Raw genomic sequence first — 144,179 nt, 5'->3', positions numbered from 1 at the left:
GCCTGGTAAGGTATTGTGTTGAATACTCACATTTCAGAGTGTTCTTGGCAGTGCTAAGTGGCAAATGCTCCTTTTCAGCCCAGAGTATGTCAATGGACTCTCACAGTGATAATTGTTATCGGCCTGGTATAGGCAGTGATTAAATATCACTATCTGAGGCAACTTCCACTTCTTGTTACACCTGGACCAGAAGTGAAATTGACATATAGGCTGAGGGGGGTCACAGTGTAAGTTCTATTGAGAGGAGGGTTTGTGTTCCCTGGAAATGGTTCCTTTTTGTCCTGGAGAATGTATCATTAGTACTCAGGGATGGTGGGCATAGGTTTGAGCTTTAAGAACAGCCATAAAGATCTCCCACACCTGAGCTCACAAAGGCAGAACTGAGCCACTTCCACCATAACTCACTGCTTTCCCACAAGAAACTGACCTACAGAGTCCATTTCCTTCCTGATCGCACTTGCCCCCACAACAATGGGAAAGAATGCATCATTCACATACTACATACAAAACCAGGTATAATCACAGATAAAAGATGGCAATTGGAAAGCAAATGAACTTAAGTAATGGAAACCAAGACAATCTGGCAATATCAGAAACAAGCACTCCCAAAAAAGGAACTTGTGCATTATTAAACACTCCCAGAAAACAAGGCTCAGACATGAAATCATACAGCACAATGAAGATAGAAATCCTCTTCCCTTTTAGCCCTTCAATTTCTACTTCGTTTTGAGACTTGTTACTTCTTAACTTCTAGATTCCCAAAAATTTTGTCACTCCTTTTGGTGTCCCCTTCCTATTTTCTACCTCCTACAGTTCACTACTTCCCACATATTCTCCATTTTGTTCAATTTTCTTCTGTATTCTCCAATCCTTTTCTGCTTTGATTTTTCCTTCATTTCTCTCTCTTCTCCTCCCTCTTCACATATTCATCCTATCCTCTTTTCTCCTGATATATGTCTGCATACTCTCCCCTCTTTTAGATCTTAAATTCAGAAATTTCTTCTTCCATATCACCTCTTTTGAAGCCTTACTTTTGTTTATTATTCTAGTTATTTTTCTTTTTTTCTTTCTCATACTCTTTTTTTACCCTTATCTTTCATCTCCTCATTTGCCAAATGCCCCCTTTCTTCCTCTTCCATTATATTCTATTTTCCTTTTCATCTCTTCATTTGCCAAATGCCCTCTTTCTTCCTCTTCTATTATGTCCTATTTTCCTTCCTCCAAACATTGGAAAACATTTTTTACTCCCCCTTTCTCTCCATTCTCCCTTTTCTTTCTTCTTAGTCCTTTTCCCTCCTTCACCATCAGACAACATACTTCTGCTTTCTTTCTCTCTCATATTTCTTCTACATGCCATTTTGCTTTTTTTCCAACCTCATCCTTTGATCATTTTCCATATTCTGAATTCATCTTCATTCCCCTCGATTCTCTTTATCTTCCTCCTTCCAACACTCAGATGCTTTTCTGTTTCCAGCTTTTTTCCTGGCCCTCAATTTCCATTCATTTTGTCCTCCACCAATTTCCATCTTCCACTTTCTTCCTCATTTCAACTTCCACTCTTTTTCCTCTTTTCTCTTTCAAACATTTCCTCTTCTGTTTATTCCCCCCTTTCTTTGTTCTCCTTTTCATCTTCACTTCCCTCTTTACCTTTCTTCATATTTCCTTATCCTTCCTTTCCATCCAGCTTCCATTTCCTTTATGTATTTGTCCACCTTCCACTTCCCTCCATTCTATGCTTGTGCCTTCTCCCTCCCAGTCTCAACTGCTGCTTTATTTATTTTCCCCCATTCTCTTCAGCCTGCTTGCTCCAACACTACTCATGCAGGCTGTATCTTCTTGTCTCTTCTGCACAATGCACTACTGTATTTTCCTCTTCTTCCCTCAACAACTCGCATTTCTCATCTTCACTTAAGAAAACTTACTTGCCTCTGTTTGCCTGTGTATCCTCCGTTTTACTCCTTCAATATGTGACCTTAGCTAATTCAGTTTGCATTCTACCATGAACTGATATTTCCTCAGGGATAGGTTCAAAGAGGAGGATTGACATTAAAAACAGACTTTCCTTACTTTGGATGTTCCAGAGAGTTTTTTCTTACCATTTCTAATGTATTTACATTTACATTCTATTTCCTAGGATGACTGCCATAAAATTACATCATATTAATGTTTTTTTCATATAAAATATAAAATGGATTTTTTTCGAATTTATGTTTGCAATTTCGTTGTTAATTACTTATGAAAATATAGTAAAAATGAAATTATCCTAAACAGACAAAGATCCCATATGAAGAAATGTTCAATTATGACAAGTTAGTGTCAGCAAATGTATATAGTTAAAACTTATAGGTAGTAAAAAGCTACAACCATTGAGGAACATGGTAAGCCTTCTTTACATAGTATGGGTGCTGTCACTTTTTGTTCAATGTGAAAAGCACTATACTATGTAATGCACTGCTCACAGTATTCTTCATATTAATATACTGCAAAGGTATCCTTTATTTTTTACTGTATCACTCAAAATACATGCTACCTGAACATATGCCTAATCCTTCAATATTAGCATATAACTAATTGTACAACACTACACATTTCTGTTAGATCATGTCCCCTATATGCCTTTTTTATGATAATTGTTTATATTTCTAAAACGTTAAACTAATCCCATTTATCTTCCACATTTAGTAAACTTCTATAGGTTCTTAATAAGATTTTCTTGAAATGCACAGAAATTTAAAAAGGATTATGAATAAGAGGAATTGGGGATCTGCCTAGCAAAGGCAGTGCTCAAATATCAGCTTCATAAACACTTTTATGCCTGGACCAGAGGTGAGCCTGACACAAAGTACTAGGGAGTGCACCCTGGGATTTCTCATTGAGTAGAGAGTTTTGTGTGCTCTGGAAAAGAGTATTGTTTGCCCTAGAGAAAGCATCAAGTCCCTGCCAGTACTACTCAGTAGCAGTGGGGAGAGGTCTGAGATTCCAAAATAGCCTCAGGAGAGCTCCTACAACAGAGTTCATAAAAACATTACTGAGTAACTGCCACCAGGACTTACAGATTGGCCCCAAAATGCAGAACACTCATAAGAAATATTTTTGAGCCCATGGGCCCTCAGATCCACAGGACAGACAGGCACTAGTCACTGACAACAAAAGCACATATCATGACAGATAACAAGATGGCAAAAGGAAAGCAAAAGAATTTAAGCGATGTAAACCAAGGCAACCTGGCAAAATCAGAACCCAGCTCTCCAACCACAGCAAAGAGTGGATTACCAAACACTCCAGAGAAACAAGGATCCATGATGATGATAGATATCTTGTTGACGTGCATGAATAACTCCCTTAAACAACCACAGGAGAACACACATAAACAAATAGAACCTCTGACAGAGGATGCACAAAAATAATTCAAAGAACTACAGTAAAACACAACCAAACAGCATTAAAAATTATAAATGGAAATAGAAACAATGCAGAAAACACCAAAAGAGACAACCCTTGAGATATTTATCTCAAAAAACGAATCAGGAGTCACAGAACAAGTATCACCAACAGACTACCAGAGATGGAAGGGAGAATCATATTCTTCCTCTTTCCTCCTCTCATTACTTTCCACTTCTCACCTCTTTGTCTTCTTTTATGCCCTTTTTTTGTCCTCCACAAACTTCCCTCTTTTCCGTGCCCCATCTCCTCCTCCAAGTTCGTTATTCAGGCTACCTTCCGGCTCTGACCTGTTTAAGACTCCCTACTCCTTTTAAACTTTACCCTCTTTCTATTTTTTTCTTACAATGTTTCTCCAATCTCCTCTCTCTCATTGCACTCTACTTCCATCACACTTCTCCCCCCTCATCATTTCTTTATCTTATCTTTACTCCTGTTTTCTCTTTAAAGAGGAAACAAGAAAAACACTCAAAGAACTCAAAGAACTACAGGAAAACAGAACTAAAGAGATGAAGGAATGGAAAAAGTAATTTAAAATGAAAATAGACACAATAAAGAAAACACTAAAAGAGACAACCCTAGAGGTAGAAATCCTAAAAAAGCAATCAGGAGTCACAGATGCAAGTATTTCCAACAGACTACAAGAGATGTAAGACTGAATCTCTGGGGCTGAAGACAACATAGAAAACATAGATATAACAGTCAGAGAAGATGCAAAAACCAATAAGCTCCTAACCAAAACTGTCCATGAGATCCAGGACACAATGAGAAGAAGAACAAACCTCATGAAAATAGGAACAAAAGAGGGTGAAGTATATCAACTAAGAGGCACAGTAAATATCTTCAACAAAATTCTAGAAGTAAACTTCCCTACCCTTAAGTATGAGATGACCAAGAGCATAAAAGAAGCCTACAGAACTCCAAATAGGTTGGACTAGAAAAGAAATTTCTCCCAACACATAAAAGTTAAAACACCAAGTGCCCAAAGCAAAGGAAAGATACTAAAAGCAGTAAGGGAAAAAGGTCATGTAACATATAAAGTCAGACCAATCAGAATCACACCTGATTTCTCAACAGAGACTATGAAAGCTAGAAGAGCCTAGACAGACATCATTCAGGCCCTAAGAGAGCACAAGTGCCAGCCAAAACTGCTATACATAGCAAAACTATCAGTCACCATAGATGGAGAGACCAAAATATTCCAAGACAAAACTAAATTTACACAATATCAGATCACAAACACAGCACTACTACGAATTATATGTGAAAATCCAAATACAACGAGGGGAACTACATCCTAATTAAAACAAGAAAACTTCTTAGCACGAAAACAAAAAGAGAAAGACACACAGGCACATTTCAACCTACAAAAGCAATAATAGCAGGAAAAAGCAACCACTATTCCTTGATATCTATTAACATAAATTGACTCAACTCCCCAATAAAAAGACATAGGCTATCAGACTGGATACATAAACAAAACCCAGCATTTTGCTGCATACAGGAAACTCATCTCAGAGCCGAGCGAAGACAGATACTATCTCAGAATAAAAGGTTGGGAAAATACTTCCAAGCAAAAGGCCTCAAGAATCATGCTGGAGTGGCTACTCTAATATTGAATAAAGTAAACTTCCAAGCAAAAGTTATCAAAAAAGTTAAGGAAGTACACTTTTTACTCATTAGAGGGGAAATCTGTCAGGTGGAACAGTCAATATAACATATATGCTCCAAGTACAAAAGCACTCTTATTCATAAAAGAAACCCTACTAAAGCTCAAAAAAAAAAAAAAATACATTTCACCCAACACAAAAATAGTGGGAGACTTTAATACCCCACTCTCACCAATGGAGAGATAATGGAAACAGAAACTTAACAAGGAGGCTGTGAAACTATCAGAGACTATGAACCAACTGGAATTAACAAATATCTACAGAACATATCATCATTAAACAAAAGAATCCACCTTCTTCTCAGCACCTTCTCTAAAATTGACCACATAATTGGACATAGAAAGAGCCTAAATCGATATAATAATATTGAAATACTCCTATGCATCCTTTGAGATCACCATGGTTTAAGGTTGGTCTTTAATAACAACAAAGACAACAAAATGCCCATATACATGTGGAAACTAAACAATGCACTTTTAAAAGATAGCACGGTCAAAGAAGAAATAATGAAATAAATTAAGGATTTTCTAAAATTCAATGAAAATGAAAACAAGACATACTTATACCTATGGGATGCCATGAGAACAGTACTGAAAGGAAAACTTGTAACTCTGAGTGCTTCCAAAAAGAAATTGAAGAGAGCATACATCAACAACGTGACAGCAGAGCTTAAAGCTGTAGAACAAAAGGAAGCAGATACACTCAAGAGGAGTAGACAGCAAGAAATAAATAAACTTAGGGAAGAAATAGACCTACTAGAAACAAAAATAACCATTGAAAGAATCAACAAAACCAAGAGCTGGTTCTTTGAGAAAATTAACAAGACTGATAAACCCTTAGCCAGATTAACTAGAGGGCAAAGATAGAGTATCCATATTAACAAAACCAGAAAAGAAAGTGAAGAAATAATGACTGAAACTGAGGAAATTCAAGAAATTATCAGATCCTACTACAAAATCCTATACTCAAAAAAGCTGAATAATCTGGAGGAAATGGATATATTACTAGACAGATACAAGATACTAAAGTTAAACAACGGCCAGGCAAGCCATCTATATAATCCCATAACACCTAAAGAAATAGAAGAAGTCATCAAAAGCCTCCCTACCAAAAAAAAAAAAAAAAAAAAAAAAAAAAAAGCCCAGGTACAGATGGGTTCAATGCAGAATTTAATCCCACATTTATTGATGATATAATAACAATACTCTCCAAACAATTCCACAAATAACAATCAGATGGATTACTCCCTAACTCATTTTTGAGGCTACAATAATTCTTTTTCCTAAACCACACAAAGATCAAAGATAGTACAAGGAAAGAGAACCTCTGAAAAAAAATCTCACTTATGAACATTGATGCAAAAATACTCAAAAAAATCCTTGCAAACCGAGTTAAAGAACACAACAAAATGATCATTCACCATCGTCAAGTAGGCTTCATCCTGGGATGCAGGGATGGTTTAATATATGGAAATCCAACAATGTAATCCAACATATAAACAAACTCAAAGGAAAAAAAAAAAACATGCTCATCTAACTAGGTGCTGACAAAACATTTGACAAAATTCAGAACCCCTTCATGTTAAAAGTCCTGGAAAGAACAGGAATCCAATGTCCATACTTAAACATAATAAAGGCAATATACAGCAGACCAACAGCCAACATCAAACTTAATGGTGAGAAACTTGAAGCAATCCCGCTAAAATCAGGGACTCCACAAGGCTGGCCACTCTCCCCCTACTTATTCAACACAGTACTGGAAGTCCTGGCTGGAGCAAGTAGACCGCAAAAGGAGATCAAGGGTTTACAAATCAGAAAGGAAGAGATAAACACATCACTCTTTGCCGATGACATGATAGTGTACTTAAGTGACCCCAAAAATTCCACTAGAGTACTCCTACCGCTGATAAACAAGTTCAGCAAAGTGGCTGGATATAAAATTAACTCAAACAAATCAGTAGCCTTCTATATTCAAAGGACAAACATGTGGAGAATGAAATTAGTGAAAAGATACCCTTCACAATAGTCACAAAAACTATGAAATTCCTTGGAGTGACTCTAACTAAGCAAGTGAAGGACCTGTATGAAAAGAACTTCAAACCTCTAAAGAAGGAAATTGAGGATGAACTCAAAAAATGGAAAGATCTCCCATGCTCACGGATTGGAAAGGTCAACATTTTAAAAATGGCCATCCTACTAAAAGCAATCTACAAATTCAATGCAATCCCCATCAAAATTCCAACCCAGTTCTTCATGGAATTGGAAAGATCAATGTGCAATTTCATCTGGAATAACAAAACACCTAGAATAGCGAAATCCATCCTCAAAAAAAAAAAAAAAAATCTGCGGGAATCACTATCCCTGACCTCAAGCTATATTACAAGGCAAATGTGCTAAAAAACTGCATGATATTGGTACAGTGATAGGTACATGGACCAATGGAATAAAATAGAAGATCCAGAAATGAGCCCTCACATATATGTTCACCTGGATTTTGACAAAGGAGCTGTAAACATTCAAGGGAAAAAGGACAGCCTATTCAACAAATGGTGCTGGTCCAACTGGCACTCAGCATGCAAAAGAATAAAAATAGACCCTTTCTTATCTCCTTATACAAAGCTCAGGTGTAAGTGGATAAAAGATCTCCACCTTAAACCAGATACACTGAAATTATTAGATGAGAAAGTAGGGAAAACTTTAGAATATATAGGCACAGGAGAAAATTTTCTGAACAAAACACCACTGGCTCAAGCTCTAAGGTCAAAGATTAATAAATGGGGCTTAATGAGATTGCAAAGTTTCTGTAAGGCTAAGGACATTGTCAAGAAAACAAAACGTTCTCAGTTGAGGAATATCGAATTGTTCAGAAATATCTGAGGAAGTGATTGACATCCTGAGCCATCAGGGAAATGCAAATCAAAACAACCCTGAGATTCCACCTCATACCAGTCAGATTGGCCAAGATCCAAAACTCAGATGACAACAGATGCTGGCGAGGTTGCGGAGAAAGAGGAACACTTCTTCACTGTTGTTGGGGTTGCAAACAGATACAACCACTCTGGAAATCAGTCTTTCGATACCTCAGAAATTTGGACATAATACTACCTGAAGACCCAGCTATTCCACTTCTGGCCATATACCCCAGAGACACTTTAATACACAACAAAGATATATGCACCACAATGTTCATAGCAGCTCTATTTATAATAGCCAGAAGTTGGAAAGAACTCAGATGTCCTTCAGAAGGTGAATGGATACAAAAATTGTGGTACATTTATACATCTCAGCTATGAGAAACAATGACTTAACGAAATGCTTAAGAAAATGGATGCATCTAGAAAATATCATCCTGAGTGAGATAACCCAGTCACAAAAGAACAGACATAATATGCAGTCACTGATAATGGGATACTAACCCCAGAAAGCACTGAACACTCCATAAACAACTCCCCGACTGTGTGAGGCTCAAGAGAAAAAAAGAAAAAAAAGAAAGAAAAGAAAAAAAATCATTATGCTCAATTCTTACACACCAAGAAAATGTTGACTAATTCCAGGTTACATCCTGTTTTACATGTACTTTATGCTCATTGTAACTAGTAAGACCTTAATGCACACTATCAAACCTTTGGGGGAAAAAAGCCAAATATTGACAAAAATGTATTCGTATACTTTTATGTAAAAATCCTTAAAATTTGTACATTCATCTTTGTTTTTTAAAATAAAGTTGTTCAAAAATTTTTTTCTATTTTTCTTTAATATAGTCTTTGTTTAGATTTTCATGAAATTCATTGTAAAAGTAACTTTTATTTGTCAAATATAATTGTCATAATGGAGGCTTACTGATGAATAAACTCATCTTTTCCAGCTCCAAAAATAAATAAATAAATAAATAAACCCTTTGTCCAAGATTCTCTACCTTCCTAATGATAGTTCCACTGATTTACCTTCTACCAGGCTGAATAACTCAACTTGCTGCTTGGAAGAGACCAATGAAAGTAGGAATTTTCATTCTCCTGTTCTTAATACTCAGTCAGGAATATTGCTTGTTTCCACAGACCTTTGGAAACAGCCCAGATTCAAAACCCATCTAGTTAACAACTTAGAGGAGTTTAGCTAAAGCGTAGCCAATTTAGTCCTAGCAAATACAAAGAAATCCAGAAGACAGTAGCTAAGAGCTATTATCCTTACCTTCTCTTCTCGTCTCAGTTTTCATATTTTCTTACTTTTTGATGTCCCTTATTGTCCTCTTTTCTTTTTATCCAGTCTTGTTCCATGTTCCTGGTTACCTCTCTTTCCTCAAAACCCTTCCCTCCTTCCTTCTCTTGACACTTCCCTCAACCCTACAACTGAAGACACTATTTTTCTGATTCCTCATTTTCCTCACCCCACCTCTTCTATCTTCGATCCTCTGTTTCATTACATTTTGCTCTTCCTCCTTCCTTGCTTTTTTCTTATTATCTCATTCTCCATACTTTCTTCATCTTTCCCATCTACTCTGCTTAGTGTTTTTCATTATTTGTTCTCATCATCTTCTTCTTTTCTTTTTATTGTTGATATTCGTCTCCTTTACCTCCTCCTCTTTCTTTCCTTCATCTTCTTACTTCCTACATCTTCTTCCCGTTCATCCTCTTTTGTATTATGTCCTCTTTCTTCTATTCTTGATTACCTCCTTTCCTCTAATATCCTATTTTTATCTTCCATTTTACTTCTCCTTACCTTCTTGCTTCCACTCCTTTCTCTCCTTTCACTTCCCTCCACTTTCCCCATTGTACTCATCCCTCTCATTATCATCTCTGTCTTCCCTCTTCTTTCCTCTTTCCACATCATTTTTATGCCCACTGTCTCCAGCTACACTCATTCCACATGGGCCCTTCTCTCTGTTCTCAATTCTTTCATACTCCTTCTTCTACACTCCTCTTTCTTTTTCCTTGATCTTCTTGCACCCCCCTACTTCTTATTCTTCACTCATTTTGATTCTCTTCTACTTTTCTACTCTTCTCTCCTTCATATATTTCCCCTTTCCCATCACCTAGTCTCTCTCTAATTCTCTACTTTTTCACTCCACTTGATCACTCTACATCACAATTCTCTATCCTTTCCATCCTTCCTTCTCTTGATTCTACTCTCCTCTTCCGTATCCCCCTATTTTTCTTATATTCATAATTTTATACTCTCTAGTAGTGTTCACACCTACATTTCTCTCCTCCTTTACTTTATCACTTTCTTCCTTTGCTCACTTCTCTCCAGACTCTATTTATACTTGGATTCAACTCTTCTTTACCATCATCCTTTAGCTTACCTTTTGCTGCCTCCTTTTCTTTCTCTCCTTTTCTGTCTTGTACCATTGCAACCCCTTATCTCTTTTATTCTATTTCCTACCTCTTCCTTCTTCTTGTTTGAATCCTAAAGGCCCCCACTGGATAATAGAGAGTGCATTATTAATATGTCTATCCATCTAAGACCATGTATAGTTTTGATGGAAAATTGTGTCAGGAGGGGGTGTGCTTTGAGCCTTAAAGTGCTCAATAGAGGGCCTATAACAGCCTTCTGCTGCCTGCCAATCCAGATGAAAATTCTAAAGAACCTCTCCAGCATCTTATTTGGCAGTGGGATGCCAAGCTAAGAGCCATTAAAGTTTCAAGCCTCTGAGTTGAAAAAGCCATTCTCAACTAAATTTAGTAATTGTAATAGTTCTGGTCGAGGATTCTCTACATAGCAACAAAAACGCCAAGATAATTCTGTTTCTGCTTTCTTTTTCTTCCACTCTTTGATCAATTTTTCTTTTCACTCCTATTTCTTTTGTATTCCTTCTTAATCTTCCATAATCCTCTTCTTCACTCATCTTCCTTCCTCTTGTTTCTTACCTGCACCATTTTCTTCCCTGCCCTGCTCTTCCTCCTTTTCTCATGCCATCTGCTCTTCTGTTACATTATTTGTTCCATTTTTCTTACCCCTCATTCTTCTTCCTGAACCCCTCACCTCTACTCTGATCTTCCCTGAATCCTGCCTCAGCTCCTCTTCCCTTCTGATTCTTTCACCACAGTCCATGATCTTTCCTCTATATGCACATCTTCTTTCTGTCCTCCACCTATGTATCTCTTCCACTCTCTTATCATTCCTTTCCCTCTCATCTCCCTTGTGTCTCCTTCATTTTCTTTCCTACTTCCTTTTTTCTTCCTATGCTCTCCTTCTTCCTTTTCTATCCCCTTACTTTTTAGCCTCTTCTCTATTTTCTTTTATATCCTCTTTTATTTTGTACCTTATCTATTTCCCCTTACACTTTCATGTTCTCACAATATTCCTAGATCTTCTTGGTTTCATCATCATTCTCCCCACGCCCATTATCTTCCTTCTTCTCTTTGACTTCCTCTTTCCTCTTCTCAGAACATCCTTTTCCACATTGTGCCATTTAAAACTTCCACACTGTTCTTTATTTTTCCTCTCCCCATCATACATATTTTTTCTTACCTTTTTTACTTGCTTACCTCTCCATACCTTGGCTAATTGAGTGGGCCTATAGGCTTCATGGGCTACACAAGACTGTAGCCCATGTAGTCTGAATCTCTGGGATAATGATCAACTGTAAATGGCATATATTATAAAATCCCACCCTAGCTCTGCCTTGCACTCACCAGTATGGCATTTCACCAGGACAGTCAGTTGGCTCTTGTAATTGATTGTAGTCAATATCTCTGTAAAAAGACAATGAGTAGAGCCTTAATACTGAATGGTTATGTGCCAGAGACGTATGCATACACAATTAAATATAAGACAAATAATAGAAGAAACATAACATGTAATACAACCTCCAATCCTTCCTGTATCTGTGATCCTACAAGAAATATCCAGATGCATACAATATCTTTCCCAATGCAAACAAAATTTCCAAGTCAAGAAACATAATGTACCATCTTTCCCTTTCTTTCTGCTTCCTTTTCTTCCCTCCTTGCACTTCAGAAACCCACTATCTTCTTTGCTTGTCCCTTACCTTTCTTCTTACTGCCTGCTTTCCCCTCCTTCCTACCTCATCCTTTGTTCACTTTCCTCAGTTCTCTCTCCTCCCTTTGTCTTCTTCCTTTCTTCATCCAGATCCTCTTCTGTTTCCTACCCTTCACCATGCTCTCAATTTTACTTCATTTTTTTTTTACTCCACAAAGTTCTTTTCTCCACTATCTCTATCCTTCCAATTCCCCTCTCTTTTCTCTTTCAACCATTTCCTCTTCTGTCTTTCCCCCTTCCCTCTTATCCATTTCACCTTCTTTTCTCTCTTCAACCCTCCTCATATTCCCTTATCCTCTCTTTCCTTCCCTTTCAGCATCATTTTTTTCTGTATACCTCCACTTTCCCCTTCTCACACTCTACCCTTGTCTCCTGTCCCTTCAAATCTCCATTGCTGCCTTACCTATAATTTCACCATTGTCTTCAGCCTCCTTGCTCTCACTCCACTCATAAGGCCCTTATCTTCTTATCTTCCCTGTACAGTCCAGTATTTTCCTCTTCTGCCCTCCACAACTCTTATTCCTCCTCTTATTTTAAAACAACAGTCTTGCATCCACGTTTACCAGTGTGTCCCCAACTTCAATTCTTCCATGTTTAAACTATGCTAATTAAGTTTGCAGGCTACCATGACTGGATATCTCCTCTGAAGTTGGTTCAAACAGGAGGGATCACTGGATTTTCACTTATCTCTGGATTTTCAAAACAGCCTTTCCCTTGCATTTCCAATCTTATTCTTTCTCTTCCCTCCTCTATTCACTTTATACTTCTGAAACCCTTTTTTTCTTTTTTTTTAATTTTTATTCATTTATCTCCTCCATTCAAATCTCACATTCCCTCATTCTACTTTTTTCCCTCCTTTTTGTCCTCCATACAGCTCCCTTTTTATTCCTGCCCCTTCTCTACATCCCCATTCACTACTCACTCTGCCTCTCTGCTCTGACCACTTTAAGAAACCCTCCTCCCTTTCTTGCTACCTTTCACCCTCCTTCTCCTCTGTCATCCCTTCTTTATGCTATCATCTTCACACCTGTTTTCACTTTGAGTGCTCTCAGCTCCTTTAGATCTTACCTCTGAAAATTTCTTTCTCATATCATGTCTTTTTAAGTATTCCTTTTTTGTTATTCAAGTTCTTTTTCTCTTTTTCTTTCTCATCCTCTGACTTTTACACCTATCTTACTTCTCTTCATTTGCCAAACGTCATCTTTCCACTTTTTCAATTATATTATATTTTCCCTCCACCCACCCTTTCACAACACTTTCTTTCTCCTCCTTCCCTCCATTCTTCTCTTTCTTTCTGCTTCCTCCACTTCCCTCCTTGCACCTCAGACACTCTTGATCTGCATTCTTTCTCTCTCAACTTGCTTCTTCCTGCGTGTTTTCTCCTTCACCTTATCTCACCCTTTGATCACTTTCCATATTCTTAATTCATGCTCAGTCCTCTCAACACTCTTTATCTTCTTCATGTCACCATCCATATCCTTTTTCTCTTTCCTACATTTTCCCTGCCCTCAATTTCACTTCATTTTTTCCTCCACCATTTACTTTCCTCCTCTTTCCTCATACATTCAATTGCCCCCTCTTTTCTTTCAATAATTTCCTCTGCTGTCTTCTTCCCTGTTCCTTTTTCTCCCTCTAAATGTCTCTTCCCTTGTCACCCTTCCTCATATTTCCTTATCCTCACTTTCTTTCCATTTCTGCTTCTGTGTTCTTTTGGTGATCTTACATTTTCCTTTTACCACTACAATATCTTTGTCTCATCTTCGTTCCAACCTCCTCTGATGCCTGGTCTACTCTTTCCACATTCTCTTCCGCCTCTCTGTTCTTCCACCACTATTACAGCTGGTATCTTCTTGTTTCATCTTCCCTATGCACTATTCCAATTTCCTCTTCTCTGCAACTCTCCTTTTTTTTCTTCCTTTAAGACAACAGTCTTGTTTCCCTGTCTACCTGTTGCCCTAGATTTTGCTACTTACATCAGTAACCTCTGCTGCTTAAGTTTGCACACAGCCCCAAACAGATATCTCCACAGAGTTTGGTTGAAAAAGAAGGAATGACATTACAAACAGGACATACTTTTCCCTGGATTGACAAGAGAGTCTTTCCTTTGTTTTTCTAATGTATTTACAGTAAAATTCTATTTACTAGAATGACTGACAAAACAAAATCAATCACATCATATTAATGGCTTCGTTGATGTAAAAGTGGAAATGGATCTTTTCTACTTTTATGTTGCAAATCCGTATGTTATTACTCAAGGAAATATACTAGAAATGAAATTATCTTCAGGAAATTAATTACACATGAATAAATGCTCTATTATGAAGAATTAACTATAACAAAGGTGTATACTTGAAACATACTGGTAGTTAAAAGCATCAACAACTGAGCAACATGGTAAGCCTTCCTCTACATTGTATGGATGCTCTCACTTTTTCTTCCCTGTGAAAAGCACTATACTATGTAAAGAACTGCTCACAATATTCTTCATATTAATATACTGAAAATGTGTCCTCTATCCTTTACTGTATCGCTCATAATATATGGTACCCAAATCCTTGCCTAATTCTTCAATCTTTGCTTATAACTCATTGAAAATACTTAACAGTATTGTAAGATCATGTCCTCTAACTTGCCTTCAGTTTTACAATTATTGTTTATATTTCTAAGATTTAAACTGATACAAATACTCTTTTTTATATTAGTATATTACTTTAGGCACTTGATACATATTTCTTGCAATGGACAGAAATTAAAAATAAGGATTATGAGTAAGAGGAAATCAGGATCTGCCTTAAAAAGGATACTCTAAGATAAGATGCACAGTCCCTGCAACAGTCTTTTTTTTGGCCTAGAGAAAGAGCCAGGTCCCCACGAGTAGTATTCAGGACCTGTTGCCAGAGGGCTGGACTTATAGAACAGCCTCAGAAGAGCTCCCACACCCGAGCTCACAAAGTCAGAACTGTGGCACTGCCTTCAGAACTCACAGCTTTGGCACAAAAGGCTGGACACTCAAAAGCAATTTTGTTTCTGAGCCCATGGGCCAGAAGATCGACAGGAGAGACAGGCACCAGTCGCTGACTAAAAGACCACCCAGGATTACAAGATGGCAAGTGGAGAGCAAAAGAAATTAAGCAAAGGAAACCAAAACAACCTAGCAACATCAGAACCCAGTTCTACCACCAAATTAAGCAGTGCACTACTAAACACTCCAGAAATATGAGGTTCTGAATTGAAATCATACTGCACAATGATGACAGTGGTCTTGGAGATGTACATGAATAACTGCCTTAAAGAACTATAGGAGAGCACACATTTAAAAAAAAAAGATGTTCTTATATAGGAAACAAAATATTACTCATAAAGTATATAAAACACAACCAAACAGCAGAAGAATAAAAATGGGAATAAAAACTATATTAAATACACCAAAAGAGACAACCCTGGAGATAAGTAATTCGAAAGAAAAAATGTGGAGTAATGCTTGCAAGCATCAACAACAGAATAAAAGAAATGGAACAGAGTATTATTCTTCCCCTTCCCTCCTCTCTTCACTTTCTACTTCACCTCTTTTGATGTATTTTCTTTTTCTTTTACTATCCCTCACATTCAGATCTCTTCCCTCCTTCCATATTTCTCCTATTTTTGTCCTCCATACACTTCTCTCTTTATTTCTGCCCCCATTCTCTACCAATCCTACTGCCCTTCTCTGACTTCTTTAAGACCAACTTCTCCATTTCTTGCCACCCTTTACCCTCCTCATGTTTCTTCCCCTGATTATACTATCACAGCTTACCTTACCTCCTTTTCACACATCACCCCTCTTTCCTCCCTCCTTTTCACCTGCATCTCTTCTTATTTAATCTATTCTTTCCTAGTCAAATTTTGTTTCTCCAACTACATCTACCACTATCACTTCTGTTACTCTTTCCATCCAATTAATTCATTTCTCCTGTTTCAACTAATTGTGTCTTCCCCCATTTCTCTCCTTCTTTCTTTCTTTCTCACTGTCCTATCTTCCTGTCTTCCATACCATCTGACATTCCTCTTCCCTCCCATTCTTCATTCCTCATGATCCCTCTCATCCTCTCTTTTGTTCTCTCTACATTCAAATTCCCTTCACTTTCCTCCACAACTTTCCCTACTCTTTTCACACATTTTCTCTTTCCATCATGATCCTTTCTTGTATTCTCTCTGCCACATTCTCACCCATTTTTTTCTTCTTCCTACCTTCTATTTCCACTTATTTTAAGACTTCTTACCTTTTATATTCTATCACAGATAATAGGATGGCAAACAAAAGCAAAAGAACTTAAATAATGAAAACAAAGACAATTTGGCAACATCAGAATCCTGTACTCCCACCAAAACAAGCAGTGGATTCCCAAACACTCCAGTGAATCAAGGCTCAGACTTGAAATTATACTTCACAATAATGGTAGAGAACTTGGAGATGTGCATGAATAACACCCTTAAAAAGTTTGCAAAAAATAATATACTGTTAATTAAAAAGCAACCACAATTGAGTAACATGGTAAGCCTTCCTCTACATAGTATTAGTGCTCTCACTTATGGTTAAACATGAAAAGCACTATACTACATAAAGCACTGCTCACAATAGTCTTCAAATTAATATACAGCAAATGTATCCTCTATACTATATTGTATGACTCATAATACATTCTACACAAATTATTGTCTAATTATTCAATCTTAGGATATAACTAATTGTGCAAAACTACACATTTCTGTAAGATCATGCCCTCTAATGTGCCTTCTGATTCATAATTGTTTACATTTCTAATATATTATTCTGATACTGTTTCTCTTCCTTATATTTGTACATTCCTCTAGGTAGTTGATATGCTTTTCTCTTAATTAAAAATTAAAAATTAAAGATTATGAGTAAGATGGAATCTGGCTCTGCACAAAAGGCTGTGCTTGAGGACAAGACACCCAGGTTTTTTTCTCACTGGTCCAGTAGGGAAACTGGGAACAGGCCTGGGGTGTGGTGTTGATTTGAGAACCCAGAGCTCAGAGTGTTCATGTCAGTTCTTGTGGCAAATATTCCTTTCCAGCCCACAGTAAGGGCCCAGATTCTGTCAGACAGAATTGTGATCTGCCTGTAAAAGTCAGTTTTCAAAGTTCAGGTTCAGGGGCATATTTGCAACTTGACCAGAGCTTATGCTGACACATAGGCCCAGCGAGGGTACACCAGGAGTTCTGAGTTTTGTGCTTACCAGTAACTGTTCCTTATTGTCATAGAAAAAGACCCAATAGAACTCAGGATCAGTGGCCAGAAGTCTGGGATTCCAGAACATCCTCAAAAGAGCTTCTATATTTGAGCTCACAAAGACAGATCTGAATCACTGACACCAGAACTCACTTCTTGTCCACAAAACCCAAACACTCAGATGTAATTTTCTCCCTGAGCTCACGGGCCTTCACATACAGGGGAAAGACAGGGAACAGTCACAGACTACAAGACCACATATAATCAGAGATAACAAGATGACAAGAGGAAAGCAAAAGAACTTAATCAATGGAAACCAAGAAAACATGGCAACATCAGAACCCAGCTCTCCCACCACAGCAGTAGTGGATTACTAAATACTCCAGACGAACAAGGCTGAGACTTGAAATCATCTTTCACAATAATGATAGAGATCTTGGAGAAGACCATGAATAACTCCCTTAAAAAACTACAAAAGAACATACAAACAAAAAATAGAAGCTATCAAATAGGAAACAAACAAACAAAAAAATCACTCAGTGAAGTACAGGAAAACACAACCAAAGAGCAGAAGGAGAAAATGGAAATAAAAATGATAAAGAAAATGCAAAGAGAGACAATTCTGGAGATATTTAATTAAAAAAATAAAAAGAAATGATGAGTCACAGATCAAACCATCACCAACAGACTAAAAGAGAGAGAATGGAGAATTTTATTTTGCCTCTTCCACATTCTCTTCACTTTCCACTTCTCACCTCTTCTTTTTTTTCTTTTTCTTATTTTATCCCCTTCATCAAGATCTCCTATTTCCTTATTCCACTTTTATCCTCCTTTTATCCTTTCATACACATCTGTATTTATTCCTGCCTGCTCTACTCTTCTCCATCACTACTCACTCTACCTCCCTGCTCTGACCTCTGTAAGACTCCCTCCTCACTTTCTTGACACCTTTGACCCTCTTTTTATACTTTCTTACCATTTCTACAATCACCTCTTTTCCTTTTCTTCCTCTTCCTCCAGATCACACTTGTTTCTACTTCCTCCCTCTTTTTTATGTGTATCTTCTCCTAATTTAATCAATTCTTTCCAATCAATTTTCCTTCCTTCTACCACATCTACACTTTCTCTCCTGTTAAAACTCCCTCCAATTATTTTTTTCTCTGTTTCAACTCCCTGTTTCTTCCCTCCTTTCTCCACTTCCTTCTTTTCCTCACACTCCACTTCTGTCTGCAGTTCTTCCACATTATCTGACATTCCTCTTCCCTCTTCTGCTTCACCCCTCATATTCCCTCTCGTGCTCTCTTTTCTTCACTCCACATTCAAATGCCCTTCATTTTCCTCTTCCATATTTCCTACTTTTTTACCAGTTTTCTCTTTGCAGTGTGCTCCTTTCCTATCTTCCCTCAGCTTCACTTTCTCTACAATTTCCTCTTTCTCCTCCTCCCTTTTATTTACATTTGCTTTTAAGCATTATTACCTCTTTTCTTCCCCATTCCCTATATTTCTCTTCACTCATATTGATATCCCTTTCCACAGCTCTACTTCCTACAGTTCCATACTGCGCTCATCTTCTCCATCTTCTTCTTGTTTCTTCTGTATCCCTCAATTCATTTCTGCTACTATCTTTCCTCGCCTTCTCCCTCCTCATCCTCCTCTGTCACTTTATCCTATCCTCTTCACTCCTGTTTTCTCTTTCCCTGCTCTCCCCCTTTTATTGCTTACCTCTAGAATTCTTTTATCTCACATCACTTCTTTTCATGTCTTCCTTTTGTTAATCTTTCTAGTTATTTTTCTTTTTTACTTTCTCATCCCATCTTTTACATTTATCTATGATCTCTTCATTTACCAAATGTCCTCTTCTTGTCTTCTATTGTTTCCTATTTTCAGTCCACCCCACCCCTTCAAAACTCTGTATTTGCTCCTTCTTGTCCTTTCACTTTCAGTTCTTTCTGCTTCCTCCACCTCCTTCTTTCGACCGCAGACACCCTCCATCTGCTTTGCTTCTCCCTCATTTTTCTTTTTTCCTGCTGGTTTTCTACTTATCCTTACCTCATTCTTTGATCACTTTCCAATTTCTTAATTCATCCTCAGTCCCCTCTTTATCTTCTTCATTTCTTCATCCAGAGCCTCTTCTGTATTCTACCCTTTGTCATTCTCAATTTTACTTCATTTTCTTTCACCAAGTTCCTTCCTCCAAGTTCCCTATCCTACCAATTCACCCTCTCTTTTCTCTTTAAACCATTTCCTCTTCTGCCTTAATATCCTGTACTCCTTCTCTATGTCCCTTTCACTTCCAACTTCCCCTCTCCTCATATTCCCTTATCTTTACTTTACTTTCCATTTTTTCCAGCTTCCATTTTTTTTCTGTACTCATCCAATTTTTTTTTCTCCAATCTTCCCTTGGATCATCATCCTTCCAAACTCCTCTGCTGCCTTGTCCACTCTTCCACATTCTCTTCAACCTGTTTTCTCTCACCCCACTCATAAAGCCATATCTTTTTATCTCATCTTCCCTATGAACTACTTTATTTTCCTCTTCTTCCGTTCTCAACTCTCATACTGTCCCTTCCTTTAAGACAACAGTCTTGCTTCCCTGTTTGCCTGTGTGTCCTCCATTTCACTACTTCTTTGTGTAAACTATGCTAAATAAGTTTGCACCCTACCATGACCTGATATCATCTCTGAGGTTGGTTCAAACAGAACTTCCTTTTCTCTGGATTGTCAAGAGAGCCTTTCCTTTACATTTCCAGTTTATTTACAGTAACATTCTATTTCCAAGAATGACTTCCAAAACAAAACCAATAACATCATAGTAATGTTTTCATTGATATAAATGGGCAAAATGGATCATTTTGACTTTCATGTTTGCAAATCCATGTGATTACTCAATTTAACATAGTAGAAATGACATTATCCTCAGGAATCATAAAACCTGATGAAGAAATGTTCAATTATTGATACATTTTTCTTGCATGCACAGAAATTTTAAAAAAGAATTATGTGTAAGAGGGACCCAGATTCTCCTTGGACAAAGCAGTGCTCAAAGATAAGACTCACAGGTGCTTTTATACCTGGACCAGTGGTGAGCCTCAACAGGGAGGACTCAATGGAAGTTCTCCATGAGTGGAGAGTTCTGTACTCACTATAAAAGGGCAATGTTATCCCTATAGAAAGGACAAGGACCCCATCAGAGGTACTCAGGACTGGTGGGCAGAGGGCAGAGGGCAGAGCTCCCAGAAGAGCCTCAGAAGAGCTCCCACTCTGGAGCTCAGAAAAACATTATTGAATCACTGCCACCAGAATTCACAGCTTGCCCACTGAAAGCCAAACACTCATAAGCAAAGTTCTTCTTGATCCCACACGCGCTCAGATCCACGGGAGAGACAGGCACCAGTCACTGACAACAAGACCACATATCGTCACAGAAAACAAGATGGCAAGAAGAAAGCAAAAGAACATAAGCAAGGGAATCCAATAAAATGTGGAAATATCAGAATCCAGCATTCCCACTGTAGCAAGGAGGCTCTGACTTGAAATCATACTGCACAATTATGATAGTGATCTTGGAGATGTGCAGGAATAACACACTTAAACAACTACGGGAGAATACACATGACCAAATAGAACCTCCTATGAAGAAAACAAAAAAATCACTCAGAGAACTACAGGAAAACACAATGAAATAGCAGAAGGAATTAAAAATGGAAATAGAGGCTCGTAGAGGCTGAGCAACTGGCGGGTGGGAGAACTGGGCTGCCGAGGAGCAGAGAGATCTCTGCAGAGTGCACACAGAAAGTGCACACCCTACGTTGCCCTGCCCTGCCTTGCCCGATCCAGCGATTGGGAACAGAAAATTAGAACTTCTGTTTCCACCCGGAGGCGACCTCAGGACACAGAGCAGAGCCTGGCCAATCTGCCACCCAGAACGGAGGCTCGTAGAGGCTGAGCAACAGGTGGGTGGGAGACCTGGACTGCCGGGGAGCAGAGAGATCTCTGCAGAGTGCACACGGAAAGTGCACCCCCTGCCTTGCCCTGCCCTGCCGTGCCTGATCCAGCAACCAGAAACAGAACGTTGGAACTTCTGCTCACACCCAACGACTCTGAGGCATAAAACAGGGCACGGCCCATCTGACACCTGGACCAGTGGAGAACCAGGGACACAGACCAGGTACAAGGGAAAGGCAAGAACATATCACTGACAACAAAATGGCAAGAGGAAAGAGAAAGAGTATATCCCAAGGAAACCAGGACAATCTAGCAACACCAGAACCCAGCTCTCTCATAACAGCAAACATCGGAATTCCAAACACTCCAGAATAAGAAGACACAGACCTGAAATCATACCTCAAGATGCTGATAGAGATACTTAAACAAGAAAAAGAGGAAAAGCAAAAAGTTTCAGAAGCTTTTAAAGAAGAAACAAGAAAAACACTCAAAGAACTCAAAGAACTAGAGGAAAACAGAACCAAAGAAATAAAGGAATAGAAGAGGGAAATTAAAACAGAAATTGACACAATAAAGAAAATGCTAAAAGAGATAACCCTAGAGTTAGAACACTAAAAAAAAAAAAAAAATTCAGGAGTCACAGAAGCAAGCATTTCCAATAGATTACAAGAGATCAAAGAGAGAATCTCGGGAGCAGAAAACAACATTGCAAACATAGAAAAAACAGCCAGAGAAGATGCAAAAAGCAAAAAGCTCCTAACCCAAAATGTCCAGGAAATCCAAGACACAATGAGAAGACGGAACCTAAGGCTAATAGGAATAGAAGAGAAAGAAGAGTATCAACTAAGAGGCACAGTAAATATCTTCAACAAAATCATAGAAGAAAACTTCCCTACCCTCAAGAATGAGATGACCACGAGCATAAAAGAAGCCTTCAGAACTCCAAATAGGTCGGCCCAGAAAAGAAATACCTCCCGACACATAATAGGAAAAACATCAAGTGCCCAAAGCAAAGAAAGAATACTAGAAGCAGTAAGGAAAAAAGGTCAGGTAACATATAAAGGCAGACCAATCAGACTCACACCCGATTTCTCAACAGAGACTATAAAAGCTAGAAGAGTCTGGACAGACATCATGCACAACCTAAGAGAGCACAAGTGCCAGCCAAAGCTGCTATGCCCAGCAAAACTATCAATCACCATAGATGGAGAGATGAAGATATTTCAAGAGAAATCAAAATTTACACAATATCTGACCACAAACCCAGAACTACAATGAATTATAGGTGGAAAACCCAATACAAGGAGGGAAAATACAGCCTAGTAAAAACAAGAAAACTCCTAAACAAGAAAACAAAAAGATGAAAAAAACACAGACACAACTCAACCCAAAAAAGCAATAATGGCATGAAACAGAAACAACTATTCCTTGATATCTATTAACATAAATGGACTCAACTCCCTAATAAAGAGACATAGACTATCAGACTGGATACATAAACAATATCCAGCCTTTTGCTGCATACAGGAATCTCATCTCAGAGACAGAGACAGACACTATCTCAGAGTAAAAGGGTGGGAAAAAAACTTCCAAGCAAACAGCTCCAAGAAGCAAGCTGGAGTGGCTATTCTAATATCGAATAAAGTAAATTTCCAATCAAAAGTTATCAAAAAATATAAGGAAGGACACTTTTTACTCATTACCGGGGAAATCTGTCAGGAGGAACTCTCAATCCTTAACACATATGCTCCAAAAAAAAAAAATCACCCACATTCATAAAAGAAACCCTACTAAAGCTCAAAAAATATATTTAACCCCACACAATAATAGTGGGAAACGTTAATATCCCACTCTCACCAATGGATAGATCAGGGAAACAGAAACTGAACAAGGACACTACAAAACTAGCAGAGACTTTGAACCAACTAGAATTAATAGATATATACAGAACATACTATCCCAAAGTAAAAGAATACACCTTCTTCTCACCACCCCATGGCACCTTCTCGAAAGTTGACCACATAATTGGACACAGAACGAGCCTCCATCGATATAAGAAGATTGAAATACTCCCATATATCCTCTCAGATCAACATGGTCTACAGATGGTCTTTAACAACAACAAAGACAACAAAAAGCCTACATACACATGGAAACTAAATAACGCTCTGTTAAAGGATAGCAGGGTCAAAGAAGAAATAAAGCAAGAAATTAAGGATTTTCTAGAATTCAACGAAAATGAAAACACAACATACCCAAACCTATGGGATCTAATGAAAGAAGTATTGAGAGGAAAACTCATAGCCCTAAGTGCTTCCAAAAAGAAACTAGAGAGAGCTCACATCAGCAACCTGACAGAACAGCTAAAAGCCCTAGAACAAAAGGAAGCAGATATACCCAAAAAGAGTAGACGGCAAGAAATAATCAAAATTAGGGCAGAAATAGATCAAATAGAAACAAAAAGAACCATTGAAAACATCAACAAAACAAAGAGTTGGTTCTTTGAGAAAATCAACAAGATTGAAAAACCACTAGCCAGACTAACTAGAGGGCAAAGAGAGAGTATCCAAATTAACAAAATCAGAAAGGACAGTGGAGACATAACAACTGAAACTTAGGAAATTCAAGAAATCATCAGATCCTACTACAAAAACTTATACTCCACAAAATTGGAAAATCTGGAGGAAATGGACGAATTCCTAGACAGATACATGGTCCCAAAGTTAAACCAGGACCAAGTAAACCATCTAAAGAACCTTATAACACCTAGAGAAATAGAAGTCATCAAAAGCCTCCCAACCAAAAAAAGCCCAGGTCCAGACAGGTTCAGTGCAGAATTTTATCAGACATTTATTGAGGATATAACACCAATACTGGCCAAACTATTCCAAAAGATAGAATCAGATGGAATATGACCCAACTCATTTTTTGAGGCTACAATTACCCTCGTACCTAAACCACACAAAGACCCTACAAGGAAAGAGAACTTCAGACCAATCTCACTTATGAACATTGATGCAAAAATACTCAACAAAATCCTTGCAAACCGAATCCAAGAACACATCAAAATGATCATTCAACATGACCAAGCAGGCTTCATCCATAGGATGCAGAAATGGTTTAACATAAGGAAATCTATCAATGTAATCCACCATATAAACAAACTCAAAGACCAAAATCACATGGTCATCTCACTAGACACTGAGAAAGCTTTAGACAAAAACCACCACCCCTTCATGTTAAAAGTCCTGGAAAGAACAGGAATCCAAGGCCCATACTTAAACATAGTAAAAGCAATATAGAGCAAACCAACAGCCAACATCAATATTAATGGCGAGAAACTTGAAGCAATCCCACTAAAATCAGGGACTCTACAAGGCTGCCCACTCTCCTCCTACCTATTCAACATAGTACTAGAAGTCCTGGCTGTAGCAATTAGACAGCAAAAGGAGATCAAGGGGATACAAATCAGAAATGAAGAGATAAAAACATCACTCTTTCCCGATGACAAGATAGTGTACTTGAGGGACCCCAAAAATTCCACCAGAGAACTCCTACAGCTGATAAACAAGTTCAGCAATGTGGCTGGATACAAAATCAACTAAAACAAATCAGTAGCCTTCCTATACTCAAAGGACAAACATGTGGAGAAAGAAATTAGGGAAAAGGTACCCTTCACAATCGTCAAAAAATCTATGAAATGCCTTGGTGTGACTCTAACTAAGCAAGTGAAGGACCTGTATGACAAGAAAATCAAACCTCTAAAGAACGAAATTGAGGAGGATGTCAGAAAATGGAAAGATCTCCCATGCTCATGGATTGGAAAAATCAACATCTTAAAAATGGCCATCCTACCAAAAGCAATCTACAGATTCAATGCAATCACCATCAAATTTCCAACCCAGTTCTTCATGGAATTGGAAAGATCAATGTGCAATTTCATCTGGAATAACAAAACACCTAGAATAGCGAAATCCATCCTCAACAACAAAAAAACATCTGCGGGAATCATTATCCCTGACCTCAAGGTGTATTACAAGTCAATTGTGCTAAAAACTGCATGGTACTGGTACAGTAATAGGCACGTGGATCAATGGAATAGAATAGAAGATCCAGAAATGAGCCCTCATGTATATGGTCACCTGATTTTTGACAAAGGAGCAGTAAACATTCAATAGAAAAAGGACAGCCTATTCAACAAATGGTGTTGTTCCAACTGGCACTCAGCATGCAGAAGAATGAATATAGACCCTTTCTTATGTCCTTGTACAAATCTCAAGTGTAAGTTGATCAAAGATCTCCACGTTAAAACAGATACACTGAAACTATTAGATGAGAAAGTAGGGAAAACCTTAGAACACATAGGCACAGGAGAAAATTTCCTGAACAAAACACCAATGGCTCAAGCTCTAAGGACAAAGATTAACATATGTGACTTAATGAGATTGCAAAGTTTCTGTAAAGCTAAGGACATCATCAAGAAAACAAAACGTCAACCAATAGAATGGGAAAAAATCTTTACCAACACCACATCAGATAGAGGCCTAATATGCAAGGTGTACAAGAAACTCAAAAAGCTAGACACCAGAGAATCAAATAACCCTATTAAAAATGGGGTACAGAGCTAAACAAAACGTTTTCAGTTGAGGAACACTGAATGGCTGAGAAACATCTGAGGAAGTGCTTGACATCCTTAGCCATCAGGGAAATGCAAATCAAAACAACCCTGAGATTCCACCTCACACCAGTCAGATTGGCCAAGATCCAAAACTCAGATGACAACAGATGCTGGCGCGGCTGCAGAGAAAGAGGAACACTTCTCCACTGTTGGTTGGGTTGCAAGCTAATACAACCACTCTGGAAATCTGTCTGGTGATACCTCAGAAAATTTGATACAGTACTACCTGAAGACTCTGCTATTCCACTTCTGGGCATATACCCCAGTGACACTTTAATACACAACAAAGATATATGCACCACTATGTTCATAGCGGCTGTATTTATAATAGCCAGAAGCTGGAAAGAACCCAGATGTCCTTCAAAAGATGAATGGATACAAAAATTGTGGTACATATACACAATGGAATACTACTCATCCACCAGAAACAATGACTTAACCAAATTCTTAAGAAAATGGCTGCATCTAGAGAATATCATCCTGAGTGAGAAAACCCAGTCACAAAAGAACAGACATAATATGCAGTAACTGATAGTGGGATGCTAACCCCAGAGGCTTGCACTCCATCAGAAACAACTCACAAACTGTATGAAGTCCAAGAAATAAAGAAAACAAAACAAAACAAAAAATATTTTCAAAACAAGAAAACTTTAACTATTTCCATGTAACATTTTGTTTACATGTATTTTAGCTCATTGTAAGTATTAAGTTTTCAAGGCATACAATCAAATCTTGAAAAAAATCAAGTACTGACTAAAAAATATATTCATATAGTTTTATATAAAAATTATGTTAAAATATGAAAAAAGTACTGACAAAAATGTATAATTTTAAGCAAAAAATGTTTAAAATCTGTACATTTATCTTTGTTTTGTAAAATAAAATTGTTTAAAAAATGGAAATAGAAACAATAAAAGAAAAGATGAAAAGAGAGAACCCTGGAGATTGTTAACTCAAAGTACACATCAGAATTCACAGATGCTAGCATCACCAATAGAACAAAATATGAAAGAGAGAATCTTGTTCTTCCTCTTTCCTCCTCTCTTCACTTTTCACTTCTTATCTCTTTTTTCTTTAATTCTTTTTATTCTTTTATCCCTTTCATACAGATCTCCCTTTTTCTCATTCCACTTTTTTCTTTAATTTTTCTTGTCAGTTTTACCCTCCTTTTTTCCTTACAAAGTTTCTCTAATCTGCTCTCCCCCATTACCCTCTACCTCCATCAAATTATCCTTTATTTACATCTTTCTATTCAACTGTATCTCTCTTTATTTAATATATTCTTTCCTATTCACTTTTTTCCTTCTGCCTGATCAACCGCTTTCTCTCCACTTAGCTGACCCCTCCAATTCCGTCTTCTCTCCTGTTTCAACAGTCTGTCTTTCCCCACCTTTCCCCACTTTCTTAATTCTATCTTTCTCTCTTTCCATCTTCCTTTTTCACAAACATCAGACATCCCTCTTTTCTCCTATTCTCTACCCCACACATTCCCTCTCTTCCTTTCTCTTCTTCTCACCATATTCAAATTTCCTTCACTTTCCTCCACAATGTTCATTACTCATATACTCTTTTCTCTAAGCTCATTTATCCTCTTTCCTCTGTCTCTCTTTCAATCCCATTTCCTCTACATCCTCCTACCTTTTAGTTCCACTCCTTTCTTAAACCTTTTTACCTCTTAACTTCTGAATTTTCTACATTTCTTTTCACTCATATTCATATCCCCATCCTCTTCCCTACTTCCTACAGTTCCATTTTTCCCACAACTTTACCATCTTCTTTTCCTTTTCTCTTTATGTCCCGTATCATGTTCTGCTTCTGTTATACTCAGCAGAGATTATGAGAGCTAGAAGATCTTAAACTAACATCATATAAACCCTAAAAAACACAATTGACAGCCAGGCTACTGTACCCAGCAAAACTCTCAATCACCATAGATGGAGAAAGCAAGATATCCCAGGAAAAAAACTAAATTTATGCACTATCTGACCACAAATTCAGTCTTATAAGAAATAATAGATGGAAAACCCAACAAAAGGAGGGAAACTGCATCCTAGAAAAAGAAATAAAATAACTAAACAAGAAAAACAAATGTAGAAAGACACAAAGATATAATTCTACCTCTAAAAGCAAAAAATTGCAGGAAACATCAATCACTATTCCTAAATATCTGTTAACATAAATGGACTTAATTCCTCAATAAAGAGACATAGACTGTCAGACTGGATATATAAAGAGAATCCTATTTTGCTGCATACAAGAAACTCATCCCAGAGACAAAGAGAGACAATATCTCAAAATAAATGATTGGGAAATAAAACTTCCAAGCAATCGGCCCCAAGAAACAATTTGGAGTAGATATTCTAATACCTAGTAAAAAAGGTTTTCAACCAAAAGTTATCAAAAAAGATAAGGAAGGGCACTTTTTACTCAATAAAGCAAAGATTTATCAGGAGGAATACTCAATCGTTAACATGCATGCTCCAAATACAAGAGAACACATATTCATAAATGAAACCCTACTAAAGCACAAAACATGCATTGCACTACTCATAATAATAGTGGGAGACTTCAGCACACCACTCTCATCAATGGACAGATCATGGAAGCAGAAAATGAACAAGGACGCAATGAAATTAGCAGTGCTTTTTAACCAATTGTAATTAATAGATATCTACAAAATATTTAACCCTAAAAAAAAGAATACACCTCCTTCTCATCAACTCATGGCACCTTCTCCAAAACTGAACATATATTTGGTAACAAAACAAGCCTCAATATATATATATATATATATATAAGAACGTTTAAATACCCTTGTAAACCTTATCAGATCACCAAGGACTAAGGCTGGTCTTTAATAAAAACAATAATATCAAAAATCCAATAAACTTCTGGATGCTGAACAATGTTCTACTCAACAATAACATTGTCAAAGAAGAAATAAAGAAGGAAATTAAGAATTTTCTAGAATTTAATGAAAATGAAAGCACACCATACCCAAACCTATGGGATGCAACAAATGAATTTCTAAGAGGAAAGAAAACTCATAGCTCTGAATGCCTCATAAAAGAAACTGGAAGAAGATACACTAGCAACTTGAAAGCACAGTTGAGAACTCTAGAACAAGAAGAAGCAGATACACCAAATAGGATTAGACAGCATGAAACAATCAAACACAGAGCAGAAGTTGACCAAATAGAAAGAAAAATAACTTTTCAATGAATCAACAAAACCAAGAACTAGTTATTTGATAAAATTAACAAGATTGATAAGCCGTTAGGCAGACTAACTAGAGGGCAAAGAGAGTTTGTCCAAATTAATAATATCAGAAATGAAACTGGACACATAACAACTTAAACAGAGGAAATTGAAGAAATCATCAACTCCTACTACAAAATCCTATAGTCAACAAAACTTAAATATCTTGAGGAAATAATGGAATTCCTAGACAGATACCAGATATCGAAGTTACACCTGGGCCACGTAAAACATCTAAATAATTCCATGACACCTAAAGTAATAAAATCAGTCAACAAAAGCCTCAAAACCAACAAAAGCCCAAGACGAGATGGATTCAGTGTAGAATACTATCAGATACTTATTGACCACCTAAGACCAATACTCTACAAATTATTCCACAAAATAGAGTCAGATAGATCACTACCCAACTCATTTTTGATGCCACAATAACCATCATTCCTAAACCACACAAAGACCATACAAGGAAAGAGAACTTATGGACAATCTTCCCTATGAACACTGATGCAAAAATACTCAACAAATTTCTTGCAAACCGAATCCAAGAACATATCAAAACAATCATTGGCTATGATCAAGTAGGGTACATCTCTGGAATGCAGGGATGGTTTATTATATGGAAATCCATCAATGTAATCCACCATATAAATAAACTCTAAAAAAATGGTCATCTCACTAGATTCTGAGAAAGTATTTGACAAAATTCAACATTCCTCATAAGAAAGACTTGAAAAGAACAGGAATCCAAGGCCCATACACAAATGTAATGAAAGCAATATACAGCAAACGAATGGCCAACATCAAGCTGAACTGTGAGAAACTTGAAACAATCTGACTAAAATCAGGGACTAGACAACGTTTCGCACTTTCCCCCTACCTATTCAACATAGTACTGGAAGTCCTGGCCAGAGCATTTAGACAACATAAGGGATACAAATTGGAAAGGAAGAAGTAAGAACTTCACTATTTGCAGATGACATGATAGCATAATTAGTGACCCCAAAAATTCCACCAGAGAACTTTTACAGTTGATAAACAACTTCAGAAAAGTGGCTGAGAAAGAAATTGGGGGCATTATACACTCCACAAGAGTCAAAAAATATGAAATACCTTGGTGTGACTCTGACTAAGCAAGTGAAAGACCTGTATAAGAAGAATTTCAAATCTCTGAAGAAGGAAATTGAAGAAGATCTTAGAAGACAGAAACATATTCATTGCATGTGGATTGGAAGGATCAACATTGTAAAAACAGCTATTTTACCAAAAGCAATCTACGCATTCAAAGTAATCCCCACCAAAATTCCAACTCAAATCTTCAAAGAGCTGGAAAGTGAAATTTGCAAATTCATCTGGAATAACAAAAACCTAGATTATCAAATCCACCCTCATCAACAAGAAATAATATTTGGGAATCAACATCCCTCACCTAAATCTATATTACAAGGCAATTTTCGTTAAAAATTGTATGGTACTAGTACATAGATAGTCAGTTAGATCAATGAAGGATACAGAAATGAACTCTTACATATATGGTCACTTGATATTTGACCAAGGATCTGAAAATGTTCAATGGAAAAAGGACAGTCTCTTCCACAAATGGTGTTGGCTGGCAGTCAACATGCAGAAAAAATGAAAATATACCCTTTCTTATCTCATTTTACAAATCTCAAGTGCAAGTTGATCAAAGATATTCAGATAATGCCAGGCACACTGAACCTATTAGAATAGAAAGCAGGGAAAACCTTAGATACAAAGGCAAATGGAAAAATTTCCTGAACAGAACAATAGTGGATATGCTTTAAGGGTAAAATCAATAAATAGGACTTAAGGAGAATGCAAGGTTTCTGTAATGGAAAGGACACTGTCAAGAATACAAAATGGCAGCCAACAGACTGGGAAAATCTTTCCCAATCACACATCTGATAGATATCTAATATCCTATATATAGAGAGAACTCAAGAAGTTAGACTCTAGGTAATCAACCAATCCTATTAAAATATAAGATATAGAGCTAAGCAAATAATTCTCAAATGAGGAATATTGAATGGCTGAGAAGCATCTAAGGAAGTGCTCGTCATTCCTTAGTTATAAGGGAAATACAAATCAAAAAAAAAAAAAAACAAAAAAACAATTAGATTCCACATTACACCAGTCATAATGGCTAAGAATAAAACTCAGAGACCAGGAACAGTTGAGATCCAGGGAGACAGGACTGGTGAAACTGCATTGCAACACAGAGAGGTCTGGGTCAAGAGCTCAGAAATCGCCCCTACCCCTGATTGGATCAAGGAAGCAGGAAATATGCTGTAGGAAATTGTTTTCCAACCAGAGGTCCCATGCATACAAAACAGGCACTCAGGCCATATGCCACCAGGAACAGCGGAGATCCAGGGATGTAGACCTGGTGAGACTGCACTGCCAGTAGGCAGGGCACAGAAACTTAGTGGTCAAGCCTCAAGAAAGTGCACCCCCCATTGGGTCAGTGCAGCAGAAACTCTGTTGAACAGTATCAGTTTTCCACTCTGTGAGCCCATGAGTGCAGACCAGGTGCTCAGGACGACTGCCACCCGGAACAGCAGAGATTCAGGGACACAGGCCTGGTGAGATTTCACTGCTAGTAGCTGGAGTACAGAGATATCTGGGACAAGCCTGTGGAAAGCATGCCTCCCCCATTGGTTCAGGGAGCAGGAACTCTGCCTTAGGATCTCTGTTTCCACCCGGAGTGCCCTTGGTAGCAGAACAAATATTCAGGCCATTTGCCACCAGGAACAGTGGAGATCCAGGGACAGAGGCCTTTTACATGGTAGAGATGGAAAAAAATCACTGACAACAAGATGGCAAGAGGAAAGCAAAAGAACCTAGGCAATGCAAACCAAGACAACCCGACAACACCAGAACCCAGCTCTCTTACCACAGCAAACAGCAGAATTACAAACACTCCAGAATAAGAAGACTCAGACCCAAAATCATACCTCAATATAATGATAGAGTTCCTTAAATGAGAATGAGAGAAAAAGAAAAAAAGAAATAGAAGCTTTTAAAGAGGAAAAATAAAATACTCAAAGAAATCAAAGAACTAGAGAAAATCAAAACCAAAGAGATGAAGGAATAGGAAAAAGAATTTAAAATGTAAATGGAAACAATAAAGAAAACACTAAAAGAGACAATTCTGGAGGTAGAAAACCTTAAAAAGAAATCAGCAGTTACAGATGCAAGCATCTCCAACAGACTACAAGTGAAGGAAGAGAGAATCTCGGGGTCCGAAGACAACTTTGAAAGCATAGAAAACACAGTCAGAGAAAATGCAAAACCCCAGAAGTTCCTAACCCAAAATGTTCAGGAGATCCAGGACACAATGAGAAGGCCAAACCTAAGGATAATAATAGAAGAGGGCAAAGAATATCAACTGAGAGGTACATTAATGTCTTCAACAAAATCATAGGAGAAAACTTCCCTACACTTAAGATTGAGATGACCATGCACATAAAAGAAGCCTACAGAACTCCAAATAGAGCAGACCAGAAAAGAAATGCCTCCCTACACAAATAGTCAAAACAACAAGTGCCCAGAGCAAAGAAAGCATACTAAAAGCAGTAAGGGAATAAGGTCATGTAACGTATAGAGGCAGACCAATGAGAATCACACCCGATTTCCCAACAGAGATTATAAAAGCTAAAAGAGCCTGGACAGAGATCATGCAGGCCCTATGAGAACACAAGTGTCAGCCCAATCTGCTATACCCAGCAAAACTCTCAATCACCATAGATGGAGAAACCAAGATATTCCAAGTCAAAACCAATTTTACACAATAACTGACCACAAACACAGCACTACAATGAATTATAAGTGGAAAACTCAATACAAAGAGGGAAACTGCATCTTAGAAAAAACAAGAAAATACCTAAACAAAAACACCAAAAGTAGAAAGATATACAGGCACAATTCTACCTCTAAAAGCAAAAACATCAGGAAACAGCAACCACTATTCCTTAATATCTGTTAACATAAATCAACTCAATTCTCCAATAAAAAGATAAAGGCTATCAGACTGGATCCATAAATGGGATCCAGGATTTTGCTATATATAGGAAACTCATCTCAGAGATAATTACAGATACAATCTCAGAGTTAAATAAATGTTGGTAAAAAAAGAAAAAAAGAAAAAAAAATCTTCCAAGCAAACAGCCCCAAGAAGCAAGCTAGGGTGGCCATTCCAATATGAAATAAAGTAGATTTTCAACCAAATTTATCAAAAACAAAAGAAGGACACACTGTAGTCTTTAGAGTAAAAATTTGTCAGGTGGAACTCTCAATCCTTAACATGTATGCTCCAAAGACAAAAGAACCCATATTCATAAATGAAACCCTACTAAAGCTCGAAAATTATGTTGTTCCCCACACAATAATAGTGAGAAACCTCAACACCCCACTCTCATTAATGGACCAATCAAGGAAACAGAAACTGAAAGAGGACACAGTGAAAGTAGCAGAAGTTAAGAACCAATTGAAATTAATAGTCATCTACAGAACGTATCATGCTAAAACAAAAGCATATACCTTCTTCTCAGCACCTCACAGCACTTTCTCAAAAATTGATCATATTATCGGTCACAAAACAAGCTTCAGTATATATAAGAAGATTGAAATACTCACATGCATTCTGTAAGATCACCATGGTCTAAAACTGGTCTTTAATAACAACAAAGAAAACCAAAATCTCATATACACATGGAAACTAAACAATGTTTAATTAAATGATAACATGGACAAAGAACAAATGAAGAAAGAAATTAAGGAATTTCTAGAATGTAATGAAAATGAAAACACAACATAGCCAAACCTATGGGATGCAATAAAAGCAGCACTGAGAGGAAAACTCATAGCTCTGAGTGCTTCCAAAAAGAAACAGAAGAAAGCATACACTAGCAACTTGACAGCACAGTTGAAAGCTCTAGAAACAAAGGATGCAGATATACCCAAGAGGAGTAGACAGCAAGAAATAATCAAACTCAGGGCAGAAATTGACCAAATAGAAAAAAAAAAGAGAGTCATTCAATGAATCAACAAAACCAAGAGCTGTTTTTTTTTGAGACGATTAACAAGATTGATAAACCCTTTGACAGATTAACTAGAGGACAAAGAAAAAGTATCCAAATTAATAAAAGCTGAAATGAAATTGGAGACATAACAACTGAAACAGAGGAAATTCAAGAAATCATCAGATCCTACTACAAAAGCCTATACTCAACAAAGTTGGAAAATCTTGAAAAAAATGGATGAATTCCTAGAGAGATACCAGACACTAAATTTAAGACTGGACCATGTAAACAATCTAAATAATCCCATAACACCTAAAGAAAGAGAACCAGTCATCCAAAGCTTCACAAAAAAAAAAAAAAAAAAAAAAAAAAAAAAAAAAAAAAACTGCATTGTCATCTCACAAGATGCTGAGAAAGCATTTGACAAAATTCAATACCCCTTCATGTTAAACGTCTTGGAAAGAACAGGACTCAAAGGCCCAAGATAAATATAATGAAAGCAATAAACATTAAACCAATATCCAGCTTCAAACTTAATGGTGGGAAACTTGAAGTATTCCTACTAAAATCAGGGACTAGAAAAGGCTGTCTACTCCCCCCCTTTCTTTTCAACATAGTACTGGAAGTCCTGGATGGAGCATTTAGAAAGAAAAAGAAAATCAAAGCAATACAATTTGGAAAAGAAATAGTAAAAACGTTATTGTTTGAAGATAACATGATAGTGTAAGTAAGTGACCCCAAAAATTTCACCAGAGAACTTCTACAGCTGATGAACAAGTACAGCAAATTAGCTGACTATAAAATTAACTCAAACAGTCAGTAGCCATCCTCTCCTCAAAAGACAAACATAGGAGAAAAAATTTAGGGAAGAGATACCCTTCACAATAGTGACAAACAATATAAAATACCTTGGTGTGATTCTACCTAAGCGAGTGAAGGACCTGTATGACAACAACTTCAGATCGCTAAAGAAGGAAATTGAGAAGATCTAAGAAAATGGAAAAATCTCCCTTGCTCATGGACTGGAAGGATCAACATTTAAAAAATGGCCATCTTAACAAAAGCAATCTAGAGATTCAATGATATTTCCATCAAATTTTCAACATAATTCTTCATAGAATTGGAAAGCCAATGTGCAATTTCATCTGTAATAACAAAAGACTTAGAATATTAAAATTCATTCTGAACAACAAGCAAACAGCTGCAGGAATCACTATTTCTGATCTCAAGATATATTACAAGGCAATTGTGCTAAAAACTGCATGGTACTGGTACAGCAATAGGCATGTTGATCAATGGAAATGAATAGAAGATCCATAAATTAGCCTTCTCATACATGATCACTTTATTTTTGACAAAGGATGTGTAAACATTCAATGGAAAGAGGACAGCCTCTTCAACAAATGATGTTGGTCCAACAGGCACTCAGCATGCAGAAGAATGAAAATAGACCCTTTCTTATCTCCCTGTACAAAGCTCGAAAATATCCACATTAAACCAGAAACACTGAAATTATTAGAAGAGAAAGTAGGGAAAATCTTAGAACACATAGGCACAGGAGAAAATTTCCTGAATAGAAGAGCAATGGCTCATGCTCTAAGGTAAAATATTGACAAATGAGACTTAATGAAATGTCAAAGTTTCTGTAAGGCTAATGCCACTCTCAAGAAAACAAAAAGGCAGCCAACAGATTTGAAAATGATCTTTAAGAAGCCCTCATCTGACATAGGGATAATATCTAAGGTTTACAAAGAATTTATGAAGTTAGACAACAGAGAATCAAACAACCTTATTTTTTTTTTTTTCTTCATCAAAGCTTTTAATACAAATAACAGTTCAGGCAAACAAAATATACACGACGTGATACTTTGACATCTATCATAAAAGTATCACTGTAGTAAACATAACTTTTTTTGAAATATTTTAAAATAATTTTTCATACAATAAATCTCAATCTTATTCTTATTTTCAATTATTATTATTTTTTACAGTCCAGTCACTGTTCTCCAGGTCTGCCCTCCATTAATCCCATTTCTCATCCCATCTCCAAGAGGATGTCTCCACTCTACCAGGTCTCCAGCAGACAAAACATTTTTTAAAGAAATATTCCTACCTTCAACTCTAATTCTCAAATATTACAGCTTTTTCAGGCCAGTGTATACTGTGTTACTGTGGAGCAAATCACCTTGCATCGGAAAGTGAACTGATGGCCAAACTGAACTGATGTTCATTTGTGAGATTGCTGTCTTTCATATCCAATTCCAAACAAAGCGTGATTAGTGTTTCCTCTGGTAAATAAGCAGCAGAAAAAAAAAAAACATAGACTTTTGTACATTCCTGCTTTTCAGGTGTTAGATGCATTTCAATGTATATTTGCCAGTGTCACTGTTACAAGGGCATCAAGAGGCTAAAGTCTGAAGAGCATTCCTAGTTAAATTACCCCCAAGGACAAGCACTTGCTAAGAGAGTTCCAAGGCGACAAATTATAAATCACCCAAAGGCAATTAGGCTTCTACTCATATCTTATTGAGTACATCAAGATTAAAACTTTAAGCAACATGTTTAATTAATTATGTTTAATCGGATTTCTGAATTACTTTTAGAATACAATCCCAAAATAATATATTTGGTAGTGTAAAGTAATGATTTAAAATGTATAGCTTTTGAAACATGTTTTAAAAATCTCTGACAACACATACATGATATTGTGTAGGTGTCTGGAAGCTTATTCCCTTTTCTTGTGGAACAGCACAACACCAGGGCATACTATTAGAGTGAGTCTTTCTAAGTAATGGGAGACAAAATTGATGAATGTTGGACATCTTTTTGTGCAGAGACATGAAGACGTTAAAAAGCAAGGACTAATGCTTTAGTTAGTGATAGCAACAGATGTGTGGACAATAAAGGTCATGTTCATAGACATTAATAATAGATTTTAGCACTCTAGCTGTCAAAAACTCACATTGCATTCTCATTTCTTTGATTATTGATATGAAAGTTTATATGCTATTATGTAATTTATAAGGTATATTCTGTTTAACTAATTCATTTTATTTATCTATTTTAGAAGATTTTTATTAACCTATATTTAGATACTGAAAAGCCATATCTGACAAATTTAAAAACATGAAAAAGACATATATTTTTGTTTGCAGTCTGAAAATAGAATTAGTTAAGTAAAATTCAGTTAAAATACAATTTCCTGGATTGAATGTGCTCCTGAAAATGTTGCCTGTTATGTACAATCAAATTGAAAAAACAGGTTAGTGAGTCATAGACTAATTCTCTGGTGCTCACTACTTAAGTGTGCTTGAAAATAAATTAGATTCTGAAATGAGAAGCACAGGAACAAATATTTAACTCGATGGTATTGTTTATGTGAAATTTCAATATTTTTTCCAATGATTCAACTGGAAGACTGAGTGCAGAATTTTATTTATTTACTTTTTCCATCAACAGTAACTCCACAGTGATAAACTCTTTAACACGTTTCCTTACCTTGCCCTTTGGTGAGAACTCATTGTTAGAGTGTGGTCCAACATCACCTTTTCTGCTGAATGCTAATGCTGCCTTGAGAAGCAAGGGACTTTGAGTCACTGGGGATTACTACTCTCTCCTGCTTTCATTAGAACTAAGAAATTCTCAGTAGGCACTGTGGGTCCCTGCGGGTCCTGTGTCATCATTTATGTACAAAGTAGAAAGTGAACCCAGGCACTCACTGTGAACTCATCAATATAGGATTGGATTTTGATATTTGGCAGATAATTGATGATGAATCTTACTGAATTAGACACGTATCATATATTTTATTTTCAAAGGGCATAGTTCTTTTTAAGGCTATATACCTTTTCAGACTGACTATAAACTCAAACATATTCTCTCATGTTTTCAAAGACAACTTATGTTTATGTTCTTCATTTTAGCAAAATGTATACATATGGTAAGTCTTTTAATTATTATAACAGAGAGCAATAAATATTAAAAATGATTAATAGTAATACTAAAATATGCTTCCAAGTTTTCAAAAATAATGTATATCTAAGACTTAAAGTCAAGCTATTTGACTTAAATGATTATTAGCTTTCTGCTGTATATCATAGCAATCCTATTTACATGGGCTTGATGGTAAATCTAAAAGTAATTCAAACAACCTTATTAAAATGGGATAGAGAGCTAAAAAAAAATTCTCAACTGAGGAATATTGAATTACTGAGAGCAGCTATGGAAGTGTTCCACATACTTAGCCATCAGGGAAATGCAAATCAAAACAACCCTGAGATTCCACCTTACACCAACCAGAATGGCTAAGATCAAAAATTCAGATGACAGCAGATGCTGGTGAGGATGTGGAGAAAGAGGGACACTTCTCCACTGTTGGTGTGGTTGTGAACTGGTACAAACACTCTAGAAATCAGACGGGCGATTCCTCAGAAAATTGGACATATTACTACCTGAAGACCCAGCTATTCCACTTCTGGGCATATGCCCTAGAGAAACTCCAACATACAACAAAGACACATGCACCAGAATGTTCATAACAGCTCTGTTTACAATATACAGAATCTAGAAAAAACCAAAATGCTCTTCAGTAGATGAATGGATACAAAAATTGTGGTATATTTACAGAATGGAGTACTACTCAGATATCAGAAAGAATGACTTTATGAAACTCTTAAGAAAATGGATGCATTTAGAGAATATGTTCCTGAGGGGTTTGACCAAGTCTCAAAAGAACAGATATAATATGCAGTCACTGATAATGGGATAGTAACTCCAGTAAGCTCTGAACACCCCAGAAACAAGTCACAGATTATATGAAGTTCAAGAAAAAAAAGGGCCAAAAAAGAAAGAAAATGAAAAGCCATTATGCGCAATCTTTACACACCAAGAAAATTTTTACTCTTTCCAGGTTACATCCTTTTTTACATGTACTTTATGCTCATTGTAACTAGTAAGATCTTTATGCACACAATTAAACCTTTAAAAATTCAAGTACCAATAAAAATGTATTTGTATACTTTTATGCAAATATGATTAAAATTCGTACATTTATCTTTGTGTTTTTTTTTAAACAAAGTTATCTAATTTAAATAATAAGGTACAGAGCTAAAGAAAAAAGTTCTCAGCTGAGGAGTATTACATGGCTGAGAAGCATCTAAGGAAGTGCTGGACATCATTAGCCATCAGGCAAATGTAAATCAAAATAAAACTGAAGTTCCCCCTCACACCAACCAAAATGTCTAAGATCAAAATTCAAATGACAGCAGATGGTGGCAAGAATATAAAGAAAGAGGAACACTTCTCTACTGATGGTGGGGTTGTAAACTGGTACAACCACTTTGGAAATCAGTCTGGTGATTCCTCAGAAAACTGGGCATAGTTCTTCCTGAAGACCCAGTTATAACACTTCTGGGCATATAACCCAGAGAAGCTCCAACATACTACAAAGACTCAAGCACCACAATGTTCATAGCAGCCCTATTTATAATAGAGAGAATCTGGAAAAAAAAAAACAGATGTCCTTCCTTAGATAAATAGAAAGAAATATTGTGGTATGTTTGCACAATGGAATAGTACTCAGCTATCAGAAAAAAAAGAACTTATGAAATTCTTAAGAAAATGGATGCAAATAGAGAATATCATTCTGAGGAAGATAACCCAATCACAAAAGAACAGACATAATATGCAGTCATTGATAATTGGATACTAACCCCAGAAAGCTCTGAACACACATGAAACAACTCACAGACTACATTAAGTTAAAAAAAAAAAGGCTAAAAAAAAGAAAGTGAAAAACTTTTATGCTTAATCTTTACACACCAAGAAAACTTTGATTATTTCCAGGTTACATCCTATTTTACACATTCTTTATGCTCATTGTAACTAGTAAGATTTTAATGCATACTCTCAAACCTTTAAAATAATCAAGTACTGACAAAATTATATTCGTATACTTTTATGCAAAAATCCTTAAATCTGTATATTTATCTTCTTTTTTATTATAAGTGTTCAATAAAAAAAAAACACTCAGATGACAGCAGAGGCCTGCAAGTATTCGGGGAAAGAGGAACACTCCTCCCACATTAAAAGTCTTGTAATCTAGGACAAACACTGTAGAAACCAATCTCCTGGATCCTGAGAAAATTATACACAGTACAACCTGAAGACCGAGGTATTCTACTCCTGCTCATGACCCCAAAGTTGCTTCAACATAAAATAAAAACACATGCTCCACCATGTTCATAGCAGCCTTATCTATAATAGCCAGAAGCTTGAAAGAACCCAATGTCCTTACATTGATGAATGGACATAAAAACAGTAGTATATTTATACAATGGAGTATTACTCAGCTATTATAAACAACGACATTACAAAATTCCTAGGAAAATGGATGTATTTAGAGAATATCATCTTGAATGAGGTAATCGAGTCATGAAACAACATACATAATATTCAGTCTCTGATAACTTGATATTAGCACCGTTAATACACAAGAAGTAGCTTAGAGACCATATGAAGCTTAAAAAAAAAAAAAAAAGCTACAGACATTCTTTTTTTTTTTTTTTTGGTTTAATTGGTTTAATTGTTTCTTTATTTTTTAACAACTTTATTTTACCAAACAAAGATAAATGTACAGATTTTAAGCATTTTTGCATAAAATTATACAATACATTTTTGTCAGTACTTGTTTTTTTTTTTTTTTAAAGGTTTGATAGTGTCATAAAGATCCCACCAGTAACAGTGAGCATAAAGTACATGTTAAACAAGATGCAACCTGGAAATAGTCAAAGTTTTCTTGGTGTGTAAATATTTTTTTTTTTTTTTACAATGAGCAGACAATACATGTAATACAGTGTACAACCCGGAATTTGTCAATGTGTTCTTGGTAGGTAAGGATTGAGCATGACTGTTTTTTTTTTTGTTTTGTTTTGTTTTCTTTTTTTCTTGGACTTCATACAGTCTGTGAGTTGTTTCTGGGGCAGTGCGAGCCTCTGGGGTTAGCATCCCACTATCAGTGACTGCAAATTATGTCTGTTCTTTTGTGACTGGGTTATCTCACTCAGGATGATATTCTCTAGATGCAGCCATTTTTTTAAGAATTTGGTCAAGTCATCATTTCTGATAGCTGAGTAGTACTCCATTGTGTAAATGTACCACAATTTTTGTATCCATTCATCTTCTGAAGGAATCTGGGTTCTTTCCAGCTTCTGGCTATTAAAAATAGAGCCGCTATGAACATTGTGGTGCATATATCTTTGCTGTGTACCAAAGTGTCTCTGGGGTATATACCCAGAAGTGGAATAGCTGGGTCTTCACGTAGTACTATGTCCAATTTTCTGAGGTATCGACAGACTGATTTCCAGAGTGATTGTATCAGTTTGCAACCCCACCAAAAGTGGAGAAGTGTTCCTCTTTCTCCGCAGCCTCGCCAGCATCTGTTCTCATCTGAGTTTTGGATCTTGGCCAATCTGACTGGTGTGAGGCGGAATCTCAGGGTTGTTTTAATTTGCATTTCCCTGATGGTTAAGGATGTTGAGAACTTTCTCAGATATTTCTCAGCCATTTGATATTCCTCAACTGAGAACATTTTGTTTAGCTCTGTACCCCATTTTTAATAGGGTTGTTTGATTCTCTGGTGTCTAGCTTTTTGAGTTCTTTGTATACCTTGGATATTAGGCTTGTATCTGATGTGGAGTTGGTAAAGATCTTTTCCCATTCTGTTGGCTGCCATTTTGTTTTCTTTACAATGTCCTTAGCCTTACAGAAACTTTGCAATCTCCTTAAGTCCCATTTGTTAATATTTGACTTTAGAGCTTGAGCCACTGGTGTTTTGTTCAGAAAATTCTCTCCTGTGCCTATGTGTTCTAAGGTTTTCCCTACTTTCTCATCTAATAGTTTCAGTGTATCTGGTTTAATATGGAGATCTTTGATCCACTTACACTTGAGCTTTGTACAAGGAGATAAGAAAGGGTCTAATTTCATTCTTAAAAAAATAAAAAAAAATCTGTAAGCTTATAGCGTCCTCTCAGAGAAGGGTATGCCTAGAAATTAAATCATTCATAACTCAAGAACAAAGAAGATATGTTAATTTTTGTAATTTGTAAATCATTATGTTTAATCTTTATACACCAAGAAAACTTGGACTATTGTCATACTAACTTTTCTTTAGCATGGACTTTATGACCATTGTAAATACTAAGATTTCAATGCATACTATCAAACCTTTAGTCAGATCTCCTCTTTCATCACTCCACTTTTCTCCTGTTTTTTTGTCCTCCTTAAACTTCCCACCGTTTCCTGACCTCCTCCTCCATACCATTCTGTACTCATGGTATCTCCCTGCTCTGATCTTTTAAAGACTACCTCCTCTTTTCATGCTACCTTTACCCTCTTTCTATTTTTCTTACAATGTTTCCCAAATTCCTCTACTCCTTTCCTCTCTTCCTCCATCACACTTTGCTCTACTTCCTTTCCCCTATTCACTTATATCTCTCCTTACACAATCCATGCTTTCCTATTCACTTTTTTCCTTCTACCTCATTTGCCCCTTTCTCTCCTCTTACACCACCCCTCCAATGAAGTCTTCTCTCCTGTTTCAACTCTGTCTCTTCCCACCTTTCTCCACTTCTTTTTTTTTATCTCATCCTTAACCCATCTTCCCTTTTCTCAATCATCTGAGATTCCTCTTCTGTCCTCTTCATCACCTGTAACATTCCCTTGCATCTTCTCTTTCCTTCTGACCACATTCAAATTCCCTTCATTTTTTTTCCTCAATTTTTTCTACTCATTTTCTCTGTTCAGTGTGATTTTCATCCTGTTCCCTCAGCCTACCTATCTCTCCAATTTCCTCTTCATTCTCCTTTTGTTTATTTCCACTTCCTACTTAAACCTTTTTACCTCTTTACTTCAGCCTTTCCTACATTTTTCTTCACTCATATCGACGTCTCCCTCTTCTTCCCTACTTCCTACAGTTCCATATTTCCCACATCATCTCCATCTTCTCTTATACTTTTCAATTCAAATCTTTTTAATTTTCCCTGCTTCTTAATCTCCTTTCTCTACTGTCTTTTACACTTATCTATCATCTCTTCATTTCCCAAAGGTCCTCTTACCTCCTCTTTCATTAATTTTTTTTTTTCATTCCTTCTAACCCTTCACAACACTTTCATGGCTCCTCCTTCCTCCCCTTTCTTTGCTTCCTCTTATTCCCTCCTTCAATATCAGACACACTCCATCTGCTTTTCTACTCGCTCACTTTTCTTGTCCCTGCCTGTTTTCTCCTTCTTCTAATCTACTCTTTCCCCATTGTCTTCAGCCTGCCAGCTATAATCCCAATCATGAAGCCAGTATCTTCCTGTCTCATCTGACCAATGCACTACTCTCTTTTTCTCATCTTCCTTCCTTCACTCTCCTTCCTCTTATTAGTTTTAAGACAACAGTCTCCCTTTCCTGTTTGCCCGTGTGTCCTCAATTTCACTTGTTCTATGGCTAAACTATACTAATAATGTTTGAACCCTTCCATGACCTGATATCTCCTCTGAGGTTGTTTCAAACTGGAGGAATTACTTTACAAACAGGAATTCCTTTCTGTGGATATTCAAGAGAGCCAATATTTCCCTTGCATTTCCACTTTATTTACAGCTACATTCTATTTACTAAGATCACTGCTGATAGGAAGCCAATGACATCCTGTTAATATATTCCTCCCATAAATAGGTGAAATGGATCTTCTCTACTGATATTCTTGTAAATTCATGTGTTATTACTCAAGGGAATCTAATAGAAATGAAATTATCCTCAGAAAACATAAAACCCAAATGAAGAACTTTTCAATTATGGCCAGGAAATGATAGCAAATGTGTACACATATATCATATTGATAATAAAAAGCATCCACTATCGAAGAACATGGTAAGCCTTGCTCTACATAGTATGGACGCTTTCATTTTTTGTTCAATGTGAAAAGCACTATACTACATAAAGCACTGCTCACAATCTTCATCATATTAATATACTGCAAAGGTGTCCTCTATCCTTTACTGTATCACTCATAATACACGCTACTCAAGTCCTTGCCTAATTCTTCAATCTTAGGATCTGACTGGTTGTATAATACTACACATTTCTGTCAGAACATGTCCTATAACTTGGCTTCTGTTTTATGATAATTGTTTACAGTTTTAAGATATTAAAATGATTCCATTTCTCTTCCTTACATTAGTACACTCTTTTCCGGACAGATATGGTTTTCTTGCAATGCACAGAAATTAAAAATAAGGATTATGAGTAAGTGAAAACTGGCATCTGCCTGTGAAAGGCAGTGCTATAAGATCAGCTTCACCATCCCTTTACCAACTGGACCAGAGGTGTGCCTGATACATAGGACCTGGGAGGCAAACGTGGAGTTCTCAGTGAGTAGAGAGTTATGTCCTTGCTGGAAAAGGGTACTTTTTGGAACAGAGAAAGTGCCAGGTCCCTGCCAGTAATACTCAGGACAGGGGTTCAGAGGGCTGAGCTCCTAGAACAGCCTCAGAAAGCTCCCACACCTGAGCTCACAAAGACTGGACTGAGTCACTGCCAGCAGAACTCACAGCTTGCCCACAAAATGCTGAACACTCAGAAGGAATTTTCCCTTTGTGCGCGTGGGCCCTCACATCCGCGGGAGAGACTGGCACCAGTCACTGACAACAAGACCACATATAATCACAGATAACATTATGGCAGGATAAAAGCAAGAGAACTTAAGCAATGGGAACCACGACAACCTGACAACATTAGAACCCAGCTCTCCCACCACAACAAGTAGTGGCTTATAAAACACTCCAGAGAAATGAGGCTCCGACTCTAAATCCTACTCAACCATGATGATAGAGATCTTGGAGATAAGTATGAATAACTCCCTTAAAAAACAAGAGGAGAACACACTTAAATAAATAGAACCGCCTACTGAAGAAACACTATAATTACTCAAAGAACTACAGGAAAACACAATCACACAGCAGAAGGAATGAGGCATGGAAATAGAAACTATAAAGAAAACCAAAAAGAGACAACCCAGGAGATATTTATCTCAAAAAATATATCTGGATTCACAGAATCAAGCACCACCAACTGATTACAAGAGATGGAAGAGAGAATCTTATTCTTCCTCTTTCCTCCTCTTTTTACTTTCCACTTCTCACCAATTCTTCCTTTGTCTTCTTTCATCACCTCTATTCAGATCTCCCCTTTCCTCATTCTACTTTTCTTTTCATTTTTCCTCCATACACTTACCACTTTTTCTTGGCCCCTGTCCTCTTCCTCGTTCTGTACTCATGCTACCTCCCTGCTCCGACACCTTTAAGACTCCTTCCTCCCTTTCTTGTCACCTTTACCTTTTTTCTATATTTTGACAATATTTCCCAATCTTCTCTCCTCCTTTTCATTCTTCCTCCATCACACTTTCCTGTACTTCCTTTGTCCTATTCAGCTATAACTCTCCTTTCCTAATCTATTCTTTGCTATTCTCTTTCCCCCCTTCTATCCCATCTACCCCTTTCTCTCCTCTTACCTCACCCCTCCTATTAAGTATTCTCTCCTGTTTCAAATCTCTGTCTCTTGCCACCTCTCTCCACATATTTCTTTCTACCTCTCTTTTACTATCTTCCTTTCTTCCCAATCATGTGACAATCCTCTTCACTCCCCTTCTACACCGCTTACATTCCCTGGAATCCTCTCTTTTCTTCTCACCACATTCAAATTGCCTTCACTTCCCAGTGTTCTTTTATCTTCTATCCTCTGCCTCCCTTTCTCTCCCAGTTTCACTTCCTTCTATTTTCTTTTATTTCCACATCTTTCTTAAACCTAGTCACCTCTTAATTTTCCCATTTCCTCCATTTCTCATCATTCATTTGATGCTCACATTTTCTTCCATCCTCCCTCCAGTTACAGACTTCCCATATCTTCTGCATCTTCTTCTCTTTTCCTCTTTAATCCCACTATGATTTTCTGCTTTTGTTCTTCTCCCTTCTCCCCCTTCTCTTCCCTAGTCACATCTCTATCCTATCCTCTTTACACATGTTTTTTTCCCTGCCCTTCCCTCTCTTAGATCTTACCTCCTTCTCTATTTTCTCTCATATCACCCCTGTTCAAGGCTTCTTTTGGTTGATCTTGCTAGTGATTTTCTTCTTTTACTTCTCACTTCACAACTTTCCTCTTTTACCTATTTCCTCTTCATGTTCTTTCTCTTCTTCTCTGTTTTACCCTTTTCTATCATCTCTTCATTTGACAAATGTCTTCCTACATCTTCTTCCACTTTCTTTCTTTCTCATTACTCCCACCCCTTCACACCTCCTTCTTTGCTCTTCCATTCTCCATGTTCTTCCCTTTCCTTTTCCTTCCTCCCCCTCCCTCCTTCCACCTTAGACACTCTCCATCTGCTTTTCTTCTCTCTCATCTTTCTTCTCCCTGACTGTTTTCTCCTTTTCTAATCTACTCTTTCCCCATTGTCTTCAGCCTGTCAGCTCTAACCCCAATCATGAAGCCAGTATCTTCTTGTTTCATCTGATCAATGCACTACTCTCTTTTTTTCATCTTCCCTCCTTCACTCTCCTTCCTCTTATTAGTTTTAAGACAACAGTCTCCCTTTCCTGTTTGCCCGTGGGTCCTCAATTTCACTTGTTCTATGGCTAAACTATACTAATAATGTTTGAACCCTTCCATGACCTGATATCTCCTCTGAGGTTGTTTCAAACTGGAGGAATTACTTTACAAACAGGAATTCCTTTCCGTGGATATTCAAGAGAGCCAATATTTTCCTTGCATTTCCACTTTATTTACAGCTACATTCTATTTACTAAGATCACTGCTGATAGGAAGCCAATGACATCCTATTAAGATATTCCTTTCATAAATTGGTGAAATGGATCTTCTCTACTGATATTCTTGTAAATTTGTGTGCTATTACTCAAGAGAATCTAATAGAAATGAAATTATCCTCAGAAAACATAAAACCCAAATGAAGAACTGTTCAATTATGGCCAGGAAACTATAGCAAATGTGTACACATATATCATATTGATAATAAAAAGCATCCATTATCGAGGAACATAGTAAGCCTTCCTCTACATAATATGGGCTCTTCCGCTTTTTGTTCTATGTGAAAAGCACTATACTACGTAAAGCACTGCTCACAATCTTCATCATATTAATATACTGCAAAGGTATCCTCTTTGCTTTACTGTATCACTCATAATACACGCTACACAAGTGTTTGCCTAATTCTTCAATCTTAGGATCTAACTGGTTGTATAACACTACACATTTCTGTCAGAACATGTCCTAAAACTTGGTTTCTGTTTTATGATAATTGTTTAGAGTTTTAAGATATTAAAATGATTCCATTTCACTTTCTTACATTAGTACCCTGCATGCTCTCCCCACTCATGAAGCAAGTATCTTCTTTTCTCTGCCCCATTCAGTACTTTTTTGTTCCTCTTTTCCCCTTCTCAACTCTCCTTCCCCCTCCTACTTTAGTAAGACAGTCTGTTTCCCTTTTTCCTTGTGTGTCCACCAATTCTCTCATTCCATGGGTAAACTACAATGATCAGGTTTGCACCCTACCATGACCTGATACCTCCTCTGATGTTAGATCAAATAGGAGGAATCACATTAAAAACAAGACCTTTCCCCTGGATTGTCAAGAAAGCTTATCCCTTGCAATTTAAATGTATTTATTGTTGCATTCTATTTACTAAAATGACTGCTAAAAGAAAGCCAATAACATTGTACTAATGTATTTGTTTTTATAAATTGGAGAAATGGATATTTTCAAATTTTGCACATCTGTACCTTATTTCATTAGGTAATATAGTAGAACTGAAATTATCTTCAGAAATCATAAAACCAAGAAGAAAAGTTCAATTTTGACCAGGAAACAATAGCAAATTTGTATACATAAAATATTTGGTAGCAAAAAACAACAACTGAGGAACATGGTAAGCCTTCCTCTACATAGTATGAGCTCTTCCACTTTTTGTTCAATGTGAAAAGCACTATACTACGTAAATCACTGCTCAAAATATTCTTCATATTAATAAACTGCAAATGTGTTCTCTGTCCTTTACTGTATCACTCATAATACATGCTACACTAATCCTTGTCTAATTCTTCAATTTTAACTTCTAAGTGTAAAACACTACACATTTGTGTAAGATCATGTCATCTAACTTGTCCTATGTTTTATGGTAATTGTTTACATTTTTAATATATTAAACTAGTCCCATTTCTTTTCATTTATTAGTACTCTCTTTTAGGGTTGCTCTAAGATCAACTTCACAGTCCCTTTTATGCCTTCTATTTTTTCTTATATTGTTTCTCCAATCTCCTTTCTCCCTTTCCTCTCTTTCTACATCACATTTTCCTCTACTTCCTTCTTCCTTTTCACCTGTATCTGTCATTACTTAATCTCTTCTTTCCTATTATTCTTTTCCCTTTACCCTATATACAGCTTTCTCTCCTCTTACCTCACCCCTCCACTTACGTCTTTTCTCCTGTTCCAAAACTCTGTTTTTTTCCACCTTTTCCCACATCCATCATTCTCTCTCTCTTTCCATCTTTTTCCCCAATTCCTGACAGAGCTCTTCCCTTGTATTCTTCACCCCTCACATTCCTTCTCATCCTCTCTTTTCTTCTCACCACATTCAAATTCCCTTCAATTTCCTCCTCATTTTTCCCTACTCCTTTTCTTTATCCTCTGTGCTCTTTCATGCACTTTCCTCTGCCTCCCTTTCAATTCCATTTCCTCTTCATCTGCCTTTCTTTTATTTCCACTTCCTTCTTAAATCGTTTTAACTCTTAACTTCCCCATTTCCTACATTTTCTTCACTCATTTTGTTGTCCTTCTTCTCTTCTCTACTTCCTACACTTCCATGCTTCCCACATCATCTCTATCTTCTCTTCTATTTCCTCTTTATCTCACATATTCTTTTCTGCTTCTGTCCTTCTCCCTTTTTACCTATTCTCCTCCCTTATTACTTCTTATTCGTATCCTCTTTACTCCTTTTTTCTCTTTGTCTGCTCTACCTTCTCTTAGATGTTACCTCCTCCTCTTTCTTTTCTCATATCACCTCTTTTCAAATCTTCCCTTTGATTATGTTTCTAATTTTTCCCTTTGATTCTCTTTCACTTCACATCTTTTCTCTTTTCCCTATCCCCTCTACATTTTATTTCTCTTCTTCTGTCTTTTACCCTTATAAATCACCTCTTTCCTTGAAAAAAAAAAACACTCTTACCTTCTCTTCCATTAAATCCCTTTTTCTTTTCTTCCATCCTTTACATATCTTTATTTGCTCCTAATTTCTCCTCTTTCTTCCCTTTCTTTTTGCTTTTTCCTCTTCCCTCTTTCCACGTGAGACACCCACCATCTGCTGTTCTTCTCTCTCATGGTTTTTCTTCCTGCCTGTATGCTCCTTCTTCTTATATACGTTTTCTTCATTGTCTTCAGCCTGCTTGCTCTCACCCCACTAATGAAGCCCATATCTTTTTGTCTCATCTACCCTATGCACTATTCTATTTTCCTCTTTTCCCCTCCTCAACACACCTTCATCCTCATCCTTTAAGACAGCAGTCTTGTTTCCCTGTTTGCCTGTTTGTCCTCAGTTTCACTCCTTCCATGTTTAAACTATGCTAATTAAGTTTGAGCCCTACTATGACATGATAACCAAACATATCCTCTGAGGTTGGTGCAAAAAGAAGGAATCACATTACAAACAGGAGTTCCTTTTCCCTGGATTATCAAGAGAGCCTTTCCCTTGAATGTATTTTTTTACAGTTGCATTCTATTTACTAGGATGACTTCAAAAAGAAAGCCAATAACATTATATTATTGTATTGATTGATACAAAAAAGGGAAATAGATACTTTCTACATTAATTTTGCAAATCTGCATGTTATTACTCAAGGAATTATAGTAGAAATGAAATTATACTAAGGAAACTTAAAACCCAGATACAGAAATGTTCAATTATGCCCAGGAAAGTATAGAAAAGGTCTATACGTAAAACATATTGGTAGTATAAAGAAACCACTATTGCATAACATGGTAAGCATTCCTCTACATAGTATGGGTGCTCTCACTGTTAAATGTGAAAAGCTCTATACTACATAAAAAACTTCGCACAATATTCTTCATATTAATATAATGCATATGCATTATCTATCTTTTACTGTATCAGTCATAATACATGATACCAGAATACTTGCCTAATTCTTCAATCTTAAAATCTAACTCACTGTAAAATACTAAACATTTCTGTAAAATCATATCAGCTAATTTGGCTTCTGTCTTATGGTAATTGTTTACATTTCTAAGATATTAAATTGATCCCTTTTTTCTTCCTTATATTAGTAAACTCTTTATGTACTTGATACTTTTTTCTTGCAATGCACAGAAATTAAAAATAAAGACTGTGAGTAAGTGGAAATCAGTATCTGCATGGGAAAGGTAGTTCTCTAAAATCAGCCTCACAGTCACTTTTACAACTGTACCAGAGATGATCCTTACATATAGGACCAGGGAGGGCACACTGGGAGTTCCCAGTGAGTAGAAAATTATGTAGTAGTGAAAAGGATTCTTTTGGGTCAAGAGAAAGAACCAGGTCCTCACAGGAGTACTCATGACTGTTTGAGAGAGGGCTGACCTTGCAGAACAGCCCCAGAAGAGCTCACAAAGACAGGACTGTCACTGACTCCAGAGATTAGAGCATGGTCACAAAAACCCAAACACTCAGAAGCAATTTTTTCCTGAGCCCAAAGACCTGGAGATCCACAGGAAGGACAGGCAACAGTCACTGACTTCAAGACCACATATAATCACAGATTACAAGATGGCAAGAGAAAGGCAAAAGAACATACGCAATGGAAACCAAGACAACCTGACAACATCAGAACCCAGCTCTCCCACCACAGCAGGTAGTGGATTATCAAACTCTTCAGAGAAACAAGGCTCTGACTTGAAATCATACTGCACAATGATGATAGAGATCTTGGAGATGCACATGAATAAATGCCTTAAACAACTACCGGAGGGGACACACCTAAAGAGCAAAAAAAAAAAAAAAAAAAAACACTCAAAGACCTAGAGGAAAACACAATCATACAGCAGAAGGAATTAAAAATGGAAATATAAACAATAATGAATACACAAAAACAAATCAGGAGTCACAGAAGCAAGCATCACCATCAGACTACAAGAGATAGAAAAGAGAATCTTATTCTTTCACATTCCTCCTCTCTTAATTTTCTACTCCTCACCTCTTCTTTCTTTTTTTTTTCTTTTTCTTCTTCTATGCCCTTTATTCAAATCATCTCTTTCCTCATTCAACTTTTCTCCTCCTTTTCTTGTCCTCAATACTCTTCCCAATTTTTCCTGCCTTGCCGTCTCCCAGTTCTGTTTTCATGCTACCATCATACTCTTACCTATTTAAGACTCCATCCTCCCTTTCTTGTCACCTTTATGCTCCTTCTATTTTTTCTTACATTGTTTCTCCAATCTCATCTCTCCCTTTCCTCTCTTCCTCCATCACACTTTCCTCAACCTCCTTCTTCCTATTCACCTGTATCTCTCCTTACTTAATCATTTTTTTCCTATTTACTTGTTTCTCTTCCACCCCATCTACCGCTTTCTACCCTCTTACCTCACTGCTCCAATGAGATCTTCTCACTGGTTTCAATTCTGTCTCTTCCAAACTTTCTCTACTTCCTTCTTTCTCTCTTATTCTTTTTCCATCTTCTTTTTTTAATTATCTGACTTTCTTCTTCCCTCTTCTTCTTCACCTGTCTCTTCCCTTGCATCCTCTCTTTTCTTCTCACCACATTCAAATTCCCTTCACATTCCTCCTCAATTTTCCCTACTCCTTTTCCAGTCCACTGTGCCCTTTTATTCTCTTCTCTCTGTCTCCCTTTCAATCCAATTTTCTCACATTAAAAACAGAACTTTTTCCCCTCGATTTTAAGAAATCATTTAGCTTGCATGTACAATTTATTTACTACTATGACTGCCTTTATCTCTCCTTACATAATTTATTCTTATTAACTTTTTTTCTTTCCACCCCATCTACAGCTTTCTCTCATCTAACCTCACCTCTCGAATTAAGTCTTCTCTCCTGTTTCATCTCTCTGTCTCTTCCCACCTTTCCACACTTCCTTCATTCTCTTTCTCTCTCTCTCCGCCCCCTCTCTCTCTCTATCTATCTTTTCTTCTTACTATCATCTGATAATCCTCTTCCCTTCCTTGCTTCCCCGTTCACATTCCCTAGCATCCTCTTTTCTTCTCACCACATTCAAATTCCCTTCCTCCTCAATTTTCCCTACTTTTTTTCTCTTCTCTCTGTGCTCTTTTATCCTCTTCCCTCTTCCTCTCTTTCTCTTCCATTTTCTCTTTCTCCTCCTTCTTTTATTTCCACCTCCTTCTTAAACCTTCTTACCTCTTTCTTACCTTCTTTATTTCCTTCATTTCTCTTCACTCATCTTGATGTCCACCACCTCTTCCCTACTTCCTACAGTCCCATGCTTCCCACTTCATCTCCATCTTCTTCCCCTTTCAGCTTTATTTCTTCTATACTTTTCTGCTTCTTTACTTCTCCCTTTCTTCCCCTTCTCCTCTCTGATAACTTACCCTATACTCTTTACACGTTTTTTTTTTTTTTCCTTTTCATGTAATCTCCTCTCTTAGATCTTACCTTCTGCTTTTTCTTCTCTCATATCACATGCCTTCAAGTATTCCTTTGGCTTCTCTTTCTAATTTCTTACTCTTTTACTTTTCACTTCACATCTGTTCTATTTTTCCTATTACCTCTTCATCTTCTTTCTTGACTTCTGACTTTTACCCTCATCTATCATCTCTTCATTTGCAAAAGGTCCTCTTAACTCCACTCTCAGTTTCTCCCTTTTCATTCCTCCCACCCCTTCAAACCATTTTCTTTTCTCCTCCTTTATCCCTTTTCTTAACTTCCCTTTTTTTTCCTCATCCCCCTCTATCCTCCTCAGACACCCTCCATCTGCTTTTCTTTTGTCTCCTCTTTCTTCTTTCTGCCTGTTTGCTCCTTTTTCTAATCAACTCCTTCCCCATTCTCTTCAGCCTGCTTTCTCTCGCCCCACTCATGAAGCCCTTATCTTCTTGTCTCATATGCCCTATGAACTACCCTATTTTCCTCTTCTTCCCTCCACAACTCTCCTTCCTCCTCTTTATTTAAGACAACAGTCTTGCTTCGCTGTTTGCCTGTGTGTCCTTCATTTCACTCTTTCCATTTGTAAACCATGCTAATTAAGTTTGTACCTAACCATGACCTAATATTTCCTCTGAGGTTGATTGAAACAGCTGGAATTACATTACATACAGGACTTACTTTTATCCAGATTATCAAGAAAGCCTTTCTCTTGCATTTCCACTGTATTTATAGTTACATCCTCTTTAGTAGTATGACTGCCAAAAATGCCAATAATATCATATTAATGTATTGGTTGATATGAAAATATGAAATGGATCTTTTCTACTTTTATGTTTGCAAATCCGTAGGTTAATATTTAAGGGAATACAGTAGAAATGAAATTATCTTAAGGACACATAAAACTCAGATAAAGGAATGTTCAGTTATGAACAAGAAACAATAACAAAGGTGTGTACATGAAACATATTGGTAGTAGTAAATAACAACAATTGAGGTACATGGTATGCTTTCCTCTACATAGTATGGATGCTTTCACTTTTTTTTTCAATGTGAAAAGCACTATACTATGTAAAGCACTTCTTACAATATTTTTCATATTAATATACTGCAAATTTGTCCTCTATCCTTTACTGTATCAGTAATAATACATGCTACCCAAATACTTGGCTAATTCTTCAATCTTAAAATCTGACTAATTTTAGAGCACTACACATTTCTGTAAGGGCATGTCCTCTAACTTACATTCTGATTTATGATAATTTTATACATTTCTAATATATTAAACTAATCCCATTTCTCGTCTTTATATTAAAACACGCCTTTAGGTACTTGATATTTTATTCTTTCAATGCACAGAAATTAAAATTAAGGATTATGAATAAGAGAATATCTGGATCTGCCTTTGAAATCAGGTCCTTGAAGATCAGCTTCACAGGTGCTTTCATACCTGGAACAGAGGTCATCCAGACACATAGGACCAGGGAGGTCACACTGGAAGTTCTCATTGAGTAGACATTTCTATGCTCACTGGCAAAGGGTCCTTTTTGGCCTAGAGAAAGAGTTATGTCCCTGCCAGTAATACTCAGGTCTGGTGTGCAGAGGTCTGAGATCCTGAAACAATTTCAAAATAGCTCCCACACCTGAGCTCACAAAGAGAGAACTGAGTCACTGCCACCAGAACTCAAAGCTTACCCACAAAGAGCCTAACACCCAGAACCAATTTTCTTCCTGAGTCCACAGGCCCTCGGTCTCATGGGAGGGACAGGCAGCAGTCACTGACAACAAGACCACATATAACCACTAATGAGAAGAAGGCAAGAGGAAAGTTAAAGGACTTAACCAATGGAAACAAAGTGAACGTGGCATGATCAGAACACAGCACTCCCACCATTGCACTAACTGGATTACCAAACACTCCAGAAAAAAATGTGTCTGACTTGAAATCATACTTCATGATGATGAGAGAGATCTTGGAGAAGCACATGAATAACTCCCTTAAACAAATACGGGATAACACAAATAAAGAAATATAAACCTCTAAAGAGAAAGCACAAAAATCACTTAAGGTACTACAAGAAAAGAAAACCAAACAGAGGAAGGAATTAAAAATGGAAATAGAAACAATAAAGAAAATAGAAAAAGAAACAACCATGGAAATATTTAACTCAATAAAAGAAATCAGGATTCACAGATGAAAGCATCGCCAACAGACCACTAGAGATGAAAAAGAGAATCTTTTTCTTTCTCCTTCCTTCTCCCTTCACTTTCCACTTCTCATCTTTTCTTTCTTTTTTTCTCTTTTACTTTTTTATGCCATTCATTCACGTCTCCTCTTTCCTCATTTTACTTTTTCCCTTGATTTTTGGTGACATTCAGAGCTATGATTTAATTTGCCTCTTACGATGATTTATTACACCCCAAAGTTTGGGCATGTTAGACTTCAATTTCTGCTGAATTCTATAAAACCCTTAATTACTTTTTTTTGTTTTCTTCACTGACCACATTATTTTTGAGTAGAAAATTGTTCAGTTTCCATATAAATGTGGACTATTGTTCTGTCTTCTTTTTTTTGTTTTGTTTTGTTTTTTTTAATTATGAAAGACAAGACTGAGTCCATGGTGATCTGATAGGATGCGTGGGAATATTTTGATCTTCTCATATCTGTTGAAGCATGTTTTTTTATCAAATATCTGTTCAGTTTTGGTAAAGGTACTGTAAGATGCTGTTTTTTTGATGAAATATTCTATAGTTGTCTGTTAAATACAAATGATTCAAAACCTCTGTTAGTTTCAATTTGTCTCTGGTCAGTTTCTGCTACTGTGACCTGCCATCCATTGATGGGAGTGTGGTGGTGATGACCCCACTATTATTATGTGTTGTGCAATTTATGCTTTGAATAAATGTAAGGTTTTTTTTTTGAGTGCAGGTGCCCTTGAATTCAGAATATAGATGGTTAGGACTAATAGTTTGTCTTGATAGATTTTTTTTTGATAAGGAAAAAAGTGTACTTCCTATCTTTTTTGATAATGTTTGGTTGAAAATATATGTACTGTTAATTAGAATAGCTACTCCTATTTTTTCTTGTGACAATTTGCTTGGAAGTTATTTTCCCACCTTTTACTTTGAGGTAGTATCTGTTTCTGTTTCTGAGAGGAGGTTCCTGTATAGCAAAATGCTGGACCCTGATTAAGTATCCAGTCTACTCATCTATTTTTTTTAATTGGGGAATTGATTGCATTGATGTTAAGAGACATCAAGTAATAGTGATTGTTTTTTTTTCTGTTATTATTGTTGTTAGAGAAAGAATTATATTTATGTTCTTTCTTTCCTTTTTGCAAACAAATTATTATTTTGATATTCCTTGGGTGTAGTATTCCTTATTATTTTGGAGTTTTCAATTGCTTGTCCTTTGTAGGGTTGGATTTTTGAAAAGTGATTCTGTAATTTTTTTTGCTGAAACATTTTGGTTTATCCATCTATGGTAATTGAGAGTTTTGCTGGATAAACTAAACTGGGCAGGCATTTGTGTTCACTTAGAGTCTGGAGGATGGCTGTACTATATCTTCTAGCTTTCCTAGTTTGGTTGAGAAGACTTGTGTAATTTTGAATGTTCTGAGTTTATATATTATTTGTCTTCTTTCCATTCCTGCCCTTAGTATTCTTTCTTTCTTTTGAACATTCATTTTTTTCTCTATTATGTGTCAGGAGGAGTTTATTTTCTGTTTCAGTCTATTGAGCGTGTTTCACACAAGCAATATTCAAATACTCGTTGACCTCTTAAAAGGGAATAAAGGGCCTGATCTCCAAAAATCCCCTCCATGTAGCAACTGAAGCACTAAATCCGTCAATATGGCCCTAAATCCTATGGCTTTCTAGATAAGACACAATAGTGCTAATACATCATTAGCTTTAATTCATTGCCCACACATATTTGAGACCTATATCAATCCCAGGGTGTACTGGAATACCTCAATATTCTTGTGGAATATGCACATAGAAATGTAAATTACATGATTGCATTCAAGAGAATAATTAAGCATGGCAGAACAGAGCCCTTCAAACCTGTGGTACAGAGCCTGACATCCTTGCCATCTCCTTTTCCAATTCAGATATTCCATGCTTACTGAAAAATCGATTCAGTTTTGCTTTTAACTTCACAGATTTCCCAGTACAAAAAAAATAACTATTATCGCAATAACAAACAGGATTTTTTTCTTCCTGTTGTGGGGGCCATGTCCTACGCTGTTCTGTACAAAAGTCTGTATCACTGGGCATTCCTCAATATTTACTGATAGAAGAACTAGGGGAGACATGAAAGTTATGTACTATTTCAAATTTAGTTCATTGTCCTCATGGTGGGATATATGGCAGTATCCAGCCTGGTGTGGTACAAGAGGAGCTAAGCAGTCTATATAGCTCCATCATAATGCTGCCAGGAGACTTTTCCACAGGCAGCCATGAGGAGGTGTTCTAATTTATTTGGTAAAGCCTGAGCACAGGAGCCCCAGGACATATTCCCACAGTGACTTAAATAACCTTCTTATCTAATTAGTCCATAACTCCTAATAGTGACATTTTTTTCTTGGACATGCATATTCAATTTACCACAGTATCCCTGCAAGTACTGAATGAAAGGACCACACTGACTAAACAAATGCCTATCACTGATGAAATATGTATGGAGGATGCCACTCTCTATGAAATAAATAGATCTCATATAAGGGTATCCGTGACCTGGTGGCTTTTGTCCACACCATGTGCCACACATAAATTTACCTTTACTGTATTCTTGTGACTGTCTTTGCTTTTTTTATTATAATTGTGTTACAAGATTTCTTCTTTCTAATGCTCCTAGTAGGCACCACCAGTGATTCTTTGTTAGTGATACAGGCACCAGAAAAAAAGCAAAATTATACCCACGTGAATGGTGCTGGACTTTGATGAAGCTTTGGATCAAGCTTGCTGTATCACCAATTCTTCTTCTTTTAATTATCTTATCATAACACAAATGACTGTTTCCAGGGTTCCTTTATGTACAGAGGTTGTAGACATTGGATATGCTGAATTGAATGCTCCAATTGTGATGTTATCATGGCCATCAATCTTAAACTCATTTTCAATATTCATTCAATGATCCCTGGGGCAAACAATGGCAAACATGATTGATGTGTAAGCTCTACACTAATGAGTTTTCTAAATATATTATAGCTTACCTACATTTCTCCTGTCACCTTGTTCTTGCCTCTGAATCTGTCTCTACCAACACCAGTATTCTTAAATAAAATAACCAATCTCAGTTCATCAAAATCAACTCCTCATGACTAACTTACCAACAATATATATTGTATCTCTTTCCACTCACCTCCCTTACCAACTCCTCTCAAAACTTATTCAATTCTTCTTTCTCCAGGGCTATATTTCATTCTGCTACTGTTAACATCTGGAATCATGAATGTCAGAATTCTTTATCCACATTAACTTTAGAAAACATTCCAGTTTTTGACCTGCCCCTCCACATTTCCCTTTAAAACCCCTAGCCATAATCCCATTTACATAATCTCATAACATCACTCATAATTCCAATCTCTGCTTGCTTCCTGTCTTGTTTGGTGTTAGTAACACTATGGATTAGTGCATTAAACACTTTATCCAAGGCTTCTCCACCTTCCTAATGATTGTTCCATTCATTTATCTTCTACCAGGCTGAAAAACTCACCGTGCTTCTGTGAGGAGATCAAAGAAAAGAGGAATTTTCATTCTCCTGTTCTTCATACTAAGTCATGAGTACTGCTTCTTTACACAGAATTTCGAAAACAGCCCAGATTCAAAACTCATTCTATGTTAATAATGGACTCAATTTCCAAATCAAGAGACATAGACTATCAGACTAGATATACAAACAGAGGCAAGTATTTTGCTGCATACAGGAAACTCAATCCCAGAGACAAAGAAAGACACTATCTCAGAGTAAAAGGCTGGGAACAAAACTTTGAAGTAAACAGCCCCACGATAGAAGTTGGAGTAGCCATTTTAATAATGGTTGAAGTAGATTTTCATCCAAAAGTTATCAAAAAAGATAAAAAAGATAAAGAAGGACACTTTTTACTCACTACAGAGAAAAATTATCAGGAAAAATTCTCAATCTATGACATATATGCTCCAAATAAAATAACACCCATATTCATAAAAGAAACCCCACTAAAGCATAAAACATACACTATTCCACACACAATAGTAGTGGGAGACTTCAGCACCTCACTCTCACTAATGGACAGACCATGGAATCAGAAAGTGAACAAGGATACAGTAAAATTAGCAGAGATTATGAGCCAATTGTAATTAACAGGCATCTACAAAACATTTTACCCTAAAAAATAGAATAGACCTTATGGCAGCTTCTTTAAAATTGAACACATATTCAGTCACAAAACAATTCTCAATAGATATAAGAAAATTGAAATATTCCCATGTATCCTATCAGATCACCATGGACTAAGGCTGGTAGTTAATTACAACAAAAACAACCAAAAGCCCATATATGTATGGAAGCTAAACAATGATCTACTCAACAATAGCATGTCAAGGAAGAAATAAAGAAAGAAATTAAGGATTTTCTAGAATTTAATGAAAATTAAAGCACAACATACCCAAAACTATGGGATGCAATGAATGAAGTTCTAAGAGGAAAACTCATAGCTCTGAATGCCTCTAAGAAGAAACTGGAGAGAGCATACATCAGCAGCTTGACAGCACACCTGAAAGCACTTGAACAAAAAGAAGCATATACACACAAAAAGAGTAGACGGCAAGAAATAATCAAACTCAGAGCAGAAATTAACCAAATAGACATGAAAAGAACCATTCAAAGAGTCAACAAAACTAAGAGAATGGTAACAAGATTAATAAACCTTTATCCAGACTAACTAGAGAGCAAAGAGAGAGTATCCAAATTAAGAAAATCAGATATGAAAATGTAGACATAGTAACTGAAATGGAGGAAATTCAGGAAATCATCAGATCCTACTACAGAAGACTATACACAAAAAAACTGGAAAATCTGGAGGAATTAAAAGAATTCGTAGACAGACGCCAGATACAAAATTAAACCAGGTCAGGTTAGTCATCTAAATAACCCCAGAACACCTAAAGAAATAGAAGCAGTTATAAAAATCCTCCCAACCAAAAAAAAAAAAAAAAAATCCCAGGTCCAGATGGATTCAGTGCAGAATTTGATCAGACATTTATTAATGACCTAATACCTATACTCTCCAAAATATTGCACAAAATAGAATCAAATGAAATACTACCTGACTCTTTTTTTTTTTTTTTTTTTTTTTTTTTTTTTTTTGAAGCTACAATAATCATCTTTCCTATACCACACAAAACCCTACACGGAAAGAGAACTTCAAACCATTCTCACTTATGAACACTGATGCAAAAATACTCAACAAAATCCTTGCAAATCAAATCCAACAACACATCAGAATGATCATTCACCATGATCAAGTAGGGTCCATCCCAGGAATGAAGGGCTGGTTTAATATATGTAAATCCATTAATGTAATCAACCATATAAACCAACTCAAAGGAAAAAAAAAAACACATGGTCATCTCACTAGATGCTGAGAAATATTTAACAAAATTCAACACCCCTTCATGCTAAAAGTCTTGGAAAGAATAGGCCCATATCTTAACATAATGAAAGCAATATATAGCAAACCAATAGTCAACATCAAATTGAATGGTGAGAAACTTGAAGCAATCCCACTAAAAGCAGGGACTAAAAAAGGTTGTCCACTCTCCCCTTACCTATTTAACATAGTACTGGAATTTCTTCCCGGAGCATTTAGACAGCAAAAGGAAATCAAAGGGATACAAATCAGAAAGGAAGAAGTAAACATATCACTATTTGCAGAATACAAGATAATATACTTATGTGACCCCAAAAATTCCACCAGAGAACTTTTATAGCTAATAAACAACTTTCGGAAAGTGGCTGAATATAAAAAATAGCTCAATCAAATCAGTAGACTTCCTCTACTCAAAGGACAAACGTGCTGAGAACGTAATTGTGGAAATGATACCGTTCATAATAGTCATAAACAATATGAAATACAATTTTGTGACTCTAACTAAGCAAGTGAAAGACCTGTATAACAATATTTTCAAGTCTCTGTGGAAAGAAATTTATAAAGATCTCAGAAAACAGAAAGATCTCTATTGCACATGGATTGTAAGGATCAACATTGTAAAAATGATCATATTAGAAAAGCAATCCACACATAAGATGCAATCCCCATCAAAATTCCAGTGCAATTCTTCAAAGAGCTGGAAAGAGAAATTTACAAATTCATCTGGAATAACAAAAAACCTGGATTATCAATTCCTCCCTCAACAACAAGAAATCATCTCCAGGAATCACGATCCCTCACCTCAAGCTATATTACAAGGCAATTATTTTGAACACTGCACGGTTCTTGTACAGAGATAGGCTCTTAGATAAATGCAACAGTATAGAAGATTCATAAATGAACTCTTACACATATGGACACTTGATTTTGACAAAGCAGCTGTAAACATTCAATGGAGAAAGGACAGCTTCTTCAACAAATGGTGTTTGTTGGCAGTCACCATGCAGAAGAATGAAACTAGACTCTTATTTTCTTGTACAAAGATTAAGTGCAAGTTGATCAAAGGTCTTCACATAAAACCATGTACACTGAAATTATTAGAAGAGAAGACAGGGTAAACCTTAGAACACATAGGGACAGGGGAAAGTTTCCTGAACAGAATACCAACAGCTTATGCTTCAAGATCAAGAATCCATAAATGGGACTTAATGAGAATGCAATGTTTTTGTAAGGCTAAGGACACTGTCAAGAAAACAAAATGGCAGCCAACAGACTGGGAAAATCATTCCCAATCCCACATCTGATAGAAATCCAAATATATATATATATATATAAACTAACACAAAAAGGTAGACTCTAGGTAATCAACCAATCCTATTAAAATATGGGGTATAGAGCTAAACAAAAAATTCTCAGTTGAGGAATATTGAATGGCTTAAAAGCATTTAAGATGTGCTTGACATGCCTAGTCATCAGGGAAATGCAAATCAAAACAACCCTGAGATTCCACCTCACACCAGTCAGAATGGCTAAGATTAAAATCTAAGTTGATAGCAGATGCTGGCAAGGATGCAGAGAAGTAGGGATACTCATCCACTCTTGGTGGGGTTGTAAGCCGGTACAAGCAATGTGCAGGTCCTCAGAAATTTATGCACAGTACTACATGAAGACCCAGGTATTCTACTCCTGGGCATGTATTCTACACCCTTCTTTCCATGTTTTTCATATTTTTTCATCCGCTTGTCTCTATCTCCTCTTTCTTCTCCCCTTTTCTGTTTTCAAATGTTTCATATTATTTTCCCTCTATTTCCTTCCTTACTCCTCTTTCCAGATTTTCTTTTTCCTCCTGTTTTCTTTGTCCATTTTTATCTTTATTTTCCCACCTTCCTTTTCCATATTTCTTTTTCTATCCTTTCTTTTTATTTCCCCTCCCTTCCTCTGCCCACACATATTTTTTTCTTTTATTCTCAATTTCCGCTTTCTCCTCTGGTTTCATGTTCTTCCATTTTCATCCCATTACCTGCCTTTCCCACTTCAAATTTTTTCTTTCTTCCCACCTCTTCTTTCTGTGTTGTTCTTTCCTCTTCCCTGATCTTACCCCATTCCCACTTCTTCTCTCTTCTCTTACTTTCCCTCACTCCCCATTCTTCCTATTTCACTGCTTTTCCTCATCTTCCCTTCTCCTTCCTCCATCAACTTCCCTCTTCCACCTACTTTATAACTCCACCAGCTTCTCTCCACTTCCTTCATGTCTACTTCCACTTATTCACTCCTCGCTCTATGTCCAATTTTCTTCTCTCCTCTTCCCTCCACCATCTTTAAAAAATCATCTCTTTCCTTCGATCTATTGTATTCTCCAACCTGTTCTTTTCTCTTTTCTTTTGCCTTTTTGACTTTCCTTCTTTCTTATGTTCTATTCTTTCTATTTCCTATCTTCTTTCATTTAACTCCAACTTCTTTTGTTCTATTCTTCCCCTCTCTCTCCTTCCCTTGCCTTCCTTTCTCTTCTTTACTTATTCTTAATTTTCCAAATTCCTGCCTTCTTTCTCTCTTTCCTTTACTCCTTTATTTTCCCTTCTATTTTCTCCTCCCTGCATGCTCTTCTTATCCCCCTCTCCTTTTCTCCCTTTCTTCTCAGTTGCCTCCCCACTACTCTTCATTTCTTAATTTTTTAATTTTCCTCTCATTTCCTGTTCTTTTCCCCTCCTTTCTCTTATTCATCCCTCCTCTTCATTACTCTCTTTTCTTTTTTATTATCTTTTTCTCTTTGCTTCCTTTCACTTTTTCTTCTATGTAATACTTTGTACTTCTTCATTTCTTTTCCTCTACTTCTACCTTTGCCTTTTTCTTCTCTTTCCTCCTATCTCCTTTTCACTTCTTCCTTCTGTATAATATTTCTTCCTTTTCCTCTTCCTTTCACAGAACCTCTTCATCTTCCTTTCCTTTCTCTTTTCCTTCCTCATCTTCTACTTTCTCATTTCTCCTTCCTATTCCTTCTTTCTTCCTCCCCTTTACTTGTCTCTCTTCTTTACAAACAAATTCCATCCCTTCCTCTTCAATCTTCTCTTATTCTATTCCATTATACCTACTCTACATTTGTCCTCCTATTTTCCACTCTCTTCTTTCTTTTTTTCACTTCCTTCCTCATTCTTTCCCTTATCCATACTGTGTTCTCTTGCTTTCACCTTTCCCTTGCACTTCCCTCCTCTTTCTAATTCTACATTCTTTCTTCAACCCTCCTTTGTCCTGGCTGGCTCTACTTCTCTCCTTCCCCACTTCTCTCTTCCTCTCCCCTCCATCCTCATCCCAACTCTTTTATCTTCTTACTTCCTTGCTTTCTCATTTTTTCTCCCTGTGTTTCTCTCTGCCTTTTTCCTCTTCCTTCTTTTCCTTCTCCTTTCACTCTTTTCCATCTTCCTACTTAATCCTACACTTTTCCTTTGTCTCCTTATCTATTTCCTATTTTTCCCTTCTTTTTGATCCTTTTGTATTGCCCTTCTCTACATTCATACTCTTACATTTTATTTTCTTTTTACATTTTATTTTCTTCTTTCTTCTCCATCTTTTCCTCACTGTCCTTCGTTCAGTTTTCTCTTCCCTCCAATTACCTCTTCCTGCCAATTCCCTCTTTCCTCCTGTTAATCTCCTCTTTCTACAAACTTATTCACTGCCTCTTTTCCTCTTCTCCTTTGTCCACCTTTCTTTTCTCCTATTCCCTTTTCTATTCTGTTTATGTATACATGCACTTCCTTCCTCAACCCTCTATCAACTTTGCTTTTCCATCCTCTTTCTGGCTCCCTCCTCTCTCTCTCTCTCTCTCTCTCTCTCTCTCTCTCTCTCTCTCTCTCTCTCTCTCTCTCTCTCTCTCTCTCTCCTCTCTCTCTCTCTCTCTCTCTCTCTCTCTCTCTCTCTCTATCTATCTATCTATCTCTCTCTCTCTTTCTCTCTCATCACCATACTCTTCTTCCCTTCTTTCTCACCTTTCTGTTTTCCATCTTCCCTCCTCCCTACTCTTCTCTTTCTATTGCACTGCTTTTGTTCCTTTCCTATTTTGTGCTCTGTCCTCTTTCTCCACTGTTGATCATCCTTTCCGCCTTCTATTCAATCCTCCCACATTCTTCTACACTTCTCTACTCCCTAAAGTTCCACTATTTCTTTTCTTCTTTTCTATTCACCTTTCTCCCTTTTCCATTCTCCATTTTTCTCTTTCCTTTTTCCCAATTATCTCTTTTTTTCCTTCCTTCCTCCTTCATTTTTTCTCCTCTCATATCTTTTACCTTAGTCTTCAATGTATCATTATTTCTGCCTTCCCCTTTTTCTCATATCCTCTTTACTTCCCTGCCATTCTTTACTGTCCTCCACTACCCTCTTGTCTTCTCCCTCCTATTCATTCTCTTCTATTTCCTTTTTTCATTATATCTCTCTTTTCTTTACCCTTTCTTCCTCTTCTACTATCTTCCTTCTCTTTCCTCTATCTTCTCATCTTCAACCATCTTTCCCTACTACCTACAGTTTCTTGTTTATCCTGCATCATATTCCCTCACAGTTCCCTTCTTTTGACTTCCTCCCCTTAGTTCAACCTCATTTATTTTCCTCTCTCTTCTCTTCCCTTCACTATCCCCTCCTTTGCTTTTTCCCTTTCTCTTCTTTTGCTGACCTTGTCTATTCCATGATCTCTCTCCATTCCTCCTTCCTACTCCCTTCACTTCTTTTGTTCATCCTCTTTCCCATTCTTCTCCCTTCTGCCTTTATTCTTCTTATTCCTCATAACCCCAAATTCATCTTCTCACTCCTTCCCTCTTTTCTATTCTTTGTGCTTTGTCCTTGTCACACTTTCATCTTCTTCCTCCTCTTCACATTTTTTCCTCTTACCAGACCTTCCTTCCTCTTCCTTCCTCTTCTTCATTCCCTCACCTTCCTCCTTCCTTCCATTTCTTCCTTTCTTCCTTCTCCCACTTCCCCACATTGTCTACCTTTCATTTTTTATGGCTCTTGTACCCTAGTGTCTCCTCTTTTATCCTAAATCTAATTTTCTCTTATCTCCTATACTTATCTCTCTCCATCATCCCTTTGTTTTCTGTTCCAGTCCTTCTCCCTTTCCTCTTTTTTCTTTGTAACTCTACGTCCTTTTACCCCTTATTCCCGTTTTCCTCCCCATACACTCTTCCCTCTTCTTACTTTCTATTTTTCCTCCTTCCATTTCTTTCTTTTCCATACTTACATTCCATTTTCTCCTCTCTCTGCTTCTCCTTTATGTCCTCTTCCCTTCCCTCATTTCCCACTCCCTCTTCTTCCTTCTAACCTTCTCCTTTTTACATTATCCCTCTTCCTTGTTTTTTTTTCTTCCCCCTTTTCCTTCTCATACATTCTTTTGCCAGCTACTATTTAATCATTCTCTCTCCTCTTTAAGGCCCTTGCTTATTGTCAGCTGTCCTCTTTGTTTCCTGTTCCTTTTCACTTCTTGGCTGGGGCATCCCTTATATTCTCCCTCCTTCCTACACTTTCCTTCTTTCTCCTGGTCCATTCTTCTTCTTTCTTTTTAATGTTCCTCTTCTTCCATCTTCACTTTATCCTACTCTGTCCTTTTCCAGCCTACCTCTTCACCTCTCCCCTTTTAGCTCCCCTTCTATTCCCTCCCCTTTCCTGTCCCCATATCTTCCATCCTTTGACCTCTCCATCCTCCCTCTTCTTTCCACCTCATTTCAGAATCCATTTTGATTCTTTTTAGACTACTAACCTCTTTGTACAATGCCTAAACTTCCCTATTTGTTCTAATCCTATTTTTTCATCTCTGCTCTGTATTGTTTTCCTCCTATGATGGCAAGCATGCAGCTTCCATTTCAGCACTCTTTTCCCTTAGGTACTCTTGAAACAGATTCCTGAACGTTCCTAATCCTGGTTCTTCCTGACTTTGTAACCCCTCTAGCTTTCTCATGTCTTTATAACTTTGATGCCTTCCATCCAGTCTTTTAGGTTCTTGTTTTTAATCCTGCCCCCATCACAAGTACTGTGTCCATAGCATTTTCTGAATCCCCCCTATGCTTCTACATTATTTCAAAATCCTGAGCTTTTACAAAGATTCCTAAAACCCCAGACACTAGCTCTCTACACCTGATATATAAAATTGACCTGGCTATCCTGTCACCCTCACACTACTTCCCTCTTAATTTCCTGATTTCCTCTGTACTCCTGGCACACAATGAACCTCCTTTCCTCTTATGAGGTTCCTCCTATCTTGTCAGAATTCTCTAGCTCTTTCCAATCTCCTTAAACAAACCTGACACCTGGATTTCTCCCTTACACAGTCTCTGATCTGGGCTTCCTGAGACTCCTGCCTTCATACCTGGCTATTGCTCATTTCATCCAAGATCCTGATATCTCAACAAAGGCATTGTCCTTTACCCAGTCATCTACACTGCCATTTACCCTACTTATGCTCTACATTTCCATTATCCATCTTCTAAGATCCAACTGGACCATGCTGGCCTGGTACTCAGAATCTTAGAAAACCTGAGAATTCTTTTGATACTCCAGTCCTGCTCTCCTTGGGAATTTTCTTCTCTCCTATCAAATTTGTCAGCTGTGTAGGCTCCTATCCCTACCTAGGGAGCTGGCACTTCAGATCTCTCAGATCCTGGCCATCCTTTTCCAACCACTGGCTTTTACCTATGACATGCATTCACCTCATCCCTCCTTCATTCTCTCTTTGTTTCCAGCAACCCTACTGTGTGCCATGCTCTTCTTACTGTCCTCCTCCAAATTTCCTCTCCAGGATCATTGTTCTCCTGATTTTCCTCCTATCCTCTTTTAAGCTTATATCTTTATTAATATTCTGCTGTTCCAGACCCTCACATTCTCAAGAGCTCTTTCTGCATTCTCAGCATCAATTCATCAGGACACCATCCCTACCTAGTTTTGTCACTGGGGACTTGATATCCTCTCCCTGAACCTCCTTAACTTCCTGTCCAGATTTGGTGTCCACCTGCATCCATAAAGACATCTCCTTGAGCCTCTTTCCCCCAGACTTCTCCATTTCCAAAGCCCATGGCCCCCATTTGCTAGGACAACATATCACAGTTCACCTCATCCCAGGTCTTCTCTAGTCTGTGATAATTTCCTATTTTCTCACAAGTGACCTCCTGCTGTGTCTCCTGATATCTCCTTTGGTCTCTTCTCACTAGTATCCTGTCACCCTCATATCATGTCCTCACCTCCATTTTCTGTCCACATCCTTCTAAATATGCTAAGCTTCCTGCACTTCTCACAGTTTTAATTATTTCCCATCCCTCTGCCCTGTCCCTGACCTCCCTGCTCTCTTCCTGAACCTTTATTCTTTTGCCTGCTCACCACTATCCCCCTCTGTGTTCTCCTTCTCTCCTCTTGTTCACATGTCCTCTCTTGTACAATTCTCCACTGAACCACCTGGATGCTCATCACCCCGCCCTTCTTCAGTGTGCTGTGTTTCTGGACAACATCCGGTAGCCTCCACACGCACCCTCAGAATCCATTTTGTTCTGTAAACAGAAATCTGTCCATTTTCATAGTCTCCTAAACTCTTCCTAAGACATAAGCCTTTTGTTGATTTTTGGCCTTCTCTCGATGCCCTTTCATCTCCCCATATACTTCCTTCTCTCTCCATACCATCCTCTGTAGACATTATTCTATATTTTCCTCCCATTATGCTGAGTCTCTGATCCCCTCCTCTGTCTCTTACACCCCTGAGTCCTCATTCTCAGACATTCTGTCCTCTAACTGCCACTGCCCTCCCCAGAGTTCAGTCACTCCTTATTCTTCCTAAACCTGTAGGAATCTTAGAATTTTTCAAACCTTCATCCACAGACCCCCTCATTCTTATTTCCCCATCTAGTGCCTAGCTCCCAATTTGCTACTGTTTTTTGAGCATCTGTCCTTTCTCTTCAGCTTCCTAGCCTACAAGTACACTTCTGAGCTCTGTCAGTGTCCTGCCACCCTCTGAAGCCTCATGTTGTTGTCCTTCCCTCCCTGAAGCCTCCTCTTCTCCCTCCTCTTTTCCGTCTCTGGATGTGAACCATTTTATCCTCCCCTGTTGCCTCCCATCTTGCTCCCCCACTTTATACTTTCCACTCCCAGATTTCTTACCTCCAGGAGCCAAGTAACTTCCTTTAATCTTCCATCTTCCTTTATCCACTGATTTTCTTTCTGCTTTTCTTCTGAGTAGAACACCAGCTTCCCCTGCCTTCTAGTTCAAACTCTTCTGCTTCAATAAGCTTCTGGTCATAGTCCACCTTTCTACTCTGTCCCTGCCCCCTCCACAGCTTTCTCCTCCCTTCTAGGCTCCTCCCCTTACTCCTGCCCTACTTTGAACTCCAATTCCACTGCAACAGTACTATAATACTCCCTAGCCTCCAGCACATTGCCTCAGCCTTCTGCCCTTCCCCCATGACTCTCAGGCTCTACTCAGTAGTCTTAAGCCCTCCCACAGCTTCATTCCTTTCACAGAACACCCTGCTCTCCTCAGTCAACCTTTGCCCTTCTCCTAGTGCCTATTGACTGTTCCCAGTATCATCAGGTGTTACCTCCTCAGTCGACATCTCCTACCTAGTCTTCTGCCTCTCACATCCTTCTAGTGTCTTGCCCTCCCCACCTATGTGCCATTCTCCAAAGTCTTTTATTGTCCCCAGTGTTTGGTTACCTCTCATCTGCCACCTCTCCACAGGTATTTCCCTGTTTCATGCTCTCTGTCCAGCAGACTCCTCAATTTCTCCCTTCTGCCCTCTGTTCTCCAGCCCTCTTACACATTCCCTAGCCCAGCCTCATATCTTCCATGACACTCTGCCTCTCTCTTCAGTCCACTGACCTCACAAGCCCCAGGCCATTCCCTGTCTAGATCAGCTTCCTGCTCGGCCTCCATCCCTAGGGCTGCTGTTAGATCCTCCCTCCCTCTGTGCCTTCCACTCTCTCCTGCAGCTGGTTACATTCACCTTTCCCCAGCCCCCTGAATCTCTAAGCTTCTTTCTCAGTGTTCTGTCTCGTCCCTTGTAAACCATATACCCAGAGCAGCTGGGCTTTAAGTCTTGAATTTCTGCTCTCCCTAAAGTAGTGCTCTCTGGCTCTGCATGCCTCCTCCCTGCCCTCCAGCTTTTGATATGACCTGTGAGACTCATGCTCTGTTAGCAGATTCATACTCTCTTCTGATCTTCTATCCTGGCTGAGGATCTATACTTCCCGAGCATCCTGCAATCTTCCTGAGTCTCATAACCTTCTGAAACTCAGGGTGTCCTGTAACCTGCCCTACTCTGGCTACATCCTCTTATCTGTAACTTCCTCTTGAGCTGCTGGTCTGCCCCTCTACTTTGATCTTTCTTTATGAACCTCCTGCCTGCTTCCCAATATATTCTTTTCAAGGCTCCTCCTTTTTTTTAGTGCTTTCTGTATCCAATATCCTACAAGTGTACTCACATCCTACAATGTCCACAGCCCACTATCCCCCCTCCAGAACCTGTGATTTTTTTTTTTTGAGCTCTCTGCCTTCTCATTTCATCTGCCTTCCTCTGCTGCCGGTACTCCTCCACCCCCATCCCAGGCTTTTATTGTACTCCAAGAAGGTCTTGTGTATCTCTTCAGCTTTTTGTCTTTCTCCTTAAATCACTACATTCCAAGGGGTCTACAGTTTCCCTTAATTTCCTGACCTGCTCTACAGTAAGCCCAAACTTCTGGCTCTGTTACTAGTGATTCTACCCTCCCATAAAAATCTCCTGACTCTCTCCCATCTCCATAACTACATGTGAGTTTGATGCCCTCTGTGCCTTTCCAAGGCTTTGTTTCTCCCTTCCTCCCCAATCTGTTGTTTTCCTCCTGCCTATTTTTCTATCCTTCAGTCCTTAAATGTGATTCTTCTTATAATTCTGCTGCCCTAAAACCCCAGGCTCCTCCCCCCTGAGCCTCCTGCACTCTTACTAAGCCACAGCTCACCTCAGTCTTAGAGTCCTGGCTTCTCAGTTAATCTTTCAGAATGGAGTTCTGAGAACACAAACCAGAGGTGGAGAGAGAAAAGCATGCTTTCTCAGTTCCAAAAGAAACTCTGATTCCCTCAATTCGACAAGGCGGTCCAAATATCCGGAAATGAGCTCAACCTATAGGCGGTTTTCTATTGGTTAGATAAAATCCGGAATTCCTCAGGAACTTGTGAAGCAGGTTCAAGACCTGAGGCCTACTGGACAGATAATTACCTGTTGTGTCTGGAATCTCAACATGCACACATGTGTTACACATTCCAAGCAGATTCTTCCAACCTTCTCTACCTTGCAATCACTTCAGGTCAAAGGCTTCCCTGCCCCCAGCTCCTCAATGTTGCTTTTATTGCTATGCACAATCTGTCTCTCTGTCCTGTCTCTCTGTCTCGGTCGCTCTGTCCCTCTGAACCTTCCCCTCTACCTTTCTCTCTCTCTCCCCTCCTTCTTCTTCTCTTTGTATTTTTTCAGGATTCTTTTTGGCCTGCTCTCACCCCCTCTTTCAGTGATCCCTGTGACGTCCAGGATGCTGGCTGTGCTCAATCTACTTCTTTCTCTCCTTACTCTTCTTCCTTATCCAGAAGCCTCCTGCTATTCTTTCATTTTTAAATCAACAATACAGACCTTTTGCCTACACACAGAGTGGAGAATAGTCATGTCCTTAGTTTATACATCATCCAGATTCAGCACCTGCAATTGTTAAACAACAGAAAAGCAATAAGCTCTTTATACCGATACTGCAGAGTGGACTATAGAATGCACACAGTGGCCTCTTCTTTTATTCTTACTCTCAAACTTCAAATTGTATTCAATACCTTGACTCCAGATCCTGGAATGAGAGAAGTCTTTGATTCAGTTTCTTTCTCTGAACAGTGTGAATGAGACCAACTGGAACCTTCTGAACCTTCTGAGCCTGGTTCCACTGTTGCCCATTTAGAGGAAGAGAAAGAGAGAGAGAGAGAGAGAGAGAGAGAGAGAGAGGGAGGGAGGGAGGGAGAGAGAGAGAGAGATAATTTGTGTGTGGGGTATCAGAGGGTTGTTGTCCTGTCAAGGATAATCTGGAAGGAGGTTCTGAAGAGTGGAGGTTCTTGCTTAGCCCTGGATTGCCCTCATGGTTTGGAGTTTGTTCTCTTATGCCACACCCAGGAAGAGGTATGGCACCCAGCAGAAAAAAAAGGGGGAGCCTGGCAGTGTTCTGTGTACAGAACTCAAAGATTTTCGTATACATTTGGGAGATAGCAACAGGTAACAACTTCAAAAACCACATCTCTAACTAGATAGAGCTGGTCACAAAGAGTCCCATAAAATGTAATAATGTCAACCAGGTTAAATCTCTAAATTATATGACGCTTCCCTGCGTGCAACACAGACTACAAATAAAGTGCACAATGACATTATACAGTGAGGACACATGGAAGAACAAAGTACCCAAGGGGACAGGAAAGCAGAAACTCACAGACTAATCAGGGCCAGAATGGCACATGAAGTCAAAGCTGAGTCATAGCTCTGCCCCTCTCCTGGCTGACACCACTGGACCCAAAGGCCTAATATCACTTCCTCTGATCTCATACCATAGCCCTGATTATGGAAAGGGATCAGTTTCCCTGTAGGGTGTGTTCTAAGAGAAAGGGAACTCAGACTGAATTTCTCCCAGTAGTCCATGATCCTTCCTGTACCTAGAATACAGGCAATACCCAGGAGGTCCTCTCCCTACCCAATGACCCACCCCTAACACAAACACTTACATACAAGTGCCATACATGCATTCAAATACACACATGCATTCAAACATACACACATGAAGTATTAGTAAAACTAGGGTGACATATGCAAAGAGTCCTGCTCTAAGATGGGAAGCAGAATCCATATGACAGCCACCATTCATTTTGTGCCATTTGGGTGAGACAAACTGTGATCTTCATCTGGGTCTCTGCATCTGAGTGGGCAGTGGGACCACTCTGTCCCTGGTGCAGGCTGGCAGTCTGAAGGTTTCTATATCAGAAATGGAATGAGTAGACTTTGAAGCACAAGTGCCAGAGGAACTGGGGGAGTTTGGGATAAGTAATAAAAGTTTACCTTGGGCCATTCATGGGCATTTAGTGAACATAGCTTCTACCCTACATAGGGCTGCCTGGACAGGTTTTCCTTGATTTATCTGGATGAGATTTTCCATGTGATTCCAGGGTTGGGCCTCAAAGCTTGGAAACAGAGAAACAAAGCCATACCATGGGTCTAAGCCCTCATCTCTCAACCTGGAGGAATGCAGGTTTAGATCAGCCTGATCTCTCTCCTCTTCTCTATGTAACTTGAGAAATCACAATTCTATGAGCCCCATCAAGTTCATGAGGTGGGAGAACACATTTCTCCCACAGTGTTTCTAGGAGATAGCAGTGTACATGGCTCCATTTTTTTTTTTTTTTTTTTTTTTTTTTTTTTTTTTTTTTTTTGTGGAAGGAGCAGGATACCTAAGCCACCTCTCCTCTTTTGGCTCAACTGAAAGGACCTACTTCTAGGCAGGCTCTTCACTCAGCTGCTACCTGGGTTGCTACATGAACAGTGGCAGCTTAGGATCCCAGTTGAAATGTTTAGAGAAGGGCTGAGCCATCACCCAGAAGACCAATACCTGAGAAACAAAGAGATTTCAGATTGGCCTCCTGTGCATTCCTTTTCTCGACCTTATTCTGAGAACAGCTCCCTGCTTCTTTTTTTAAATTTTTTTAATATTTGATCATTTTATTTTATTTTTAAACGTTACTTTAAAAAACAAAGACGAAAGAAAAAAATTAAATATTTTTGCATAAATGTATACAAATACATTTTTGTCAGTGCTTGGCATTTTCTTTTCTTTTTTTTTTTTCAGGTTTGATATTCTGCATTAAGGTCTTACTAATTACAATGAGCAAAAAGTACATGTAAAACAGGATGTAACACAGTTAGTCAATTTTTTTTGTTTTGTTTTGTTTTGCTTTCTTTTTTTTTTTTTTCTTGAACTTTACATAGTCTGTGAGTTGTTTCTGGGGCAGTCCAAGCCTCTGGGTTTAGCATTCCACTATCATTGACTGCATATCATGTCTGTTCTTTTGTGACTGGGTTATCTCACTCAGGATGATATTCTCTAGATGCAACCATTTTCTTAAGAATTTGGTTAAGTCATTGTTTCTGATAGCTGAGTATTACTCCATTTTGTAAATGTACCACAATTTTGTATCCATTTATCTACTGAAGGACATCTGGTTTCTTTCCAGCTTCTGGCTATTATAAATAGAGATGCTATGAACATTGTGGTGCATGTGTCTTTGTTGTATATTGGAGTGTCTCTGGGGTATATGCCCAAAAGTGGAATAGCTGGATCTTTAGGTAGTAATATGTTCAATTTTCTGAGGAATCAGCAGACTGATTTTCAGAGTGATTGTATCAGTTTACAACCCCACCAACAGTGGAGAAGTGTTTCTCTTTCTCCACAACCTTGCCAACATCTGCTGTTATCTGAGCTTTGGATCTTGGCCAATCTGACTGGTGTGAGGAGGAAGCTCAGTGTTGTTTTTATTTGCATTTTTTCTGATGGTTAAGGATGTCAAGCAGTTCCTTAGATGTTTCTCAGCCATTCCTCATTCCTCAATTGAGAACATTTTCTTTAGCCCTGTACCCCATTTTTAATAGGGTTGTTTGATTCTCTGGTTTCTAGAGAAAAAAAGAGTTCTTTGTATACCTTGGATATTAGGTCTCTATCTGATGTGGTGTTGGTAAAGATCTTTTCCCATTCTTTTGGCTGTTGTTTTGTTTACTTGACAATGTCCTTAGCCTCACAGAAACTTTGCAATCTCATTAAGTACCATTTGTTAATCTTTGCCAGTAGAACTTGAGCCATTGGTATTTTGTTCAGAAAATTTTATCCTGTGCCTATGTGTTCTAAGGTTTTCCCTACTTCCTCTTCTAATAGTTTCAGTGTATCTGGTTTAATGTGGAGATCTTTGCCTGTTTCTTGAGTCCTTCCCACTTCTCCACATCCAATGGCACACAGCATCCATGCTGTTCATGACTGGTGGATGGGCTTCTGGCTCTCAGGAGTGTCTTTACAGGTGTTTCAGGGAACCGTTGTCAGGGAGGGAGAATGGGAGACCCAGCTTGTAGGATAAGAGGAATGGACAGAATCAACAATTTCCTCTTCTCTGCACATGCAGAGCCTCAAGAATGTCCTCAGACCGGGTTAAGTTCAGTCCTAGGCCTCCAATTGTGTTAGAGACAATTTTGGAAGAGCTGTGCACAGCTACAGAGAGTATACTTTGGCCTCCTTTCCAAGAAGGGACAGGCCTGCTGATTGGTTCTGTGAGTGGGGCTCCTTTCTTATGTACTGGTGATGATCTTACCCTCCAAGATACCATGCCCCCACTCACACTATTAAAGAATTACCTTACCATGGAACATGGGAAAGCCTTGCTTACCTTCTATTTTCTCAGCTTGAACAGGCTTCAGGTGTGCCAGTGGAGCTATCTTCTTCACCCTCTGGTTTTCTGTTCTCCCCAAACCATCTGTTCTAAAGTTAAACCAACCCTCCTGCTCTTGCCCATCCTACAAGTGTCACCTTCTCTCTGACCTTAGTCCCTAGTCTTTTGTCTTGCTTCAGCCTCCTCAGAGGTCCTGCCCAACTTTTCTTTCCACAGTCTTTATGGTGTCTCCCAGCCCTGTACTCTCTTGCTCATCATTCAGCCTATCTTCTCCTGCCATATATCTTGATTCTCCCACCCTCACCTAGACTCCTATGTTCCTCTTCTACTTATTTCAGCTGTCTCCCAAGTCCTTACACCTTATCTTTTTATGACTATGGCTTTTTTTTTCTTTTTCTAGCCTCCAATTTGCTCCTTAAGCATTCCATCTCTGCAAGCTTGAGCCTGCTCTGAGTTTACTACCCTTTATTGTGAGAGCCCCCTCAGATTCCCACTTCATCCCAGCCTCAAATTACCTCACAAGCCCAGCCTTTTGTATGTATTTCTAACCTCCTGCCTTCTTATAAACCTCCTCCAGGTCTTCTACCCCCCACTAGCTTCATGTCTTCAAGTAGCCTGCCATTAACAACCCAAGCCTAATGTTCTCAGACTCACATGCTCTACCTGAGTTTCTCACCTCTTGCTGACATTCAGCCTTTCCTCTCCAGACTCCTGCCTTGACTCTAGGCTTATGTCCTCCTCTGCTGGTAACATAATATTCTCTGAATCTCCAACCTTCCATGTGAAGCATGTATCACTGCAGTCCCTTGATGGCAAGGAAGAAGATCAAAAGCCATTAAAGTGCCTGTAAAACACCCATTCTTCTCCACAAAAAGCCCAAGTCCTAAAGACAGCTCAAAGTTCCAGAAAGCCTTGATATAAGAAAACAAATAAATGGTCTTCAAAGTGATTTTGCTTGGACTAAACATGAATATTTTGGTATATCTTTGTGAGTAACATACAGATTTTGCTAAGGGATTTTAGATAATCACAACGAAATTTTTTTTCTTTTTATATTATATGATGTTATTTAAATAATTTTTGCATACTCCTTTATTTATGTGTTTACATGTGCACATGCATTTGTGAATATATGTTAAATTATGAGGACTATCTGCCAAAAATCAGTTTTCTCCTTCTATTATGTGGGTCCTGGAGACTGAACTCATGTTATTTGCCTTGGCATCATGTCCCTGTAACTTTATGAGCCACCTTGTCAACCCAGAAATTGTCCTTTTCTTAAAATTAGAAATGTGGGAGGTGATTTATTACCTCCATATTGCAAGAATTTCTTTGAGGGACTTCAGCAAGTTGATTACATATAGATTTGGTAGTTAAATGTCTATTGATCAGTGTAACCATGACACATAAGAGTGACTGACCTCCAAAGAAATATTTACCTTTTCAGCTATCTCCCATTATGCTGCTCACCCCATATTTGAGGAACACAGATATTTGCTTATACTGGTGAAGAGAAGTGACTGTTCCTCACTCCCAACTCAGGGAAGAATAAATGAATGAATGAAAGCTTGGGTGGATGAATGACAAAAAGAACAGGGCTTTACATTTTCCCTGATAACAGGAATGGGGTGTTTAAGGAGAGATGTGGCAGTTGCTTATACTTGTGTGATACCATACTGCATGCTCCTTGCACCTTCTACCAATTGTTCAGAGGTAAATAAGAAGAAAAGTAGAACTTTGGAAAAAGCATGTTACATTCATGAAATTAACAGATTGCTATCCTCTTTTCACTCTATATGAATAAAAGGCCTAAGGACATACTGCCTTCATGTCTTACTTTGGTAGATATTTTCACTATGGATAGATATGATGAGTGCAAAATGTGACTCTTCTTTCTCTGCTATGGTTCTCTGGATCTTTGAGCTGTTACAACCAAAGGTTCAGAAATAGGTTCCTCTCTTCAATACCTCCAGCTGTTCTCGATCATATGTTAGCCAATCACTTCCTGCTTAACATTTAATGGGTCTTCTTTAAAGTAAAATATAGTTAAGATTACTGAAAATTACTCAGATCCAATTTAAGTTTCTCAATGACATGAGCTACATCTGAGGTACTCATGATCTACCTGTGGCTAGTATCTCCATCATCTGAACAAATATGAATATTTTTTGCAAAGTTTCCAGCCCATTGACATTCTCTCTGGACCTATTCTTTCTGTAAGTTAGGAACACCTGAAGGTCTGTGGATCTCGGAGTGGGCTGGGCATCCCACTTATTCATAGTAATGCCAGACTGTCACTGCACCCTGTTGAGGAGAGACCTCCTGACTAAGATGAGGCACAGATACACTTCCACTCTGATGGACCACAGGTTTGAGAGCCAGAAAAAGAGCCTGTGTAGGTTCTAACCATTCAGATGGAGGAAAAATACCAACTCTAAACAGCCTGCCTCTGATCAGACAAACTGGTGGCTTCAGGAATATCCACAGGCCTGGTTGGAGACTGCAGAAATGAGAGAGGCTAAGAACCAGACTCCGCCCATATGGAGCTGAAAGTCCAGGCCAGAAGTGTGTCAGTACCCCATATCAAAGGAGGGAAGAGACGAAATCAACGCACTCATCATTTGATTACTCCAACAACTTCATAAGTGTCCATCAGCTTGAAGTGTGCTTCTCCTACTGGTCCAGAAACGTGGAAGCAATGACTGCTACATAGTTTAAGATCTCTGAGAGGTAAACAAATTGGTGGCAGAACTCCACCTCACATTACTTAACCCTTATAAACTTTTGAGCTCATTGCCCTAACAAGAACCTGGTGTACAGTACTTATCTTAAAGAGAATGTATCAATAGATTCATCTAGAGGTAGACAAACTTGTAAAGACTGTCTCTAGGTCAAATTCTTTTGTGCCAGGTTTGAGTAGATAACTGTGTGCCATGCCAGAAAGCAAATGCATGTAAAGTGCCGGGAAGAGAGAAGATAGACCCGAGGGTTACTGAGAAGTGTATTTTACAGAAACTGAGCCAGAAAGATATAGAGATAAGTATCTATTAGACTTTATAGATACCTTTTCTGGGCAGGTGAAAGCCTCCCCACAAAGAGAGAAATGGCAGCAGTGGTCATAGCTAAAAAGATGCCAGAAGAGATCTTCCTTAGGTTTGGCACCCCTAAGGTAATTGGATCATACAATGGGCCATCTGTGTTGCCCTGGCAAGTCAGTTATTAGCTTGTTTATTGGGGAACAATTAGAAATTACATTGTGCTTACCCTAAAAAGTGACCAAAATTGGCCTTAGAGACCGGCAGCAATGACTGAACAGCCCTCCTTCCCTTTGTCCTGTTCTGAGTTTGAAACACACCTAGATGATTTAAACTTACCTCTTACAAAATTCTGATTGGGGAGCCCCACTGCTCACTGAGTCGGGAGGAATATATAACCCTGATGTTGTTCTCCTAAACCTTTGTTTGCCTGCCTAAAGGCCCTTGAGGTGATAAGACATCAAGCTTAAGAACAACTAAAAGAGGCCTGTGAGACTGAGAACATACCCCACCAGTTCAAGGTCATAGACACCATCCTGTTCCGATAACATCAAGTAGGAAACTAAAACCTCACTGGAAGGGGCTGTATCTAATACTTTTAAAAGTTCCTAGCAGTTATATTAGGGTTTAGAGTGGCTGCAGTAGTGGAAACAAACACAGAAGCACTAATACAGACTCCTCAATATTTCCATACATTGAGATCCACAATAGATGAAGTTTTACAAGCCCTAGAGCAATCCATATCTAAGTGTAAGGAGTCACTGATGCCCCTCTTGGAGGTGGTTTTGCAAAACAAAAGGGGACTAGACTTACTGTTCCTTAAAGATAGAGGGCTATGTGCTGCCTTAAGAGAAAAATGTTGCTTTTATGTCAATCATTCAGTGGTGATTAAAGACTCTATGAGTAAGCTAAAAGAAAGACTAGACAAAAGAATAAAAGACAGAGAAAAACAACAAAGATAGTTTAAAATGGTTTAAAATATTTTAACACATCTCCATGGCTGATTATTTTAATCTCCTCATTATTGGGACTTCTGTTAATTTTGCTTTTGTTTCTTACCTTTAGACCATGCATCCTTAAGTAGTCTTTGTTAGGAAAGAGTTAGTACAGTCCAGATTTTAACACTTCGCCAACAATATCATGCAGTAAGAGACTCCAAATAAACTAAATATACTGAGTTCTAAGATTAGAACTAACCACTAAAAGGAATGGGGAATGAAAGAGTTAAAGTTTCAAGTTAGCTCCCACTAACAACTGCTTTGAGGACAAGTATGCTGCAAAACTAAGAAAAAAAAAATAACTTGTTTAAAGAAATGGCACAAACTCAGACCAGTTATACTCAATAAGGTCTGGGCTATCCTTGAAGTCCTGAGAGAAACAAAGTATGAAGGTCAGTGTGCCCCAAAACAGAGTGGTCTAGTGTTAAATCATATCCAAAAGCAGACAGACAGTGCCAATTTAAATAAATCAATGAAATTATTATGTGCTTGTTGCTACCTCCTTATGTAATTTTCCCTATAAATATGTCCTCTTCATTGAGTTCAGGGTCATTACCTCTGTCTCCTGTGTGAGATACTTATCAGTCCATAGCTCCATCATTAAACTACCAGTTGCTTTTGCGGCAAAAATGTCTCTCATATTTAATTGGATAACCCTGTGTCCTGACACTCAAGTGGAGGTCCCAGGAAGGGGGTCCTACATTTCATCTTGACCCAGCTGCCTGGCCCCTCTTTTGGTCTGAGAACAATCAACCCCAACATTCTTCGCCTTGTCTCCTGACCTCCCGTGATATCCCTTTAGGTCTTTGATCAGGGTAAAAAAGTCTTTGTCTCATCTCTGGTTTGAATGTCTCAGTCTCTGTGTCTGGGGACAGAATATGTAGAAACTGCTCTAACACAATGAGCTCCAGGATCTCCTGCAAAAACCCCGTCTGTGGCTTAAGCCACTGGGAAAAATGTTTCCAGAGGTTGCACTAGGCTTCCTGAGGCCCCTCTGATTCTTCATACTGGAACTGTATGAAGTGCTAGTGGGAGACTTCACAGCCCATGTCATCCTCTGGAGGCTGAGGGTTCTGTTGGCACAGAGAGGGGCCCTGTGTGGCAGAGTTGCTGGGTGCAGGCATTGTCCTCCCCTGGGTGGCCACTTACAGCTTATCTTGGGCCAGGAGTCACAGGGCTCAGCTGTGTTGGACCCTCAACAGTGATGCCACCTGCAGCAAAGCAGTGGGTGGGGGGGATTCGCAGAGTCTTGCCTGAGCATGACAAACATTGTTTACAGGTTTTGCCCTTTAACCACTCTTCTTCTCCTTTGCTAAAATAGGTTACATTCCTAAAGCTAGTCCCCAGTGCCCATGTTCTTATTTGGCCTCTGACCCATTCCTGAGACAAAACATCAAGATCAAAAATTCCAAATTCATTATTTAGCTAGTATGTGCAGTCAGGATTTAGCAACACTCCTTGGAAAGACTTCTTTATTTTGCCCTTAAAATCCCACTGCTGCACAATCCACCTCTCTTGATCTATAGTAACAAGAATGATTTCTGAGTTAAAGGAACATTAGAAAGTCTAGCTGAAATCCCACCAACATAGCCCTCATGGTGGCCATGTACGCAGTTTAAGACAGTTACCCAATTTTTTAAACATTCCATGATTACAAATCCTTTTGGATCTGGAGAGGTGGTTCAGTGTTTATGAGCACTTGTTTTTCATCCAGAAGACCTGTGTTAGATTATGACATGCATAAAGTGGCTCACAACGAAGTGTAACTCCAGTTTCAGGGGTTATAATGGGTGCTGCTGACCTCCATGTACTCCAGGCATGCATATGGTGCACAGGCATCATTGTTGACAAAATTCAAATAGACTTAAAATCAAAACAATTATTTTCTTAAGAAAAATAATTCACTATATTGAAGGCACATGACAGACTTTGAAAAAGAGGTCTCTCTTTCCTAGATCAGCTGGCTTTTCAAATAAGGTTGTCTTTAATACCACATCATCATTACATGGTTACTATATCTTACATCCAGCATCTGAACTTAAATCCAATAACAACCATTTATCATGTGGCATTATATGACTTGTTTTAATGCTCCTTTCTCATTATTCCAAAGGTAATCCCACCATGTTGTCTGATTACTAATCTCTGGTGAGGGTTAAATTTCAGGACATTTAGGATCTCATCTGACACCTAGCAGAACTTAGTAACTGTCCTTTATTTGTAGCATATTACTCATAGCCACTCCTGTTGAAGTATATTTTTCTACAAGGAAAGTTATTTGGAGGCTATGATGGTTAGATTTTATTGTCCATTTGACACAAACCAGAGCTACATAAGAAGAGGGAACCTCAGGTAAGGGATGCCTAGGTGAGATTGTCCAGTATGTATATCTGTGGGACATTGTCTTTAATGTTGTTTAATGTATGAAGGTCAAGCCCACTATGGGCAAGGCAGTTGGACGAGAAATCTATTTTTTAGATGCAGCTAATTAAATGGGAGTGGGAGCTAGTGCTCGAGTAGGCAGGGCAGAATTACAAGGCAAAAGTCCTTAAAGCAGGAACAATGAAGAAATGGTACTTGCTGGATCACTCAAAGACATTTTATTTTAATTGAACAGCATTATTTAAAAAATGAAGATAAATGTACAGATTTTAAGCATTTTTGCAAAAAAGTATATGAATATATTTTTGTCAGTACTTGGTATATTTAAAGGTTTGATAGTGTACATTAAGGTATTACCAGTTACACAGAGCATAAAGTACACGTAAAACAAGATGTAACCTGAAATTAATAATGAATTTTCATTTTCTTGTATTTTTCCTTTCTTTTTTCTTTAACTTCATATAGTCTGTGAGTTCTTTCGGGGGTGTTCTGAGCTTTCTGGGGTTATTGTCTAATTATCAGTTACTGAATATTAAGTCTCTTCTTTGTGACTAGGTTATCTCATTCTGGATTCTATTCTCTAGATGCATCCATTTTCTTAAGAATTTTATAAAGTCATTGTTTCTGATAGCTGAGTAGTACTCCATTGTGTAAATATACCACAATTTTTGTATTCATTCTTCTATTGAAGGACATCTCAGTTCTTTCCAGCTTCTGGCTATTATAAACAGGGCTGCTATGAACATTGTGGTGCATGTGACTTTGATGTATGTTGGAGCTTCTCTCGGGTATATACCCCGAAGTGGAATAACTGGGTCTTTAGATAGTACTATGTCCAATATTCTGAGGAATCAACAGACTAATTTACAGAGTGGTTGTACCAGTTTACATCCCGTACAAGAAGTGGAGAAGTGTGTCTCTTTTTCCACATCCTCGCCAGCATCTGCTCTCATCTGAATTTTTGTTCTTTGCCATCCTGGTTGGTGTGAGGAAGAATCTAAGTGTTTGGATTTGCATTTTCCTGACAGCTAATGATGTCAAGCACTTCCTTAGATGCTATTGAGCAATTCCATATTCCTCAATCAAGAATTTTTTTGTTTAGCTTTGCACCCCATTTTTAATGGGGCTGTTTTATTCTCTGGTGTCTAGCTTCTTTAATTTTTTGTATACCTTGGATATTAGGTCTCTATCAGATGTGGGGTTGTTAAAGATCTTTTCCCACTCTGTTGGCTGCTGTTTTGTTTTCTTGACACAGTCCTTAGCCTTACAGAAACTTTTCAAACTCATTAAGTCCCATTTGTCAATATTTGACCTTAGAGCAAGAACCACTGGTGTTTTGTTCAGAAAATTTTCTCCTGTCACTATGTGTTCTAAGGTTTTCCCTAATTTCTCTTCTAATAGCTTCAGTATATCTGGTTTAATGTGAAAATCTTTGATCCACTTGCACCTGAACTTACTACAAGTTTATAAGAAAGGGTCTATTTTCATTCTTCTGCATGCTGAGTGCCAGTTGGACCAACACCATTTGTTGAAGTTGCTGTCTTTTTTCCTTTGAATGTTACAACTCCTTGGTCAAAAATCAAGTGACCATATATGTGAGGGCTTATCTATGGAACTTTCATTCCATTTATTCACATCCCTATCTCTGCACCAGTACCATGCAATTTTTAGCAAAATTTTCTTGTACTATAGCTTGAGGTCAAGGGATTTTGATGGGGATTGCATTTAATCTGTAGATTGGTTTTGGTACAATAACCACATTTACAATGTTCATTCTTTCAATCCATGAACATGGGAGATCTTTCTATTTTCTGAGATCTTCCTCCATTTCCTTCTTTAGAGATTTGAAGTTCTTTTCATACAGTTCCTTCATTTGCTTAGTTATAGTCACACCAAGATATTTTATATTGTTTGTGACAATTTTGAAGGTTATCTTTTCCCAAATTTCTTTCTCTGCATCTTTTCCTTTGTGTACAGGAAGGTTACTAATTTGTTGCAGTTAATTATACATCCAGACACTCTGATGAACTTGTTTATCAGCTTTAAATATTCTCTGGTGGAATTTTCGGGGTCACTTAAGTACACTATCATGTCATCTGCAAACAGTGATGTTTTTAATTCTTCTTTTCAAATTTGTATTATTTGATTTCCTTTTGCTGTCTAATTGCTCCAGCAAGGATTTCCAGTACTATGTGGAATACGTAGGGAGAGAGTAGGCAGCCTTGTCGAGTCCCTTATTTTGGTGGCATTGCTTCAAGTTTCTCAACTTTGAGTTTAATGTTGGCTATTGTTTGCTGTATATTGATTTTATTATATTTAGGTATGTTCCTTGGATTCCTGTTCTTTCCACTTCTTTTAACATGAAGAAGTGTTGAATTTTGTCAAATGCTTTCTCATCACCTAGTGAGATGCCCATGTGGTGTTTTTGAGTTTGTTTCTATGGTGGATTGCATTGATGGTTTTCCATATATTAAACTGTCACTGAATCCCAGGGATTAAGCCTACTTGATCATGGTGAATGATCATTTTGATTTGTTCTTGGATTTTGTTTGTAGGGATTTTGTTGAGTATTTTTGCATCAATGTTCATGAGTAAGATTTGTCTGAAGTTCTCTTTCATTGTAGGGTCTTTGTATGGTTTAGGAACGAGGGTTATGGTGGCCTCAAATAAAAGAGTTAGGAAGTTTTCCATCTGATTCTCTTTTGTGGAGTAGTCTGGAGAGTATTTCTATTAGGTAGTTAATAAATGTCTGATAAACTTCTTCACTGAACCCATGTGGACCTGGGTTTGCTCTCTCCAGTTTCTTTTTGGAAGCACTCAGAGTTATGAGTTTTTCTCTCAGTACTGCTTTCATTTCATCTCATAGGTTTGGGTATGTTGTGTTTTCATTTTCATTAAATTCTAGAAAATCCTTAATTTCTTTCTTTATTACTTCTTTGACCCTGATACAGTTTAATAGTGCATTGTTTAGTTTACATTTGTATATGAGCATTTGTTATCTCTGTTGTTATTAAAGACAAGCCATAGACTATGCTGATATGATAGGATGCATGTGAGTATTTCAATTTCTTATATCTATTGAGGCTTATTTTGTGACCGATTATATGGTCAATTTTGGAGAAGGTGCCTTGAGGTGCTGAAAAGAAGGTGTTTTCTTTTGATTTAGGATGATATGTTCTGTAGATATCTTTTAATTCCAATTTGTTCATAACTCTACTATCTTTACTGTGTCCTTGTTCACTTTCTTTTTCCATGATATGCCCATGGTGAGAGTGGGGTATTGAGGTCTCCAACTATTTTTCTGTGTGTTGAAATGCATATTTTTTGCTTTATTAGGGTTTCTTTTATGAATATGTGTGCTCTTGAATTTGGAGCATATATGTTAAGGATTGATAGTTTCTCCTGACAAATTGTCCCTGTAATGAGTAAAAAGTGTCCTTTCTTATCTTTTTTTGATAATTTTGGTTGAAAATCTACTTTATTTGATATTAGAATGGTCACTCCAGCTTGCTTCTTGTGGGAATTTGCTTTTGAGGGTTTTTATTGTAACCTTTTCATGTGAGATAGTGTCTGTCTTTGTCTCTAAGATGTGTTTCCTGTATGCAGCATCTCTTTCTACAGCAGAGTTCCTGCTCCCCTGAACTAATCGGGGCGTTGCGGTTTCTGCCACCTTACCTCTTAACTTCCTGATTCCCTATATTTCTCTTCACTCATTTTGATGTCCCTCTCCTATTCCCTATGTCGACAGTTCCATAATTACAACATATTTTCCATATTTATATTTCTGTTTGTATCCACACAATCATTTTCTACTTTTTCCTTCATCCATTTCTCCCTCCTTCTCTTCCCTTGTAGCTTTTTTTATCCTATCCTCTGCACTCTGTTCTTTGTTTTGCCTGTTCTCCCCTCTTTTAGATCATATATCCATAAATTTCGTCTTAAACATCACCCCTTTTCAAGTCTTCCTTTTGTTTATCATTCTTGTTCTTTTTTTTTCTTTTTCTTGTCCTCTGTTTTTTATCTTATATTTCACCTCTTCATTTGCCAAATGTCCCCTTTCCTCCTGTTCCATTATCTTATATTTTCAGTTCTCCCACCCCTTCACAACTCCTTCTTTGCACCGTCTACCTTCTATATCTTCCTGTTATTTCTGCTTTCTCTTCTTCTTTCATTCTACCTCAGATGTGCTCCATCTGCTTTGCATCTCTGTTAAATTTATTCTTCCTTCCAGTTTTCTCTTTGTTCCTACCTGAGTCTTTTATCAATTACTTCATACTTTATTCAATCTTAGTCTTCCCTCCTCTCTTAATCAATTTCCATTCTTCTTCCAGATCCTCTTCTGATTCCTAGCATTTGCCATCCTCTCAATTTTAATTATTTTTTTTCCTCCACCATCTTCCATTCTCCATTTTCTCCATCCTTTCAATTACCCCTCTCTTTTTCTTTCAATCATTTCCTCTTCTGTCATCTTCCCTCTTCCCTCTTCTACCTTTCATATTATCTTCCTTCTTCACCCTTTTTTATATTCCCTTATCGTCCCTTTCCATTCCTTCCACCTTCTATTTCTTTCTGTATTCCTCCAATTTCAACTTCACTCCAGTCTGCCTTTGTCTCATTTCCCTTCCAACCTCCTATGCTGCATTATCTACTTTTTCTCCATTGTCTTCAGCCTGCCTGGTCTCACCCCACTCATGCCTCCTGAATCTTATTGTCTCATTTAACTATGCACTACTCTTTTCCTTTTCTTCCCTCCTCAACTCTCATTACTCCTCTTCTTTAAAGACAACAGTCTTGCTTCCAGTTTGCCTTTGTGTCCTTCATTCCACTCCTTACATGTGTAAGTTTGCACACTACCATGACCTGATACCTTCCCTGAGGTTCAATCAAAAGGGATGAATCACATCACAAACAGTACTTCATTTTCTCTGCACTGACAAGAGAATCTTCCCTTTGCATTTCTAATGTATTTACAGTTACATTTTATTTACTAGGATGACTGCCAAAACAAAGCCAATCACATCATATTAATGTTTTTGTTGATATAGAAAGGCAAAATGAATTTTTTGACTTTCATATTTGAAAATCTGTATGGTAATACTCAAGGAATTATACTATAAATGAAATTATCCTCATGAAAAGAATCAAAGATGAAGAAATGTTAAATTATGATAAATTAACTATATATAGCAAAGGTGTATACATAGAACATGTTGGTAGTAAAATGCATCAACAATTGAGGAACATGGTAAGCCTTCCTCTACATAGTACGGGCGCTGTCACTTTTTGTTCAATGTGAAGAGCACTACACTACATAAAGCACGGCTCACAATATTCTTCATATTAATATACTGCAAATGTGTCCTCTACCTTTTATTGTATCAATCATAATACATGCTACCCAAATCCTTGACTAATTCTTCAATCTTATGATATAACTAACTGTATAACACTACACATTTCTGTAATATCATGTCCTCTAATATGCCTTCTGTTTTTTGAATTTTCTTTATATTTCTAATATATTAAACTGATCCTGTTTCTCTTTGTTATATTAGTATACTCCTCTAGGTAGTTGTTATGTTTTTCTTGTAATGCACAGAAATAAAAATAAGGATCATGATTAAGTGGGAATTGGAATCTGCTTGAGAAAGTTGTACCTGGGGAACTGACACCCAGGCGTGTTCTTACAACATCCAGCAGAGAAAGTGGGGCACAGGCCTGGTGATGTTTTGGCTTGAGTACACAGAGCTCACTGAGTGCTTGGCAGTGCTTGTGGCAAAGTTTCCTTTCCAGACAAAAGTAAGGACTTTTGAGACTTACTCTGTGAGAGAGAATTATGATCTGCCTGGGGAAGGTAGTGCTCCAAGATTAACTTCAGAGGCATGTTTATAACTGGAACAGAGGTGAGCATGTCACTTAGGCCCAGGGAGAGCACACAAGGACTTCTCAGTGAGAGAAGAGTTATGAGATCTCTGGTAAAGGGTTATTTTGGCTTAGAGAAAGAGACTGTAGTACTCAGGACAGCTGGGCAGTGGTCTGATCTCCCAGAACAGCCTCAAAAATGCTCCCACAACGGTGCTTACAAAGAGTAAATTGAGTCAATGTCACCAAAACTCACTTCTTGCCCATAAAAAGCCAAACACTCAAAACTAATTTTGTTCCTTAGGCGCTCACATCCACAAAAGAGACAGTCACGAGTCACTGACTCCAAGACCACTTAAAATCACAGAGAACAAGACACCAAGAAGAAAGTAAAATAAAATCTTTAAGCAATACAAGAAAGACACCCTGGCAAATTCATAAGCTAGCTCTCCCACAATAGCAAGTAGAGGATTACCAAACACTTCAGAAAAACAAAGCTCAGACTTGAAACCATACTGAATGGTAATGATGGAGATCTTGAAGACGCACATGAATAACTCCCTTAAACAACTGCAGGAGACCATACATTAAAAACAGAAGCTCATAAAAAATAGAAAAGAAAAAAAAAACAATTATTCAAAGAAGTACAGAAAAAGACAATCATACAGCAGAAGGAATAAAAGTGGAAATATAAACTATAAGCAAAGCACAAAAAGAGACAACAATGAGATAGTAAACTCAAAAAAGAAATCATGCTACACAGATGCAAGCATCAACAGACTAAAGGAGATGGAAGAGAGAATCTTATTATTCCTCATCCTTCCTCTCTTCACTTTCCACTTCTCTCCTTTTCTTTCTTTTTTTTCTTCTGATATCTCCTTAGTTCAGATCACCTCTTGACTCATTCCACTTTTCTCCTCTCTATTCTGTCATCCACACACCTTGTTTTTTATTTCTCCCACCTCTCTACCTCCCCATTCTCTACTCACTATAGCTCCATGCTCTGACCTCTTTAAGAGCCCCTACTTTTTTTCTTGCCACCTTTTACTCTGTTTGAATATTTTCTTCCAGATTCTCCAATCACCTCTTACCCTCTCTCCCCTTCACACATGACACTTTCCTCTACTTCCTCCCTCCTTTTCACTTGTATCTCCTCATTATTTAATCTATTCATGCCTATTCAATTTTTCTTCCTTCTACTGCATCTGCTCCTTTATCTCCTGCTATACCTCCCCTCCAGTTAATTCTTATCTTCTGTTTCAACTTCCTTTCTCTTTCCTCCTTTCTCTACTTCCTTATTTTTCTTCTCACTCCCCTTCCATCTGCTCTCCTTTCACATCATGTGACATTACTGTTCCCTCTTTTTCTTCACCCCTCACATTCACTCTAATCCTCTCTTCTATTTTCTCCACATACAAATTCTGTCACTCTCCTCCTCAATTTTCCATAGTCTCTTTACTAGTTTTATCTGTTCACTGTGTAACTTTCTGCTCTGCCTGCTGCCTTTCTCTCCCATTTCATCTTCTTCTTTCTCCCTTCTATTTCCACTTCTTTTTAAACATTCTTACCTCTTTTTTAAGTGAACAACTTTATTAAAAAAACAAAGGTAAATGTACATATTTAAAAGAATTTAGCATAAAAGAATTTGAATACATTTTTTTCAATACTTGATTTTTTATAAAGTTTAATAGTATGCATTAAAATCTTACTAGTTACAATGGGCAAAAAGTACATGTAAAATAAGATGTAACCTGGAAAAGGCTCAAAGTTTTCTTGGTATGTAAAGATTAAGCTTAATGATTTTTCTTTTTTTTTTGTCCTATGTTTTTATTCAACTTCATATATTCTGCAATTTATTTCTGAGGTGTTCATAGCTTTCTGGGGTTAGTATCCAATAGTCAGTGACTTCATATTATGATTGTTTTGTGAATGGTTTGCCTCACTCAGGATGATATTCTCTAGATGCATCCGTTTTTTTAAAAATTTCATAAAGTCATTGTTTCTGATAGCTGAGTAGTACTCCATTGTGTAAATATAAAACTATTTTTGTAAACATTCATCTACTGAAGTACATCTGGGTTCTTTCCAGCTCTTGGCTATTATAAATATCGTTGCTATAAACATTGTAGTGCATGAGTCTTTGTTTTATGTTAGAGCATCTATGCAGTATATGCCCAGAAGTGGAATGACTGAGTCTTTAGGTAGTATTATGTCCAATACTCTGAGGAATCGCCTAACTGATTTCTAGAGTGGTTGTACCAGTTTACAACACCACCAACAGTGGAGAAGTGTTCCTCTTTCTCTGCATCCTTACCAGCATCTGCTGTCATCTGAATTTTTGATCTTAGCCATTCTGACTGGTGTGGGGTGGAATCTCAGGGTTGTTTTGATTTGCATTTCCCTGATGGCTAAGAATGTCCAACACTTGCTTAGATGCTTCTCTGCCATTTGAGGATGTTGACCGAGCTCAGAGAGATTAAAAAGATTATTCAATCAACATGTTCCTTGCAGCCTTCCTTGTTATCTAAGGAAGTGCCTATCACAGTGATTTACCTGAAAGGTTGTTTTCTCACAATTCCCTTACATGAATGTGATAATGATTTGCTTTTTCAATACCTAACTTCAACAGAGATCGCCCAGTCAAAAGATATCAGTGGAAAGTTCTGCCTCAAGGAATGTTAAATAGCCCTACCTTGAGTCAATATTTTGTAAAACAGCCATTGGAAATGATTTGCAAGCAGTTTATCCAATCTTTCATTTATCATTATATGTATGGCATATCATTGACTGATTCTTATATAAATATCCTATAAAAAATATTTGATGAAGAAAAACAAAACAAAACAAAACAAACAAACAACCAAAAAATCTTGCCTTGTTGGGGAATGCAAATTGCTTATAAAGATACAAAGCGGGGATTCTGTTAATTATCTGGGGTATAATATCTGCAGAAGGTTAGGCCAGAAAGAGTGAAAATAAAAAGGAACAAATTGAAGACCCTGAACAATTTTCAGAAACTATTGGGAGATATCAACTGGCTGAGGACTGCAATTTGCTTTACCACTCAAGTGCTAAGCAATTTATTTCAACCCTTACTAGGTTTTAAAGTTTTAAATAGCCCAAGGAAAGTATCAGCTAAGACTGAGAATGAGTTAGCTTTGGTAGAAAAGAAATTGCAGGGTGCACATCTATATCATATTGATCCAAAAATTGCCTGCATCTTAATCATTTTGCCTTCTACTCATTCTCCTATAGGTATTCTTATGCAGAGAGAAGATTATATGTTAGAATGGATTTTTAAGCACATAAATGGAGTAAGAAACTAAATACTGTCACTGAGGTCTCTGAATTGATATTAAAGGGTAAATTGAGACTTCCACTATTTATCTGAATGGATCCCACTAAAATTAAGGTACCTTTTACTAATGCAGAAATTGCTTCCTTAAGCGCACAAGATGAACACTAGCAAAAACCATGCAGTAATTTCTTGGAACAGATTAACAACGGATACCCTGAAAGCAAGCGACTCCAGTTCCTAAAAAGAATTAATTGGATTTCCCCTCGTACAGTTAAGGGAACACGTGACACTAAAAATGGCAAGATTTAAGGGGTCTCTTAGCTGGGAAGTAAAGAGAGTAGTGGGATTCTGCCCAATCTAGGTGCTTTGATTGTATTCTTAATTGACTGGTGTTTGCATTTAATGGGTTTCTCCATTTGAAAAATCATTGCAACATCCCTCCTTTCTCTTCTTTGTTTCCTAATTTTCACTTCTCCCCTTTCTTTCTCTTTTCTTCCTTTCCCTCATTTACTTCTTCCTTCTATTTAATATTTTCCCTTTCCTCTTCCTTTCTCACACCATCTTAACCTCCCTTTTCCTTTCACTGTTGTTTCCTCCTCTTCTACTTTCTCCTCTCTCCTTCTTATTCCTTCCTTCTTCCTCCCCTTAATTTCTCTCTCTTATTTCCATCCAAATTCCACTCCTTCCTCTGGCATCTTCTCTTATTATTTTCCATTATACATCTGTCCTCCTTTCTCCCACCATCTCATTTCTTCCCCCACTTCCTTCCTTACGGTTTTTCTATCCTCACTCTGTTCTCTTACATTCACCCTTGCTTTGCCCTTCCCTCCTCTACCCAATTCCACCTTCTTTCTTCAACCCTCCTTTACCCCTTAGTGTACTACTACCCTCCTCCCTCACTTTTCTCTTCTTGTCTCCTACATCTGCTTTCCAACCTTTTTTCTTCTCACTTCCTTGCTTTCTCAATCTCCCCTTACCTGTCTTTCTCTCCCTGCATCTTCTTCTTTCTTTACACCTCCTTTTGTTCTCCTCTATCTTTCAACTTATTTATACCCAATGACTTTGTCTTCTTATCTCTTTGCATTTATCCCTCCTTTTCGATCCTTCTTTCGTCCCTCCTCCAACAGTCACTTACATAATATTCCCTTCTTTCTCCTCCATCTTGCCCTCTCCCCCCCCTCTCTCTCTTTCCTCATGTCCTTTCTCTTCTTCCCTCCTTACTCACCTTTCTATTTTGCCCTCTACCCTCCTCCCTGTTCTTCTCTTTCTACTGTCCTGCTCTAGTCCCTTCCCTATTTAGTGCTCTTTCCTCTTTCACCACTGTGGAACACCTTGCTTACATCTATTTCTTCCTCCCTCACTTTTCTTCTTCACTTCTCTAATCCCTGCAGTTCCATTTATTCTTTTCTTCATGTTTCTTCACATTTATCTGCTTTGTATCCTACCACCATTTTTTTATTTCCTCCTCTCTCACTTATCTGTTTTCTTTTCTTCCTTCTTCATTTTACTTCTCCTCTTCTCCCAATTATCTCCATTTCAATATCTCTATATTTATACCTTCCCTCTTTGCTCAGAGCCTATATCCTCTTTTCTTTCTTGCCATTCGTTTTTGTCCTCCTCTACCCTCCTGTCTTTTCTCTCTTCTTCACTCTCCTCTATATTCTCCTTTTCATTCTATTTCTCTTTTCTTTCCTCTTTCTTCCTCTTCCACAATCTTCCCTCTCTATCCTCTGTCTCTCTTCATCATCTTCATCACTCTTTTCCTACTCTTACAGTTGATGTTCTCCTCCAAGTTATTCCCTCACAGTTACCTTCTTTTGCCTTCCTCCCCTCCCCTCCACGCTCCTTTACTTTCTTCCCTCTACTCCTTCCTTCACTTTCCTCTCCTCTACTTCTTCCCTCTTCTCTTCCCTTTGCTAACCATGTCTATTCCTTAATTTCTTTCCATTCTTCCCTCCTTCTCACTTCACTTCTCTTTTCTATCCTTTTTCCTACTCTTCTATCTTCCATCTTTCTGTTCTCATTCCTCATAACCTTGTCTTCCTCTTCTCACCCCATTCCCTCTTCCCTATTATTGTGTTTTAAATTTGTCCCCCTTTTATCTTCTTCTTCCTCTTCACTTTTTCTCCTTTACCTGACCTTCTTTGCTCTTCCCTCCTCTTCTTCTTTCCCTCACCCACACTTGTTCCCTAGAATCTCCTCTGTCCTCCTAACTCTAATTTTCTCTTACCTCCTATTCTCAACTCTCTCCATCTCTTAATTTTCTGTTTCCTTCATTCCCTCTTTACACTTTTTTCTTTGTCACTCTACTTCTCTTTACCCCTTCTTTTTTTCCTCCCCATACACTCTTCTTTCATCTTCCTTTGATTTTTCCTCCTTCAACTTTTTTCCACTTTTCTCTCACATTCTCTCCTATCTCTCCTTCTCCCTCCTGTCCTTTTCCCTTCCCTCATTTTCCAGCTTCTCTCCCTGTGACACTTCCTCTTCTTCCCTACAAACCCCTAATTTTTACAGTATTTTTCTTCCCAATTTTTTATTCCTTCCTCTCTTCACTTTTCATTCATTCTCTCCCCTTTTAAGGCCCTTGGTTCTTGTCTTCTGTCCTCTTTGATTGCTGATCTTCTCCACTACATGCTTGTGCCATCCCTTCTATTATCTGTCCCTCCTTTCAACACTTTTGTCCTTTCTCCTGCTCCATTCTTCTTCCTTTCTTTTATAACATCCCTCTTATCCCATCTTCACTTCATCCTAATCTGTCCTTTTCCAGCCTTCCTCTTCTCCTATACCTTTCTTGATCCTCTTTTTCCCTCCTCTTTCCTGTTCCCTCATCTTCCATACTTTAACCTCATCCATCCTTCCCCTTATTTCCTCCTCTCTTTAGAATCCATTTTGTTTTTCTTTTAGACTTCTAACCTCTTTATACAATGGGTAAACTCCCCTCTTATTTGTTCCAATCCTATTGATACTCCTCTGTGCTTTATGGTTTCTTCCTGTGATGTCAAGCATGCAGTCTTCCACTACAGGACTCTTCTCCCTTAGTCTCCTATTCTCAATATTGATTCGTGATCTTTCCTGGTCCTGGTCCTCCCTGACATTCTAATTCCCTATAGCTTTCTCATGTCTTTATGACCCTGCAGCCTTACATCCTAGTCTTTTTACTTCTGGTGTATATCCTTCTCCCCCATCAGAAGTACTTTGTCCACAGCAGTCTCTGAATTTGTCCTGTTTGTCCACACTGTGTCAAAGTCCTGAGCTTCTACATAGATTCATAAAATCCCAGGCACTGGCTCTCTAAACCTGACATATAAAATTTACCTGGGCATTCTGTCACACTCTCAACTTATTATACCCTCTCAAATTTCTGACTTCCTTGGTCCCCAACACACCCTGAACTTTCTGTCCTATTAGGAAGTCCCCCTATCCTCCCAGACTTCTCCAAATCTTTCCAATCTCCTCTCACCACACTAACACCTGGATATCTCACTTACCCCAGTCTCTAACCCAGACTAGCTGAGACACATGCCTTCATCACTGCCAATTGCCCCTTTACCACAAGTTCCTGACACCTCAAACCAGGCATTGGCCTTTACCCAGTCACCTACACTGCCACATACCCTACTGACGTCAGACCTTTCCATTCTGCATCTTGTAATTTTCAACTGGACCCTGCTGGCCTACTACTCATATTCTTTGAAACCCTAGAAATGCTTCTGATCCTCGTGTCCTGCTCTCCCTGGGAATAGGCTTCCCTCCTATTAAAGCTGTCAGCTGCATAGGTTTCTACCCTAATCCAGAGAGGTGACAACTCTGATCAACTAGATGGTGACCATCCTATTCAGATCTCTGTCTTCTACCCATGACATGTGCTCATGTCATACCTCCTTCATCTCCTCCTAGTTTCCAACAACCCCACTGTGTGCCATTCTTCCCTCCTAGACATCCTCCTAACCTCCTTTCCAGGATCCTTGTTCTGCTGATTCTCCTCCCATCCTCTTTTAAGCTTATATCCTTATTACCCCTCTGCTGTCAGAGAGCCTCACACTCTCAAGAGATTTTCCCCCATTCTCAGCATCCATTCCACTGGACAACATCCCTCCCTAGTTCTGTCACTGGGGACTTGATATCCTCACCCTGAACCTCCTTAACTTCCTGTCCAGACTTGCACATCATGCCCTCACTTCCATTTTCTGTCTGTCCACATCCTTCTAAATCTGCCAAGCTTCCTGTACCTCTCACACTTCCAGCATCTTCCCTGCCCCTCTGCCTTGGCACTGACCTTCCTGCTCTCTTTCCCAACCTTTATTCTTTAGCCTACTCCACTCTGTCCCCTTCTCTCTGATTTTTCTCATATCCTCTCTTGTGCAATTCTCCACTGAACCACCTGGGTCCTCCTCAACCCTGTCCCTCTTCAGTATGCTATGTTTCTGGAAAACATCCTGTAGCCTCAGCACTCACCCTCAGAATACATTTTGTTTTGTCACCAGAAAACTGTCCATTTTCAGAGTCCCTTGAACTCTGCCAAAGAAGTATGCCTTTTGTTGGCCTTTGGCCTTCTCTTCATGCTCCTTAAACTCCCCATTTTCTACATACTCTACACTCTACCACCCTCTGTAGACATTGTTCTCTACTTCCTCCCCTTATGCTGAGTCTCTGACACCCCTCCTCATTCTCCTACAACCCTGAGTCCTCATTCTCAGACATTCTTTCCTCTAATATCCCTGCTATCTCCAGAGTTCAGTCACTCCACATTCTCCCTAAAGCTCTTTTTCTACACACTATCCTCCTGTCCGCTGCCAAGCTCCTAGTGCCCCTTGAGTCCTCTCTCATTTCCTAGTGTTCCATAGCTCTCAAATAGCTTGATGCATCTCCTCAGACAATTTACTCCCACTGTGAGTACCTTCATCCTCAGATTCATACCCTCCACTTTTCCATTTATCGTCAGACTTTTCTCAACTCAATTTGTCCCCAATAGCCTTGTACTTCATCCCAGCACTTTGGTTAGACTGTCCCTCTTGTCCTGCTACACTGGTTTCTAGGGACCCTCAGAGCTTCTAGTTCTTCGCCCCCTTGAACTTCTTCTCCTTCTACCACCATCTCTGTGCCCTCCTCTGAAAAGCCTGCTGTCCTCCTCACTAACCTTGCCATCTTAACCTATTCTTGCCTCCCTTCTTTCCTCCTTCAGGCCTTTCTGTATTCCTCCAGGTCCTTCTCATTTCCATCCTATGCTCTCTTCAACACAGTCCTCTCAATCCCACCCTCTGTTCCTTCTTCTACTTCTATAAGGTTCTTGCACTTCTCCTCAACCCTGGACCCTCCTTATGTCTGCTACCATACCATATGCCTTAGACTCTGTCCTTGTGTCAAACTTCTCCCCCAGTATGTTGATATTAAAATCTTAAAGATCACCCAATTAGCCTCCTTTCCTTTGTGAGCCTCCTCACAAACACTTCTCTTTCTCCTCACCATTCTATCTTCTGCCAACCTTCCTAACCTTAGCATGGGCCTGTTTCCCCAGACTCTCACCCTGCTCTGTCACCTCTGTTCCTATAGCCTTTTACTAAATTCTTCCAGACCTTTCAAGATCTGAAATATAGTGGTTTTTAAGAATCGTAATCTTTGGGCTCATCTAACCAAGGGGTCTTAGGAGCTTATTTGCTCTCAGACTGCCCTGTTTTGGATGACCATATGCATGGAAAGATAGCAGATAAGGTCGACAGTTTTGGACTTTACTCTTAAAGTATCTGCCTATGCCGACATTGATTGTGCTTGGTGTGCTGGCCCATCTCTTACATATAACCTGCTTTTCCACTTTTGGTCCTATTTCTTCCTACCAGACTCCCCAGCTATTCTACCAAGGCCCTGATGCATTCTACCCATGGTTTTCACTTTTTGAGAAACTCTGGATTTCTCCTGAGGCTCCCATAAAGCACTCTTAGCCTTTATACTTTTGCCTTCTGCCACACACCCCCAGCCAGTAGCTTGCTTTCTTTCAGCCTTCTGGCATCCCTCAATGTTTCTTTCCATTCCTCTGTTTACTTCAAGAATACTATAACTTTCCAACCTGACATCCTCAGAACCCACATCCATATTGCCCCATCTAGGGCCTAGCTCCCAATTTGCTACTATTTGTTGAGCATCTGGCCTTTCTCATCAGCTTTCTAGCCTACAAGCACACATCTGAGCTCTGACAGTGTCTTGCCCTCCTCTCAAGATTCATGTTGTTGTCCTGCCCTCTCTAAAGCCTCCTCTTCTCCCTCCTCTTTCCCATCTCTGGATGTGAACCATTTTATCCTCCCCAGTTGCCTCCCATCTTTGTCCACAGCTTTCTGCTTTCCACTCCCAGATTACTTACCACCTTGAACCAAGTATCTTCCCTTAATCTTCCATCTCCCTTTAGTCATTTATTTTCTTTCTGTCTTCCTCCTGAGTCAGACTCCAGCTTCCACAGCCTTCTAGGTAAAACAGACTCTTCTGCTTTTATAGGACTCTGGCCATAGTCCATCTTTCTAGTCTGTCCCTGTCCCTCCACAGCTTTCTGCTCTCCTCTAGCTTAGTCCCTTTACTCCTGCCCTTCTTCAAACTCCAATCTTACTACTATAACACTCTCTAGCCTCCAGCACATTGCCTCAGCCGTCTGCCCTTCCCCCAAGACTCTCAGGCTCTCTTCAGTAGACTTAAGTCCTCCCACAGCTGCATTCCTTTCCCAGAACACCTGGCCTCCTCAGTCAACCTTTGCCCTTCACCTAGTGCCTTGGGCCTCATCTCCTCAGTTGTCCTCTCCTCCCTAGCCCCTTGCCTCTCATATCCTTCCTGTGTCTTACCCTCCCACATGTTCTTCTGACAGCCTTCAATACTCCCCAGCATTTGGTTACTTCTCATCTACCACCTCTCCACAGGTGCTGCCTTGTTACCTGATGTTTGTCCATTAGACTCCTCAGTTTCCCCCCTTCTGTTCTCTGTCCTACAGCCTTCTTACTTGTACCCAGTTCATTATCACGTCCTCCATGATGGTCTGTATACCTCTTAAGTCCACTACCATCACAAGCTCCAGGCCATTTACTGTCCATATCAGATTCTGGGTTGGCCTCCCTCCCTTGGCCTACTTTTAGCTCCACCCTTCCACAGTGCCTCCCACTCTCCTCTGCAGCCTGTTAAGTTCCTGCAAAATTTACCTTCCCCAAGCCACCTGAACTGCACATGAATCTTTATGTCAGCTTCTTTCTCAATGTTCTGTCTTGTCCCTTGCATACCATATTCCCAGGATAGCATGGCCCTCAGTCCTGACTTTCTGCTCCTCCTAAGGTAGTACTCCCTGGCTCTGCCTGCCTCCTCCCTGCCTTTCAACTTCCTACATGACCTGTGAGCCACATGCTCTGTTAGCAGATTCATACTTTCTTCTGATCTACTCCCCTGGCTGAGGAACTATACTTCCTGAGTATCCTGCACTCTTCCTGAGTCTTATATCCCTCTTGTGGGACACAGTGTGTCCTCTAACCTGCCCTCCTCTGGCTATCTCCTTTCATCTGTGACCTCCTCTTGAGCATGCAGCCTGCCCCTCTAGCCTGTGACACTTCTTTATGAACCTTTTGCCTGCATTCCAATATAATCTATCCTCAAGTCTCCTACCTTTTTAGGACTTTCTGTACCCAATATTCTCCAATTGTACACCATTCTACCAAGTCCACAGCCAGCTATACCCCTCCCCAGAATCTGGGATTTCCTTTGAATACCCTACCTTCTTTCTCCTTCCTTCATCTGTTGGCTGGACTCCCCTACCCCCAGCCCAGCCTCTTACTGTACTTCAAGAAGCTCTTGGGCATCTCTTCAGGTTTTTATTTTTTTCTGAGACCTCTGCCTTCCAGGAGATCTACAGTTCCCCGTGATTCCTCCCCTGCTCTACAGTAAGCCTGAGCTTCTCACTGTGCTCCCCATGATTCTACCTTCCCATAAAAACATCCCAACTCTCACCCATCTCCCTAACTAAATGTCAGTTTTATGCCCTCCATGACTTTTCCAAGCCTTCTTTCTTGGTTCCGCCCCATTTGTTGTTTTGCTGCTGCCTCTTTCTCTACCATCCCACTCTTTTTTATAACAACTTTATTTTACAAAACAAAGATAAATGTACAGATTTTAAGCATTGTTTGCATAAAATTATATAATACATTTTTGTCAGTACTTTTTTTCAGATTTTAAAATAATTTTTACATAAAACTGTATGAATATATTTTTAGTCAGTACTTGATTTTTTTAAACGTTTGATAGTATGCATTGAAAACTTAGTAGTTAAAATGAGCATAAAGTACATAAAAAACAAAATGTAACATATCATCCCACTCTTAACAATAATTCTTCTTTATGAATCTGCTACCCTAAGACCCCAAGCTCATCCCCACCGAGCCTCCTGCACTTTTATTTAGTCACACCTTACCTCAGTGCTAGAGTTCCTGCTTCTCAGGTAATCCTTTAGAATCCAGTTCTCTGCACACAGAGATGAGGTGGGGAGAGAAAAGCAGGCATCCCACAGTTCCAAAAGAAACTCAGTTTCCTGCATTTCCAAAAGGCGGTCCAAATATCCGGAAATGACCTCAACCTACAGGAGGGTTTCTATTGGTTAGATAAATTCCAGCATTCCTCAGGAACTTGTGAAACCAGTTCAAGACCTGCAGCAGACTGGTCAGATAATTACCTGTTCCTTCTGGAATCTCTACATGCGCACAGGTATCACACTCCCCTGTTACACACTTCAAGCAGATCCTAGAAACCTTCCCTACCTTGCAATGCCTCCAGCTTAAGGGCTTCCCTGTCCCCAGCTACTCAATCTTGCTATTATTGCTATGCATTCTCTCTGTCGCTTACTCTCTTTATCTATCTCTATCTCTTTCCCTCTTCTCTTATCTCTCTCTCTCTCTCTCTGTCTCTGTCTCTGTCTCTCTCTCTCTCTCTCTCTCTCTCTCTCTCTCACACACACACACACACACACACACACACACACACACACACACCCTCTCTCCTTTCTCTCTTTTTCTTGAGGTTGAAATTGTATTTAACACCTTGAGTCCAGAACTTAGATTGAGAGAGAAGTCTTTGATTCAGCTTCTTTCTCTGAACATTGTGAAAGAGACCTACTGGAACCTTCTGAGACTGGATCCAGTGTTGCCTATTTAGAGAGAGAGAGAGAGAGAGAGAAGGAGAGAGAGCAAGAGTGAGAATCTCTCTCTCTCTCTCTCTCTCTCTCTCTCTCTCTCTCTCTCTCTCTCTCTCTGTGTGTGTGTGTGTGTGTGTGTGTGTGTGTGTGTGTGTGTGTGTGGTGTCAGAAGGTTTTTATCTTGTTAAGGATGATCCGGAAAGAGGTACTAAAGGAGAGAAACCTGCCTGATCAGCCCTGGATTGCATGTTTCACTTGAAGTTTCTTGTGCCATGTCCAACCCATGTAGTGGTATGGTATGCACCAGAATATGGGTGAACCAGGCAGTGTTCTGTGTACAGGACTCAAGGAGTTTCTTTTAATTTGAGAGATAGCAACACATGAGAACTTCAGAAATCACATCTCTGATCAGACTGAGATCATCACACAGAGTCTCTTTACACATGGAAACATCAACAGCATTAAATCTGTGAATTTGTTGAAGCTCTCCTGCCAGCAATACAGACTGAAAATAAAGTGCACCACTGCCTTATACAGTGAGGTCACATGGGAAAAGAAAGTAGCCAAGGGGATAAGAAAGCAGAAGATCACAGCCCAATGAGGGTCAGAATGGGACATGAAATCAAAGCTGAGTTCTAGGTCTGCCCCTCTCCTGGCTGACAGCACTGGGCCCAAAGGCCTAATATCACTTCCTCTGATCTCACGCCATAGACATGAGTAAGGACAGGAATGGACTATCCTGTAGGGTGAGGTCTAAAAGTCAGGGACTTCAGACTTAATTTCTCCCAGTGGTGCATGATCCTTTCTGTACTTGAAAAACAGGGAATTCCCATGAGCTCCTCTCCTTACCCAATGGCCTCACCCCCATCACACACATACATAAGAGTGAACCTTCTTCTAGGCAGGCTCTTCACTCAGCTGCTACCTGGGTTGCTACAGGAACAGTGGCACATCTAGGATCCAAGTAGAAATGATTAGAAAACGGCTGAGCCATCACCCAGAAGACCAATGCCTGAGAAAGAAAGAGACTTCAGATTGTCCTCCTGTGCATTCCTCTTCTCGACCCTATTCTAAGAGCAGCTGCCTGCTTGTTGAGCCCTTCCCACTTCTCCACATCCAGTGACACACAGAAGTCATGCTGTTCATGACTGGTGGATGGGCTTCTGGGTCTCAGGAGTGTCTTTACAGGTGCTTCAGGGAGCCATTGGCAGAAAGGGAGGATGGGAGACTCAGCTTGTGGGTTGGGAGAAATGGCCGGGATCAACTATTTCCTGTTATTCTCTGCAATTTCAGAGCCTCAGGAATGTCCTCAGACTGTGTTAGGGGAGCAAGAAGGAGAGTTCAGTCCCAAGCCCAATCCCCTACAATGGCGGATTTATTTTGGGAAGGGCTGTGCACAGCTACAGAGAGTATACTTTGACCTCCCTGCCAAGAAGGGCCAGGCTTGTTAATTGGTTCAAAAATAAGTGTGAATTATTTTTTATGATCACCTGATTTACTTGGAAATGAATGGACAAATCTTTAATCTCTAGGACTTTTCTGGGAGATCAATGGTCCAATCCTCTCCCATTCAGGATTCAGGTGACATCTCCTGAATGCTCTGCATAAAACAAAAATAGATTGGATGCCTGAAAAGTCTGTGAGTCGTGCTTGGCTCACTGTCTGTGCGCTGGTGATGAACTTAACCTCCAAGATACCAAGCCCCCACTCACACTATTAAGAAATTACACTACCAGGGAACATGGGAAAGCCTTGTTTACATTTTATTTTCTCAGCTTGGACAGGATACAATGGTTCCAGGGGAGCTACATTCTTCTTCACCCTCTGTTTTCTGTTCTCTCCAAACCTTCTGTTCTAAAGTTCACCTGACCCTCCTGCTCCTGCATATTCTCCAAGTGTCACATGCTCTCTGACCTTTGTCCCCAGTTTTCTGTCTTCCTTCAGCCTCCTCAGAGGCCTTCCCACCTTATCTTCCCACAGTCTCTATGGTGTCTCCCAGCCCTGTACTCTCTTGCTCATTATTTAGCCTATCTTCTCCTCTCAGATTTCTTGATTCTCCTACACTCACATAGACACCTGGATTTTTGTCCTGCTTATCTCAGCTATCCCCCTAGTCCTTGGACCTTATCTTTTTATTACTATGACTTTTATCTTTCTCTAACCTCCAATCTACTAGTTGATCATTCCATCTCAGCAAGTTCAGCCATCTCTGAGCTTACTACCCTTTACAGTGAGATCCCCCTCATATTCCCACTCCTTCACAGCCTCCACTTACCCCATCAGCCTGGCCTGGATTCTGTATTTCTAACCTCCTGCCTTCTTATAAACCTCCTCCATGACTTCTAACCTCCCCTTGACTTTCATGTCTTCATGTAGCCTGCCATTATCAACCTGAGCCTACTGTTCTCAGACCCAAATGCTCTCCCTGAATTTCTCACCACTTGCTGACATTCAGCCTTTCCTCTCCAGACTCCTGCTTTGTCCCTAGGCTTATGCTCTCCTCTGGTGATATTCTAAGAGCCTCTGAATCTCCAACCTTCCATGTGAAGCATGTATGACTGCAGTTCCTTCAAGGCAAGGAAGAAGATCAAAAGCCTTAAAAGTGCCTATAAAGTACCCACTCTTCTCCACAATAGCCCAAGTCCCAAACACAGCTCAAATTTCCAGAAACCTTGTCACAAGAAAACATATAAATGGACCTCAAAGGGATTGTGCTTGGACTAAATATAAATATTGTGCTATATTTTTGTTTGTATCAGTGTGCATGAAGACAATCCTCTGTAATTGTACTAAATACATGTTGGGAATGTTTAAAACAATCTTATGCAGTGACATCAAGAGGTTGCTAAGGAATTTTAGATAGTGACAATTAAATGGATGCAGTATCTTACATTTTATATTATATTATACTAATTATATTATATTATATTATTTGAAAAATTTATTTGCATACTCCTTTATTTATTGGTTTACATGTGCACCTGCATTTGTAAGCACATGTCAAAGTCTGAGGACTGTTTGCCAAGAATCAGTTCTTTCCTTCTATGATATTGGTCCTGGAGACTGAACTCATGTTATCTGGCTTGGTATCAAGTGCATGTAACTTGATGATCTATCTTGTCAACCCAAAGGTTGTCCCTTTCTTAAAATTGGAAATGTGGGAGGAGATGTATTATCTCCATATGAGAAGAATTTCTTTGGAGGCATTTCTGCAAGTTGAATACACATACATTGGGTTGTTACATATCTATTGATCAGGAGCAGATCTCCAAGCCCATCACTGGCTCTTCCATGTTCTGACTCAACAGCATCCTGTGTTTCAGACACGTAACCAAATGGTCACTGAACCTCACTTGGAAAAGACTCTACACTGTGATTCCCGCATTCCGGTGGCTGTCACAGCAGACAGGGTCTTACACCATGGAGGAATCACACACACTTCATGAAAGTAGACACCATAGATGTAGCCAAATGATCTGTCTATGGACAGTGGATTCATTTTCATGAAGGTTCCGTTTGGACCCTTACATGTCCACTCCCTGCTCTTCTACCCCATTGCAAGACTTGTGTTCCTCTGAATAACAGGGATATTGCCAACCCCCTGACATTGCTTGGTGGGAATGTAACAGCGGCTTCACCAAATGTGCCTCTTCTGATGCTTTGCAAACAAAGTAAATGGATTAACCAGGACCTGGAGATGCTACAACACTCTCGCAGAAATAATCCCTCAGGACCGGAAACGTCTCAAACTTACCTCTTATAACATGAAGGAGACGATGCATGGCCTCAGAGAAACCTGTTGTTCTTGTGCTAATTGTTCATAAGAAATTCACAAGGCCTTGTCCTTGTTAAAAGATTAATATAAGAACTTCAAAAAGAGAAAGAGACAAAATGTAAGAAAATTGATACCATTTACTGTTCTTTTAGCACCCCTGGGTAACTCTTCCACCATCAGCACCAACTGGACCTTTGGTGCTCATTCTAGTCACTATTAACAGCAGGCCCCCAAATCCTCAACCATCTGGCCAATTATGTTTTGTTTCACAGGAATTAATTATCCTTTGGATCAACTGAGCTTCTTTAGAGCAGCATCACGTCCATGATTTGACTCATTCACTGAACCCAACGGTGAGTGTGATCGGGCTCCACAAGCTTGTATGTCCTGAGACCTCATCACAGCTGAATCTGTGATGACAGTGCCATGTAGGACATAGAACTCAGTCCCATAATGAAATCACCTGCTGAAACCAAAACAAATACTTGATCTATCAAAGCCCTTAGTTGTGGGGATGTTTCTAAATGTAGAAATCTTGCTCTTTGGCTGCTGTGGTTTTGGCTCATTATTCGAGTAAATAGAATCATGTCAACCGAAGACATGGCGGTTGGACTTAAAGACTAGAAAATAAAGATTCATTTTGCTGTTAGCATAAACCATCATGGATATGCCTTCATCCCCACCACCCAGCATTCCTATATTTCACTTGAAACACAGCTATGTGCCTTTGTTAATACAGAGGCTGAACCCAAAAAGCATTCCTATGGCATAAAGTGAAAAATTAGTCATGGAGAAATGTTTCATCATATGCATGGCTTGAAAGACACTTCAGGTAATGCACGGCTTGAAAGACATGTCAAGTAAAGCATGTAGCACAAGCTGTTTACCATGTGCAGCTGCTAAACACTGCATTCAGGATCTTGGATCATGTGGCTTGAATTTGAGCACTGCTCATGTTGTTTTGATTTGACCGTATTACAGAAGTTTAATTTACAGAGTCATGGAGGTGGCTCTTTATGATTTATGGGGAGTTTCAGTGTTCAAAAAGAGTTTGACTTAACCTAAATATTATAAGGGTGTTCTATAAATATTCCCTAATTGATAATTATTCTGATCAATAGGTGTTTGATTTCATCTCTATTGACTACTTACATATTTGGATTTTCAATTTTCCCATTTTGTTTCTTTCGCCTTGTTTATATAATTGATTAAATCAAATTATTTTATATTGAGCCATGCTTGTATGTATGATGAATCATGCTCAGTGATGCTGAATGATATTTTTGCATATTCTTGAATCCAGTTTGACAGTATTTGGAGTATTTATTTTTTATATATTTCCAAGGTCTGTAATTTTCTTTCTTTGATGAGTCTTTATGTGGTTTGGTGACTAAAGCTTTGTAAAAGAAAATTCTCACTGTTTTTGTTTTCTTTTTGTGGGATTATTTGAGGAATATTGGAATTAAATCTCCTTTGAAATTTTGATAAAATGCTGTGTTAAAACCATCTGGCTTTATTTTCTTTGAGGGGAGGATTTTCAATGAATTTTATATTCTCTTGGATACTAGTATTATTTAAGTCATTTTTCTTTTTTATTCATTAATTCTATAAAATATTATTATAGCTCACAAAATTTGTTACACAATAATATATCATGAAAACACGATTCTTTTTTTCTTTTTCTGCCCATGTTTTCTCTCCTAACCACAGTTTGGCCATATTGTCACTTTTACACTACCCGTGAATTCCCATCGGAATGGAAGGGACTTATGGATTTTCATCGCTCACAGTGGGCATTTATTAATAGTTTAGTGGAAGCCGAGTTAAAACCGTAGACCCTGATCACTTTTCAGTGGTGCTTCTGCCTCTCCTCAGTTGGAGGGTTGTGAGGAATTTCAGAAAGTGTGAAAGGGGAAAAATGAGTCATATGCAAATATTAAAAAAACCATGGAAACCTATGAACTGGTCTCAGGTGAGCCTGATCTGAGTTACAGAGTCAGGGTTGAGAACCAAACAGAACTATGAATTTGTAGCAGAACCAGAGAGTCTGTCTTATTACCACACAAATGCATGCACAAGACTGACATACACTATTCTGAAACCTTAAGTTGTCATTCTAACCATAGAACTTCCCAACACACACACAGGGACACACACACATACACACACACATAGGCACACACATGCACACACCTACAAACAGACAAACGAACACACACAAGTAAGTACTGCTCAACACAGATAAGCATGCACAAACATACACACACAACATACACACACACACATAGTCACACACACATATACACAAACACATACACAAGCACTGCCCAACACTCACAAGCATGCACATACGTACACAGGCACATATACACACAAAGTCACACACACACAGGCACACACACAAGCACACACAAAACAAACAGCCATTTTCTTTTTGATTTTGCTCTTCTGGGGGTGCAGATGCCAACATGCAAGCAGTCTAAAGGTTTCTGACCATGCATGTGAGAGCAGGCTGCTGCATGCTGTCTTGTGGCGGTGTGTTAAGTGTTGACATGCCAGCAACAAGCTGTGTTGACATGACTCATGGAAGCCATGAGGAATCTGGTCTTGGCATACCAAGTGGAGGTCTAGGAGCAGCTGGGCGGATAGCACCAGGCATATACTAGAATGGACAAGGTCTGGCTCCCTGGACACGGACACTTACACACTTGCACACTTGCCATGCTCTACATATACTGCTTAGGGAGCTGAGCCTGGTGCCCTTCTTTGAGCCAAGTTGAAGCCACAAAGAGTGGCTTCTGCAGGGCATGAGATTTTTCACAGAAAGGTCCACACCCTGGTATCTGGGAATCTGATGTTGCTTCATCTGCTCAGATCTGTTTTTAAGTTCTGTCTGCCGCTCCCCTGCTTTCTGAGCTTAACCAACAAAAATGTGTTCCAAAAATAAGATCATCATGCTTAATCTATACCCAACAAGAAAATGGTTTCCATGTTACATTCTGTCCTACATGTACTTCATGCTTATGGTAACTAGTGGGATTTCAATGAATGGTATTAAACCTCTAAAAGAATTAAGTACTGATAAAATATTTATATAATGTTATGCCAAAAATGCCTTTAAAATCTGTAAATGTATAACTCTTTTATTAAATAAATTGTAAGAAAAAAAGTGTGTTTTGCATTGAGCTCCTTTCCTTCATCTCACCCACAGGTTTCTGAGCATCTTCCAGCCTTTCAAAGTTCACAAATCCAAACCCTTTGGATGTTCCACTTGCACTTGTCATCGGCCCAAACTTTCAAAAGCACTCTCTCATCATCCCTGTGTTCTCCAAAGCTCCTAATGAAAACCCTGCTGAGCTCTTTCGCTCTGGCTCCAAGCTCTGCTTCTCGCTCCTTCCAGGATTTAATTCATCTGACAGACACTTTACGGCCATTTTAGAAGCATTACCTTCAATTTCCCACTAGCCCATTTGTATTTCAAATTGTACAAACCCAAAGCCCTTGGAGCAATTTGCATCACAAACCACCACATATGAAAGGGTGTCCTTACCAAATGCAGAAAATGTACCATAAAAATTTTGGGGGTGGTATTCAAAGGATATTTTAGATTTTTTTTTTTGATTTTATAATGATAAATGTGTGTTCCGGGCCCAGAGCACACACTCTGCACACTGCCAGGGAGGAGGGGATGTTGTTACTCTTCTATAATGATGAATGGGTTCATTCTTAATGATGTAAAAATTCCTACGATTGTGACAAGGAACAACTCTTGGTCTTCACCTGAATCATAAGTTACTGTTATCTTCATTAAACTATTCAGCATTAATTATCATATACAACTCAAATCACACTAGAAATATTATGTTTAAAAGTCTCTCTTAAGCAGCATCATTTTTTACTTCACCCACCCCCCTGGGGTAATCACTGATTGTGAACAATACATTGGGAAAATTACCGGGTAACCCAGTGTGTTCTGTGTCTCTTACTTTTACCCAAAAATCATGCCAAGGCTTCTCTTTTCTTCCAGCACCGCTTCTTCATACTGAGAAGGAAAGGCAGTAGGGTCTGACCCGTGAATCTTGGCCACAAACTCCAACACCCTCATCTTACTAGTTTCTTCCTTAGCCCGCGGCCCCCACACAAATGCACACTGCATGGGATCCATGTTGCCCAGTGGCTGGTGTTCCAGGTACCCCTCCATCACAAACTCACACGTGATCAGCTCTCTGGGTGCACCGAAGGTGAAATGATCCATCCCAGGGTAGATGCCCATCGGGCTCAACTCTTCCCAAATGTCCTCCTTGGTCACATGGTTGCCCTTCATGAAGACGACGCCCAGGATGAGGATCAGGAGACCAATCTTGGGGAAGCTGACCTCATGGTTGCGCATCCCATCATAGGTGAGGCCTAATTTGATGAAGATGGTGTAGAAGTGGTTGATGGTGCCAACCTCCCTCACACCCAGGCCAAAGACCATCTCCATGTGCTCAGAGGCTCTCATGAAGATTTCCTGATAATGGACAGAATCTTCTCTGACAGTGAGTGCCATGATGTCACTCATGCTCAGCATCTCCCTCGCCTGGTACTTGAACAGCATGTAATTCACCAAGAAATTAACTTTGCCATCTATGGCCATGACAGACAAATCTGGATGATGTGGCGGGACGGCCGGGCCACCCTGTACCTCTCGGTGACCCAGGCCCTCGGCACAGTCCCCTGAAGAGGCACAGGGATGCTGAAGACCCTGGAAGGACTGGGCCTCCCATGTGCAGGATCTTCCTGGTTATCAGCCATGATAAGTTGACGGGAGTTACATGGTTCCTCTGCATCCCAGGGGACCTGGGCCTCCTCGCTGGTCTGACCCTTCAGACTTCCAGCCATAGGGAGATGAGATGAGGAACGAGGCTCCTCAACATGGCCGGAGCCTGCTGTGGTCTGGACTTGACAGGTTTCTTCACAGGTCTTGATTTGGTTATCTGTGTGTTCTGGACTCTTCTGAATTTGGGACATGGCAGGTGTGGAGGAGGGAAGGCAGGGAAACGAGGAACTGTATGGAAGATAAAGGAAGGGGATGGGGGTCATCTGCCTGTAAAATTCGCTCTTCCAGCAGAGTTGTGAAAGTTATGTTATGTACATTCACAAGGAAGACCTGATGTGTGCAAATTAAAAGACATACTGAGTGCCAGGCCACCCAATGTGGAATGAGCAGAGGGCAGCGAGGACACATATGTGGCTCTGTAGCAGTCACTTCTTTTCTAAATGTAGAGAAAAAGTTTCTTAATTTTCACTAGTTTAATAAACATTAAGCCACATTTTTTGCTATAACAAGACCTTTTCCCCACCAAGGTGGGTTTGAACTTCTGTTTGTGGCTGATATGGAGAAATTCAATTTTCTCTAAAGTTGTAATGCATTGTGGTTTGGGCATGCTCTGCTAGATAGTCACACATGCACACCAAACTACATGGGGAGTAATAGTAGAACCTAATAGATTAACAAAACAAAACAAATTGGGTAGGAATAAAAGGAGGTTGGGTTGAGGAGAAGCTTGGAAAAGAAGGTGAATATGATCAAAATTTTATGAAAATTCATACTACTACTACTACTACTACTACTACTACTACTACTAAGGCTACTACTACTACTACTAAGACTACTACTACTACTACTACTACTAATAATAATAATAATAATAATAATAATAATAATACAATCCTGCTCCCAAAACTAAAACGGTAAGGCCCCTGCTTATTTGAAATGTTCAGGTCACCTGCACATAGGTCTCTGTGTGCTCAGAAGAGCTGCAGGGACATTTACATCCTAAGTGGAAATACTTGTATATTTTAAAACCTGATCATTAATAACACAAAAGCTAAGAGAAAAACCTTGTGGCAACTTTTGTTAGTTAAAAATCAATATGTTTATTTAACCTTGTCACACCGAGAAAATTCTGACTATTTCCTATGTTATGTTTTGTTCTACATATACTTTATGTTCTTTATAAATAGTACGGTTTCAATGCATACTATCAAACATTAAAAAAATCAAGTACTGACAAAAATATATTCATATATTTTATGCTAAAATTCTTTCATAATCTATACATGTTTCTCTGTTTTTTTTTAAAATAACATTTTAGGGAGAAAAAACCCTGAGCCCTCAGAGAAGCCTTGCAAGTGCTCTACCACCTGAGCCCACACAAGAGAGCCTGGAGATGGCCATCAGGGAAATGCATATCAAAACAACCCCAAGATTCCACCTCACACAAGTCAGAATGGCTGAGATCAAAAACTCAGATGACAGCAGATATTGGCAAGGATGTGAAGTAAGAGGAACACTTCTCCACTGTTGGTGGAGTTGTAAACTGTTACAACCACTCTGGAAAACAGTCTGGCTATTCCTCAGAAAATTGGACATAGTACTATCTGAAGACCCAGGTATTTCACTTCTGGGCATTTACCTCAGAGACACTCCAACATACAACAAAGACACATGCACCACAGTGTTCATAGCAGCCCTATTTATAATATTTAGAAGCTGGAAAGAACAGAGATGTCCTTCTGTAGATGAATGAATTCAACAATTGTGGTATATTTACACAGTAGAGTACTACTCATTTATCAGAAACGATGACTTTATGAAATTCTTAAGAAAAAGGATGCATCTAGAGAATATGATCCTGAGAAAGGTAACCCAGTCACAAAAGAACAGACATAATATGCAGTCACTGATAATTGGATACTAACCCCAGAAAGCTCTGAATAACCCAGAAACAACTCACATGCCATATAAAACTCAAAAAGAAGAAAGGCCAAAATGGGGATGCCTCAGTCCTTCTTAGAATAAAGAACAAAACTCTCATGGGAGGAAACACAACGTTAAATAGAGAAACAGGGATTGAAGAAAAGATCACTCAGAAGCTGCCTCAACTGGGGATCCTCCACATATGCAGTCAACAAATCCAAGCAATATAGCTTGTCCAAAAAAGTAGTTCCTGGCAGGAACCAGAGAGGGATTCCACCTCAGGTACTATGCTAGAGTCATATAGATACAGCTGTGCATGCTTGCAGCTAACCAGTGGTCTGAACTTGGGGATCCCAATGAGGTTGCTAAAGAAAGGACCTAAGGAGGAGAAAGGGGTTGCAAACTCATGGGAAGATAACAACATTATCAACCAGCCAAACCCTCCAAAACTCACATCGCCTGAAACACCAAACTGTGTGGGCATTTTGAGAGACCCATTGACCCAGTTGCATATGTAGCTGAAGATATCAGTGTCTGGCATCAATGTGGGAAGATACTTTTGGTCCAGGAAGGGCAGGTTGTCCCAGTGTAGCGGAATGAAAAGGCAATGGGTGGGGAGGGGGATCAAAAGGGAGTGCACCTTTGTGAAGGCAACTGGAGGAGGAGAGGGGATGGAAGCAGGGAGGGATAAAGGGATAACATCTCAAATATAAATACAGAGTATTTAATAAAAAACAATTATACATTAAAAAATAAAATGTTCTAGGCCAAGGGCAGAAACTAAAGACCACAGGGGTGTGTGTGTGTGTGTGTGTGTGTGTGTGTGTGTGTGTGTATGTGTGTGTGTGTGTGTGTACCTCCTCTATGCTTAGGAGCCTCAATAGAACCAAAAAGCAGGTATGTCCCCGTCATTGGAAGTTTACCTATATCAATATTCAACTACTGGCCATCCTAGATCCCAGTATATGAAGTGAGGTGTTGGGAGTTTGACTGTCTGTATCTGAGTTATCTACAGGGAAGAACAGAGTAAGTATATGGGTAGTTAATAGTTAATTTGTGGTCACTCCTGTACTTAACTGTATGGATGCTTCATTCATGCTACATACCACACACCTTGATAATGTGTGAGACCCTATCCTGCTGTTGGTTGTATCACAACAAATACTTGTGTCTTGTCAACACCAGGGAGGAACTTGAAGGCATTCAATTCATCTAGCTTTTCTCCCATGCTACCATTTGTAACCATTATGGGCATAGCTGTGTTGAGATCACTCATTTTGGGGTATCAATCAGCATCAATAAATATCCTTTCTTTTTCCAAGAGTAGTGTCTGGGATACAATTTAATTTTCTCAGAAAAAATTATCTATTATCACATCTTTAATCATCAGGAATAAGGAATAACCACATACCTCAGTCTGTGAGTCTTACCCAGGGCCACCTCAGACATGTTGGGAAACTGAGTACTGATATATTAATTAATTCACATATTCTGATGCCTTCAGGCCCTGAGTTGTAGGTTTTATTTGGAGTATTGTTTGAACTGGAATTTCTACATTTCCATAGCTACCAGTTCAATTCCCTGCAAGAACCAGGGTCCATGTCCCAGGACAACTGTGGTTTCTAAGAAATCTGTTTGGCCAATCCCAGCTTATCTCTGTGACAACCATCTCTTGGAGACCTGTGCTCTTGGGAAGTGAGATCTGCGGAATGTCATTCAGGATGCTGCCTCAGATTTTAGACGTGTTATGCTGTGTAACATAATATGGGTCTATGACCACAAACTTTTGTCCTTAAAACTCCCATCAGGAAGGGGATGAATGCTTACCCAAACCTAACATACACTTGCTAAAACTATGGAAGGCACATCAGTCTTGCTAGTCTGTTACTTCTTGTACTAATGACTCAAGGTTTGGACAAAAAAATGAATTAATTAAAAAGTGACTCAAGATTAGGAATTAATTAAAAAAGCGTCCTTCAATAATGTCCAGGTTCTAACATTAGAGGTGGGTATTGAAAAGCCATCTGCTTTCTAAAGTGAGAGCATCTTTCAATGCTGATCTAGAACACTTACCTTAAGTAAAAGAAAAATCCCAAAAGCACCTGTCAATCTTCCCTCTTAATTATCTTGCTTCCCATCAAAGGCCACAGCTCACTAAAGCAAAGTAAGAAAGAAAGGGATGGGACAAAGCTTATATTTTGTAGATGCTCCTTTCAGGTTCTTCCAGGGCTAAGGAAATAGCCAAAAAAAAAGCACTGTGATAAGCATTGGACAACGTAGGACATGGGGATGTCTGTTTCTCGAAGAGAGGTTCCTTAAAAGTCGAATGCCTACAATTCTTAGTCTATAATTGACAACCTCATCGTGACACATTCTTCCAAATAAATGCCATGAAACATTTGTCCTCATCTGGTTCTTCAATGCCACAATAAAACCATGACGAAAGGCCATTTAGAACGAAAGGGTTTAGTTCACACTGTAGTTAAATTTCACAACTGAAGGCACTTGAAACGTGAGCTGAAGGCAGCAATCTGGAGACAGGATTATAAAGGAGTAATGAAAAAAACAGAGTGATGATTTTATCTGGGGGGGGGAGAAGGGACAGCAACACAGAGGGGGGAGAGAGAACGGAGAAAGAACATTTAGAGGAAAAATGAAAAACACACCGGGAAACATTATTTTATGGTAACTTAAATTGTTATATATATAATATATATTATATAATATATTACATAATTTATATATATTATGTAATTTATATACATTTATACACAGTAATTTATACATATTTATATACATATATATAATCACATACACACATACACACACATACACACACACATATATATATACACACACACATACACGCACATACACACACATATATATTTATACACATACACACACATACACACACACACACATATATATATATATATATATAAGCACAAACACACATATATATCTACATATAAACACAAACATATATATCTACATATATATAAACACATACACACATACACACTTATATATATATATCCACATACACAGTCATACACACACACACACACATATATATAAACACAAACACACACATACACCCACATATATATATAAACACAAACATACATATATATCTACATACATATAAAACATACACACACACATATATATATATATATATATATATATAAACATACACACATACACACAAACACACATACAGACACATACAGAATCACATACATACATACACACACACATGTATAATTTGAATAAAATTATGCTGGTAGGGTGATAATGTTCATTCCAAGAGCCAAAGATTATCTTGCACACTATGTTCTCTATTGGGACATACAATGCAGGTACCAGACACATCCAGAGCTACATACTATCTAAACCCTAGTACTGTGCATGGAAAACATATCTGTGAATTGTAGGTCAAAGAGGTTGTGATGGTTTGCATATGATTGGCCCAGGGAGTGGCATTATTAGAAGCTGTGGCCTTGTTGGAGGAAGTGTGTTACACTGGGGGTGGGCTTGAAGACACTCCTCCTAGCTGTCTGAGGATGCTCAGTCTGTTTCTGGCTTCCTTTGGATGAAGATGTAGAGCTCTCAGCTCCTCCTGCACCATGCTTGCCGGGATGCTGCCATGTTCTGACCTTCATGATAATGGACTGACCCCATAAGCCAGTCCCAATTACATGGTGTCATTTATAAGACTTGCCTGGGTCACGGTGTCTGTCCACAGTGGTAAAACCCTGATGAACACAGAGGTCTATGCAACTCTTCAAACAGCACTGGTCATTGTCATTGCCCATTTTTCTCTACTCTGACTTGAATGTGAGACCGTATTGGTAAAGTCACGGCACAATTCAGAAATGGGACACAGAAGACCTGGGCACCAACTGACCTACACACCTCCTACCGGACGACCCTGTCTCATGTCATCTTAAGGGCCTTTGCCACACGACAAAAGATTGAAGCAATCAAATCACACACTCTTTGCAGCTGTTAATTCTACAAACATCACCAATGACCAGCAACAACAAGCTACAGTCCAAGGTACACTTTACAAATTACATATGTAATTTGGCTGTAGCCGACGACAATGTCATAGGACAAAAGTCTGCTCGAACAGAGGGTCTCCATGACTGGCATCATGAATTCCTTTTACAACACAAACCATAAGAGAAACCCAAAATTGATCACACTAATTTCATAACGCATCCACGGGTAAACCATACTGTGGTGTCGAGCTTCAACTGGTGAATCTACATCATAATAAATAAACCTACATCTCTGAGAACTTTGAAGAAAATAAAAACCTTCAGCAGGGACAGACGGGCTGCCTTGCCCTCAAGATGACCAACTTGGCCTTCAGAGCCAAATACAGGCAACGGCAAGCTACAAGGTAGGAACTTATCAAACACACACACACACACACACACACACACACACACAAAGAAAGAAAGAAAAAAAAAACAAACACACTAACAAACAAAATACACCTAAAAATCTCTTTGAAGAACTATTTGTAAGAAATGCCAACTTGAGATGGAAAAGTCAGTTTGGCCTGAGAGACTATATCCATGTTTCAGTACACGGTCCAACACTCATGCACAAAACTCACACATGGGGAGCAAGAAGTGGGCTTTGGTTATTAAAGAGAGGGAAGGATGATCTGCAACAGGAAGTCAGGAAGACAGGTGTTGCTTAAGATGCCGTGTACTTCACAAAGAGGCTACAGCAATGCCATAGCTGGAATATATCTATCACCCACAGTTATCAAAGGGCTGGGTGAACAACAGCCCTGCCCTGCCATGACACCTGTGAACCACAGTCAGAACAAAAGGATACTGAAGCTTCAGTCGTGAAACACACACTTGGCACTAGCCAACAACTGTCTACTTGTGCTTAAGACACACCTAACAAGAGGAAAGCCAAGCTTGAAAACCTAGATAGCATCCCCGTGACAGTGAAGTCATCATCCATATTGGACGGGAACATGCAACCAACTTAGTAACATAAACCCTAAGGTCAATTTTAATATTTGTCCTTAAACCCGCTGATTAAGTTTTATCTTCACCCCTTAACAAGCCAACTTATCTTTGTAGTATATGGAAAAAAATACAGAAAACTCTAACCAATGAACAGCATGAACTCATGAACTGCCCCAGCACCTAAGGTCACATTATGGAGCAGGGGAAAGAAATATTTTAAGAGTTAAAAGATCAGAGATTTTTCTGTGGGCTTTGATTTTCTAGTAGTGTCTGAGACTCATAAATTGTAACCAATAGGAGCTTAATAGGATGAAACCTAGAGATGTACAAGAGTAAGAGTGGAAAAGTCTATGGGCCACACCATTGTACAGAGGTTACTAAAAAATGCTGAGCAGGAATAATCATCTTCTACAGGGTAAAGGGCATCAACTGGTATTCCAATTGTAACTGGTCAGTGATGAAAACATAGATTATAATACATATACCAAGAAACATTAAAGAGACTAAGTAGATTATATATATTTTAATATATATATATATATATATATATATATCAAGTAACATTATATAACATATATAATATATAATATATTATATGTATATATTATATGTATAATATATTATATAGTTATATATAACATACATTATATATTATTATTAATTGTATATAATATATTATATATATATTATAATATATCTACTTCAACCTTTGTCTTGGTTTGTTTGGTTTGGTCTGGTTTTTTATTTGTTCTCAGGACAGCGTCTCTCCTTAGAACAGCCTTGGCTGTCCTGGTCTCCAGTCTGTACACAAGGCTGGCCTCAAACTCACAAAGGTCTGCATGCCTCTGCCTCCCAAGTGCATGTACCATCCCCACCTGGCTAAATAAATGTTTTAAAAATTATTAAAATTGAAACACTACAATGTCAACTGAACAGACCAAAAGCATAAGATATTGTGGCTACTTCCAGCAGACAGAAACCCAAAAATTCACCTTGCACCTATATTTTTACTATATTTTATTATTAAAGCTTATATTTTATTATTAAAGGTTATATTTGGACTCCTGTAAGCATTATCAAAGCTTATATTCTGACTTCTGCAAGGCTTCTGCCCACTGTGACATCACTTCCGGTGGGCCGCACCACCAGTGAGAATGTCCCCTGGCTCCCTGGCAGAGGTGAGCCTTCTTTCTTCTGCAGTGTTACAGCGGCTTCGGCAAAAACCGCAGATTTTTATATGTCTTCGGTACTTTGTCTGCAGGATTCTTCATTGTGCGTAGAGATTCCTAGGTAATGTTCTAGCAAAGTTTTGACTAGTTACGGTATTTCTTCAGGATATGTATTGTCATGGTTTAACCATGGTTTGAGAAATATGTGTAGTAGAATTAATATGTAGACATGTACCTGGGTAGTGGGGGAGTCTCAGCAACAACACATACTGATAATTTGTTCTCTTCATCTTCTGGGTTACCGCTTTGTGCAAACTTTATTATTAACATACTTTCTACAGGTCAAAGATTGAGATTATAGTTTTATACGGTTTAAATGATATCCTCTATATAGATGGTCATCCAGGCATTAAGTATTTTCTCCTTATATTATTTATTTCATTAGTTTCTTTTTTTTCTTTTTTCTTCTTTTTTTTTCTCTAGCACTCTGGGCTGTTTTGAAGTTTACCTTTGAAAAATAGGATTAGTATTATACATATTTTTTAACTCCCTAACTTCAGTGAAGATCATGAAGTTTCATATCTTATGTTTCTCTTTGCAAATTAATTACTGTGATTGACATATTAGAATAAGTAAATCGCAACCTAACATAAAACATTTTTATTATGTAGAGGGGATACAGACCACACAAGAAGTCAATAAACATGGAACCTTGGGGGTTCTTAAAGACAGAAACACAAAACAGGAGGATGGGCTCGACCTGGGATATCTCAGCATATCATAGGAGATTTGGAGCTTGGTCTTTATTTGGGTCCCCCCAAAACTGGAGTTGGGGCTACCCCAACAGTGCTGCTTGTGTACAGACCTTTTTCCTATAACTGGACTGTCTTTGTCTGATGTCAATGAGGCAATGAAGGGGAGACTGGGAGAAGAGGAGGAAGGCAATGCTGATGGTAAAAAAAATAATTAATTGATGGAAAGAAAAGTGCCAAAATATAAAAGTCATTGTAGATGCAGTCATCAGTGATGGGTACCAGAACCAGTTCATTCCTTTTTTAAAAATAAACAAATAAATAAATAAATAAATAAATAAGACTAGTTACCATTGCACCTGCGCCCAGACCTGGAGCTGGCCCAATACCATCAGGACTCATGACCTGCCCAAGGAGAGCTGAGCACCCAGAAGCCTTCTCCCTTCAGAGCCCATGGGGCCCCAGGAAAGACAAGCTTGAGTCAGAGACAACAAGGTCACTTAACATCACAGATAATGAGATGGCAAAAGACAAGCACAAGAACATAATCAACAGAAACCAAGACACCCTGGCAACATCAGAACCCACAATGGCAAGTAATGCATATCACAAAATATCAGAAAAAAAGAAAACAAAATTTTGACTTAAAATTATACTTCATGTTGATGATAGAGGGTCTAGAAAAGCACATGAATAACTTGCATAAAAATATAGGAGGACACAGGGAAAAAAATACAAGCCCTTTTGAAATTGCAGCAAAACATGAGCAAAGAGAGGAGGGAACTGAACAAATCCATACAGGATCTAAAAATGGAAATACAAAGAATAAAGAAATCACAAAGTGAGAAAACCCAGGAGATAGAGAACCTAGGATATAGATAAGGAGTCACAGACTCAGGTGTCACCATCAGAATTAAAGGTATGGAAGAGGGCTGAGATTCCCAAATAAAAGGCCCTAGTAAGAATCTTCAACAACATTATAGAATAAAATATCTCTGACCTAAAGAAAGTAATGACAATGGACATACAAGGAGCCTACAGAACTCCAAGTAGATTATACGAGAATAAAAAAAAATCCTCATAATAGTCAAAATAACAAATTCTCAAAGCAAAGAAAGAATACTAAAAGCAGTAAGGGAAAAAAAGGTCATGTAACATATAAAGGCAGACCAATCAGAATCACACCGGGCTTCTCAATAGAGACTATGAAAGCTATATGATCCTGGACAGACCTCATGCAGACCCTAAAAGAACACAAGTGTCAGACCAAGCTGCTATACCCAGCAAAACTCTCAATCATCATAGATGGAGAGACCAAGATATTTCAAAACAAAACTAAATTTACACAATATCTGACCACAAATCTAGCGATACATAGGATAATGGATGAAATACTCCAACAGAAAAATAAAACTACACATGGGAAAAGCAAGAAAGTAAACTACTTGCAAGAAACCCCAAAAAAGAAAAGCATACAAACATAATTTAACCTCTAACAACAAATAAGAACAGGAAACAACAATTACTATCTTTAATGTTTTTTAACATCAATAAAATCAGTTCACCAATAAAAAGATATAGAATATCACAATGGATGCATAAACCAAACCCAGCATTTTGCTGCATACAGGAAACACATCCCAAGAAAAGTCAGAATGAAAACACAGCATACCCAAACCTATGGGATGCAATGAAAGCAGTGCTGAGAGAAAAACTCAGAGCTCTGAGTGCCTCCAAAAAGAAACTGGAGAGAGTATACACTAGCAACTTGACAGCTCAACTGAAAGCTCTAGAACAAAAGGAAGAAGATACGACCAAGAGGAGTAGAAGGCAAGAAATAATCAAACTCAGAGCAGAAATCAAACAAAGAGAGACAAAATGAACTATACTAAAAATCAACAAAGTGAGGAGACGGTTTTTTTGAAAAAACATCAACAAGTTGGATTAACCCTCAGGTAGACTAGCTTCATGGCGCAAACAAAATCAGAAATGAAAAGGGAGGCATAATAGGAGAGACTGAGAATGTTCAAGAAATTATTAGATCTCAATACAAAAGCCTGTGCTCAACAAAAGTGGAAAATCTAGAGGAGATGGACATTTTTTTCTAGACAGATACCGGGTGCCAAAGGTAAATCAGAATCAGATAAGCTGTATAAATGGTCCCATAATCCTAATAGAAATACAAGCAGTCAGAATTCTGTCAGACCTTGAGAGAAGACTTAATACAAATACTTTCCAAATTATTCCAGTAAATAAACACAAAGGGAACACTACCCAACTCATTTTTGAAACCAAAATTATGCTCATATATAAACCACACAAAGACCCTAAAAGGAAAAAGAACTTCAGACAAATCTCCCTCATGAACTTTGATGCAAAGATACTCAATAAAACTGCCCCCAATGTTTTAATATGAAGAGATTCCTATCTGATATTTGACTTCTGCAAATTGTAAAATAACATGTTGTTTTAACTTCCTAATACTTATAATGATTTTATTGCACCGATAGAAAATGGAAAAAATTCTATTTCAAAGGAAACTTGCTTAGTTATATTAGCACAAGGCAGTATATGTAGTCAGATATATATCAGTAAATACTCATAAAGAAATATTGATGAATAGTTATCTCATTAAGAATATATAACAATCTAATACTAGTGCATGCTGTTGCATCCCTGAGATTGTGACACATAAAACAAAAGGATGATTATTCCAAATTGGATGATAGCCTGGAGAACATGGTAACATTCAAGCCTGGTTTTGGGACCATTTCTCCTTATCTAAAGTTTTTTGTTTTTCTTGCCCCATGTGTCCACACCCATCTCACACTAGATTCCCTTTACCTCTCATGCCCATGTATTCAGTTTTCTTCCTGTGTCTCTTTTCCTCACCACACTTACATTCATCTTTTTAACATTCCTGCAGATATAGAGACAGACAGATAGGAAGACAGATGACTGTGATACACCTTGAGATCCAGGGTTTGCCAAAGAGAGATGGAGGGATGGGGAAACAAGGTATAGAGTGGGAAGGAGAGAGAACATGTGAGAACAGACAGAAATATGAATATAAAAATTGGTCACTATAGATATATCTTGGCATGACATGCCTGCTACAAACTCCTTCTCCCAGAAGCTGTGATCACTCGCACAATACTTACACAATATTAATCAATAAAGATCCCATCCTGGACATATGAATAGCAAAAGGCCTCGTGACATCTCACCCCAGCTGGGGAGATTGCTAATTGGGGCCTCAAGGGAAGGAAAGTCTCTTTTATTTCAGACATGTCCCAGGATATATTCCCCATACTTCAGTAGATGAACTCACAACCATAAAACAGACCTACTTGGAGTCATTGGGCTAAAAAAATAAATATTTTAAAAGGAGGGAATAGAGTTTGAAGGGAGATACTGTGGAGGTTTCCTAGGAGAAGTTGGAGATGGAGAATGAGAGGTAGGAATGATCAATAATTATATGCATGTATAAAATTTTCAAAGAATTATCAATAAAAATTATAATAAAGTACTAGTAAAATGTTTTAATACTAAGGAAGGAAACCATTGTCATTTGAGAGATCAGTATTGAGGACTCATTACAGGGAAAGATATTGAATTATAGCTTCACCCTCACATCTTTTATATAATTCAAATGGCATAGATTTCCATGAAGATACATGCATGTTATGTACTCATTAATAAATTATTACGTGATCTGGTATTGTTTGGGGGGAAAGTACTGAAGCCTTGACAGCCAGAAGAATGGAAAAAGGTGACATTCGGAGGTAGGAAGTTTGGAGGAGCCTCCAGAAAGCACTAGAGACAGGACATAATGGGGGTATATAAAATGCCCTACGTGGGGAGTGGGAACATGTAGAGCCCACTTCCAACAGAAAGATGGGCATTGATTTAGGGACCCCACAGTCAAAACTCTGATCCATAGTTGTTCTTGTCTGAAAGAAATGCAGGGGTGAAATGGAGAAAAGTCTGGTGTGCGATGCAGCCCAAGGGAAGGCACCAAGGCCTTAATCTATTCCTGAGGCTATGGGGGGCTCACAATATGGACTGTCATGGCCACCCTCTGAAAGACACAACAAGGAACTGAAAGAGTCAGATGAAGATTATTTGCACCCAACTAATAGACAGAAGCTACTGATCCCTGAGGTTGAATTAGGGAAAAACTGGATGAATTTGAGAAGGAGGGCAACCCTGTAAGGAGACTGGAGGCCTCAGTTTATCTGAACCCCTGAGATCTCTCAGACACTGGATCACCAACCAGGCATCATACACCAGCTGACATGAGGCCCCAACACATATACAACAGAGGGCGGCTAGGTTGGTGTTCAGTCTGAGATGCACCAAACCCTCAAGTGACTGGAGGCCTCGGGGAGTTTAGATGTCTTCTGTCAGGATGAGTGGGTTGGAAACATCCTTTTGGAGACTGTGGGGTGGGACTTAGAACAGTCCAAGGGTGGACAGGAGGAAAATAAATCTGGAGTGTAAAAATTATAAAAAAAAAAAAAATACACAAAACAGAACATGACTGAAAACTAAAAAAAAAAAAAAAAAAAATGAAATAAAAACATCTTAAATTACAAATCCTTTCCAATACAATAAAGGACAATATTTTGAGAACCTTTGATTTGATAAAGAGTTATTATATATATGGCCTAAATGTAACTTGTACAATTGTTAGCAAAGACTTCCTCAAAATTAGAAACAATTGTTTGCTTAGTCTTGTCAACAGAAAATAGAATCAAGTGGTTACACAAAGATGTTTCAAAGTCATGTTTAGAAAAAAAAAATCCCTTAAAATGGATCAGGGGAAACAGTAAATTAAAATGGGAGGGTAGCTCACCAGCTGAGTGAGTGCTTAGCATGTGCTATTTATTATACTTTTTCTATGCTGACTCTCACCACATGTCCCCCACCTCCTGGCCAAAAAAGGTAAAAGCAAAAAGTGACATTTCACTGAAGAAGGATCATAGCCAGTCAATAAATAGGCACATGGAGAAAAATTACCATCAATTAATACCAGGTAGTTGATAATTAAAAACAATTCTGAAATGCTACAGCATAAATATTAAACATAAAATAAACAATAACGTTGTAATGCAAAGTAGTATGTAATAGTGCCAAGAATTAGACCCCCGATAATTGTCAGGAATATAATATAGTTCAGTAATCACAAAATAGTTGGGGATTTTAAAATGCTGAAACAAACGTCAAACTCCAACTAACCATGCAGCATAGCAGTTGTGTACTTAGCCCAGAAAATGAGACCTTATATCTACAGAGAGCAATCTTCTACATAATTGTTCACTGCAACTTTGTTTGTGGAGGTCCCAATATACAGACAAGCTAGTTGTAGGTTTGGACAAAGGACATATGTTTCAGTAACTGTAGGACATTCACACAATGAGATAAAAAGAGACAACATGTTGGCACATGCAGACAAATATTTCAGTAAAACCTGGGGCGTTAGTACCAAGGGATAAGAAGAAACAAACTCTTGATACACCACAGACTTGTGTCACGCTCAAGGGCATCCTACTGAGTAAAACCAAACTCATTTTTAAAAGTTCCTACACTCTTATGTTTCCATGTTTTATGATGGTCTCAATAGAATAGAGTGATAGAAATATAAAATGTGGTTGATCTTTATTGTATAATAGCATTTGGGAGAAGAACTGAGTTTCTTTCTTAGGACTTGGGACCTGTTAAAAATTTTATGTAATGGTGGTCATACAGATAAACATGTGAGGAAAAACATTTGATCTCAGCCAACACATTTTAGTAATGCTATTTCTTTTGTTACTTTAGTTCTTTGAGATGGGGGTCTCTGATATCACTCTAGTGGAAATCTTCTGCAGCTACCTCTCCCTCACAGGCGTCAGCCGCTATGATGTCCAGTTTCCCAGTTCCACAGGATCTTTAGGAATTACCCTCTTGTCAGGGTTAGTTGACAACCTTGTGAAACCTGGACAAAAATTCAGAATTCTCATGCTGTAGTTTAGATTTACAGATTTGTTAAATAATGCATGAGATTTGTCTTAAGTCATTATATGTATGTTATTTTGTTATTGAAAATATTTTACTATTATGTTACTGAAAATTGTTTTTTCTCATGTTCTTATCTAATTGTATATGAAACAAACATTTTATTTAAATGAAACATCATTTCGTCTTAGTGTACATTTACTCCAGGGAATTTGTTGAGGCAAAAATTATATTAACTGGGGGAACATGGCCATAATATTTTATATGTTTGTGTGAAAAATTACAAACCCAGTTCATTGCACAGTGAATATATACCAAGAATAATTCCATAAATTGACCATTTGTCTATTAACTAAATTTTACACAAATGTGTTGTTTGTATTTTTTTGCGGAGAGATAAAAAAAGCCTACTCACCCCATGTACAATACATCCTGTGGACCACAGAAGGTACTGATTTTACACCCAAAATGTGTACAGAGAATGGATCAGGTTAGCTGTCACTGGAGCACATGAGACCCCAAAGCAGACACCACCAAAGTGTTTACGCTGACATGGGCATCAACTTTCTCACATGGCAGAGCACAGGCTCAGTGACCCTTTCACACCTCATGTATTAGGATGGCATCTCCTGAAATCACAGGCAGCTAAGGCAGAATTGCATACAGCTGGCAGGGTGAGGCCGCATTGAGCTCATGATCAATCCAAAAATTTTAATGTGAACAGGTGTTGTATTTTGTCATTGAGATTTTAAGCATTTAACGAGATGGATGTGTTATTTTTCCCCTTTGAGTTTGTTTATACAGGGGACGTCATGTTGATGGATTTCTGTGTATTGAGCTATCCATGAATTTGTGGGATGAAGGCCACTTGATCGCGGCGATTGTTTGGACCTGTTTTTGAATTTAGTTTCTGAGAATTTTGTTGAGTGTTTTTGAATTGTATTTCTATGTGGGGTTGATCTGAAGTTTTCTTTCTTTCTAATAGAGATCAGTATAGCACGGGGCTTTAACCAAATCTGAAGATTAATCAATATGTTGATTATGCCCAATAAAGGAGCTTCCTAAAAATATGCAAGCATATATTGCTGACTTTATCACTAGTGTTTGGTTCTGTGATCATGCAGTGCATATACACGTGAAGACATATAAATCACAATTATTGTAGGGAAACATAGTATAACTAGGAACAGGCAGTAGCTGATTAATTGATGGCCATCTTTTTCTCTAATGTGTTCTCCACTTTCATATGCACCAGAGTTCAGCGTAGGGATGGTGAACACACACACCATGTTCTGGTCACTGGTAATACACACACACACAGTGTTCTTGTCACTGGTGATGCACTCACCGTGTTCTGGTCACTGGTGATACACACACCATGCTCTGGTCACTGGTGACACACACACACACACACACACACACGTGTTCTGGTCACTGGTGATACACACACTGTTATCTGGTCACTGGTGATACACACACCGTGTTCTGGTCACTGGTGATACACACACCATGCTCTGGTCACTGGTGACACACACACAGTGTACTAGCCAATGCACAAACAGATTATAACATATAATTACACTCTTGTGTGTAAGAGTGTAGGTGGGGGCTGAGACACAGTTGACTTGTTTCTCATTCTTCCTTAGTTATTTCTCACAGATTTACATGCCACACAGGAAAGGATTCTTGGAGGCTTGACAATTCACCATCCTTTGTAAGTCGATTGACAGACAGCCCAGAGGAAACACTTCTGTGAGGACCAATTCCTACTAAATATCACTGACATCGCTAAAGTACAGACATTGGAATATTGATTTTTTTGGCAGCGATTCTGGGGGACAATAAAACAAGTAAGAGATGTGGGGCTGAGGAATAGCGTGTTCTCTGCTATTGTCCTTAGATTTGATTTAATACTTGGTTAATTTTTAAGTGTGACTTGCTGTGAGGGGGGAAGAACGATCCCTCAGTTTTCCTCTGACACCTCCCTCTCTCTGTGTAAATGTCTATGACAAGTGTTCCCACCATTAGTCAGGCACTCTCACACAGACATTAAGCAAATGGGATGGGTGGGTCTTAATGTTTAAAGCTCCAGAACTGTTAGTAAATAAATAGCATCTTTTGATTGATTTATTTCCTAGGCTCAACTATTTTATAAGAGCAAAATAAAAACTGCATACTTGCAAAAAAATAAAAAAAAAGGAGTCTAGCAAAACCTTCACACAACCACTCAGAATAGTTGATATTTGTTGGGATTTAGTCAGCCTTCGAAAATCTCAAGGGAGGATTACACTGTACTTGTATTGTTTCCCTTGTTATAAGTTACAGTTTCAGTACCACCAACTTCAATTTCAGTTTCAGGAACTTTGTATCTTCTCAAAATTCTCAAAATTTATGTATTATCCATAAAATAATACACAATTAAAATAGGAAAACTAATAAAACATATTAATATCTATACTTAATTAGAAAAATTGATTAGGGGATCTTATGTGAGGTTCTACCAATTAATAAAGCTTCTCACTGAGGATCTGCATAAATATTATCATTGCAAGAAATCTTCAGGAAATTAATTTTGACACATACAATTGATAGACACATAAAATTTGATAGAAATAGCCATTGGTTACGAAGTTAACAATACTGATTAGGAAATATTGTGTTGGCATCAAAAATCAATTAACGTAAGTTGGCCATGTTTCCCATTCAAAGTCTCATTATTCTGTTCTCATGCTCCAGATTAAATAAAAACGTCTTGTATTATTCAAGTTTTCAGAGGAATCACAGTGTGGAATTTAGCACATGTAGTATTATTTGGGCCATGGTTATAGTATATTAATTCCTGAAAATTCCTAGAAAATGATATGATTTATATTTAGTTTTCTTCTCATACTTCTCATGAAATTTGTTATTGGTGTTGTAGATCAAGGATACATTTGGGACAGTATCTTTCAATTAACAATATTAGTTCATTGCTTAATTTATAGACAATCAAGAAAATCAGTCAAGAAAATAATTTTTTGAAGACAGTACTTTCCAAATAACTTTGGTGACTTTTAAATGATCCTATTGTAATAAGAATGAAGGGCTTTACAGACCTATCAGCACAAAACCCTAAATTCCCAGGGCTTTCCTGATGTTGTTTTTGCAAAATACTAGTCAGTATTATTAATTCAGTTTCCTGCTTTCCAAAGCTGTCTGGGGCAGATAAAGTTGATTTCTACAATAGAATTTTCAGAAGACTCTTAGGCTCACAGAAAACCTGAAGATAAAGGACTGATTTCCCCTGGATTCTTTGTGTTCACAAAAGAACAGCCTGTACTGTGCCTATCACAGTGACACGTTCATTACTACTGGGTAAACTACCAACACATATTTATCATCCAAAGACAATAGTTTAATTGTTGCTCTTTGGCTGCAGAGGTTTTCAACCCCATTAGAGCAACATCAACCAACCAGAGCCCTCAGAGCTCCCAGGAACTAAACCACCAACCAAAGAGTACACATGCAGGGACACCTGGCTCCAGCCTTTGGGATCCAATAGGAGATTCCCTTGGTCCTGTGAAAGTTCAATTTCCCCAGTGTAAGGAAATGCCAGGGTGGTGAGGTGGGAGTGGGTGGGGACTCACACTAACAGAGGATGGCCTTGTGTCCTTCAATAGGAAGATGAGCCCTTGGTCCTGTGAAGTGTCACAGAGATAAACAGGGTAGCATTTCCAGTGATCCTTCTTTTAATTGGCATCGTGCATACATTTAGGTCTTCTTGTGATGTGATAGCCTTTTGTTGGCAGCCATAGCTATTAAGAAACTATTGCATAAGACAGTACACAGAATTTAGAGACATGTTACAATCTCACTGATACATTCGCCCACTGCTGTATGTCTTATAATATAGGCTGCTTAACCAGACCTGGATCCTAGATGGTGCAATATTGAACTACAAGGCAAGATGCTTCTTTAATATGACAATAGCATGGCCTGGCTACCAACATTCTGGTCAGACTGGAGACCTTTGTCATAGAGGCAATTTAGTCCTGGCAATGTTCAGAAGTCCATGGATGGGAACATTGTAGGGCCTACAATATAACTTACTAGTTTTTTTTTTTTTTTTGCTACATGGCCATGCTGTTAAAGGACCTTCTAAGTACATATTTCTTTAGGTTTGTACCCATATACCTGAGGTTCTTCCATAGATAATTTGCAATTCGGGTAGGTACATCTCCTAATGTGCGCTAGTTTATAGCCGGGTGCCAAAAGGAGGCAACAAAGTCAGAGCTAGCCTGTAATCTCACTTCTAAGAATCCCCCATGAAGACCAAAAGGCACAAGCATTGCCTGTTACATGGGGCCTAGGTGGTTCGAAAGCATGCTCTTTGGTTGGGAAGCTCAGTGTCTGGGCCACCATGGCCCTGTGTCACTTGACACTGTAGGCTGTTCCGTCAATCTCTGTCCCAGCCTTTTCACTGCGCATCGTGTAGGCAGCACAGGTTCTCATTTAAAAGTATTGTGGCTGGGCTGGTATCCCAGTCTCTCTACTGGAAGTTAAGCCAGTTACAGGCTCCAAGTCCCCCATTTCTAGGCATCTACTGAGACTTTCCTTGGTACAAGGATTCTATATCATTCGAGAGATCCCCCAGCCCCAACCATTATCCTTTTATCCTTACCTTACAGTGAATATCCACTGATTGATGAGAACAGACTGTGTTTGTGTTTCAGCTCCTGTGCCAGTTCCTTCCTTGCTCAAGCCACGGGTCCTGTTGCATCTGTGTGAACACAGAATATTGATTAAATTTCTGTCTTTCTTTAGAATGTAGATCAAATATTTATTAAATTTCTATTTAGAATGCCTTGGTTGTTTTCTCTGTGTATATATCTGTGTTCTACTTTCTCACCTCATGTGTCACCAGACAGGTCCAACCTAATGATTATCACTATCTCCAAATAAAGCCACAGTTTATAGTTTTATATATATATTAATTTGAAGTGATACAGTTCACCTTTTAAAAATATGGGTAATCATTCAATGTCTATGAAAATCCAAAAGAGCTCACTGAATGCTGTGTGCTTTCTAGGCTAAGCTATACATACCAAAATCCCACAGTATTGTTCCTAAAATCAGGAATTGTTTGATCTATAAAGTCCTATAAAATTTTTGTTGACTAGACCTAGTGTAGGTAGATGTACAGACAAATGATACTGTAGGCCTGGATTCCTCAATCTTCTGTCCTCAGGGATTTCTCCTTCACATACTTTGCAGGGCTTCTCTTCCACACACTTTCCACCAAAAGGCCCTTGGTATTTTCTCCATAGACACTGAACTGCATTAGGAGGAGGCTTTAAGCTAAGATTTTGTATCTACTTATTTGTAGAACCTTCTCACTTTTTTAACTGAAGTGCTTTATTCCAACTTTTTTTTTTTTATTTTTGAAATACGATCTTGTGTAGCCCAGCCTGGCCTCAAACTCACTGTGTAGGTGAGAATGACTTTAATGTGCTCTTCTTCCTGCCCACAGCATTTCAAAAGTCCATGATAAATAGGGGCTATAATAAGCTTTTTATAATTATGTTATGTGCATTCAAACATATTCAAAGCTATATTCAAAGTCACGTTCATTTGAAATCTTCAAAAGATATTCCTGTCTTAGTCACTATTCTGGTATTGTAAAGAGCCATCATGACCACAGCAATCCTTGTACAAGAAAACATTTAACTGGAGGCTTGATTATAGTTTCAGATGCTTAGTCTGTTATTATTATTATTATTATTATTATTATTATTATTATTATTATTATTATTATTATTATTTTGTTGTTGTTGTTGGTGGTGGTGGTGGTGGTGGTGGTGGTGGTGGTGGTGGTGGTGGTGTCATTGTTGCTGCTGCAGTTGGAAGCATGGCGGCATGCACAAACATAGCCCTGGAGTGGAGATCTTTAAATCCTGATCCACAGGGAGCAGGGAGAGAACCTGGGAGGACATGAGCTTTGGAAACTTTGAAGCTCACCCGAAATGATGCACTTTCTTTTTAAAGTCCACACAGAAAAGGGGTGGGGAACAAGCTGTGTAGTCACCAATAATCTGTTTGTGTAAACTCATTTTCCCAGATGAGAAAGCCAGTCAACTAGAAGTCTGTTGGTAAAAATCCATAGGCAATGACTCAGTGAACTCTTTGTTCATAACTGTGAGAGTGAAGGCCCTGTGCAGTTACTCTGGCCTGAGCAACAGTTTGGCCTGGATTCTAATGTTATATTCCTGCAGCTATCCATCAACTTCCCAAGTAATCATGGGAGGACAGAGCACATAGTTCCAATCTATGTCTACACAGATACCAAGTACACTCATATTTCTTGCCCCTCATTTGAGACATGCCTTTATGCAATTTGAGTCACAAAACCTGTAGCTGATAGATTTCTGGGGGGCCCAGGAGGTGGTGGTTACCTTTAATCTCAGAATTTAGAATGTAGGAGCAGATAAACCTTTGAGTTCAAGCACAGCCAAGACTACACAAAGAACCCCATCTCAAAAACAAAGCAAAGCAAAGCAAAACAGAACAATATCTATCCCTGTGGGGCTATTGAAAGTTGTGAGAAATCATTGGTGAATTGGTTTACAATGAGACAAAATTTTGCAAGACACAGTAGGTAAGGTCTTGTAAGCTAAGACCTGAATGTGAGGGATAAGATAGGGCTTCAGAGATGACACAACTAGGACACCCCCAAGTCCACTGTTTTTCTCATTCCTGACTACTTAAGCAGTAGCTTTCTACACAACAGAGTTATGATGAAAGTTAGCAATCCAGACATCTTGGCCAGGAAGTAAGGGTTTAAAACATGACTTCTAGGCCACAGGAAGCATTATGTTAGCAGAGGCCTCTAATACCTTATTACCAATGTCACAGACATCTTAGGTGAGGAGTGGGTATCTGGGTAGTTCCACCATGTATTTTCCATGAGAGAAATAAAGAGTTGTTCAATCTTAAAGTAAGACAAATGCAGAGACAGCTAAGTCACCAGACTAGAGGGAGGTTATAGCCACTAACAACAGGAAAGTGAAGGGTCAGGTAGAGCTGTCAAGGGCTGCAGATTCAGGGACCCTGAGAGCAGTTGCTGCCAAAAAGCAAAAGCAACAGGAAGTCCTGGGATGCACAGACACAGAGAACAATTGGTTATTACCCCGAAATGAAAACTACAGTTAGAGCTCAGAGGCTCTAGACACAGAAGGTGGAGAAACACCAACCAGAGAGAAAAACAAGAACAAAATCAGCAAATCTTATTAGCACAGCAATAACAGCTCCAAATAAGTGGATGGGTAGAGCCCCAGAGATGGGAGTCTTCCTGAAGGCTCTGTGCAAGACTTCTAGGCTCCCTGCTACTCTGACCTTTCCAATCCTTTCCCCTTTCTCCCTCATTTTACTGCCCTCTAGAAATTAGCACTTTGTAATTTTCACAACCTTTAACTGTTGCAAGGAGCAACTTCTCTTAAGGGGCCAGTCCCATTTTTCTAAATTAGTTCTATTTCCTCTGACCTCCTCTATTGCATTCCCTCAGAGACCAGGGATTCACACCCACAGCCATTGTACATGGGGGCATAATCATGATGACCGTTTTCTGATGAGAGAGGGATGTGTTTTATGGTTCCAGGCAGAAATGAAGGGCTCTTAAGGGTGTGCCTTTAGGACCAAGGTAAAGGACCTTGATAGGACTCAGATGGCTGCATAGATTCAGAATGTAGGAGAGACATTTGACATTGTAGATATGTCCAGTGATATCCTGTGGATACAAGGTAGATATTCTGGATAACTGTACCTAATTCTGTGCCAGTGATGGCTGAAAACTTAGATGCCTCACTTGACTGGGGAGCATAGGCAGTTAGAACACTGGATTTTATATTATAGTTAAAGAAGTGATTATTTTCCACAGAACAAAGGTTCTACAAAAGTCAAAGATATGGTTATATTTTCTCTTCATGTTCAGGAGGGTTGGCCATTGGCCCATGAGGAAACAGGTCTTCTAAGTTCACAGTGGAGGCACATTCTTGGGAAATCCATTATGTTTGAATTACCCATTCCCCCTACTATTATTTTTCCTCACTTAAAACATTACAGCCTCCATTCCACCCCAAAATAATAAGCTGACTTTATCTTTTATGCTAGCTAGCGAAGTCTTTTCAATCTGACGTGTTCTAGAGATTTCAGGGCCTCCAATTCTCCTCTGGGAGTGTGGGGCTTCCCTGAATATCTCCAAACCCTGGCACTTCAAGATTCTTGTCAATTCCTCCCCACATAATAGAAGGTCTTACCAGGGGCACTGCTGATTCAGGACTACATGCCTGCAGTCACCTTCCAGTGAGGTTCCTGGTCTCCATGCATTTCTCCAAAATTCCATCCTCCTTTGGCTCCCAGAGTGAACACATTAAAATCCAAACCAGATGCTTAAATTATTCTTTATTTAAAAAACACTTTATTTATACATGTGTGTGTCTGTGTGTAGAAAACCTTGGAGTACAGATAGCCTTAAGTGGGAGTTACAGGCAGTTATGAGATATCTGACAAGTGTGCTAGAAACTAAATTTAAATCCTCTTCAAGAGCAACAAGTCCTTTGAACTCTATTTGAAATCCATCTTTCCAGTCACCAATCTCCTTACTCTATTTCAAACTAAATGTGAGCTCTCTATTCAGCTAAGCAGGACTGTGTGGGCAGGGATATGCCTACTTTAATGTATCACCACATCATACTTTGTATATGCAGCTTTTTAAAAGATCCTGCTACTCCCAGTCCTTTGCTCTACTTTGTGGCTTCTAAAGTGTCTCTGTGGTCTGAAACTCTGGCATTAGCACTGACAAACTTCTTAGAAATTCAAATTCTCAGAAAAGCTCCAGATCTAGTGTAGTGCAACTTATTTTGGATATGATGTGGTCATCTGTTGGAGAAAACTTCTAGGGTAGGTTTCTGTCTTAGTTAGGGATTTACTACTGTGAACAGACACCATGACCAGGGTAAGTCTTATAAGGACACCATTTTATTGGGTCTGGCTTACAGGTTCAGAAGTTTGGTTCATTATTATCAAGGCAGGAGCATAGCAGGACAGTGTCCAGGCAGGCATGATGCAGGAGGAGCTAGAATTTCACCTCTTCATATGATAGAAGACTGGCTCTCTTGTGGATAGGAGGGTCTCATTGCCCATCCGTCCAATTACACACTTCCTCCAACAAGCACATACCTCCAAATAGCACCACTCACTAGGCCAAGCATATTCAAACCACCACAGTTCTCTTTTGCATCCAATATGCATTCTGGGAATAAGCCAAGGCTAACTGGCAGTAACAGGGATTTAAGTGGTTCCCTAAATGTATCCTTTAGCAATGCCAGTGGAGGTGTCTTCCACAGTATTTCCCTAGCCATATACTACAATTGCTCACAAGGAAAATGGCAACATTGCCTAGCTAGGTCCCTGATTGACAGCTGCTCTGACTCCAAATCTCACTTACACTACCATGTTACTAAACACCTTTACAAGAATGAGTGGCCAAAGATCACATGCCTGTAGCTATTGGGTGTTACCTAATTGGGATTGGAATATATGGCACATGTGAATAAATAAAACCAAAACTAAGTGAAATAAAACCAAACCATAATAAACTCAAGAACAGAAAACATAGCTTCCAGTATAATGTCTCCATTAATGGAGTAATTTGTTGATCCACATCATCTTAATCTTTTTCTCACCATATTATATGATATTTTGACTAATGCCAACTGCAGCCTAATGGTGTTTTGTTAATACGTACAGCCATTCCCATCTCTCTAGCCACCAAGCATCAAATGTTCTTTTGAAAGTTTCCATGGTCATGGTTTCAGTTCACAGCAGTAAAACCACAATACAGCTATTAAGATGAGTTCCACTTGGAACAATCAGTTCTTGTCCTCTTCAAAATGTTATATTTTAGAATATAGACATCCAAAGAGACACACATTCTTGAGTAAAATGAGATAGTTTTTTTCAGGTGAATTGTTTTCCATGAGAATGTAAGGAAGTATTTTATAGGGGAGTAATTTGTGTATCATGCCTAACACATGTGTGCTAATGGGAATTGTACAGTTTTTTTTCATGTTGGTCTATTTTGTTAAAGATTTATTTATTATATGTTAGTACAGTATATCTGTCTTCAGACAAACCAGAAGAGGGCATCAGATCCCCATTACAGATGGTTGTGAGCCAAAATGTGGTTCCCAGGATTTGAAATCAGGACTTCTAGAGTTCCAGTTTTCTTATCCACTGAGCCATCTCTCCAGGCCAGAATTGTACAATTTTGCTTTAATTATTGGATTTTATTGATTGTTTTCCATGATGCTAATGTTTTCAAAATAAGTTTATCAAACTCTATTAAGCCATGTATATCCACAGTGTGTTAATCTTGGTTGTCAGCTTGACTATATCTACAGTTAGCTAAAACCAAAATGTCTGGGCACACCTGTGGAGAATTTGTTCCTTTTATTTTTCTTATTTTTTATTTATTTATTTATTTATTTATTTATTTATTTATTTATTTATTTAGGTGTGGGGATTTTTTGTTAAGTAAATCATTTGAAGCGAGAAGGCCCACTTCTAATCGGGATCATTGGGATGGGAACATTGACCTTTAATTCAGATATTTTGAGACAGGTATCTGGACCTTTAATATGGACCACACTGTCTGTTGGCATCAAATGTTAAAGGCTTGTAAGAAGGAAACTTGTTCTCCTTCTTTTCCCGCTACCTCTTTGAAAAAATGAATATGATCTGTACATAAATTTCAGCAAGTCCCTTTCTTTACTATCCTTAGAGTTTATGTTTTACCTTCCTGGCCTACACTAAAGACCAGTTGAGACACCCAGAGTTAGGAAATGAATAACTATTTGATTCTTGAACCTGTTGTTGGTAAACAACCACCATTGGACTAGCTAGACTACAACCTGAAAGGCATTCTAATAAATCCCCTCTGAATATATAACATTTCTATAGAGAACCCCAACTAATACAGACTGACACCTGGGACTCTCAATGAGTTGTCTATATCTAAACTCACTCCGGTTTTCCATGGACTGAATGAGATGTTCAGTGTGGGGGATAGAATATCTTTTTGTTTTCTCTAGAGGACAGCATTATCAAGAACTGCAATATTGTTTTCATCATAAACTTGGTCTGCTAGAATTCAGGCCCTCCTACAGACAATACCCATGTGAGTCAAACACCAATGCTAACGGCATAGTTGCTACAGAGTAGAGACATGGAAAACACTACACTTTGGCAATTTTGACTATTCATGGCTAACATGTTAGTAATGAAACAGCCCACTGTAAACTGTATAAAGTGTGTATAATAAAAGATGTAAAAAAGAGAAGGCTAATCTAATCACCTAAAAGTGCTTGTTGCTCCTGCAAAGTACCAAAATTCAGTTCTCAGCACACACTTTTGAAGGTTCAAAACCTGGAAGACTAGCTCCAACCTATACAATACATTACCGTGTCCTCTATGGGTACTTGAAGGTGTGTGTGTGTGTGTGTGTGTGTGTGTGTGTGTGTGTGTGTGTGTAAGTTTATGCTTTAATAATTCATAATGTCTGCTGTCTGTAATAGCTCCTTTTGTTTACTGTATCAGCCCAAAACCAGGAGTAGTGGCCAGTGGTTTCATCATAAAAAGGTTACTGTGAGGGTTTTAAGTCCATTGGGCATCATCATAATCTTTGTAAGAACTGACCAATCAGTATCTAAGACAAAGAGAAGGCAGAACTCTCAGGCCTGGTACCAACAGCTCATTTCTTACTGAGATCCTGCAGTGGTCTGAGAGATAAATGGGCAATATTGGTGACCTTTGGGTTTTTCATCATCAACTCACCTGCTGAGTACGTCCTGATCATGTTGGGTACTGGAAAAGATGATAGTTTTGTGTTTAAGCTGATAAGAGAAAATTTCCTTAGAAAGTGTCCAAGGTATAATTATCATGAACTCTCTAGACTGTAGACTATCTACCCTGTAGACTCCCAATACTATAGACTCTCTAGACTACAGACTGTATAGACTATAGATGCTTTAGACTATAGATTTTCTATACTACATAGTCTCTAGACTATAGACTTTCTAATTCCATACCAGGTCAAGAACCAGGTTAAGAACACCTGGTTTGGTTTAGAGCTGTGTCCTTATTTCTTAATTAATCTTTTCCTTTTTTCTTTAGATGTTGACTAAATGTGTCAGGAGATTCCTAGAAATTCAATCTCTTTCTTCTTGAAACCTGTGTACTTGTTTTTGTTTTTTTTTGTAATTTTCTTTGTGATAGATACAAAGAGAAAGGCTTACATTCCCCCATGATATTCTCAAACCTTAAACAAAGAGAAATGTAGTAGTTAGCTTGTAGCATAAATATTTTGTTTAGTAAAAGGAGGAGGAATTGAGGGCTACCAAGGTCGCTCAACCACTTGCTGCAAAGACTAATGAACCACGTTCAATCTCTGAAACCCCTATGGTGCTTATGCTTGTGATTTCCATAGGTAAGCTCTCTCTCTCTCTCTCTCTCTCTCTCTCTCTCTCTCTCTCTCTCTCTCTCTCTCTCTCTCTCTCTTCCCTCTCTCTCACAAACACACACACATACATACACACTGTCTTTAAAAAAGAAACAGTTATTGGAATGTGTTAATGAAACAAAATAGAACTTCTAAACGCACATCAATGTATATGTCAGGATATAACATAAGGTCATGTGAAATATGATAATGTGGAATATGATAAGGGAGACACTGAAAATCAACTTGTGTCTCAAAGCAACTTTATTTGACTATGACATGTAGAATTTATATTTCAGAAACCCACAGACAAAAAAGTGAGAAGGCAGTAAAATGAGGTCTCTGGGTTGACCTGATTATGTGATTTCATCTACTTTTTCAGGCTTTCTCTGTTGCCTTGAGGACACTGAATATTACCAGTCATGGATAAAGAAAATCCTGAAGCTGTTCACAGTCCCCCAAAGCAGAACATGGAGATGGTTCCCCCAAAAAAGTTGAAATGCCAGAAGCACTTCAAAAATATTCTGATACACTTGATTGACAGGCAAGTGGGGAAGCCCAGAAATGATATGGATTTGTTAGAATGGGCATGGACACTAACCTAAACTACTCCCTTTAAAATAGAGTGGCCATTGCAAAATTCATGTTAATGTCTTCTCGAATTACATGTCTTAAAGAGAAGTAAAGCAAAAAGCCACTCTGATGTTTCAGTCATTAAACTAGTCTTCATTGCAACTGCGTTTGGTACATTGTGTGTTTCTTGAATTGGCCTTCGTGGGTTGCATTGGGCAGGATACTGTACACACCTTGATATTTCTTTTAGGATTTCAGATGCGATAAGGGTGGGAGGTTGCATTGCACGTTATGTTTCTTGTGTTATTTGTGTTATATGTAATTGTGAATGCATAATTCTCTGGCACATAGCCATTCAGTACTAAAGACTCCTTTCATTGTCCATTTTACAAAGATATTGACTTCATCCCATTTTAAAACCCAACTGACCACTCTGGGGAAATGACACACTGGTGAGAGCAAAGAAGAGGTAGGGTGGGATTTTAGAATATATGCCCTTTAGAGTTGATCTTTATTCCCAGAGATTCAAATAACAATGAATGGGAAAGAATTCCTTTGACTAAAGGACATATAACTAATGTAGTCACTCCCAACCAAAAAGCTCTATCCATGAATGAATGTGCTTAGAAAAGCATATCCACTTTGAGAAATTCAGAATGGGAATGGTGTAAGAAATTGGGCATAAACAAATGACAAATTGTGGAGAGCAACACTTCAGCATCTGTCTAGACTGTTACTTTATTAGAGGTTAAAGATAGGTGTCAGTGTTGTCACCAAATTTTTCTATGTCCCTATTTCTCAACTAGGAGTCTATAGTCATCAGTTCTAAGACAAGAGTAGCTTACTTGTTCTTTATAGTCAATGAGAGCATGGATAATGGATTTGCTCATGGTTTCTGGTGACAGCAGAAACCACAGACATCCACATGGTCTCAAATCCCTGTTGGGGGTTGCAACTTAGTAAGGACTCATTTTTTTGAATATTGCAAGTTTGATTGTGCTCCGGGGAGTAGAAAGTGAACAAAATTGGACTTGATTTTTTTTCGTATCCTTTTTTTTTTTTTTTTTTTTTCTTTTTGTGCGGGGAAGCTACAAAGTTGGGGGACAGACTGGAGAGTACTGGAAGGTGAGTGTAATTGAGATGCATTATGTGAAATTCTCATATAATAAAACTATTATTAGAAAAAGATGACCAATCATAGATATGTTTGTTCATTGAAACACATATGTGGCAATATTTGAAGAGAGGATATAGTGATTTCGAGAAGGTATGGATCAGAAGATCAATCATGGGAAGGGTAGGAGAGAGAAGGAAAAAATATGTCATTATATTTTCATTAAAAATTTAAAAAATAATAGGTGGGTTTAGAATGATGGCTCATTGATTTAGAGCCCCGTTTTTTTCCCACAGGACCTGTCTTTGATTCTACCAGGTCATGTGGTTCACAACTGCCAGTAACATTAGACCCAAAATATCTGAAACACTCTTCTGGCCACAGTGCTCACACACAAACACACACACACACACACACACACACACACACACACACACACAGAGAGAGAGAGAGAGAGAGAGAGAGAGAGAGAGAGAGAGAGAGAGAGAGATACTATTCCATTCCCTGCATATATGCTAGATGATGACAATTTTACCTTATTCCCTGCTAGCTTTCCTATGTTTGCCCATTGTCCCTATAACATCTCAAATTCACTCCATTTTCTTTATTCATTCATATGAATAAATAAACATCAATTACATATATGTATGTATATTAAACAACAGAATAAATGACTAGAGGAAACAGAAATCCAATAACTGGATTGACTGATGGATTAGGTAAGTGTAAACCATAAGAAAAGGGAAAGTTCAGAACATTCCACCATTAAAATGAAGACATCTTGTAAACATCACTCCATTATGTAAAGTGACATTTGAAAGGTGAATGTGTAAAAAAAAGAAAAAAGAAAAGAAAAGAAAGAAAGCTGAATGTATAGTTGTGGACTTTTTATTCCTATCATTTTAGAGACTGAGTTAGGGTAAAACTGCGCTTTTTGAGAGTTTAGCCCTTATAGTGAAAATATAACTTAGAAAAAAGAGTCCAAAACCTGGCAGTGGAGGTGTACCCTTTTAATACCAGCATTAGTTAGGCAGAAGCAGACAAATTTTTAAGTTTGTGGCTAGCCTGGTCTATAAGAATTATTTGCAGGACAGCCAGGACTACAGAGAGGAACCATGTCTCAAAAAAAAAAAAAAAAAAAAAAAAAAATTACAAAGGAAAAAAAAAAAAAAAAAAACAAAAGGAAAGTAAAGACAGGAAGAAAGGAGGGGTGGAGTCCTAGAAGATTGTATTTTTCTCCCCCCCCCACCCCCATAGAACACTTCTTCACCTCTTTCTGGCTCTGTCCTTATGCCTACAACCCAGTAACAGTCAACCTTTGCCCTCCTATTCTAAATCTTTCTGAATCCTTATCATGCATTAACATAACATTAACTCTCTGGTCATCTTCCATCCCTCCCCATTATCTGTCTGGGCTCTAATTGTGCAGAGAACAAACACAAGTTCCAATCTATCCTCAGAGATGCATGTTGTACCAGGGACAGTTTGAAGAATATACTAGAGTACTCCCAGGCCTGTGACACTGGCTGGAGATGGTCAGTCAAAGACTCACTAGGAGGGAAAGGGGAAAGATTTGAGGATGAGGAAATGAAAGAGGAAGGAGACAAATGAGAACCAGAGACCTTAGAACAAGCCTCCGCCACCCCAAGGCTGCCCAGGACACAGAGACTGCATCTAATTTTATTTTCCAGATCACATCTATTTGTGTGTATGGTGGCTGAAGCATGGGCACTACTACACAGAAGAAGTGGCATAAGTCTCCCTAAAAGGATTTGAATTGAAAATGGTGCCAATTTTAAAGAGCACACATTCCACACTGCCATGTCTAAAGCCCCTCAGTACTGAGAAAACAAAAATGTTATTAGTCTTCAAATAGAGAGAGATGGGGGCTTTGTCACTGATAAGTTCATGAGATAATGAGATAGATTGAGGTGACTTAGAAGGTGTTGGGGAAACTAGAAGTGAACAACTGTGGGAATATTTGTGTTCACAAACAGATCTGTACATGCCCTACCAATCTCAGAATCCTAGTTGCAATATTGTTGTTAAGTATAGTAAGGGACTGGTGAAAATCCAGGGAAGCAGATAAAGATAAAACTCGGATATATTTCAACTGCATTCAAGTATGTAATTATTTCCGCTTCTCCCACACACGGCCTTGATTCTTACTGTGTATCCCTGGCTGTCCAGGAAATCAGATCTGTTGACCTCTTTCTAAATGTTTAAAGACTGGTGAGTTGGAGATCTAGGCAGCCAGGGAGCAGAGAGATCTCTGCTGAGTGCACATGGAAAGCACACCCCTGCCCTGCCCAATCCAGGGACCAGGAACACAATATTGGAACTTCTGTTCCAACCCGGCGACTTCAGGGCGCAGAACAGGGCACGGCCCATCTGCCACCTGGACCAGTGGAGATCGAGGGACACAGACCAGATACAAGGGAAAAGAAAGAACATATCACTGACAACAAAATGGCAAGAGGAAAGCAAAAGAGTATATCCAAAAGAAAACAAGACAACCTAGCAACACCAGAACCCAGCTCTCCCATAATAGCAAGCATTGGAATGCCAAACACTCCAGAAAAAGAAGATGCAAACCTGAAATCATACCTCAAGATGCTGATAGAGATACTTAAACAAGAAGGGGAGGAAAAGCAAAAAGATTCAGAAGCTTTTAAAGAGGAAACAAGAAAAACACTCAAAAAACTCAAAGAACTAGAGGAAAACAGAACCAAAGAGATGAAGGAATGGAAAAGGGAATTTAAAACAGAAAATGACAAAATAAAGAAAACTCTAAAAGAGATAAACCTAGAGGTAGAACACTTAAAAAAGAAATCAGGAGTCACAGAAGAAGGCATTTCCAATAGATTACAAGAGATCGAAGAGAGAATTTCAGGGGCAGAAGACAACATTGTAAACATAGACAAATCAGCCAGAGAAGATGCAAAAAACAAAAAGCTCCTAACCCAAAATGTCCAGGAAATCCAGGACACAATGAGAAGACCGAACCTAAGGAAAATAGGAATAGAAGAGGGATAAGAGTATCAACTAAGAGGCACAGTAAATATCTTCAACAAAATCGTAGAAGAAAACTTCCCAACCCTCAAGAATGAGATGACCACCAGCATAAAAGAAGCCTTCAGAACTCCAAATAGATTGGACCAGAAAAGAAATACCTCCCGACACATAATAGTCAAAACATCAAGTGCCCAAAGCAAAGAAAGAATACTAAAAGCAGTAAGGAAAAAAGGTCAGGTAACATATAAAGGCAGACCAATCAGAATCACACCTGATTTCTCAACAGAGACTATGAAAGCTAGAAGAGCCTGGACAGACATCATGCACACCCTAAGAGAGCAAAATTGCCAGCCCAAGCTGATATACCCAGCAAAACTATCAATCACCATAGATGGAGAGATGAAGATATTTCAAGAGAAATTAAAATTTACACAATATCTGACAACAAACCCAGCACTATGACAAATTATATGTGGAAAACCCAATACAATGAGAGAAAATACATCCTAGTAAAAACAAGAAAACTCCTAAACAAGAAACCACCTGTGGGGCAGATGTAGCACACATTTATAGGGAAAATATAGGGAGTTGGTTATTCCTTTTTATCCAGTTTTCATTCCTATTTCTATCTTTCCTCGAGTCTTTTTTTTCTTTTCCTTTTTTCTACTTCTCACACACCATCGTCTCTATCTTTACAACACCAAATGGAATATTTCATGTAATAGAGAGATTTTGTTTAAGATTACTCCATTTTAAATTTATTTTTCTAAATAAACACAGATAGAAGAACAAATGTTAAGCATTTTTACATAAATGTATAAGAATACATTTTAGTAAGTGCTTTGCATTTTTTTTAAAGTTTGATATTCTGCATTAAGGTCTTAATAGTTACAATGAGCAAAAAGAACATGTAAATCAGGAAGTAACCCAGAAGTAGTCAAAGTTTTCTTGGTGGGTGAGGATTGAGTATAATATTTTATTTATTTATCTTGAATTTCACAGTCTGTGAGTTTTTTCTGGGGTAGGCTGAGCTTTCTGGGTTTAGTATCCCATTATCAATGACTGCATATTATGTCTGTTCTTTTGTGACTGGGTTATCTCACTCAGGATGCTATTCTCTAGATGCAACCATTTTCTTAAGAATTTGGTGAAGTCATTGTTTCTGATAGCTGAGTAGTACTTCATTGATTAAATGTACCACAATTTTTGTATCCATTCATCTACTGAAGGGCATCTGGGTTTTTTCCAGCTTCTGGCTAACATAAATAGTGCTGCTATGAACATTGTGGTGCATGCGTCTTTGTTGTATATTGGAGTGCCTCTGGGGTATATGCCCAGAAGTGGAATAGCTGGATTTTCAGGTAGTACTAAGTCCAGTTTTCTGAGGAATCGCCTGACTGATTTCCAGAGTTGTTTTATCAGTTTACAACCCCACCAACAGTGGAAAAGTGTTCCTCTTTCTCCACAGCCTCTCCTGCATCTGATGTCATCTGACATTTGGATCTTGGCCAATCTGACTGGTGTGATGTGGAATCACAGGGTTGTTATGATTTGCATTTGCCTGATGGCTATGGATGTCCAGCACTTCCTAGATGTTTCTCAGTTATTGGATTTTCCTCAATTGAGAACATTTTGTTCATCTCTGTACTGCATTTTTAATAGGGTTGTTGGGTTATCTGGTGTCTAGCTTTTTCTATTCTTTGTATACCTTGGATATTAGGCCTCTATCTGATGTGGAGTTGATTATGATCTTTTCCCATTCTGTTGGCTGCAGTTTTGTTTTCTTTACACTGTCCTAAGCCTTACAGAAACTTGCAATCTCATTAAGTTTCATTTGTTAATCTTTGACCTTAGAGCAGGGGCCATTGGTGTTTTGTTCAGAAAATTATTTTCCTATGCCTAAGTATTCTAAGTTTTTCCCTATTTTCTCATCTAATAGTTTCAGTGTATCTGGTTTAATGTGGATATATTTGATCCACTTACACTTCAGCTTTGTACAAGGAGATAAGAAAGGGTCTATTTTCATTCTTCTGCATGCTGAGTGCCATTTGGACCAATACCATTTGCTGAATAAGCTGTCATTTTTCTATTGAATATTTACAGGTCCTTGGTCAAAAATCAGGTGACCCTATATATGGGGCCTCATTACGGGGTCTTCTATTCTATTCCATTGATCCATGTGCCTATTTCTGTACCAGTCCCACACAGTTTTCATCAGAATTGCCTTGTATTATAGCTTGAGGTCAAGGATAGTGATTCTCGCAGATGTTTTCTTGTTTTTGAGGATGGATTTCGCTTTTCTAAGTTCTTTGTTATTCCAGGTGAAATCGCACATTTCTCTTCCCAACTCAATGAAGAACTACATTAGAATTTTGATGGGGATATCATTGAATCTGTAGATTGCTTTCGGTAAGATGTTCATTTTTAGAATGTTGATCCTTACATTCCATGAGCATGGGAGATCTTTCCATTTTCTGAGACTTTCCTTGATATCCTTCTTTAGAGGTTTGAAGTTCTTGTCATACAGGTCCTTCACTTACTTAGTTGGAGGCACACCAAGGTATTTCATCGTATTTGTGACTATTGTAGAGGATATCTTTTTCCTAATTTCTTTCTCCTCATGTTTGTCCTTTGAATACAGGAAGGCTACTGATTTGTTTGAAGTAATTTAATATCCAGCCACTTTGCTGAATGTTTATCAGCTGTAGTAGTTCTCTGGTGGAATGTGTGGGATCACTTATGTAAACTATCATGTCATCTGCAAAAAGTTTTTAGCTTCCGAATGTGACAGTTTACATTTCACAGAAAACCCTTTATTATTTATATCTTCAATGTATCTTCAGTTGATTAAAATGATATCAGCAATCCTCTCTTATTAGTAAAAATCTCAAATGGCAAGCAATAGATAAGAAAGTATCATAGTTTGGTATAGTGTCAATACTTAGAGTCAGGTTACTCTGAAGGAGATAACTCTGTAGTTCTCCTGACGAAGATGGGAAGGCAGAGGCAGATGTAGAGGCAAAAGTGGGTGCACAAGGTACAGAACCTCTGCATTCAGTACATGATTTTGGTCCCTTTTTCACAACATGTTTATTTTCTTGTACATTTAACTAGTTAGGCTTTTGATAAAACACAGTGCTACACAATATGTGTGTATATGTGTGTGTGTGTGTGTGTGTGTGTGTGTGTGTGTGTGTGTGTGTGTGTGTAAGAAATTGGCTAAAGATTCTTCTTAAAGTTTCAAATATATCTGTAATTTTAATATAAATTCTCTTCATGTGCACATTTTCATAGACTAATATATACATAGAACGTTAGTTCAGAGATGCTCCTGTTAAGCTTACCTAGTATTACCTAGATCTGACATTGTCTTTATAAATACTCAGCGAAGCAAACAAAGATACTCTAACTTTTGGATCATATCCAAGATTAATTAGAAAGAACAAAAGCAGCAATCCATAGAAGACAGTGAGGTGAGCCCTTTACTATCTTTTGCTTTTCGTTTTAGTTGTTTGAAAAACACTGGAAGCAGACATGAGGTTATCTGTATATCGTCCAAGAACTTGATTTTCTGATTTTAGCTTCAGGTTTTCTTCTTCAACTGCATCTAATCTTGCAGAAATATTTTCAAGTTTGTGTTGTAGTTCAAACTCCTGATTGAGAAGTTGAGTCTTTCTTCCAGTTCCACCTGATTTTCATCATAAACTGTGTCCATATCAGCATTCATTATCTTGGGAACATACATTGAGCTCT

General features: G+C 38.5%; 1 pseudogene across 1 annotated transcript; it reads right to left on the bottom strand.

Annotated features, from left to right (window-relative positions):
- Positions 1–107,514: 107,514 nt before the first annotated feature.
- On the bottom strand, positions 107,515–108,536 carry LOC308415196 (melanoma-associated antigen B16-like; annotated as a pseudogene). The gene has a single exon. The product of its transcript is annotated as a melanoma-associated antigen B16-like (transcript).
- Positions 108,537–144,179: the final 35,643 nt, after the last annotated feature.

The sequence above is a fragment of the Micromys minutus genome (genome assembly GCF_963924665.1).
Source record: "Micromys minutus genome assembly, chromosome: X".
Classification (NCBI taxonomy): domain Eukaryota; kingdom Metazoa; phylum Chordata; class Mammalia; order Rodentia; family Muridae; genus Micromys; species Micromys minutus.
The sequence above is the reverse complement of the archived record's forward strand: the minus strand, read 5'-3'. Positions and strand labels throughout refer to the sequence as shown.